Source organism: Phragmites australis, chromosome 13 (assembly GCF_958298935.1).
Source record: "Phragmites australis chromosome 13, lpPhrAust1.1, whole genome shotgun sequence".
In the NCBI taxonomy this organism is placed as follows: Eukaryota; Viridiplantae; Streptophyta; class Magnoliopsida; order Poales; family Poaceae; genus Phragmites; species Phragmites australis.
Genome location: NC_084933.1, coordinates 16,489,122 through 16,630,620, shown reverse-complemented (window position 1 = coordinate 16,630,620; position 141,499 = coordinate 16,489,122). Strand labels below are relative to the sequence as shown.

The 141,499-nt window shown below is 45.0% G+C and overlaps 11 protein-coding genes across 18 annotated transcripts; 2 read left to right on the top strand and 9 right to left on the bottom strand.

Moving 5' to 3' along the window:
* The first annotated feature begins 1,277 nt into the window (after positions 1-1,277).
* Positions 1,278-3,697, top strand: LOC133888764 (beta-fructofuranosidase, insoluble isoenzyme 3). Of its 2 annotated transcripts, XM_062329114.1 has the most exons (6): positions 1,296-1,443; positions 1,694-1,702; positions 1,826-2,709; positions 2,807-2,965; positions 3,081-3,419; positions 3,506-3,697. In XM_062329114.1, the coding sequence occupies exons 1-6, from the start codon at positions 1,395-1,397 to the stop codon at positions 3,695-3,697; spliced, it is 1,632 nt and encodes a 543-aa protein (XP_062185098.1). In that variant the 5' UTR covers positions 1,296-1,394. The 2 variants fall into 2 exon arrangements, with proteins under 2 accessions (XP_062185097.1, XP_062185098.1); XM_062329113.1 differs by lacking the exon at positions 1,694-1,702 and having other exon boundaries at positions 1,278-1,443.
* Positions 3,698-9,922: 6,225 nt separating this feature from the next.
* On the bottom strand, positions 9,923-14,209 carry LOC133888613 (beta-fructofuranosidase, insoluble isoenzyme 2-like). Its single transcript, XM_062328918.1, has 7 exons — positions 13,882-14,209; positions 13,162-13,170; positions 11,627-12,486; positions 11,298-11,456; positions 10,611-10,858; positions 10,366-10,456; positions 9,923-10,269 (listed from the first exon to the last, which is right to left on the bottom strand). Exons 1-7 carry the CDS (start codon positions 14,069-14,071, stop codon positions 10,084-10,086), a joined length of 1,743 nt encoding a protein of 580 aa, XP_062184902.1. The 5' UTR covers positions 14,072-14,209; the 3' UTR covers positions 9,923-10,083.
* A 22,047-nt stretch (positions 14,210-36,256) lies between these two features.
* Positions 36,257-45,088, top strand: LOC133887939 (ABC transporter B family member 29, chloroplastic). 3 transcript variants are annotated; one of them, XM_062327964.1, is made up of 10 exons: positions 36,259-37,007; positions 37,588-37,674; positions 37,760-37,867; positions 37,961-38,227; positions 38,710-38,793; positions 39,146-39,362; positions 39,523-39,608; positions 44,069-44,256; positions 44,417-44,552; positions 44,669-45,084. In XM_062327964.1, the coding sequence occupies exons 1-10, from the start codon at positions 36,363-36,365 to the stop codon at positions 44,816-44,818; spliced, it is 1,968 nt and encodes a 655-aa protein (XP_062183948.1). In that variant the 5' UTR covers positions 36,259-36,362; the 3' UTR covers positions 44,819-45,084. The 3 variants fall into 3 exon arrangements, with proteins under 3 accessions (XP_062183949.1, XP_062183948.1, XP_062183950.1); XM_062327965.1 differs by lacking the exon at positions 38,710-38,793 and having other exon boundaries at positions 36,257-37,007; positions 44,669-45,088; XM_062327966.1 differs by lacking the exons at positions 37,588-37,674; positions 37,760-37,867 and having other exon boundaries at positions 44,669-45,085.
* A 309-nt stretch (positions 45,089-45,397) lies between these two features.
* On the bottom strand, positions 45,398-53,499 carry LOC133887938 (protein transport protein SEC23 D-like). Its single transcript, XM_062327963.1, has 14 exons — positions 53,078-53,499; positions 52,939-52,998; positions 52,264-52,317; positions 51,987-52,159; positions 51,681-51,870; positions 51,397-51,542; positions 51,171-51,325; positions 50,091-50,172; positions 49,881-49,996; positions 48,521-48,613; positions 48,079-48,202; positions 46,850-47,121; positions 46,049-46,260; positions 45,398-45,954 (listed from the first exon to the last, which is right to left on the bottom strand). The coding sequence occupies exons 1-14, from the start codon at positions 53,409-53,411 to the stop codon at positions 45,743-45,745; spliced, it is 2,223 nt and encodes a 740-aa protein (XP_062183947.1). The 5' UTR covers positions 53,412-53,499; the 3' UTR covers positions 45,398-45,742.
* Positions 53,500-56,143: 2,644 nt separating this feature from the next.
* LOC133888915 (uncharacterized) lies at positions 56,144-58,508 on the bottom strand. Its single transcript, XM_062329310.1, has one exon. It carries the CDS (start codon positions 57,664-57,666, stop codon positions 56,374-56,376), a length of 1,293 nt encoding a protein of 430 aa, XP_062185294.1. The 5' UTR covers positions 57,667-58,508; the 3' UTR covers positions 56,144-56,373.
* A 936-nt stretch (positions 58,509-59,444) lies between these two features.
* Positions 59,445-60,689, bottom strand: LOC133889013 (uncharacterized). Its single transcript, XM_062329440.1, has one exon. It carries the CDS (start codon positions 60,354-60,356, stop codon positions 59,562-59,564), a length of 795 nt encoding a protein of 264 aa, XP_062185424.1. The 5' UTR covers positions 60,357-60,689; the 3' UTR covers positions 59,445-59,561.
* Positions 60,690-78,568: 17,879 nt separating this feature from the next.
* LOC133887681 (alpha carbonic anhydrase 1, chloroplastic-like) lies at positions 78,569-80,726 on the bottom strand. Of its 5 annotated transcripts, none has more exons than XM_062327644.1 (8): positions 80,597-80,726; positions 80,437-80,485; positions 80,201-80,317; positions 79,821-80,029; positions 79,622-79,728; positions 79,425-79,527; positions 79,088-79,270; positions 78,569-78,986 (listed from the first exon to the last, which is right to left on the bottom strand). In XM_062327644.1, the coding sequence occupies exons 3-8, from the start codon at positions 80,277-80,279 to the stop codon at positions 78,837-78,839; spliced, it is 831 nt and encodes a 276-aa protein (XP_062183628.1). In that variant the 5' UTR covers positions 80,280-80,317; positions 80,437-80,485; positions 80,597-80,726; the 3' UTR covers positions 78,569-78,836. The 5 variants fall into 5 exon arrangements, with proteins under 5 accessions (XP_062183628.1, XP_062183631.1, XP_062183627.1 ...); XM_062327647.1 differs by having other exon boundaries at positions 80,201-80,311; XM_062327643.1 differs by having other exon boundaries at positions 80,450-80,485.
* Positions 80,727-88,468: 7,742 nt separating this feature from the next.
* LOC133889801 (uncharacterized) lies at positions 88,469-89,224 on the bottom strand. The gene is made up of 2 exons (XM_062330277.1): positions 88,928-89,224; positions 88,469-88,833 (listed from the first exon to the last, which is right to left on the bottom strand). The coding sequence occupies exons 1-2, from the start codon at positions 89,206-89,208 to the stop codon at positions 88,713-88,715; spliced, it is 402 nt and encodes a 133-aa protein (XP_062186261.1). The 5' UTR covers positions 89,209-89,224; the 3' UTR covers positions 88,469-88,712.
* A 195-nt stretch (positions 89,225-89,419) lies between these two features.
* On the bottom strand, positions 89,420-91,920 carry LOC133889184 (protein PXR1-like). Its single transcript, XM_062329662.1, has 2 exons — positions 91,522-91,920; positions 89,420-90,677 (listed from the first exon to the last, which is right to left on the bottom strand). Exons 1-2 carry the CDS (start codon positions 91,732-91,734, stop codon positions 90,492-90,494), a joined length of 399 nt encoding a protein of 132 aa, XP_062185646.1. The 5' UTR covers positions 91,735-91,920; the 3' UTR covers positions 89,420-90,491.
* A 5,068-nt stretch (positions 91,921-96,988) lies between these two features.
* LOC133889245 (glucan endo-1,3-beta-glucosidase 14-like) lies at positions 96,989-100,911 on the bottom strand. Its single transcript, XM_062329742.1, has 4 exons — positions 100,552-100,911; positions 98,243-99,273; positions 97,735-97,887; positions 96,989-97,295 (listed from the first exon to the last, which is right to left on the bottom strand). Exons 1-3 carry the CDS (start codon positions 100,628-100,630, stop codon positions 97,831-97,833), a joined length of 1,167 nt encoding a protein of 388 aa, XP_062185726.1. The 5' UTR covers positions 100,631-100,911; the 3' UTR covers positions 96,989-97,295; positions 97,735-97,830.
* Positions 100,912-102,925: 2,014 nt separating this feature from the next.
* LOC133889044 (uncharacterized) lies at positions 102,926-105,355 on the bottom strand. The gene is made up of 2 exons (XM_062329482.1): positions 105,279-105,355; positions 102,926-103,556 (listed from the first exon to the last, which is right to left on the bottom strand). The coding sequence occupies exon 2, from the start codon at positions 103,537-103,539 to the stop codon at positions 103,078-103,080; it is 462 nt and encodes a 153-aa protein (XP_062185466.1). The 5' UTR covers positions 103,540-103,556; positions 105,279-105,355; the 3' UTR covers positions 102,926-103,077.
* Between the last annotated feature and the right edge of the window lie 36,144 nt (positions 105,356-141,499).

Genomic DNA, 141,499 nt, shown 5'->3' with positions numbered 1-141,499 from the left:
GGAACCCCTTTCCTCTTTATACATGAGACTCGGGAACAATTCTTTCTTGTGAACCAAGTAAGCTAAGAGGATATAACTAGACTAAATCTATGTTTTCCAATATACTATTACTCGTTTAGCCAAGTGTCCATCGTATAGTGGGAAACCTCCCCATATCACAACAATACCAAGTATTATACAAATATTTGTTGTAGTGTGTCTGTAAATAAAGCTGTTGTTCGTGGCCCAAGCTTGTGGATGTGTTGCCTATTATCTCGCCATGCGGATCTTGACTAATTTATTCCATGTGCTAATGGCGTGAGTTACATTCACACATTCAGGTTGTCATCTGACCAGATACTAGTGCACCTGGCCCATATTGAAACTTGGCCTCGACCCTTTGTCCATGCATGGAGCTATAGTCTGTACTTTCAAGTACATATTCCTACTATAATATATCATATAAATAAATTAAATATATTTTTTTATCACTATAAATATATACTTATATATTCATTCTAATTCTAAGTACTCTAATGTGAATTACATAAAAAAAAATAGAAAAAAGTTCATCAATTTTATTAGATTTTGATAATACATTTGTATTTATATATAAAATGTAATACACTAAAAAAATATGTGCAAACAACTTAAAAAAACTATACATATCATTGAATAATTTTATAAACTCACCATTTATGACACGCGATACTTCATATGTAATAAAATACTATGTAAAAATACATATTCTGGGAGGATAAAATATGCTTCTCCTATGTATATATATAAACTCAGTCCAACCCGATTCCTATTCCAAAGCCACCGTCGGCGCCTTCCCCGACGCTCTCTATCGCCGCCCTTTGTGGCCTCGATCCGTAATCCCGTATTCTGACGTGGGAGTCCTAGTCGTTACGTCCGGATCCGCCGATCCCCCTGGACGCCGCGCCGCTGGCGTGGAGAGAAGGGATCCGGTCCATCAGGACTTGACTTGACTAGTCCTTCTGTTAGTTATAGTTAGGACGATTATGCTTGTGGACGGATTCCTCGTTGGATTACATATTACATTTTCTAATAATGCATGTATGTATTTTCTTGTGCTGCATGGTGGAGTACGTTGTAAGTACTAGAAATATCGGTTGTTTATTTCGCATGCCGCACTGAGTCAGTCAATGGTGCCGCCTCCATCTTCGTCATCCATAAATAGTGCCGCTGTTCTGTTGTGCACCACACTGTTCTCAGTGATTTATTGAGTTAGGTACTGAGTGCATACGTTCCTGAGTGCAGTAGTTATCGGGAAAATGGGGACAACGGCGGCGCTGTTGCTGGTGGTTCTGCTGCATTGCGCGGCGGTGGTGAGCGCGTCGCATGCCGTGTACCCGGAGCTCCAGTCGGTAGAGGCGACGCAGGTCGACGAGATGTCGCGCACCGGGTACCACTTCCAACCACCTAAGCACTGGATCAATGGTATGTGGATTCACCCATCGATTGTCCTCTTCATCTTGACTGTTAACAAGCTTTTGCATTTCTAATCTGCACGCCAGCTTATTCATTTCCTTCCTGCAACGTAACTGTTCTTCTTGATTGTTAGCCAGCTTTTGCATCTATAATCTGCATGTCAGCTTACTCATTTATTTCCAACAATTGTTGATCAAGTCTAATGTTTCTCTTTTATCTTTGTTTCGGTCCTACCTTCTCGTTATGTGACGACAATCAGATCCGAACGGTAAGCACATTGACCATTGTTTACAATCAATCTAACTCATCAAAAACCACCATGAGAAAGACAATGCGATTTCCTTTCATGGTAATTAAATTTCGCATTGCATGGTGTTATCCATGCACGCAGGGCCGATGTACTACAAGGGGCTGTACCACTTGTTCTACCAGTACAACCCCAAGGGCGCGGTGTGGGGCAACATCGTGTGGGCGCACTCGGTGTCAACGGACCTGATCGACTGGACGGCGCTGGACCCGGGGATCTACCCGTCCAAGCCGTTCGACATCAAAGGCTGCTGGTCGGGCTCCGCCACCATACTGCCCAGCGGCGTGCCGGTGATCATGTACACCGGCATCGACCCGCACAACCACCAGGTGCAGAACGTCGCGTACCCGAAGAACCTCTCCGACCCGTTCCTCCGCGAGTGGGTCAAGCCCGAGTACAACCCCATCATCGCCCCCGACCACGGCATCAACGCCAGCGCCTTCCGCGACCCGACCACCGCATGGTACGGCCCTGACAAGCATTGGCGTCTGCTGGTGGGCAGCAAGGTGAACGAGAAGGGCCTCGCGGTGCTGTACCGGAGCCAGGACTTCAAGCGGTGGGTCAAGGCGCACCACCCGTTCCACTCGGGGCTCACCGGCATGTGGGAGTGCCCGGACTTCTTCCCCGTCGCCGTGCACGGCAGCAGCCGCCACCACCGGCGCGGCGTGGACACCGCCGAGCTGCAGGACCGCGCCGTGGCGGAGGAGGTCAAGTACGTGTTCAAGGTGAGCCTGGACCTTACGCGGTACGAGTACTACACGGTCGGCACGTACGACCACGCCACGGACCGTTACGTCCCCGACGCCGGCTTCCCTGACAACGACTACGGCCTCCGGTATGACTACGGCGACTTCTACGCGTCCAAGTCGTTCTACGACCCGGCGAAGCGCCGCCGCATCCTCTGGGGCTGGGCCAACGAGTCCGACACCGTCCCCGACGACCGCCAGAAGGGTTGGGCCGGCATTCAGGTTTGCATGCAGGATCGCGCCACATTGCACTAACAAATGTTGCATTGCGTATGACGTCGACTTTACGTATGTGCTGGTGCGCCGCTGATCCCTGCAGGCGATACCGAGGAAGCTGTGGCTGTCGCCGCGCGGGAAGCAGCTGATCCAGTGGCCGGTGGAGGAGATCAAGGCGCTGCGAGCGAAGCATGTCAACGTCAGCGACAAGGTCGTCACGGGCGGGAACTACTTCGAGGTCGCCGGCTTCAAGTCCGTGCAGGTTGGTGCCCCACTCACTGCAGCTGTAAACGTTCAACAGCGTCGCGATCCACGTGCGCACATGCAGGATTAACCGTTACCTGATGACGATGTTGTTGTGCGCTGGTTCGTCTCAGTCGGACGTGGAGGTGGCCTTCGCGATCAAGGACCTGAGCAAGGCGGAGGACTTCGACCCGGCATGGCGCATCGACCCGCAGGCGCTCTGCAAGAAGCGCGGCTCGCGCGTCAAGGGCGGGGTGGGACCGTTCGGCCTGTGGGTGCTGGCCGACGCCGACCTCACGGAGAGGACGGCCGTCTTCTTCAGGGTGTTCAAGACCAACAGCAGCAAGCACGTCGTCCTCATGTGCAACGATCCTACTAGGTCGTCGTTCGAGTCGCAGGTCTACAGGCCGACCTTCGCCGGCTTTGTCAAAGTCGACATCGCCAAGACGAAGAAGATCACCCTCAGGACACTGGTGCGCATGCACACGGGTTTATGCATGATTCTGATGATTTCACACATTGGCAACCGTGAAACTTTGGTTACTTCGCATGACTGCAGATCGACCACTCCGTGGTGGAGAGCTTCGGCGCGGGCGGCAGGACCTGCATCCTGACGAGGGTCTACCCCAAGAAGGCTATCGGCGACGCCGCGCACCTCTTCGTCTTCAACCACGGCGAGTCGGACATCAAGGTCACCAACCTGGATGCCTGGGAGCTCAAGACCCCCAAGATGAACGCGCCGCAGCAGTAGCACGAGGACTAGTGTCTAGTGTTGGTAGCGGGTAGCCTAGTTGTAGCCGTAGCGCGCGAGTTAGTAGCAACCTTAAGCTGAGATTAATTTGGAGGCTGCAGGTTTACTGATCGACCATCGATGCGTCAGGGAAATGGTCTGGTTCGTTTCATTCAGATCATCTCAGATTGTTCTCCACTGTAACGAATTGTAGCACTCGGTGCACAAACTTTTTCTCATCAGGAATGAATAAAAGTTCAGTGGGTGGAAATCTCGCAAGTAAATTGCGCCATATATAGATACCAGAACTTGAGCGGTGGGTGCAATCTTGTCATGGAACTTGAAAGTTTAGCAAACTCATCACTAATCTTGTTTTGGGTGTGCAATCAAGTCATTAGCATGCCATCGGAAGTAATTAAGTCCACATGGCGCTGACTGGTCTGCCATCGTGGCAGTGATGGGCTTGTGTTGCATGTGCCTAGCTGGGGGTGAGCCTGCAGGTTTTGTCCCTGTGCGTTGATTACAATGAATTGAACCATCTCTTGATTGTTCCCTTTCCTACTTTGTTTGTTTGTTTACATCGCTTAACGGAAGCCATTTTCTTGAGGGCATGCACGGCAGGACAGGGAAACAGAACAAGCAGCAGATGTGCAAAATGGAGCACACTCGCTTTATTTGATGATATCGAAGAAGAGAATAGGATCTGGTCAGGTAGGTAGGTTTTGAAGGTAAATTTTATTTGATGATATCGAAGAAGAGAATAGGATCTGGTCAGGTAGGTAGGTTTTGAAGGTAAATTAGGTGTGAGTGTGTAGTGAAAATAACTTTATTAGATTATGATTGTGATTTTAGTGATTAATAATAATATAGTTATTAAAACTAATATGTTAGTCAAGAATATATGGTAGTAGGTCTTATGGATACAATATATTAAGAAGTTACCGTAGTCGGGACAAAGTTTAATTGAATTGGAAAAGTTCTATGAATATTTATCCTACCGGATGGTCCGATGCAGAGGAGTTTACACTCATCGGAGTATTATGTCCAAAGACTGATAACCTCACCAGATAGTCTGGTGTAAGGCTGGAAACGAGCCGAGCCAAGCCTGGCTCAGCTCGGCTCGTAAAAGCTCGATGAAGTGTAGGCTCAGCTCGGTTCGGCTCGGTTTGTGAACCGAGCTAAAATGTTGGCTCAGCTCGAGCCAGCTCGCGAGCTTTCCAGACCATCAGGCATCAATGCATGACAGAAGCTCGAAAACACCTCACACACAAATAGGGAACACACGATAACAACAACTATTAGATTTATTTATATACATTCATGCATGAGTCATAAAACACAGCTCAAGCTCACACCAGGTAGTCTTAGACTTGCTGCGGCTTTGCAGTCTTCATCACCACGCCCAGCTATATGCCTATATAGCTCTGCATTGCATCCATCATGAGGCCTAGCTATGAATAAGTAGGGAAGCAAATCAATGGAGCAAAAATATGTACACATGCACAGTCTACAAGTAAACAGACTGATGCTAGAGTGCTGAACTACTGAACCAGGCATGCCAACGATCCATGGCTTGGTTTGGCTCACGAGCGGCTTGCGAGCTAGCTCAGCTCGGCTCGGTTCACAAAACGAGCCAACGGTGTGGCTCGGGCTCGGCTCGTTTGGGTAACGAGCCGAGCCGAGCCTCCACGAGCCCGAGCTAGCTCGTGAGCCGCGAGCTTTTTGTCCAGCCCTAGTCTGGTGAATAGGATATGAGACCACCAGAATGTTTCTGACAAAGGAGGAGAAGGCTGAGGATCTCACCGGATAGTTCTGTGATTTGCACTGGATAACACCGGAGTATTTCCTGCAGAGAAGAATGCAAGTACAGAAGACTGAAGATCAACCCATCGGATGGTCCGATGCTTAGTTTTTGCACACCGAATTATAGCACCAGAGTATTTCTTGCATAGGTGACGGCAAGTGCTGAAGAATGAAGATTAACTCACCGAATAGTCCAATGATCATAGAGACAGTTACACCGGAGTATTTTCAGGAAAAGAAGAAAAGATTTAACTCATCGGATTGTCCAGTGTGAATAGAATGAACATCGGATGAATGCACCAGAGCATTTTAAATAGAGAGGCTGCAAAGGCTCGGACGACTCAAGATAACTCACTGGAAGGTCTGGTGATAGATTTGAAGGTACACCGAAGTGTTCGGTGTTCACAAAGGCATTGAGTTGAGTTCCGATAGCTAGATTATGAGGTTGTACTCACCGGATAATCCGATGTTAGTATTACTGTTCTAACCGGATCATCCGGTGTTAACAGCTTTTCTGAGCCGTTAGGAAAATAGCTAGTTGGCGGGTTTGGGGCTATAAATACCCGTCCACTCAGTCATTTGAAGGCGTTACATGCTGCCGAAATCCAGAGAAACTCATATACACTTGAGAAGACATTCAAACCAGCAAAATGCTTAAAGTGATCATCCAAGGTGATTAAGTACAAAATTAGGGAGTGTTTAGTGCTTATAGGCCTAGAGTGAGTTGTATCTAGGTGTTGCAACTTGAAGAAGAGATCAAGGAGTGATCCTAACTTATACCAAGTGGTACGCCGGTGGCTTGGGCTCTTGGTGACTCACCGGTATCTTGGGCCTTGGTGGCTCGAGCTTGTTGACCCTCTAACTTGGTGTGGAGCGGTGGCAAGATATGTATATGGGGACACAGAGACTCTTGTCTTGGTGGCTCAAGCTCTGAAGTGATCACGGTAGCAAGTGTTCGGAAGAGAGGCTAGTGATGAGACTTTGCCTTGATAGCTTAGTGACTCAAGAGTCATGACTAGTTACCGACCGGGAGCATATCCTTGATGGAAACGTGGACTATCGGTGACATTCATACCATCGATACCACGGGATAAAGATCTCTTGTGCCAAGTTTGTCTCTCTATCTTATTTATATTTTGATATTTACTTTCTTGTAATTTACCTTGCTAGAGTAGGTTGTAATTATCTTGAACAGTAGAGTAGACACACTAGATAAACCTAAAGTATATTAAGATAGAATTGAGATAGGTTCATCTTGTGAAGTTTTCGGAGCCGATTAGGTTTTAAGTGTTCTAATTCAACCCCCCTCCCCTCTTAGGACGTCACCATTCCTCACAGGGTGTCTGTTTCAAGTTAAAGTCGTATTGTCGTATCGAGTTTGTCTACCGGTTTTCTTTTAACTCACGCAGTTGTAAGATTTTAGGACCGGATTTCCCTTATAAACTGAGCCAATTTCCTTCTTTTATGAAAAAAAATCGGCAATGCTCTTGCTATCCTTTCAGGAAAAAAAAGGTGGAAACAGTGGTGGAAACTAATGCATATATGTAACTATTGTCATGTTATATTAGGTCTTATGAATTTTAGATGTGACTTTTTATTGATTTGTATGTTATGATAGCTATTATCTCATAATTAAATTTGATCTATAGCTTTTAACGATTTTAATCGGGACAGGACAGGATGAGTCGAGTCAAAGTCGGGGTTCCACGAGGTGGAATGGGGCAACAACAAAAAATTACCCGGTCTCGGATCGGAGCAAGGCGAGGCAGGGCGGGTGGAGGCAAAACCCGCCCCTACCCCGCTCCATTTAGATCTCTACCTGCGAGAGGAAATAAAGTCTATGTAGGGGTACTGTAGATAAATTCTTGTACAACATTCTTTGAATGGTCACCACTTGTTCTCACCATGAATCTTAAAGTGGTAATGAGATCCACTCAATATTAATCATAAATGTAAGTAATAAATATGCATGATAATTTTCTATTTAGATGAGATTCACCATTTTGAGATTCACGTTAAAGACAAGTATAATTATCTAGGTGGTAATATACGAGGAGATGTATACAACATCACTGTATATAATTTATTTCCCTTGCGAGGTGTCCCACTCGACGGCACGCACGACATCAACATCTCAATCCCCATCGTTGATGCAAAAGAGGAAAATGAGCAAGGTGTCGGGAGGAGGATTTTTGCGAGAACGGGCTTGACCTGGGCTGACATGAGTATCAATCTTTACTTAGATAAGTGTTTGTGCGTTATGATAAAAATATAAACATTAGATGTTGTAACATTAAGTACAAATTTTATGTATGAAGATGTAGATGTATCATGAGAGCACTGCCGAACGAATATATCCAGAGCGATGCCATACTTTAGATGAAATCCGAGAAAAGAGCAAAAAATTATCCGCTAATTTCTTCATTTATTTTCAATTTTAAAACTTGTCCTATATCCATAGTCGGACGAGGCGAGGAGATCAGAGGACAAAGAGTGAATGACAAAAGTGAATAAAATATTTAAATTTTAAAGGTTTTTATTACATAGAATGAGAGTAGGGAAGATGGATGACATGTGAACCTATTTATATTTTATATAGTTTCTTTTTTCGAAAGGACGGCAAAAGCATTGCCGATAATATCATAGAAGAAGAGAATTGACCCAGTTTATAAGAAAAATCGGACCTGAAAACCTCACAACTTGGGATGACAAAAGACCACAACTCGACAAACGACTCTCACACCAGAAGCACAACCCCAACAACAGACTAGACCAACCCAACTCAACTCGCGTGCTAACCAACCAAACAACACCCACACAACTCAGTCGGTAGAGCCCTGCTCCCACGCCGCACCACTCTGTCATAGAAGACGGTAGCACGTCGCTTTGGAGGAGCGCGCATCGGACCAAATCTCTGTCAAGAAGCACCGAACTGAAAGAAGAGCCGTCGAGGAGCGAGGACGTAGGGGTGAAACCTACAGAAGAAAACGGCGACAAATGACTCCGAACAAACACCAAGACACCCACAACACACGGCGCAACCAACAAACAGCCGTGCACAACCTAACTCAACTCACGCACCAAACCAAACAACCTGAGCAACAAGCCTACGGAGCCCTACTAACACGCCATCAGCAGCTTGGTTGGCGGAGCTCTGCTCCCACGCCGAACCAAAACCCCCAGACAGTCAGCGGGCGCGTCATTTTGGAGGAGAGTGCATCTGGCAGCAACTGATATTAAGGAACGCCACATGATCTGGAAACTCCGCTGCACCGAACGGAGGCGAAGGAGACAGCCTACAAGAGAACCAAGTGCCACCCAACAGTGCAAGAGGGTTACCAGAGACGACGCCTTCAAGAAGGAAGCGACGTCTACGTCGCCATCGCCAGATCGGAAACCAGAGCATGGTTTTCACCAAGGAAAGCCCCCAGTGCAGGAGAGACGCAAACAATGTCACCTCCAGGGAGGAAATGGCGCCCGCGGGCGTCATCGACATAGGCACCAGCAGAAAGCCGGGATGAGCTTTCGCTCATAGCTCTCCGCCCCCAAGCACCTGCACTGAAACTTCACCGCAACCACGATGGTTGTGGACAGTGTGCAGCCCCAAAGAAGCCCCCATAGCTGAACAGGATCCCAACAGGCCGGCTCCAGGAAGGAAGAGGAACCGGCAAAGGGAGGAGCCCGATCGGGGGGGGGGGGGGAGCGGGACCACGGCCGAGCACCGCTGAGATGGCGAGGCTGGGTCAAGTACCAGCCAAGCCGCCACTGCGTAGACAAGAACCACACAGCACCGCCGGCACCCACGACACCAGCCACCACTGAACGGACGCGCGGTGGGGGTGGCCAAAATGGACGGTGGGGGCAGCCACTAAGCTCCGGTCACGACCTGCAACCACGGGACGCGCCGGCGGTGCCCTGCAGGAGAAAGGCGAAATGCCGCAACCAAGAACCCGACGAAGCTGCACAGTTCATCCAGCTCAAGACCGGAGAGCGGCAGCCTCACCAACAGCGACGCATGGCAGAAGAACTCGGAGAGTCGGCACAGGCACAGACGCATCAGGGGCGCAACAAGAGGGAGGAGGAGCACCCCAGCCCCAACGCGCCAGCGCCAAGCCGAGTCACATCACCCGACCGAAGGCGCCCTCGATCTACAACGTCAGTGCGCGGATCCGGGCCGTAGACGACCAGATCCAGGCTGCCGGCGAGGGACCCGGCCGCCACCGGCTGAAACTACAGCCACTGCACTCGAGGAAGCACCACAGCCACTTGAAAACAAAAGGAAGGGGAGGGGAGGGCAAAGAAAAGGGAGAGAAAGGGGAGGGAGGGGAGGCCGCCGCCGCCGCCGGCGAGGAACGGGTGGCGGAGGTGCACACAGCATATTTTATATAGTAAAAATTATTGATAGTGGCATAAAGTTGTCACCTTCACACAATCATACTCTCATGCAAAGTGCAACCGAAACCACTGTATAAAGGAGCTCGATCCATCACGCACAACAGCACAATCAATTCTACGATAGAAACGTGGAACATCTGAAATAGAAAAAGGCCCGCCAAATGTGAACCTGACCTGCTGACCATACAAGCTCCTATCTAGCGAAGATTTCAGGCGCCGTTCATGAGTGGTTTCTTCATCTCCCACGCGGTCAGGTGCGAGACCTTGACGTCGGATTTCCCGTTGTTGAACACGTAGAGGCGAGCGTTCTTGCCAATGGCGAGCGACGGGTACACTCTGGAGAGGATGCAGGTCTTGCCCCCGGCTCCAAAGCTCTCAACAACGGACCGGTCGATCTGCAGATAAAATCATCATGCAAAACACCTAAGAAGAAGAAAAAGAATCGCCAAACGTGTACATGAAAACTTGTTAACTTGTGCTGGCATGCATACCAAGCTTCTCAGCGATATCTTCCCCTTTGAAATGTCCGTGTCAACAAAACCTGCAAATGTCGGCTGGTACAGGTTTGGGACGAGAGATGACCTGTGCGCGAAAGAGAAACAACGAAGCACAACGTACTCAGCGCAGCTCAGCACGAGAGAAACTCATGGCGGACCACATGCTATTTGACATGTAAACAAAGTGGTGATGCGTAATAGGACCAGTCCGGGAGATGCATGCCGGCGCGCGCACTTACTTGGTGGGGTCGGTGCACATGAGCACCACGGGCTTCTTGTTGCCCGCGGCCCTGAACACCCTGAAGAAGACCGCGGTCCTCTCCTCCCGGTCGGCGGACGCGAGCACCCACAGGCCGAACGGCCCCACGCCGCCCGTCACCCCGGCGCCCCTGGCGCCGCACAGCCGCTGCGCGTCGCTGGCGAGCGCCGGGTCCAGCGGCTCGGCCCCCGCCATGCTCGACACCTCGAAGCTCACCTCGACGTCAGCCTGCCATGCAATCCAAGTGCGTGCACGCCGAGGTTAGTTAACTGGTTAGTTGATGGTTCGCAGCCCATCGCCACGCACCGGGGAAAAAATGCCTGGATGGTAGAGTACTACGTGATAGTGCGCGCGGGTGACGGCGAACGAGGGCAAAAAGAGGTGCATGCGGTGAAATTAAAATCGGTGGGCGACGTAGAAGGCACGAACGGAAGGCGACACGGGATCAAGCAGGGAGCTGCAGCACGCTGGGCGCGCCCCGTCAACTTGTGTGTGCAGAGCACTGGCGGATAAGATAGTGAGCCAGGAGAACATGCTGCTGTTTGCAGATCAGAGGGAGCAATTTGCAGGCCGGCATCGATGGCAGTAGTGCGTGCTCTCTCCTTTTCGGTCAGTAGAAAATTCGTGCGCAGGTGAAAAAATGTTAAGTGTTAATAAGCACACCAACCTGTGCCGTTTGTAGCCCAGTGACCTCAACGTGTTCTCCTGGCTTGATTACCCTGTTCTTGAGTGTGACCGACTTGCCTCGGAGGGCCTCAACCTCCTCGATGGGCCACTGCAGCAGCTGCTTCCCGCTGGGGTCGAGCCAAACCGTCCTAGGAATCGCCTAGTATCGTTCACATAAAACATACACAAAGTTTAGCAAGAACATCAACACGTCATCGAAATATTGTGATTTGACTTAGGAACCACTGGAGTACGGAGTATGGACAATTAATCTGTAGATGAGAGTTAACATAGGCATGCATGCATGCACACGTAGATCGGCAGATGTACCTGAATCCCAGCCCACCCCTTGGCGACGTCGTCGGAGGCAGTGTCGGATTCGTTGGCCCAGCCCCAGAGGATCCGGCGCCGCTTCGCCGGGTCGTAGAACGTCTTGGACGCGTAGAAGTTACCGTAGTCGTACCGCAGGTGGTGATCGTCGCCAGCAGGGTCGTCCGGCACGTACTGCTCGGCCTTCCGGTCGTACGTGCCGACGGTGTAGTAGTCGTACCGGCGAAGGTCGAGGCTATTCTTGAGCACGTACTTCACCCGCGGGCCGGACACGGACGTCTCGAGACCCGCACGCCCGCCGTCCGCCGTCACCGGGTAGAAGTCCGGGCACTCCCACATGCCGGTGGGCGCCGAGTGCAGCGGCCGCCGCACCCGCGTCCACCGTTTGAAGTCGCGGCTCCGGTACACGTACGCCACGCCCCGCGTGCCCCTGGCCACGCTGCCGACCAGCAGCCGCCAGTGGCCGTCGGCGCGCCACGCGGTGGTCGGGTCCCGGAACTGCGTCGCGTTGATGCTGCCTTCGGGCACGATGATCGGGTTGTGCGCCGGCTTGGTCCACTTCCGGAGCAGCGGGTCGGACTTGTTCCTCGGGTAGGCCACGTTCTGGACCTGGTAGTTGACGTCCGGGCGGTTGACCCCTGTGTACATGATCGCCGGCGTGCCGTCCGGCAGCGTGGTCGCCGAGCCGGACCAGCAGCCGTACTTGTCGGACGGGATGCTGGGCTCGATCGCCGGCTCCAGCGCCACCCAGTTGATGAGGTCCTGCGACACCGAGTGCGCCCACACGATGTTGCCCCACACGGCGCCCTTGGGGTTGTATTGGTAGAAGAGATGGTACCATCCCTTGTAGTACAACGGAGCTGCAGTTTCATTAAATCGAAAAGATTCAATTCCACTTGAAGATCAGAACACCGATCGATACGGTACTTAGTATTAGGCCATTACTAGTGTTTATGGTCTTAATAAGTTTTAAGATGGATCTTACATGTGTTTATTTAACTTAAGGTCTGTTTGTGTTACGCTTGTGATCTAGATCGAATTCTAAGTATATCTTAATCGAAAATAATAAAAAAATCATGAGAGCCCCGATTGGTGGTAGTTGGTGGGTGGTGAAAGAGGAGAGAGAATCAATATAAAAATAGTATTTTATTATTTGAGATCTTATCTCAAATTTAAAAACCTGTCGTAGCAATATGAACTTTAAAATCCCCTCTAGTAATATATAAGACGAATCTTTAATGCCACCTTTTTGACTTATAACCCTTTTTACATACTACATGTGCCTTTATAATGGTATCAGACATTATGCATGGTGTTCTTTCTTGAAGGAAACTAAATTTGTTCATGGTTGACAAGTCATAAGTATGCCTACAAGTGGAGTACGAGTGTCTTCCATCTGCATGCTAAATGTTCTATAATACTGTCATAAAAGGAGTCACTGTTCTCTGCGTGCAATGAATTTTCAAGTTGCTTGGCATGTATAAAAATCACCAAGATGCGTGACAGGAAATTCAAAGGGTGGGAAAGCGACGTACCGTTGGGATCTGGCGTTGCAAAGTTTTGCCGCCGATGCAATCAGAGCGCAAAGCAGCCCACCGAGAAGATTAGAGAATGGAGTTAGAGCCAAAGCTTGGCAAGAATCTTTAAATTCGCAAAAGGTTAAGCAGAGAGACCTACTTAAAGGTGACTGTTACTACTAAATTAACGACTAGTACCGGTACAATACTTGGTCACTAGGAATTTTTAGCTTCATGAAAAAGAGCTCTGAAATTATACCTGTGTCAATTCATGGCTGCTGCCAAAGCACGGTCGATAACACTGGCAGACTCTACTAGCAAACATGAACAGAACCGAACATTTTCGTAGTAAAACAATCATGGACTAAGAGTTGAGTTGATGATTTCATTAAGTGCACGGCTCGTGATTTCTGCTGTAACCAGCATGTTTGAGCCGCCGATCATATCAATATTCTCAGTTTCTGACGTATAGCTATAAGCCTACAAGTGACGAGTAAAAAAAAACCCTGAATAAGCTTAGCCTATTATTTCAGGTGATGTTCAGTACATCATCCTTAAAACTGCCTGGTTAGTCTGCATGATCTGTGTGATTGTGTCTCCATTCTCAACAACAGAACACCATTGACGCACTATCGGCCCCTTTAAACAGCAGAATGTCCTACTACAAGCCAGCCGGCAAAATTCATCACTTGCACGTTCTAGCTCGAACAAGACAGAAAGGCAGTAGGTTTACATTACCATTGACCCAGTTCTTGGGGGGCTGGAAGTGGTACCCGGTCCTCAGCAGGGAGTCGATAATGGACGGCGGCACGGCCTCCGTCGCCGCCTCCACCTCGAGGTCGTCGTAGACAACATGCGACGCCCCGGCGAGCTGCAACAGCAGCAGCACCACCAGCCATGCCCAAGCAACCCTTCCAAGCACTCTCATTGCACTCACTTAAGCACAGAGGTAGCAAGAACAAGAAGAGAGCTGAAGGGTGTGGGCGGAAGCAGAGCAGAGGGGGGCGCTATTTATACTGCGCAGCCGAAGGCCGGAGCGCCATGCGTGCGAGGGCATGTGCTGCTCTTTTTTTTCAAGCACTGGAAGTTCAGAGCTTGGGCCATGCGTTCTCTAAATCCAGCGACGCTTGCTTTCACCCGTGGAGATCACTTATCGGATCATTGGAGGGGATCATATCTGACTTGGAAACGCCAGAAACCTGCGGTTTTTCAGTGCGTCATGACTCGATCAGGCAGTTTTTCGTTTCTGTTTTTTTTTTTATAACTATATCAGGCAGGTTTTCTGTCCGCTGCGAAATCTTGTTTTGGCCAGATATCTGTGGCGAAAATGCATATTTAGTAGCTTTTTTCCATTACAAGTGGACCCACGCACATATGCGCGCACCACGAGTGAGAGCATCCACGAGCACATGCTTAAATACTAAATGCCCTCCGGTTAGTCAATAGCTTGATTTTGAATCATACTAGATGCAGTCATACTCGGCAAATATAACTCTACATGTTCTTGTAGGTGTATGACCTAACTTATTGGTTCGTTCATCATATTTACCTATTCGTTTATTCCCTCATATGCTTTATAATTTTTTTTTCATTTGCACCTCCAGTACAAATCTCAATACAAATTAAAGATCTTGGTAAGATATACATGTTAAAGACTAGTGGAAATTTCGTATTCATCATACTCCTGTGATTTCACCACCCCACCCTATTAAGTGGTTCACTTCTATCTAACGACTTGACCCGATCGAGCTGGAGTGATTGACTCCAGCAACATCTAGTTGCATTGCCAATATGCATGCCTGCCTGTATGCTTGCTCGTGGGTCCGTTTGGCATGTAGGGACGGACATATGGTTGGAGCAGTGGAACTTGAAAGAGAGCCCCACAAACAATACTCAAGCAGGAAAATAACTTTATAGTTATTATGCATGTGAGGCGTATGCCTATTCACAGCGTGGCATGTGGCATATTATTATCCACCTTTTGTAATTTTATCACCCGTGAATTTTATGTACTCATCCTTAAATTTCATTGTTGAGACACGTGTCACGCTGTGAATACTTGACGGGGTCTAGTTTTATATATGTACAAGAACAGGTTCATAGTGTTATTTTCCACTTAAGTGTAAGACATTTCGACGCAACATAAATTTGTAAGTACTCTATCTCGTTCACTGTATGACACATTGAAAGCCACTAAAAAGATTATCCTATACACTCATGTGCTCCATGATTCGATTTCCCTATTGCAGGAATTATCCAAGTTTGTCTCAAAATGGAAACAAACCAGTAGTTATGACTGTGGGAGGTCAACTTCATATCTTCCAATTATGGACAGAAGAAGCTAGCAAGCTGCATTGCTACCATTGTATACTTTTTTTTTATAAAACAGTAGGATCGTTATATTAATTGAAAAAGAACAAAGTACATAAACAAATTACAAACCAAAAACAAAAACAAAAAAGACCGAAACAAGTTTTTCTAAAGAGACAAACCATTGATACAATAAATCCACTCTAGAAGCTTTGGCTTGATGGATAACCCGAGCAAATTACTTCTTGAAGAAGCATCAAACAGCTTGGATGGTTGGAGCAGACTCATTGAAGACCCAGTCATTCCTGATGACCAGATGCTCCAGCACATTAGGGTAATGATTTCCATTGCAAAAGGGACGGCAAGCCTTTTCCTGAAGATTCTGAAGTTCTCAGGCAGACTAAAGTTGGAATTTAAAGGAAGATGGAGCAGAATCCAACAGTTCTTTGCAAAGTTGCATTAAAGAAAAAGATTATGTCTATTCTCTTTGATATGCAAAATACAGAGATCACAAGTGTATGAAGATAGATACATGTTCTTGCATCGAAGGAGGTCCCTTTATTAAACCTATCTTTTAGAAACAACCAGAAAAAAACTTTGTGTTTCATCTGACAATAGGATTTCCAATTCCATTTGAAAATAGGATGGATTGGTCTATGGCCCATAAGAAATTTATAAGTCTTACTGGCTGAGAAGAAGGCACTTCCCCAAATATAGTTCCAGGAATCATTATGACTATCAAAATTCGAAAAAGAGAGGTGGCCTTGAAGAACCTAAAACTGCTGAAAAGCTTGAACTGAGAGAGGGAGATTAAAAGCTTCAGAAAGATTATTCAGTTGTGAAACAACATGCAGAGTGATTCTTTCATCTTTGACAAATGGAAACAGTTCAGGAAAGGTTTGGAGTGGAACAAAGCCACCCCATATGTCTGCTCAAAGAAGAATGGAGGTACCATTTCCATCAAGGAGAGAAACAATACCTTTATAAGTGTCAAGCAATTTAATTACATCTCTCCACCAGATACTCGTTGTATACTTGCACATTGCTACTCCACTTGGTTATTTGGGGTGGCATTCCATGATCAGAAGTCTGTGTGTCTCTGCCTGCTGACACGTTCAGTTGCTATCCAAGACAGATCAGCAGAGAAATTTTAAGAGAATATATGGGTACGATGGGAACATATTGTGACTTGTGAGACTCCAGAAATCAATCGTGTATTCTATTTAAGTGTTGGTGATAAGGATCCTGAATTCTTGGCAGGTCAAGCGAATTAAGCACCGACAGGCGCAAGCTGGTGACACGAGTATCTTATGCCGGCGAAATTGTACCCAATATGCTTTGGGGTAATTAATGATAACTTTCTTTTGTTGACCGTCTCTTGTTTTAGTGTTTATCGACGAAAGCGTTGATCTGCTGGTCTATTATTCAGAAGAGCCATTCTCGTTTTCTTTTTAGCTCCAGTACTGGCAGTATCTTTCCTGAAGGGGGTGAAGGCGTTCATGAATTATACCTCTTTTCTCAGACTATGTAACTAATTAGATATACATATTTTTCGAGCAATGTAATTAATTATATTTGGTAGAACAGTAAAGTATCTTTACCTCTTTACCATGAAGAAGTTTTGTAGGATGGGCTAGCCCAGTGGTGCTGGTGTTGGCTGAACATTCTGCACCTTCCCATCGTCTGCATGACGAGTCACTGAACCTAACTGAAATGATTTTTTTAGGCAATTAGCTGAAATGATTAGGCGGCTGAAGTGGGCTGCTAAAAGAACTGTCAATGTATTCTCCAAAAAGGCACCTTCAGCGACGGGAAACTGTCGAAGCGCACCGGCCGTCAACTGGACCTGTTGTGCGCTGTCCTTTACTCGTACTTGCTCTCAGATTCGGCTTTCTAGAAAGTTCGATCAACGTCCATGCCCATTCCTTTTCGAGCTCTACCTCCCACGACGCACGTTCTCCATCGTCATATTCTCTCGAATCCATTCGACTTTTCTTCGGCAACACTGGGCATGCACGTCCGTTCGAAAAAAAACACTGGGCATGCATGCATGCATGCATGGTACGCGATCAACTCGTGCACTGAACTGCGTCACAATCTCGTCACTGTCGATTTCTCTCTCTCTTTTTTTCTCCTTCTCACTCGATCAGATGCCAACAGGATGGTACTTGGTCTAATACTGGTGAGTAGAAGTTATACAAACTCGTACCTATGAGCTAATTTTTAAATCCGCGTCCACACCTATTACCTATCACAGATAAAAACTGACACTCACACCTGGGTATCATATACCCGCGAGCACGCCCCAATACGGCCAATATAGTAAACATGTATTGAATATAAGAACGATTATATAACTATAATATTATCAATTTAAACATACATCTCAACTAAGATAATGAACAAGTATCTTAAAGATACATAACATACCTATGACATTGTATATTACTATATAATTCACACATATAACATATTATTTCATAATTCAACAGTGCTTAGTGCAACACAAACAAATATTGTTCAATAAGACAACAAGTGTAGAGCGAGTACATGGGCGAAGCGGGTACGAGTAAACTTATTTCATACCCGTCTCTTTATACCTGTTGGGTTTAACCTCAAACCCGTAGTCATACCTACAGATAAAAATTGTATCCTACACCTACATTCATTAGGGTTTTAACTACGCACACGTGAGTAAAATATGTCTATTTCCATCCCTAGATAGTAGTACCAGTTTTTGAACAAACGCTTATACATATAGTGCTTAACAGCGAGATGGTAAAAAGAGACTGCAAGGTAATGGTAGCATCAAGTTTTGGAACGCGATGATCTTAGCCTCCACGTGGACTGATCCCCATTCCCCAAGTACGGAGGGGAGGAAGCGATGAATGGATGGCGATTGTGAATGGGATGGCCTTCCGAATTCTGATGCACATCTTCTGCGAGCTTTGATCTCATGACTCTCGTTGGGCCGGAACATGACAGGAACTTCTAAGTGGAATGTAGAGTTGGCATTGCTACCTGCTGCTTCGCGAGAATTCCACTGGGTCTCCTCCTGGGGTTCTCCTACTCTCGTTGTAATCCAGCGTGAGTTCTCCTTTTTCTCTCCAAATCTTAGCAGGTTCGTGTTCTCTCTGGTCTCCCCATCACGATTCAGGCTGGTAAAGGGCAAACTCCCATTTGTTTTCTCAGCTTTGATAAGGTTTTTGGGGGCATCTGTGTGCTGCGTTCACTGGTCTGTTCAGATTGGCGAGATGACTGACTCTAGCTCAGGATCACAATCTGAAGGAAAGTTGGACCGTGATTTGAATGAACTGCTTCAACATCTGGATATACGTGAAGATGAAGACCAAGGAATTGTACTGGAAAAGGACCTAGAGGAATTGAGAGCAGAGGAACATTGGACGGCACTGGCGAAGGTTAACTCCCCAAAAGCCTTTAGTCATACTGCGTTATTTGCTAATATGAAGTATGCTTGGAGGTTGGCAAAGGATGTTTGCTTTAAGGCTATAAAGGAAAATCTGTTTGTGCTCCAATTCTCGTGTCTACGAGATTGGCGCAGGGTAATGGATGAGGGTCTGTGGTTTTTTAAAGACATCCTATCCTCATAGAAGAGTATGATGGAATCACAAAGCCCTCCTAGGTGAAATTCAACAATTTGGCTATGTGGGTTCGTATTTGTGATTTGTCAACAAGTTTTAGAACAAAAAATATAGGATGGTAACTTGGAGATAAAATTGGTGAAACACTGAAGGTGGAACTGGATGAGGACTCTAGTGGGTGGTGAGATTACCTGCGTGTTGGGATCGTCATTAAGGATCCCAACGCCCCTGGTCTCGTCAGCCCACGCCTATGGACCACGGGTCCTCGGAGGCTTTACAGATCTCCAGACTTCGAAACTCTTTGGAGCCCTAGCGTCTCGGAGTCCTAGTCCTCCAGAGCCCTAGTCCTCTAGAGCCTGAGCAGGCTCCTCAAAGCACAAGGGGCGAGTTATCAGGTCTAGGGAAAGATCAGCCAGAGGAGGCCCGCTAGCTGTTATCCATCTACAGTGAAGTGACTAATATTTAATACCGATGCAAGTGACTGACATTTAATACTGATACAAGTGGAGACTGTTCTGACATCCCAGAGCAAGTAGGAGCTAGATTGACACCTTGGATAGTGCGGCGCAATGGAGATAATACTGACAACGGCGGTAAGAATGGAGGCCATGGCACTGCAAGAACAGGTATATGTGATGTTCTTGCTTTGATGAACTTGTTCTTTCTAGTTTCTACTTTGTCACGCGCTGATTCACCTCGTGCGAGTGCTTGTCAATTAGTGGTAATGCTGGTGCTTGCTCTGTGAGTTAGAGTGCTGATGCAATTAGGATGCATTAATCATCGTTATCTATGTGCAATTTTTGGAGTGCATTAGCTGTAGTTCTGTACTTCTGCAATTTTATTTTCATAGAATTAATTTTGTGTCGATGCCATCCAGGATATGTACCTAATGCTAGCATTGAGTATGTATGGTCACATGGTGAAGCTGTTGGTGCTGGATTCAAGTGCCACTATTGCAACAAATCATTTAAGGGTGGAGGTGCCACCTAGTTCAGAGAACATTTGGCTGGGATTATTGGGAATGTGGTAGTGTGTCAAAAGGGTGCCAAAGGATGTGCGGGAAGTGATGAATGTTTCCCGAGTAATAGGGAAGGCAAGAAAGAGAGAGAGAGTAAGACCCGCGGACTTAGAGTAGATGATGACATTGCACAAATAGTAGATTCGCTCACAACCAATGACTATAACTGCATTATTGATATTCCTAGTGATGAGGATGAGGACATGCATATTGCAGTGAGAAGATCGTTAAGGGATATCAATATGAAGGCCGTCACTGCTGGTAGTAGTAGGAGTGGCAGTACCAATGCAAGCTATGTGGGTGGTAGCTATCGCCAGATTGACCGTGTGTTCCACAGCCAAGCACCTGTTAAGAAAAGAGGAGGTTTGACATGGACCTGGCACGCAGCAGAGCACATGTGCAGCCTAGGATTGATACTATGCTCAGTAGAGACTACAAAGAGAGAGTTGGCAAAGCTTGGGCCAAGTGATTTCATGCAAATGACATTGCTGGGAGGAAAACAAATTATCCTTACTTTCAAGCAGCGATGAAGTTGACTCAACAGGCTAGTGAGGGGGTGTCATGCCCAACAGGTGAAGCTATTGATGGGCCCTACTTGCAGGTAATTATTGAACTCCATAAATTGTTCCTTGTTTACTTGTTTATATTGTTTATTCCTTGTCATTTTCCTAATTTTCGTTTCAATTGCAGAGCAACTATGATGAAGTACAAAAGAATCTTAAAGATTTCAAGAAAGATTGGGATCAATAAGGTGTGAGTGTTATGTGTGATTCTTGGACTGGACCTACTGGTGACAACATCATCAATTTCATGATATATTGCAATGAACATATGTTTTTTTCATAAAACAATCAATGTAACTAGGCAAATTCAAAATGCTAGATTCCTCTGTGACTATATTAAAGAGGTGGTGGTTGGCGAGAATGGAGATGAGAGAGTCATGCAGATTGTAATGGACAATGGCTCAAACTACAAGAAAGCATGCTTACAACTCACCAAAGAGTATCCCTGAATTATTTGGCAGTTGTGTGTTGCGCACACTGTTAACCTCCTACTCAAGGACATAGGGAAATCTTTAGATGTTGACAAGGTTGTTTCTAGTGCCCAACGAATTTGCAAGTTCTTCTACAATCATAACAGATTGCATGCTGAGATGAAGCGTCATATTGGTGGAGAGTTGTACCCGTGGAATTCCACAAGGTTTTGGACTATCTTTATCTTCCTACAAAGCTTTTGGGATAGAATGGATAAGTTCCGCCAATGGATGGTGTCCGAGGAGTGGAAGATAAGTGATTACAATAGAGATGATGAGTCTTGATACACTGAAAATTACTTGTCAAGACGACAGTGGTGAGACAATGTCAGGTTTGTGCTGAACTTAGTGGGTCAATCTACGCTTTGCTGCGTTTTGCTAATTCACAGAAGATTGGAATTGTCTCAGGGTTCTTGAAAGTCCAATAATGTCGCCTAAAGGGGGTGAATAGGCGTTTTTACAAAAATTCATCCCATTTTACCGTTGGCCTAAACTTGGAGTAGAATATAAACTAATGAATTTTTCACGAGCGAAAAACCTAAATATGCTAGGCTCACCTAGTGCACAATCACCCAAAATAAGTGTGAAAGTTACAATCCTAAGGTAACAAAAATTATTCAATTCTAGCAAAAGGTATGCAAGAAAACATTAAATAAAAAATCTTGAAAACACTGTTCACCGAAGTATCAAAGTTAATCTGGATACTCCGGGTTGTACAGTTCCGAAACCTCCGGGTAAATCCGAAATCTCCGGGGTCTGTACAGAAACTTGCCCGAAACTAAATTAAACTGCCCCTAAAGAGTTCTAGCTCAAACCAAATGAAGTCGTATATTCCAATTTATGATTCCAAGTAGATCCACGGAGAATCTGCAATAAAAAATACACAAACGAGTAGATCGAGCAATATGCACAAATATTGAGCAAGAACTCAGATGTAAACAAATCGAAGTGGAGACACAAAGATTTATTTTCCAAAGTTCGGATTCACCACCATGAATCCTACGTCTCCGTTGAGGAAGCTCCAACGAGCTGGATCTTTTTCAACCGCTTTTCTCGATCCACTAGCATTATCTCTTCCCTTGCGAAAGCGAGATCGACCTTCACAAACTTTCCCACGGCTCACCACATGCACGGGAGCTCACCGGGCAACACCTAGCTGGCTAGGAGGCTTCACCTCCAAGAGTAACAAATGCTTCACGAACTTTTTGCCGATGAACTCAAGTGCTCAAGAATGGATTTTAGCTCACTTGCACTCAATCTTCCAATCTCACAACCCAACTCACTTTTCTTCTCAAATCTCTCACTAAAATGGAGTGGGAAAGAGTTCTTTTGGCTCTAAAAGGTTTTTCTTTCGTGCCCTTGCAGCAGCCCCAAAGGATGAGAGTGAGAGGGTATAAATACCCAACCCCCAAAAACTAGCCGTTACAACACTTTTTTTACTGACTCAGTGAACCCTGGTCGGAACTCAACCCAGAGACTCTGGAACCCAGAGTTTCTGGGTCCACCCGGAGACTCCGAGTGAACTAAACAGCCCCAAAGCGAGATTTCCTCTCGGAACCTCAACTGGAGAATCCGGGTCAACCCGGATTATCCGTGTTCAGCACAGCTGGCCTTCTAAAAACGACGATAACTTTTGATCCCGAAGTCCGATTTTGACGATTTTGGACTCTGTGGAAAGCTTATTCAGAGGGATACATATCCCAACTGAATTCATAACCTCAAACACATTTGATAAAATTAGGAAGACTCTGAAACCAAATTCGGGCACTTCCACACTTTCCGCAACGGGATTTCTAAAAAGAACTCTCACTTGGGTTTGGTTAGAAACTCTTGAGCACTGAGACATGACAATTAGCTCTACATTGCAACCCTCTTAATAGTGTGGCATACCTATACTCAAATTCAAATGATAAAACTCGTTTGAACCACTTTGAGCCTTTAAATAACTTTCAAGTACCGCTTCTTTCATTCAAAACTTGAGAGTTGCCAACTTTCATATATTCTTCAATCCATCTCTTCTTGATTCTTCATATGATTGATGCGAATCACTCATAGCTCCACATGGCCTCACACGGTTCATTAGCGCAAAGCCTTCACTTGCTCTTCACCACCGCCTTAGTTCTTTGGCGCCAAGTCATTTGCTTACCCTTCAACATCCTACCATAGAAAACCACTTTGTATTCGACATCTTCAAGAATTCACTTTATCAAATATGGAGTCCACTCTTGTCCTTCACTCTTGGCATGTATGATTTCAATTCAATATATGCCTTCTTATGGATCCTAACCCTAACTCACTCTCAAGCACAAAATACATAGGTTATGCATCTCCCGAGCATCACTTAGAGCTCATTCATCTTGATGTATTTTCAATCTCCCCATTCACATAGAGCTCATTAAATCTCTCAATGCATTACCTATGAAACAACCTACTAACAAACTCAACACCATTATTAATCCATAGGTATTATCATTAATTACCAAAACCACACATAAGAGCTAGATGCATTTTCAATCTCCCCCATTTTTGTAATTGATGACAATCTCACTAGATGATTATATTTAAAAATTTTAAAGTTCTAAGTATACATATAATTCGAAGATAAATGTATACAAAGAACAAGTTCTAAAAACATCAAACATCACAAACATATTTGAGGTTACCAAAACTAGTTTTACTAGCATCAAACACCACAAAGGTTTTGATGTTAGTAGAACTAAACATGTATAAAGCAAACTCCCCCACAATCTATGCATGTGTGAATGAATCAATATCATTGCATATATTGTTTATCTCAAATTTTAGACGGAGTTTCCTTTATACATATAGAGCAAGCATGACTAAGTATATATCAAGATGAAAAATAAATATGCTCATGCAAAGTAAAACTTTTTCAACAATGAGATTTTATGGATTTGCTTTTGAAACTCCCCAACTTGACATCCACATTACAAACATAAGGGATTACAAATTCTCCCCTATGAGCAAATAATGCTCCCCCATAAGCAAAGCCCTCTTACAAAATATAACATCTAGTCTAAATTCTCCCCAAATTGACATCAATGCCAAAATGTAATCATCGAAATAAATTCTTCTCCAATTAACATCAAATTAGTAAGAATTATGGAAGACTTTCAAAACAGAAATTTTCTCCAAAGCATGCTAGCTCTATCCCACAAAAGGAATTATTGAAAACTAGTTAAAGACCATATATAGTATAAACTCCTCATGATATGTGTATTTCTCATAATCTGAGTTAAACCAAATACACTTACCCAATTATGAACTATGTGAGGAGAGTAAGCTATACAATGGATCAAAGGGGTTCAAAGAGATGCCAAATTAGATTTCAAAAATAATACCAATTGAAAATACAAAATATTCTATTTAAAAGGGATATCAATTCCAATTGAAATAGATTCAATTGAAGGAAAATCAAGTATGACTCTAAAATAAATATTCAAAGCACAAATGCAATGAATTAGGCTCAAAGATGAACATAGCAAAATAGTTAATATTATAACGAATTTCGCATTTATCACAAAGTCCCAACATCTCATAAGCTTACATGTTCGACAAAGCCATTTAAAACGGACTACAAACCTCAAGCAAAAGATTTTGCAATTTTCATCAATATTGCATATAGGAGCAACTCAAGCATTCGATATGAAATCTTTTACATATTTGGGATTGGGTTGATCATAAACATGATTATAGAGTTCCCACAAAAATATGCTACGTCACATTGCTCATATTTGCAATAAAGATATTTTTAAGCACTTGCAAGGAAAACATATTTTTGCAAGTTATTTTCATGCTATGATGCAATCTACACAAGATTGAATCTTTAAAATTAAATGTATAAATTAAGAACAAATTACTTGATCTCGGTAGCTTATTTATCTCGCTAACTTATTCATCCTTGCTTGGCATTATTTTGATATGATCCTTCCTTTTGATTACAATTGAAGTTGAAGGAGATGATCTTATTTATAGATACCAATTGAAACATAAAGATCATCTTCATGAATTCCAATTGAAATAATCTTCTACTTAAAATGACCTTCATTATGGTTAATCCAAGCATTCAATGCATTTTCATTGTACCTAAACTCATTCAAGTACAATTTTGTCCCCAAACTTATTGGGTCCGAAGAGGTTAGTGAACTCATCCTCATAGAGCATGCTCTCTCATAGATATGTGCAAATTGGTATGGAAATGATAATAATTCAAGTTCATACTAATAGATAGATACCAATTGAAAATATATACCGAATGAAGGTATATATCATTTGAAATCAAATGAAAGCTCTATGCACCTTTTAGACAATAAAAACACTTGAGAGAGGGTTACTCTAAATATAGGATCAAAGAAAACAAACATGCTATAGATTTTAATATTTATGTCAAACAAGCATGCTCGTCACTTTCAAGATCCAATAAGATATAATTTGAACAAAAATAGCATATAAGACTTGAAGATACCAAATAAAGGACAAAATACCAATAATTATGTCCAAATTACATCTAATACCAAAAGATCAATAAATGATCACTCACAAAGTTCAACAAATGAACTAAGTAAGATTTGGGAATGTAGAGAAATGAATAAGTTCCAAATATGTTCAAAAACTTATCTCAAGCAAATATATTGAACATGGTACTAGCATTGAGATAGCAAGCTTCTAAAAACTCAAAAAAGAAAGTTTCCTTGAGAAAACCATAGGAGTTAAATGAGGTCTTTTGCAAAGAAAGAAATCACTTGAAAGCAAAAGTTGAAACAAAGATGATCAACAAGGATTACCACTTGTATTACTAACAATAATGGTATACGGAGATTTCACAAGTCGGTAACTGCAATAAAGCATGGATCAATTTTCTTTCAAGAAGCATGAGAAGAAAGATTTTATAAATTAAACATCTTGCTTCAAACACATTCTTTACAAAGTCAACTACTACAAGTAAACATATAAAAACCATAGTTTATTTGACCCAAATAAGAAATAATTTAAATTAAAATCTTGAGATTAAAATATCACTAAATAATTACCAAGAATCTCAAGTTTCAATTTGGAATCAAGTGGGGATCAATTAATGGATTCTTGCAAAATTAAGCTTTATATGAACTTGTCATACCACATAGATACTAGATAAGCAATAATATCAATTCTAAATTGTATTGCTCAAATGTTCACAATTTATAGGTGTTTATGATGCACAAAGTATAATACTTCGCCATAATATGATAATACATTAATATCTACAAAAGAACCAAAGAAAATTAAATGAGACGAATAAGCTCAAATAAGGCTCAAAACCAAAATCAACACATGAAAGTGCAATGCATCCTACATATATTAGTTATATGACTTACACATACTAGTTGACAGGAAAAGCTAAATGCACTAGAAATAAATTCATAGCACACTTAGCAAGCAATCAAGACATGTATGGATATATAAAATAGACATGACAAGATTGCAATAAAGTCTACACATGCTAGGATAAGCATAAACTCTAAAACAAGCATAGATACATAACCTACACATGCAAAGAGCTAGAAACTTCCAGAATCTAGAACTTTTGGATACAACCCGGAGCTTCTAGTTTCTGTCAAACTCAGATATTCCGAACTGACCCGAATACTCCGGATTCTGGAGCACTCGGACATTCTGGCCTGACCTGGAACATCTGGGTTCTGAGCATTCCAGAAAAAAGTGTACAACAAAGAATCTATCACAAGAATATAAACTATGAATTTAAAAACATTGTAACAGAGAGTTACCTTCATAGAGTGGCATTGGATAATAATAAATATAATTCCACAAAACTTGGCTCTTTAATTAATTAGATAATTTTTCAAATAAATAGCCAAGTCTCCAATCCCTTCCATTTTCCTAAGAGACTAGACACAAATTTTACTTGAAGAAAGATTAGTCTCAAATCACAAAATATAGGATGAGCTCCCCATATATATGTGCATCTAAGTACTTGAATTATTTGTAATATGCACTTAGTTTATTCAAGAATCTAGAGGAGTTTACCATATATTTTGAATTAATGCACAAAAGGAATTTACAATTGAAATACTTGTGCCAAAATTAAATTTACAACCATGAGATAATGTAGATTACCACAAGATGTGAATTTTCTTAGCAATCTATTATGTGAGAAGCTTTATTGGGTATAAGCTCTTGTATTTGAATGAAGTGTGTCTTTATTTGACTTGAGCTTGATTCTTCACACTTCATTTCTTGTGATGTGATTGAGTTCATTTTCCATAGCCATCACCAAATATCTATTACCTATATTATTAACAAAATCTTGCTCTACTAGAGAGCCGTTAAAAGCATCATATTACACTAAGTATGAATTTTGCTCAAATTTTACCTAGCCACCTTCAAGTGCTCACAAAAAAATGAGCATTAGCACCTATGCTAAGCTAAGTAGCTAGATAGCTCAAGTTAGATACTTGTTACCGAGATGTCATTGAAGATTGAAATAAATCAATAATCTTCATACTTGGCGCCCTTTCCATAAAAGATGAGAAATATAGCTTGAAAAGAGACTTGATATGAGATGTGCAAAAAAATTCTTCTCAAGTGAGCCAAGTCTTCAATACATCTCCAAGTACCTATTTAGCAAATTAGACATTTTATGGTACCCAAACTATATTGGGTTAGGCATCCAAATGGCCCTTATATTAACATGAGGTAAACTAATCACCTGAACAACACAAGTGCCACTCTTAGCCTTTCTAAGAAAATATTGATCATTATTGGAAGAGTTAGACTTAGAAATGTTAACCTTGGAGCAATTTTTACCAAAATGTCTCTTGGCCCGACAACTGTAGTAAATGCGGTGTATGTCCTTGCAAGATGGCTTCTCATCTTGCTTTTGCTTGCTTCCTTGCTGGTGAACCTTTTCCTGGATGACATAAGGCCTTTATTCTTCATGTAGAGGTATGATGCAATTTCATGTTCCTTCTTATTGCATCCATAGTACTTTCTCTTGCTTCTTCTTGTTTTCTTGTTTGAAAGTGTGGTCTTGTTATCAACCTTATTGGAACATATAGAGGCATAGTATCCTATGCTTGAGCACTTGAAGCACTTGACATGAGGTATCTTCTTATCTTAGCTCTTGCTCATGTCTTTTTCTTCTTTCTTCAAGGATCAATCTCTCACATGGTGACTCTCCTTCTTGCACTTGAAGCAAGTGATGGGAGCCTTGATCTTCTTTTATTCTTGCCTCTTGATCTTGGCATTGTTGGACTTATTCTTCTTGTTGGATTTTGTTTCAAGTCCATGATCATTGTACTTCTCATTTTTACCTACATGATCCAAGTCACATGTAGTGCTTGGGGAAATATTTGCTTGAGAGCAATAAGGGTTAACACAGGGCAATTCAATATAAACTAGTGAGTATGTGCATTTATACATGTAAGGTCGGTAAGATTTTACCGTTGTTACCACAACTTCATGAGCTATTTCTAGCATGACATATGAGTCCACAAGATTTTCATGAGAGCATACAAGCTCATCATGATTTTCTTACAAAGCCACATGCTTGCTCATGAGCTCTTCAAGTTGAGCTTTTAGCTCAATATTTTCTTTCTCAAAAGATGATACATAAAAATTAGAGTTAATAGCACAAGTATTATCAATAGGAGAAATAGTGGATTTGTCCTTAGATAAAATATTGCAATTATGACATGATTTTTCTAAATCCACTAGAGGCATAGCATCTAATTTATCAATCAAAGAAATATGCTTAACTTTAATATCCCCATAAAGATTAGATAAAGAATTATGAGATTCTTGAAGTTTTTCATATTTAACATTTAAGACCTTAAGCTCTTCTATTTTCTCAATGAGGAATTCCTCTTGCCTCTCGAGGTTTTTCTCATGACCTTCTATTATACGCAAGAGCTTAATCATTTTAGGCACATCCTTTTTCTCAAAAGATCAAACCCGAGCTCATCACTATCACTAGCACTAGAACTAGTATTAGCATTATTAACCTCACTTATCGCTCTCTTTTTACCTTTTTTCCATAAGGTATAATGGAGAATCAGTGTGATGAGATGAGCATCTTAGAGAGGTGGAAGTTTCTCCACCTAGGCATTGTCTCTCATAGACTTCTATTTCCTTCAAAAGTTAGTCTCACAAGTACTAATGGAAATGATTCATTACAATGAGGACAATTAACTATGTCATCATGATAAATGGATATTCTTGCACTAGATGATATGCAAGGGTTAACAACACTAGTAGAAATAGAAATCTCATTGCAAGTGTTGTTAAAGTCCAAAAGAGGGATTAGACACTCACTTATCACACTCACTATTTTATTACCTTGTTCGTTGTTAAATGTTGGTGAAGTGGATGACGGAGTGACATCCTCTTGGACAAATGAGATAATCATTTGATGCTCTTTATGGTGTGATGATGAAGTAGAGCAATCCTCAAATGGCGTCTCCGGAAGAAATTCTTCTTCATCACATTTAGGCTTATCATATCTTTCTTTAATAGTTGCCTAAATAAGATGAGCGTCTTCAAGCGGCAAGATGGATTCAGCCACATCTATACTCAAAGCGGTAAATAAAGCATTAGTGGCTTGAGCATTGAGATGTACGCATTTCTCTTCCTCTTCAAATGATAGGAGATTATCACTAGGATGAGAAATGCTCAGATATACAATTCACTGTATATGAGGACCTATGGCTCTAAAGATATTAAGCATGCGAGTACTCCAATCAAAGTAATTTGAACCATCTAATATGAGTGGATCTATGTGCATTAATCCATTAGTCGACATCTTTACTCTCTAGGTGATAAAGTTCGAAAAAAGAGACTTGGCTCTGATACCAATTAAAAGTACAATGATGTCACCTAGAGTGGGGGTGAATAGACGTTTTTACAAAAATTTATCCTCTTTTACCGTTGGTCTAAACTTATAGCGGAATATAAACTAACGGATTTTTCACAAGCGAAAAATCTAAATATGCTAGGCTCAACTAGTGCACAATCACCCTAAATAAGTGTGAAAGTTACAATCCTAAGGTGACAAAAATTATTCAATTCTAGCAAAAGATATGCAAGAAAAATTAATTGAAAAATCCTGAAAATACTGTTCACCGGAGTATCCAGGTTAATCCAAGTAGATCCACGGAGAATCTGCAATCAAAAATACACAAACGAGTAGATCGAGCGATATGCACAAATATTAAGCAATAACTCAAATGTAAACAAACCGAAGTGGAGACACAAAGATTTATTTTCCGAAGTTCGAATTCACCACCATGAATCCTACGCCTCTGTTGAGGAAGCTCCAACGAGCCATGCCTTTTTCAACCGCTTTCCTCGATCCACTAGATTTATCTCTTCCCTTGCGGAGGCGAGATCGACCTTCACAAACTTTCCCGCGGCTCACCACACGCACGGGAGCTCACCGGGCAACACCTAGCCGGCTAGGAGGCTTCAAATGCTTCACGAACTTCTTGCCGATGAACTCAAGTGCTCAAGAATGAATTTTACCTCACTTGCACTCAATCTTCCAATCTCACAACCCAACTCACTTTTCTTCTCAAATCTCTCATTAAAATGGAGTGAGAAGGAGTTCTTTTGTCTAAAAGGTTTTTCTTTCGTGCCCTTGCAGCAGCCCCAAAGTATGGGGGTGAGGGGGTATAAATACCCAACCCCCAAAAACTAGCCGTTATAACATTTTTTTTTTTACTGACCCAGAGTCTCCGGATCAACCCGGAGACTCCGGGTTGGCACAAGAATGCTTAATCGAGAACCCTGACCGAAACTCAACCCAGAGACTTCGGAACCCGGAATATCTGGGTCCACCTGGAAACTCCGAGTGAACTAAATAGCCCCAAATCGAGACTTCCTCTCGGAACCTCACCCGGATTATCCGGGTTCAGCACAGCTAGCCTTCTAAAAACGATGATAACTTTTGATCCCGATATCTGATTTCGACGATTTTGGACTCTATGGAAAGCTTATTGAGAGGGATATACATTCCAACTAAATTCATGACCTCAAACACATTGAATCAAATTAGTAACACTCTAAAACTAAATTCGGGCACTTCCACACTTTCCGCACCGGGATTTCTAAAAAGAACTCTCACTTACGCTTAGTTAGAAACTCTTGAGCACTGAGACACGACAATTAGTTCTACATTGAATCCCTCTTAATAGTACGGCATACTTATACTCAAATTCAAATGATAAAACTCGTTTGAACCACTTTGAGCCTTTGAATAACTTTCAAGTACCGCTTCTTTCATTCAAACCTTGAGGGTTGCCAACTTTCATATATTCTTCACTTCATATCTTCTTGATTCTTCATATGATTGATGCGAATCACTCATAACTTCTCATGGCCTCACACGGTCTATTGGCGCAAAGCCTTCACTCGCTCTTCACCGTCGCCTTAGTCCTTCGACGCTAAGCCATTTGCTTACCCTTCACCACCGAATGGTCTATCGCAACCGAGTCTTGCTTGCACTTCACTGTCTTGCCATAAAAAACCACTTTGTATTCGACATCTTCAAGAATTCACTTTATCAAATATGGAGTCCACTCTTGTTCTTCACTCTTGGCATATATGATTTCACTTCAACATATGCCTTCTTATGGATCCTAACTCTAACTCACTCTCAAACACAAAACAAATAGGTTAGTCCATAAAACCTAATTGATAACTTTTGTACCTTAAGTTAATTGATCTCCACACGTAACTTATTAGCCTTCATGCATATTGTCAATCTTCATATAGAACCTAACCCCACTCATTCTTAAGCACATAACACATAGGTTAGTCCATAAAACTCTATTGACAATATCATACCTTTAGTTACTTGATCTTCACAAGTAACTTAGTATTCAAGTTTATTGCCAATCTTATTGAACTTTTCCTTCTCCTTATGAGCATCACTAAGAGCTCAATGACAACGATGTATTTCTTTTGTTCTTATGGAATTTCTCATGAAATCCATGATTCATCGCTTATGCATCTCTCGAGCATCACTTAGAGCTCATTCATCTTGATGCATTTTCAATCTCTCAATTCACCTAGAGCTCATGCATATCTCTCAATATATTACCTATGAAACAACCTACTAACAAACTCAACACTATTGTAAGTCCATAGGTATTATTATTAATTACTAAATCACACATAAGGATTCGATGCACTTTCAGTTCTTACCAAAGGTGATGGCTATTAGGCATGAATTGGAAGCTCATAAGTGGGCAACGGGTAATCCTAAAGAATGTTTTCTCTCTGCTAGACAACAGGGTTACATATATGTTAAAAAGCACTCTAATGCTTGCATGTACTAAGTTGGCAAAGATGTTACTTTTGCAATCATTTTCTATTGTAATGGACTCTAATATCGTTTTTTTCTTCCTTGTCCATGTAGCTGGTGTACTTGATCTGGAAGGACACTATAACTTTGACACTACTGACAACCCGGAGTACTTGAAGGAACTAGCAATTGCAATAGAAATGGTGGTAGATTCACCTGAGAGTGCAGTTCAAGCTATAACTTAATTCCAATTTTTCAAAGCTAATAAAGGAATGTTTGGCACTACCACGGCTTGGTTGGCAGCTCTTTCACCCAATGTAACCCCAAGTATGTTTTTGTGCTGAATTTTTTAAACAATAGACATCACTTTTCATTATTTTCACCCCTTGCAGCCAATTGGTGGAGTCTTTACGGAGGAGACACTAAAGAATTGCAGAAGTATTGTCGAGGGTAAATCTCTAACAGTGATTTTGGGGTATATTGGATAGTGGGTGCGTGATTTTTGTTCGGAATGTGTTTGCTGAATCTGGCTGTGTATGTGCAACTTAAGAACACCGAGGTTTATCCAGGTTCAGGCCCCCCTCAGGGTAATAGCCCTATATCCTGTGTATTCTTTTCTTATGATCTAAGTTGGATACAGATGATATTCTTGCCCATCCTTCTACTCGTTTTGCCCGAAAAACCCCCTTTACAAGCTTGATACTCCTCTCTTTATATATCAGAGGGAGAGAGGATTTACATGTGAGTCAAGATATAGACCCAGGCCTAGCTAGAGCTTCCCACCTAGGCCCATCATTACTAAGAGCAGATGTATCCTATTTGCTCTACGGCACTACAGAGCCTGTCCCATCGCTCCATCGCCTGTGTCATCCCGGTCGCCCAGACTGCCCTGTCCTGTCCCCATGCACCACCTGCGCATCTGCAAAAGAACTCCCGCCACGCCTGTCAGGCCGTCCCGTAGCGTTTAATGCTACGGGATGGGTCACGACCGCTCTGCGCTGACCACGCCGTGGATGACCGGAAAGAGGACATGGGAAAGGGAAATACTCAAGTGAAAAAATATTTATTGTGATTAGATTGTTTAGACACATACCTGCCCCACGATCAGAGGAGACTGGTCGCGGGTTTGCTCCTGCGACTGGGGACTGGTCGCGGAGCTCGGTCGAAGAGCCTGGTTGCGTGGTCGCTGGCTGGTCGCACGATTGCTGACTGGTCGTGCAGGAGGACCGCAGTTCCGGACAAAACATGGCATGCAGCACCTGCTGATATCTTACCGACATGGATCCGCCTGCGAGAGAATCCCACTATTCTTTACATCGACAAGTATGCACTAAGGATTGTGTCGCAATGTGTATCTTCAAGTGGTTGGGAGAGGAATTGGAGCACATTTTCTTTGGTCCACACAAAAATTAGAAACAGGTTAAGTTATAAAAAACTTCACAAGTTAGTATTTGTACACTACAACTTGAAGCTAGCAATCCAGCGATTAGAAGCTGATCATCAAGAGAAGGAGAAGGTTGCAGATTCTGTTAGGGCTATGATGGATGTTGCACTCTTTGATCATGATAACCCAATCACAGATTGGTTCGATGGATCAATGTCTGAATCACAGCCGGTTCTTGATGAGGAAGACAACCTTCTCGTTAGCTACAATGTGAGATAGGGAAGCTAGTCTTCCTAGAAAGAGGAAGTGAGGTGATGGTGCAAATAATAAAAGGACAAGGAAGCAAGTGAATAGGGATGTGGAGGATGAATATGATGGAAGTGAGAGTGACATGGAGACTCAATACTACATTGAAATAGAGGACATCAACTCCAGCGATGATGAGGTCCATGAGGATAAAGCTTGTGGCGATGGCGGCTCAGATGATGGCGAAGGAGAAGCCCTTGGTGAACCAACAGAGCAAACAAGTGAATGGCTTATTACTTGTGTTTGTGTGGCTGATTGCTATTGCTCAACCAATTTTTTATGTACATGTGCTGATTCTATATGTGGATTGATGTGTGTGTTAGGCCATCTCCAACAGTTACCTCAAAATTTCATTCTCTATAATACTATTATATCATCCACTATCACTATTACAATACTTTTTTTTTCAAACCATCTCCAACAGATACTCCATACACCCACTCCACTTCTTCTCTCTCCTATATTATAATATTTTCCTTCAACTACCTTCCTCGTTCTCTTCTCTCTTATATTTTCCGCCGTCCTCTATCTCTTCTTCTTCGGTGCCCTCCCCCTCCCGAGCCTCCCCCTCCATCCGCCTCCCCCTCCCTCCGCCTCCCAATCCTCCGCCTCCCTCCCCCTCCCCGCGCCTCCCCCTCCGGAGCCTCCACCTCCCTCCGGTGACTCCGCCTGCCTCCGGTCCTCCACCTCCGGTGACTCTGCCTCCCCCTCCCTCGGCCTCCCTCCACCTCCCGGGCCTCCCCTCCCTCGGCCTCCCTTCCCCTCTGGCGCCTCCCCCTTCGCCTCCCGTGCCTCCCCTTCCCTCCGCCTCCCCCTCCGGTGACTCCGCCTCCCCCTCCCGAGCCTCCCCCTTCCCCGCACCTCTCTCCGCCTCCCTTCCCCTCCGGCACCTCCCCCTCCGGCGGCCTCCCCCTCCGGCTACATGCACTCCCGGTCCTCCACCTCCGGCTGTGTGCACGGACGCCCCTCCCCCTCTGGCGCCTCAACCACCGTGGCCTCCTCCATCCGCTTCCCCCTCTGCCCGCGCGACTCTGGACTTCCTCCAGTTGGCGGGAGCAGCGGCCGTTGGGTGCCACGTGCGCAGGAACAGTGATGTCGAAGCTCGGCGACGCCGGCAATTTTGAGGTGAGCAAAACGGCCGCGGCTTCCCTGTAGACGTGGATAGCGACTCCGTTGGAGGCGTTTCCCGGGTGACGCCGAGCGGCATCCGACGTTGATGCCGCTCAGGACTGGGATGAAGATGCTGTTGGAGATGGCCTTAGGTGAGGACAGTGCTACTCGGCCTGTAAGAGCTGTAGATAAAGGACTTTGGACATACAAAGTCTTCTAGGTGAAGTCATATTCTTGCTGTATTTTTTTTTTCCAAACTGAATTTGTGCTCATTGTAAAAGAAAATGATTCATGCTACAGGTATCAAGAAGTAGGATAGCACCAGAAAACTGCTGGATCAAACTATTTTTGGCATGCCAATCCAGAATCAAGACTTTAGAGTAATGTACGCTTGGACATTGGACTAACTAGTTCATGGTTGTCTGCTTGGACATTGGACCTTTTGTTTACTTCTGGATAGGGATTTGAAGGCTTGAAGCCTTATTAGACTAATGTATGCAATATGCACAAATTGCAAGCCTGTAACTTGTATTTGCATGGAGTCATGGATTGTTTAGGGATTTGGAGGTTGAATGCCTAATCGTATTATGCGTACTTGCGTAGGCTGGAGCCTTGAAGGCTTGAACAAGGCACCCTTGAACAATGGGCTATTGTTTGTCTGTATGCATGTGAACTCCGTAGATTCAATGATAGAGAAGTAATTTAACAAGATTGTTAATCTGTTATGTGTTTGTTCATGTTATATTTGATAGTTTTTGGGGAAAAATGATAAAACTTTGTTTGACGTAGATTTTCTTTTGTTGATTCCCGAAATTTCGATCGATTTTCGTTCAAAAATTTTGGTTCAAATTTCGGGTATTTTTGGGTCATCTTTTTAAACGTGTTTGTTTTTTTCGGACCGAGAAAAAACGAAAATCGCCTAAAATCGGTACTTTCGGTCCTACTGTAGGTCCCTTTTTTTAAAGGAAAATTCCGAAATTTTTTTCCCTTGGCACTACTCGTCACGGCTAAGCCTAACTGCCTTCACGGTGCTCCGCGCGCAGATAACTCCCGAGCCCCACTTGGCATGGACGGTGGTGGCACTGAGTCGTTCTGCTTCCGCCTTTCCGGGTCCTCTCCCCGCACCTTCGCGTCGCATGGCCGCATGCCACGCGGCGCCGCGACCGCGAGCTCTCGCCATGGCGACGGCTCCGCCTCACCCTACCATCTCCTCCCAAACCCTAACCTTGACGCCACGAAGCCGCGGAGGCGTAGCCCACGCGCGGACTCTAGTTCTGGCCCCGACACACGCGGCGGCGCGCGCCCTCCGCGTCCGCGCCTCCGCGACCGTCTCGCCGCGTCCGCAGTCTCCCCTCGCCGAGGTCTTCCCCTACGTCGCGGCCGAGTGGGAGACCATAGCGAAGGGCTGGGCGTGCGCCGCCGCCGCCGTGTACTGCCTCTCGCGCGCGGTGCCCGCCGCGGGGCGCCTGCCGCGCGCGCTCGCCGCCTGCGGGGAAGGGATTGCGGGCGGGGGCGCGGCGGTTGAGGTGGTGGCGAGGGGCGGGCTCACGCTCGCTGCATTCGTCTCCGCGCGCGCCGCAGCGGCGTACGCGCAACAGGCGTTGCTCTGGGAGGCGGCGCTGCGGGCAGGGGGGCGGCTGCGGGAACGCGCCTTCGAGCGGCTGCTGGCCCGCGACCTCGCGTTCTTCGAGGGAAGAGGAGGGGTGGCCGCCGGCGACGTCGCGCACCGGATCACCGACGAGGCGGATGATGTTGCGGACGCCGTGTACTCTGTGCTCAACGTGAGGTTCCTGATCTCCTGGAGCCTTTGCATTTCTTCCTTGGTTTTGTTTTTTTTTTTTTTTTTTGCGAGAGCTTCCTTGGTTTTGTTGTTAATTGACTCATTTGAGTGGAGGAGCAAACATTAGTGGAAATGCCTGCTTAAATTTGTAGGTTCCTTACTTGCTTGATGGATATCAATTTCGTGAAATGTAGGTTAGCTGTTTGTGGAAATGTCCGCTGAGCAGTTAGTATAATTTTTTATAAGATGTGGCCTTCAGGCCTTGCTTATAATCTTGTTTTGTCACAGTCCTTAGTACATACTGACTGAAAGTTTGAACTTTCCGGATTTTCGTTTTTCCCAGACCCCTACATGTTACCGGCTGGTTCCGGGTCAAATTTGCACCAAATTTGATTGATACATTCTACAACTTTCAACTCGAAACAACATATCTTGTCAACTTCTTTTAAAATCATGGAAGAACATCTCGAAATAACACACCTTATTTTTGCTGCTGTAATGGTAACATGCCGGTTCCCACCAGTTGTACCAACGATTGGTATGCTGCCATGCATGGGTTCTCACTTCTAGTTTTGACGCAGACCATTGTGCCGACAAGCTTGCAGTTGATAACAATGGGTATTCAGATGGTGACAATCAATCCCCTGCTCTCATTGCTTGCAGCAGCGGTACCCAAGCTCACAGTTCATATTGTTGTTTCATAGTCACTTTATGTATACTATGTTTAATTTTCTCTGTCCATTGTATGAACAGGTAATTCCATGTATGAGTCTTGTCATATTAAGTCTTGGTAAAAGACTTCGACAAATATCCAAGGAGGCGCATCTTAGCCTCGCCATGCTTGCAGCCTATCTCAATGATGTCTGGTTTTGTTGCAGTTGTTAGCTCGCTTACAAAAAGCACACAGCTATGCAGGGTTTGTTATTTACAACTTTGCATGATTTTCCTTTTTAGGTAGTTCCGTCGATGCTCACTGTGAAGGCAAACAATGGGGAGCACAAGGAGATATTGAGATTCCAAAAGCTAGCTCTTGCCAATCTAAAGAATAATTTGGGTAAGAAGAAGATGAAGACTCTTATACCTCAGGCTGTTCGAGCAGCATACATTGGAGGCCTGCTAGTGCTCTGCGCCGGGTCAATATTGGTTTCAGGCGCCTCCTTTGATGCTGAGAGCTTTCTGTCTTTCCTGACAGCACTTTCTCTGGTTGTGGAACCTATTCAGGTCAGTTGACCATTTACGTTAATTAATTTCCTGTTGTACATGCTATTTCCTCACCCTTTCTTTTTCCTTGTATGACAAGTTACACTACCCTATTTCAACACAAAATAGATAAACCATCTATTATTTATGCCAATAAAGATAATTTCTGGATTGTAAAAATGGATTAATGGACTTGAAGTGCCTCTTATGGACACTGATCCCCTTTCTCCTCCCCGTTGATGCATTCAGCATCTTCACCCCTAGACTTTTTATCCTGAAGAGGGATTATGAAAGGGTGCTTGCATTGTAAGATGAAGAAACATCTATTATGTTATTGTTTCAGTCGCTGTATATTCAAGCAAACTTAAAAAAAAAAATAGAAAAAAATATAACATTAAATTTACCTTTGTTCCTATTCTTTTCTTGCATGTGGTCATGCACCACTTTTTTGCATGAAGAACAATATAGTTTTAGTTCTAATTGCAATTTGTTCGAATGCATAGGATTTAGGGAAGGCATACAATGAATATAAGCAAGGCGAACCTGCGTTAGAACGCATATTTGATCTTATGAGGTTCATTCCTGAGGTACCCACTATTTCTTGTTTCTTATCGGTTAATTTTGGTTAACCTACAAGAAGGGTAATGGGTAAGTCATAAGTATATTAATAAACTTTTAAAGAAAATTGCTGCGTGTCCTCTTTCAGTATTTTCCTTTACATAAGATGACCGGATGGCTTTTAGTTATCTTTTGCTAGCAGAGAAGGTGCTTGAGGCCACAAAGAAAAGGATTTGATGGAATGAAGTCAACAGTACACTTTTGAGAAAATATAATTTGTTCAAGAATGTGCTTAGTTTCGATACACTTATCCAGGAAAATGTTAGGACCTTGTTTGTTCTGTCTGTGACGAGTCACTTCCTGCTTTCTGGGCGTTTGTAGGTGAGGGATAAGCCAAGTGCGGTTTACTTACAATGTGTTAAGGGAGATATTAAGTTCCATGATGTTACATTTAGATATGTTGATGGCATGCCTCCAGTAGCAGATGGCATGGATCTTCATATCAGACCGGGAGAAACTATTGCTTTTGTTGGACCTTCTGGTGGAGGCAAAACTACTCTTGCCAAATTACTCCTCCGTCTTTATCATCCACAAAGTGGTATTGAACTAAACACCATGAAATACAATACATATTTTGTAGAAGTCCTTGTACATGTCGGTGCCTTTTAGCTTAAGCTCAAGATATCACATTCCCTTTTTTTGGTTATTTAAACTGCATAGTTTCTTAAAGGATGGAAATTGGTTTGCTTTCCTTTTAGGGTATATACTTGTGGACGACCATGATATTCAGGACATTCAATTGCAATGCTTGAGGACACATATTGCTTTTGTTTCACAGGACGCGGTAAGTACTTGTGTATGCATCATTTCCCCTCTCAATTTTCACCTCCTCAAATGTTGTAACCTTCCCAGATTAGGTCCTGCTAAATGCACAGACACTGGACACTTGGAATCTGATTGAGATCTAAGTGTCGGATTTGGAAAAGAAAATTTAGATATGTGAAATACAACTCGGAATTTGATATGAGTGTCAGAATCAAACTCAGATTCGAGTGTCCCGTTTGGAAAAAAAAAATAGACACGGATGTCCAGTAACACTGTAGCTAGAATAACAATATTCTTTTTAACTATAATGACTGTTTGAGTGATTGTAGATAAGATCTATGTTATGCTAATCTTCTCAAATGTTGTAACCTTCCCAGATTAGGTCCTGCTAAATGCACAGACACGGGACAACTTGACAGTGTTATTGGACACTTGGAATCCGATTGAGATCTAAGTGTCGGATTCAGAAAAGAAAATTTAGATATGTGAAATACAACTCGGAATTTGATATAAGTGTCGGAATCGAACTCAGGTTCGAGTGTCCCGTTTGGAAAAAAAAAATTGTGGATGTCCAATAACATTGTAGCTAGAATAACAATATTCTTTTTAACTATAATCACTGCTTGAGTGATTGTAGATAAGATCGATGTTATGCTAATCTCCTCAAATGCTGTAACCTTCCCAGATTAGGTCCTGCTAAATGCACAGACACGGGACAGCTTGACAGTGTTACTGGACACTTGGAATCCGATTGAGATCTAAGTGTCGGATTCAGAAAAGAAAATTTAGATATGTAAAATACAACTCGGAATTTGATATAAGTGTCAGAATCGAACTCAGATTCGAGTGTCCCGTTTGGCAAAAAAAAAAAAAAAAGACACGGATGTCCAGTAACATTGCAACTAGAATAACAATATTCTTTTTAACTATAATGATTGTTTGAGTGATTGTAGATCAGATCGATGTTATGCAAATCTCCTCAAATGCTGTAACCTTCCCAGATTAGGTCCTACTAAATGCACAGGCACGAGACAACTTGACAATGTTATTGGACACTCGGAATCCAATTAAGATCGAAGTGTCGGATTCGGAAAAGAAAATTTAGACATGTGAAATACAACTTGAAATTTAATGAGCGTCGGAATCGAACTCGGATTCGAGGTGTCCCATTTGGCAAAAAAAAAAAAGGACACGGATGTCCAGTAACACTGTAGCTAGAATAACAATATTCTTTTTAACTATAATGACTGTTTGAGTGATTGTAGATAAGATCGATGTTATGCTAATCTCCTCAAATGTTGTAACCTTCCCAGATTAGGTCCTTTTGCTAAATGCACGGGCACGAGACAGCTAGAATGACAATATTCTTTGGGCCATTTGCATTTTTGCCATCGATTTGAATCGTTATTGTACGTTTGCATTAAAATAAAAGTGCTAACTGCAAATTTGCCACTAGAATTGCTAGGAACCCTCGAACCTGCCATCCAAATAACGGACGCAACTAGCGTCGTTCACATGCCACGACTGCCCCCTCCCTTTCTCTCCTCCCAATCAGCACACCGACGGCACGCCGCCCGACATGCTCCTCCCTGACACTATGCGCTGCCACCCACACTCACCTGGACGCGCTCCTCCAGATCCGGAGCTCTGTCCGCGCCATTGCGCTGGTGGTGCTCCTTGTCTCCACCCTCGGCCGCTGTCGGTGACATGGGAACCAGGGGTCCCCGAGTCCCGAGGCCAGCAGAATGCCACATGGCGCCATCCCTCGGGGACTATCTCCCCGAGGCTCGAGAAGTCAAGTTCCGGGAGAGGGCGCTCGGGGCCATGAACAATGGTCCCCGAGTACCCGAGTTCTCCGAGGACCCGAGAAGTCAAGTTCCGGGAGAGGGCGCTCGGGGTCATGAACAGTGACCCCCGAGTACCCAAGTTCCCCGAGGACCCGAGAAGTCACGGTTCCGAGAGAGAGCGCTCGGAGCCATGAACAGTAGTCCCCGAGTACCCTAGTTCCTCGAGGACCCGAGAAGACAAGTTCCGGAAGAGGGCGCTCGGGACCATGAACAGTGGTCCCCGAGTACCCGAGAAGATAAGTTCCGGGAGGTGACGCTTGGGGCCATGAACAGTGGTCCCCCGAGCACCCACAGTTCCCCGAGGATCCGAGCAGAGACATATCCGGGAGAGGGCGCTCGGGGCCATGTACAGTGGTCCCCGAGCACCCACAGTTCCCCGAGGACCTGAGAAGCCCTTTGCCGGTGGACCCCACAGGGGCTCTACGATGAAGTGTCAATCGGTGGAAGGCTCGATGCTGCATTTAAGAGGGAGTGTGGTCTGTCACTTCCAACCACTCCCCCCACGCCTGTCGTACTGAGTACGCCAGCCCCTGCCACTGTCTGGTAGGGGCGTGGGGTCATTTAATGCGACGGGTCCCATTGCACGTCACCCTGCGGGGCCCATTAAGGAAACGACTGGGAGATGTCGTCGCTAGGCTCGAGGCATATCGCCTGCCCCCTGCTGTGTCAGGCCAGCTCTGACTGAGCGAGCACGCGGGGTTGTTCGGTAGCTGCCCGGTGGGTCCCCCCACTGCACCAGCTGAAAGTAAGCGTAATGAGCGACAAGACCGGCCGAGGGCGGATTTGCCACCCCTGTAACATCAAGCTGCAACCCCATGATGGTTTCTTTCCATTTATGGCTCATGGGAACTCGTGCCCTCCTTTCTGGGCACGCCAAGCCTCCCCGGCGGTATAAAAGAGGAGGTGCACCCCGGAAGAGAAGAGGCCAGAGACTCAGACAAGCGAAGGAGGTGAAGAAGCATACGACGCACAAGTCTGAGAAGCTCAAAGAGATCGGCACTTGAAGACCGAAGCTCTAGACTTAGACAGAAAACATTGTAACACAAGAGATCCACAGAGAGGCATTCCCAGAGCATTAATAGCATACACACAGGAGTAGTGTATTACGCTTCGTGCGGCCCGAACCTGTCTAAAATCCCTCGAGCATTTACTCACACTAGCAGTCGATCATCCGTCCCGCCTACATCTCATATACTCGCATTTAATTCACGTACGAGGTAGATTCAGAATCATCTCCCCGGCCGAATCTCAAAGGGAGTCCCCCAGGATCCCCGTTTGAGGAGTTCATCCTCCGACAGCGGCGGTAGGGAAGAACCCAGCGTGCGGTCAACCTCGCTGTAGATACGAGGCAGATAGCCAGCGGGGAGGATGAGAGGCGGTGTCGTGAAGGGGCGCTGTGAGGGCGGCCCGCACCACGATGACCTCGCCCGGAGCACACGGAGGGGCGCGGAACGCGGCAACATCGTCGGTAGCCACGCCGTCGGGAGCTACCGCCTTCATCTTGCATCCGGACGAGGGCAGGGACCCCACCGTCGCCCAGGCCGTACTCGGTCATGCGCCACCCCTCCATGCTGCTCTCGACGCGGGTGGGAGAGCTCGGTCAATGGGGCCGACAGCGCACAGGGGGTCAGGAAGCCACGCTGATCGGCGAGGTGAAAGGGGCTGCCGATTGCTGGCGAGGTGAAGGGGGCCGACGGTGCTCTGCGCAGGCTAGCTCGCCTGGGAGCATGGGGTCGGGAGGCCGCGCTGATCGGCGAGGCGAAGGGGTCAGGGGAGAAGAGAGAAGGGGCGATTTTGTCATTCCACGTCATGTGGTTTTTGTTTTTTCATTTTTGGTTTTATTTTTGCGAAGAAAAGCAACCTGAACTAACGCTTTAGCAAAAGCAGTGGCAAACAGAACCAATATCTGGACGGACCAGTGGCAAATTTGTGGTTCACATTTTTATAATGGCAAATCTGCAGTTGAGGCTCCAACTAGTGGCAAATATGCCAAAAAAAAACTTGAATGACTGCTTTAGCAAAAGCAGTGGCAAACAGAACCAATATCTGGACGGACCAGTGGCAAATTTGTGGTTCACATTTTTATAATGGCAAATCTGCAGTTGAGGCTCCAACTAGTGGCAAATATGCCAAAAAAAAACTTGAATGACTGTTTGAGTGATTGTAGATCAGATCGATGTTATGCTAGTGTCAAATCTGTGTAGTGACAGTCAAACTTTTTACCTAAACAACGGTATCCTTGCCGGCGGCATCTTAGGTTAGATCATTGTATCATGTTAATAAGCAGAGCTCCTGCTTCTTGTTCAAAAAGAAAAAGAAAGTCTTATAGGGTCACAATCGATGCAGTGGTCCATTATACTAAGTGGTTCTAGTGCTTGATCATAAATTGTACGTTCAGACATGGAACTCACAAGTTTTCCATCTTGGTAAATGCAGTTTATAGTATCACATTCTGTGTTTTAACAATATTTTGCTTACCTTTCTATGCACTTGTAAAGGAAAATTAGTTTAGTAGTGCTTGGTAGTCAACACAAAATTGATTCTAAGGATCTTTATGTTTTGCATGCGGGACTGTGTACATTTTCCACTATCATTGTGTACTTGCATTATTCACTTCATACTTATTTCATAGATGCTATTTTCTGGGACAATTGCTGAAAATATTGCTTATAGAGACCCTTTGGGAGATATTAATATGACTAGGGTTAAGTATGCCGCTAAGATTGCCAATGCTGAGGAGTTCATTAAGATACTGCCAGAAGGATATGATTCAAATGTAGGACAGAGAGGTTCTAGTTTGAGCGGCGGGCAGAAGCAAAGGTAAAATACTCCCTTTTAAAAGTACCTTCTTAACTTGCATTACAAGCTGAAACAAGTGGAACATTGTGATCATACACTATCTTGTAGCGATTTTTTTCTGAGTTTGTCTTAATATTTCATGAAATCCATTTATTTATGCAGTGCACATTTTTACCCGCAGGTTATCCATTGCCAGGGCAATCTATCAGAACTCTTCCATACTGATAATGGATGAAGCAACTTCTGCTTTGGACATCAGGTCTGAGCTCCAACTAAAAGAAGCACTGAGGAATCTAATGACAAAGCAGACAGTAACTGTAAGTTTTTTTTTTCAATTTATGTGTGTGGTTTCTCCGTTCTTGGACACATCTCTTGTCATCCTTTCCACTATCAATATTTTGCTAAGTGACTTCCTTACTGTGACTGAATACAGGTTCTCATCATTGCTCATCGACAGGAAATGGTCCTAATGGCTGACAGAATCGTTTCGCTAGAAGGTGGTAAATTGCGAGAGATCACAAAGTCGGCTTTCTTGTCTCAGGGCGGCTGCTTCCGCTTACCGAAAATCACCAGTCCAAATTAGGGTGAGATTTGATATGGTAATGATAGGTTCTCTCCAGAAGATACGCATAATGGCGGACGGGTCGCATTTCATGCTGGAGCCCCCCTCCCCCCCTACCTTGGAGTCTTGGAGCCGTGTTTCATGGACGCGCATCCTCTGACTTTGCTCCACAAAGTCACCGTAATGCACAGTAATCTGAGTCTGTATGAACAGTACTCTACCATTATTTACAGTAGAGATTTTACTGTTTATAGAGGTACTGTAGCACATAATCTGATACATCCGTTCCAGATTTAACAGTTCAAAAATGCAAATGTTACAGTACATTCGTTCCAGAAGACTAGCTCTGATAATATTGACAGATTTGTTAGCATGAAACACGGAATCATATCCTTTGACTTTACTTCAGAGTTTTAATAAATTATCCAAACATGTAGAGCACAGCCTTCTTTTTTTTTTTTACCTCGTCTCCTTTTCTATATACATGTAGCTGTATGGGCCTTCTTTGAGCGCCCTGCCCAAATTACGGTATTCAATATGGATTATTATTTAGCGTATGCTGCCACTCAGTCATATACAAATCCAAATTGGTCCGGTCCAGAAACTCCGAATCAGGTAGCAAACATAACAACAGAGGTAGCGACAGGAACAAAGTAATAGAAAGTAGCATTGTCCGAGAAAAAAAATCAGTACATTACAATGGTGAACGCTGAAAATGTCATGAAAATGTGTTCGAAGCGATGTACAAACATGTAGCGAATGAGTATTAGAAATGCCAGTCTTAAGTACAATCCAACCATACTCAAGAATCCACACTTGCAATCAGTTCATGTGACATTGTAGCGCATCCTAGTTCAGGAAATCCAGAATTCACCTGGCTTTCCAGTAAAAACTGGCAAACGGCATTCACAAACACTGCATTCATGAGATAGGTGAGACGAATCCTTATATGCCATGCTCTGCTACTTTGCTTCTAACCTCGTCAAGGTATGAACTGAAACCTGTGGAGCTTGCTAACTGGGAAGCATCCAGGATCTGATCCTCAATAAGGTATTTCTCCAATGCTGTAGTGTCATCATGTGCTCCATGAATCAAAATGAGTTTGGGTGTTATATTCCTTTCTTGCTTTAATCTATCGATTGTTGATCTTAGTAGACCTGCAACATCATTTCATTTTTAGGATACAATGGTAGGATAATGACTTCGTGAGCGTGCATGATGAGCGAAAGAGACTGAAGATGCTGGACTCACAATCACGTGGAGGAGGAAAAGGGATTGTGGCACCAGCAGTAGGCGAGTAATACACCAGAAGATCAATATATGCGTCAAGAAGAAATATTGGGCTCTCACTGGTAAATACAGTACGACTTAGCGATTGATGCACTTCTGCTTCTACATCAAGGGAGGAGTATGAAATCAGGGTAGGCCAAATAGCCTGCCGAAGAGAAGCTGGCTCCAGTGCACTGTCAAGAGAACAGATGTAAAAAATTATTGAATAATCTAATGTGAATTGAAATCAAGCTTAGATATTCCCATACTAACCACCACAAATTGGATTACCAAAAGCTCGACTGAGATGAAAAAGGAAAAAGAAATTTCGGTAACCAAACAGTTAAAAAAATTGAACAAATTTTCTAGTCAAATAAGGAGATCAGTCACCTATGATCCACGGAAATACTGATGTATGTATACTTTGGTTCAACTGCCACCCACGACATAATTCAAACTTCATCCATTCTGCTGTATCGTATGCAAGCTTACATATAATGCCTATACAATGTGCCTCCACATTTACTGAGTTGTGTTTGCCATACATAGGTATCCAGATTGAAATATATAACACCATAATTGTAGAGCTCATAAAAAATAAAGCAATGAGAAACCTCGATTTTGAAAGTTTTTGCAGCCCACGGGTATTGAGAGCATGTGTTCAAAAGCTTCATTCATCTTAGAAACAAGCTCACTTTAAGCTCAATAAACTTCATGAACTCATCATTTATTCTAGCTAGTGACTTAGTTTTAACAATTCCATGGTATGAAGACACACATTACCTGAAGAGGCATTGCAAATATGTCCGATAGTCTGGATGAATACCTTCACTGTTGACTTGAAGCAGGGGGCTTAATAGAATAGCATATACAAACCGTGACAGAGGCTGCAGTTGTGAGCAGTGTGTGAAATCAACATCAATATCATAAATTTCAGTACCACCTCCAGATCTAACGTTCTTGTATGCCTTGTTGTACTGAGCAATGGCAACCACCAACCAGTCTTGGAGCAACAGCCTTGCTTCTAGCTCATCACTTAAAGAAGCCAAAATAACCTGAAAAATGAACTATGTTCAAGTCTGAAACAGAATGATCTCCTGTGCAACCACCCTTTTGCAGTTTAGATTATATATATATATATATATATATATATATATATATATATATATATATATATATATATCATGTATCTTGTTATAAACAACTCAACATAAAAAAATAGGTGTGTCAATCATAAACACCTTTCCTGTTTGCTTAGTCAGCAAGCTGGATTTTGTACCCGAAAAGGCATATCGATGATCAGAATGACAGGTGAATCAAGTAATCACCACAAGATACAGTATGTCCCCTTCAGGGCGGTATTGGCAAATGAGATGATTTAGAGAGAATTTAAACCAAGATAGGATTCCTTGGCTTGAATTATGGATAACTTTCACTCTTTAGTCTTTACCAAGACGGTATAACACTGACGAAATTCAGATCTCTTCTTGCATATTAACACAAAGTCTGACAATGCATTATAGAGGAACTCAAAATTTGCTGGATTAGACCAAATTACACTGCACCGCCTGGTTACCAACTGTTCTCGGTGGCAAAGTTTTACTACGGTGACAACAGATAGTGCTTTAAACAATACACGCACTTTCTACTTAAGTGCAACAAAATTAGCCTAGGCTACTAGACTATTGAACAACAAATGTAAAGCCTAGTTAATTATTTTTTTGGTTTATTCATCCTGACTCTATGTGAAGCCCAAGCCTGGCAGAACAATCTTAGGTACATACATTGAGGGCCCAAGACCCAAGCTTAAACCTGGCCAAAAAAACCTGAAAATTTTGAGCCAGAAAACCTGACAAGCAGGCCACGGCAAACAGGACAGTATAATATGAGAGCCAGGTGAGAGCATGTTTTCTAATAACTCCTTGTGTGAAGTGCAGTATGCCCATCAATCAAAATTGTGTACTTATGACAAAACTTGTGCTGGATTAACAAAATATAGATAAAGGTTGCACCTGGTGTACCAGTATTGTCAAAACAACATCTGGATCAACAAAATCGTAAAGGTCCCAGATATTAGCAGTTGTGTTGTACTGGATAGTCCGGACTCTTAGCCTCCTTTGCAATGAGTATTTAGATCTGGACAAGGTGCATTTACATTACAAAATATATCATCACCCATATCTTTGTATATTAAACTGCTGCTAGAATGTCACATCTTCAAGATAACAATTAAAAAGGCCTAACATCACAGAACTATATTTGTCAACACTGAAAGATGGACATCTCTCACATAAGAAAACTACAGCAGGGAGTCGCATAAGCTTGAGAAGATTTGAGCATACTATATAGTTTTGGCACTGAAATGAGTAAAACCATAAAATATACATTACGAAATACAAATTGTAAGGAAAAGCGGTACTTTAATCACCGATCACAGGCTGTAAACAAATGTACCTGCTACCAGAATTTGAGACATCTGATGTATCACCATGGTGCACAAGCACTGTGTACTTGAATGCAATTTGAAGAATAGGATGGCTCGACTTACTGCAGACGAAAAAATGATGCTCTAAGAATTTAGAAGATAATTTGTGCTTTTGCAGAAAAAATTAAACTGTTAAGCTGAAGATTTATATTGATTTTTTGTGACAATTGTAGTAGGATCGTAGCCATATGGCTGCACAGCTAGCTGTTTACTTCTTTATATTAACAGTTAAATTTTGTTTCTAGCACAATTTTGTAGTACTTGCAGTTAACCATTATAAGATGTTTCTTAGACAGTTTTGTCTCATTTTTCTAAGACGTATATACATAGTATAGTTACTTAGCGTCCTCATAGGAAATATCCTATTATGCTCTGTTTCTTATTGTATGGACTCTTTAAAAATCCCAATGTCATAATGATGCTGGAAGATAGAATAGAAGGCTATATTCTTCTCATTTTCACTTATTAACATTGGAATTTCTAGTGTATGATTCTTATTGTTTGGACACTTTTTAAATCTCGAATGTCACAATGATGCTGGAACATCAAATAGAACGTTATATGCTTCTCATATCCACCTATTAATATGGAATTTTAAGTTTATTTTCTTTTCCTGAGATAATTTTTAGGTTCGTCATCTGATTAGTGCGCTCCCCGAATTCACCAATTGATTTGAAATATTGCGTACAAAAAGAAAGGTATCCAAAAAAGATGCGTCACATGTGGAAAAGTTTGGCAAGAAATTATGTGTATGATATGTGAGACATAGGGAGAAGAAATTGTGGCACGTCATTGGCAAGAAACCAAACATTGGCCACATAAGCCAATATTTTCCACATTTTTATGGACTTGATCAATCTAATACAAGTGAGATAGAATTCGACCTTTCTGGTTTCAGCTATGGATAAGGGAGATGCAGAACTTCATCATGGTTCATTATTGTGACAACAAATTGGTTTATATTTTCCATCTAGGCCAGACACGATTAAACATGATATTTTGGCCTAAATTCAACTCACTGATAACCTCAATAGAGACTTGACATATGAAATCGATTAGGACTGGAATGGAGATGGGCTTAGGTCCATTGGCAGTTCTAGGTCATGCCAGCTAGTAAGGAAAGATCTGATTTTCTGATAAAACAATCTAGAAACAATTCGGCACGACTAATTACTGCTAACAATCAAAGCTGCATAATAAAATAAGTTTCTATTTGTGGGAGCAAAGAAGGAAAATTCTGTATTGCTTCTAGTCGAATAAAACATATGTTAGATAAACCTATGTAAAGCATATAATCTGGGAAAGGTTGGAAAATAGAATGTTTGTTACCTGGAAAAACGAGAATCCTTTTCAAACTCAAAGTCATAACTGTATGTAGCAAAAGAATCACAACAATTTATGTGCTGAACATGCATGTATTGAGGATCTGAGAAGAAATGGCCGTACTGTTGAACATAAATCAAACAAAACAAACATATCAGCAACAGTAACATATAAAGAAGCTGATGTATATATTTACATATCCCTCAGAGTATTTACAGAATTAGCAATCTTGAACTGTGACGATGTTCTCAATCGCATCACACATCCAAAAGCGTATGGACAGCTCAACATTTTGTATCTGCGAAAGAAGGCATATGAAAATCACAATACTGCAGTACTGCTTTACAGCTACTTCCTCCTTTACATGATATAAGACAGTATTTGATTGTTATCTCGCTTCAAAATATAAGGCCCTACGAGAATCAAGGGTTCCCCATCCATGGTAGCATTGAGTGATTAATTCCACCTTTTCAATTGGGGTGGGCATGTCAGCTTATTACTTGTATCACCTCGGTTTCACCATTCCTTAATCAAAAGCGGAATGGTGTCTTGTATTATGAAATGGAAGGAGTATATATGGCATGTTTGGTTTCCTTACCCACTAGCCTTGCTTGGCAAGGTTTGGCAAGGTTAGGAGAGCCAATTTGGCTCTGCCTCAAAAGCAAGAAAATCCTAGCTCACCTTGCTCAAATATAAACCAAACATGATTGCTTGCACTCTAACCTTGCTAGGCAAGACTAGGCAAGGGTGGGCAAGAAAACCAAGCATACCCATAATAACCAGTGCATGTGAAGAATATGCAGAATATATTCTGAATTTTGAACATAGACGCATGTATGATCTTATTTCCTTGTACCAGTTACCTATCTTATAACCCCAAAACCTGCAGTTTTTAGCACGGGTATTTGGGTAGTACACAACCAACACTGAAATATACATGGGATTGTTTGGGTTTAAGCAAATCCAAAATGATTCAATACTAAAACAATGATAATGTAGTAAGAGAACCCGCTGCCCAACCAACACTGAAATATACATGGGATTGTTTGGGTTTAAGTAAATCCAACATGATTCAGTACTAAAACAATGATAATGTAGTAAGCAAGTTTTTGATAATCTATTGCTAAAACACTCTTTCCACAACAGAATATAGGAAGAATATTATGAACTTTAGTTATCCAATAAATCTGATTGTCCTACACAGATGACGCAATAAATCACCGAAATATGTTTTACTTGAAGTGATATGCTGACTGCTGAACAAACAAGATACAAAAAGATGGTGATTGAACTTACATATCTTGTGGAAGTGTTGATTCATCTGTACTTGAATACAGAAACAATGATCCACCACTCTCAACACTCAGAACTTTCAGGGATGTAAGATCAGTGTATTCATTTGTAATTGCAAAAAGGTCCACGCAGACACCTGCTTGAACAGCACTAGTAGCCTGTGATATGCCAATCAGATATATTCTAAAAAATTCCCATAATCTATTGGCTAATCTTTACGCAAACCTACCAGATTTTTGTAGAAACTTGTCTGCTCTTGAAGCAATATATGATCAGCATCCCCAGATTTACCAGCATTGCGGTCCACATAGCTTGTTGTATCTAGTTGACCAGCCCCATAATTCGGTGGACCGGATAAAAATGCAAATATCCTAGCTGTTTTTTGAAATTATCAGGACAATGAACTATAGAAAGCAACGTCAAGTACCACAGACCCACACAGTTATATAGCCTTCAAACAGTAGTCTTGAAATAAAACAACAAAACATTAGTGTACTCAAGGCATTAACATACCAAGCTCGAATGCATTTCCATACTCTAAACTTAGGTAGTTGACAAGAGCATCCAATGCTACACCAAAGCCACGGGTGGTCTGATGTAATACATGATCATGTTCTTCTGATGTGTTTGCTGCTACTTCCCAGGAAGACATCGGTTTAATTGTTTCAAGTGCTTCAGCAATGCAATCTTTGCAGCTATCAATCTGTTAAGATGTAACTTGACATTAGCACATACAAGAGAGATGAATATTCTGGTAACACAAGCCAGAGACAAATACAAATAAGGAAAAGGCTGTAGTTGACAGTGAAATATACATACAGGAGCCAAAAATGAACAAAGTGGCATGACATCTTCAAGGTTGGCATGTAAGGCACCATCAGAATCAGGAGGGATAAAAACATTCTTCACAATAGGAATTGGACCTTGAACATCATATAATCCAATCTTGCTGCTAAATGTCAAAAGTCCAAATAATGATCCTGGCGAAAGAGCTGCATGGGATCAAAAGATCAGTGTACATATAGTTGTATGAAAAGCTACGTGTATTATGACTTCAACAAAATATTTGCTCCGAGAACTTGAGACTGGAACTCACCTTCAAGAGCTGCTAGAAGAGCACTTTTGACTAGCTCCAAAAACTCCTCTGAAGCTAAATGCAATATGAATTAAAAAAATATCAGAAACAGGACAGCTTTATCAAATATGAGACGAAAGGTCTGGGGGGAGATATCACAGGGGATGTCCTCCCAAATAAATGCTTATAGACATCGTGAAGATTCATTCGACAGATAACATAATTGCAACTTAAGCTATCTTAGCTAAACAAATTCAGGCTAAACATTTCAATGACTACGGATACCAATAATCGCTAATCAGGCACCATTTTATCGGAAAACAAATTCCATCAAGCAAAGGGAATTCTGAAGCTAGTCTTCACCATAATGCTGCAATGCTGTTATCCTTTTACAGTTAAAAGCAAGCAACCACATACCCACAAGTGCCATAAACAATTAAACAGTAAACCCGTGATAATATCAATCACTCTTGGACTGAAATATCAAGACATGAGCACAGCAGGTGTCATTGAGTATCTAATTTATGGCACCCCTCTTCAGGCACTCAGTCTATTCATACCTGGGCCATATTTAGCAAGCTTAAAGCATTAGCAGTTCATTTCCATATATGGACAAAGCTGTGTGTACTGGTCACAAAAATGCTATGCTAGAGCCAAACATGTACAGCTTAAGGCGAAGGACCGGTGAGATCTTACAGGACAAGTCGATAGCAGCCACGTACACCGGCGTCGTCGCCGCCACGTCGCCCTCCTCCCCTGCAAAAGTCGACCACCACCACATCATCGCACCGCACCGCGACCACAATGCATCAGATCAAAACGGCGAGACCCGTACCTGGAACGAGGAGGTCTACGAACGCGGAGCGCATCTCGGGCGGGTCGTGCCCGCCGTCGCGGGCGTAGCGCGCGGCGGCGTCGGCGGGGAGGTCGTTCTCGGCGGAGCAGATGGCGCAGGTCCACGACCAGCGGCTGAGCGGGCAGAGGATGGTGAAGTAGGCGAAGCAGGACTCGCAGCGCGGGAGGAGGTGACCCTCGTCGCCGGTGGCCGGCGGGGACCCGCGCTCGTCGGCGGCGGAGAAGGGTGTGACGGCGACGCCCCACGGCATGCCGCAGGTGTCGTGGAGCGCGGACTCGGAGGGGAAGCAGGCGAGGCTCGCGCGCACCGCCATTGCCGACGCGCGGATTTGTGGTTCGGATCTGGTGGTGTGTCGAGAGATCTGAGGGAAGATGTGCAGTGAGCGCTGGGCGGTCAGCTTACATATTACAGATTATAAAACAAACAAACTAGATGCTAGAAGTTGGATTTTAAATTTAGATATTAAATTGTAAAAATTTACCAATTCATCTTCTATCAGTTTATACAAATTATATAATCTACCTTTTATAATCTAGCTTTATAATATAATTTTTATAATCACAACCTACGAGCTATTTTTTTATAATTAGCCGTTGAAACAAACAGGCCTTAATTTAATCTTTGTGGGATTTCGTTTGGGACTGGTAATACACGGTAACTGATCAGGGTCTTTTAGGACTGGTAATACACGGCAACTGATCAGGAGCGTCCAATTAATCTTACACTGGCAACAAGAGGGATTAACCAAAATCATCTTGTCATGGACATGGTGTGGTACTGGATAGCATCACAGTGTTTGTTAATATCTTATTTAAAAAAAACTAGAAATACCCTTAAAAATAGAAATGTATGTGAATCGATCTGTACAATTGTCAGTATAAGTGGATCCAAGCCTCTTACCTAAATGCAACTAGAAGCCTCTCAAACCCCCTCCCAAAAGAGAAAAAGAAAAAATAAGGAGAAATAATAAAAGAGAGCCTTCTACTTGGTGACCCTAACTTCACCATTAGTTGTCAGCCTAAACTTAGTAAAATTCAAAAGACTTATATCCAGGAAATCCGTTTTTAAAAAGAGAAATGCACTTCCCGCGGAGGGTACGGCCAAGCTATAATGAACCAAGTTCATTGGATCCACATCATGACATAGTACAATTTGTTTTTAGTTTTTTAGTATTTTTGTTCAGCCTTCCCTTCAAAAGGAAAAAGAAGAAGAAAGGAGCATCGTTTAGTTCCAATACAAGACACGGCCAAGCTATAATGAACCGAGTTCATTGGATCCACATCATACATAGTACAATTTTTTTTTTAGTTTTTTTAGTACTTTTGTTCAGCCTTCCCTTCAAAAGAAAAAAGGAGAAGAAAAGGAGCATCATTTAGTTCCAATACCAGAAGGGAAGATTATGTCATGATGATTTGGCAAAGCTGCCTACGACCAATGATAAATATCTCAAAGTTTGAAGTGAAATTCCCAAGTAACTGCATAACCAACGCGGCAATACTCATCTCTCCATCTCCATGTATCTAGGATACTCATGTTCACACAAACGCTCCAAGGAATGGGAGATTGTGCAGCAAACCTCTCTCCATTATACATTTTCTTTCCACGATCTTGCTCCAGTATTGGGAAATTATGAACATTTTCTTTCCACGGTCTTGTTCCAGTATTGGAAAATTATGAACTTATATATATCATGGTTAGAAAAATTGAACAGTTTTTGTGACTGCAACTGTTCCTAATGTAGAAACATCCTTGTTCTTACGCGCTTTTTAACCAACCTAAGCACAGTCCGATTCAGCCCAAACACAACTCAACACGAGCACAAATAGATATGGGCCGTGTAGAGTCTATGAGACTTGACGGGTGACCCAGCCTAGCATAAAAAAAGAACTATGCTTAGACCGGCCCGCACGAAAAAGGCTCGACTGCATAGCTGCACGTCTGCTTCCGTGGCCTGCTGCTGCTGCACACGTGGTGGTGATCTAGCCCACACGTAGGCTGTTGCACGTGCCAACTCTTCCCAGCCCCATCGCCCTCACCTCTCCTCTCCTGCTCCTCTTCCCCTTCATCAATTTTTCCTAAACCAAGCACTATTGCTCCTCTGCCCCTTCAGCCATCCGATAGAACAGGAGAACGTCGGGGAGTGCTGCATAGGAGGCCAAGGCAAAGCTCCTTAGAACTCCGGGTGGTGGGACCATGGCGGATTGGGCCTCGGCGACAGTGGATTTGGACAAGGAGGAGATGCAGATGTTGCTTCTCTCTTTTTTTTCTCGACCTGTCTCAAATAATTGTGCATGCAAATTATATTTGGATGGATTGAGAGCTTGAAATCTAGGGAATGTCATGGCATAGCATGTATGGCTTGATTTCAGATTTTTTTTTTTGTTGGGATTTGGAGGGGAGAAGATGGAGTTCTTTCTAGCGGTTCTTGATTGTGCGTGAGAGAGAGAGTGAGGGGGTGTGGTCACCCTAGTACTGCGAGCACACCGCGGGCGGCGCGGTACGATGCGAACGGGTTGGCGCAGAGATCTCTCGCACAGCTGCCAGCGGACGGATCAGTGCGGAAGGGAAAGAAGCGGCAGCGGCAGATGGCGCGGCAATCGTTGGGACGAGCGATGCTGGGCCCATGCCAGTTCGGCACGATAAAACCCGTTGTGCCTTCGTGCCAGACTTGAGCCTAGCTGCAACGACTCGACCAAGCAGCCCAGTGCAAACAACTCCTCAAGTCATCCAGACACGGCCCAAAAGGTCTGAGGCGCGAATGAGCTAGGTCGGGCTGACACGGTCCGACCCAAGTCTCAGCTCTAGCTCAGTTGCAAGACAACAAATTAACCAATCAATATGCCTCAAAGCTTCAACACAAAAGAGATTCAAGCATTGACTCTTAGTGGAGGTGATTACATCTTTATCTATTATGTATCAAATTTTAGATTTGTTATTTGTGTATCTCGTTAAGACATAATTTTATTTTAATAGTAGATGATATATAATTTTATTTCAATAGTAGATGATATATCATTTTATTTGTGTGTCTCGTCGACATGTATAAAAGCTTTAACGAAAAAAATGAGAATCAATTAATTGGGTAATTAAATTACATACGAAACAATATGAATCAGTTCATATTACAGTGGCAGCTGTTGCCGAGCGCAACAAGCACGTCGCATCACAAAACAAAACCAGCCGGGTAGACAGGCAGATCAACCCCGATGCAAACGCAGCAATCCACACCACCAATCAATCGCCAGATCCACCCCCGCCATTCCGCTGCGACAACCTCACGAGCAGATCGGGCACCGGACGAGGCCGTTCTCGTTGCACTCGCCGCACTTGACCGTCTCCTTGCGCTCGGCGTCGAGCACCTTGCGGCTGCCGTTGCAGTGCCGGCACATGACGAACCGCACGCCAGCGCAGCCCGCGCACCACACCCGCGCCTGGGGCAGGCCCTCGAGCAGCGCCTTCAGTTTCCCTTCATCCTCCAGCTTCGCCACCTCGGCGGCGCCGCCGACGTGCCTGCCACGGACGAACACGGCGGGCACGCGCACCTCACGCCCGCCCAGCAGCAGCCGCAGCTCCTCCCGGTAGCCCGAGTCCATGGACACGTCCCGCTCGATCACCTTCACGTCGTGGGCCTCGATCGCGGCCCGCACCGCGTTGCACTCCTCGAAGGTCCTGCGGATGCCGCGGAGCGTGGTGGTGTAGAGGACGACAGCGTCGGCTCCGCCGAGCGGGCACTTGCCCTCGGCAACAATCGCCGGCGGCGCCGCCTTTGGGTGCTTGGGCTTCTCGCGTCCGACCATCCGCTTGATGTGGGCGCCTTCCTCCGACAGCTCGCGCTCGATTGACGCCAGGAGCTCCGGGTCGAACAGCGGGCTCAGGCTCCGCCGCGACGACGACATGCCTCCGGTCTCGGCGGAGCCGGGCTTGCGGACGATCCGAGCACTCGCGGGAGAGAATCTCTTGGACGCCATCGACAGTTTGGAGTTGTCGATGGAATTGTAAGGCCGGAGCACCCTGTTGTTGTCTACATCGCCGGGCTTGTCCTTGTTAATATTCCCGGAGCAGCGCTGGAGCGGACTGTTCTCCTTCCCCGGCGTGTTCTTCCGCCTCGCCGCCGACCTCTTGGGCGACGGCAGGGCCATGGCGATGACCCTGACTGGCGACCACCGGCCCGGCTTGGACGGTTTCTTCGCCGGCGACCCGGCGGTCGCCTCGGCGTCCTCGAGCCCGGCCATGATCTCCCACGAGTTGATCACCTCTATGCCGGACTCCGGCTTGGCCGCTGGCGCCGCCGCAGGCTTCTTGGCGTTGTTCGGGACGACGAGGGGCGGGGGGCGCGTGCTGGCGCGCTTCCATTCCCTGATTATCGGCTTGTCCTGCTGCTGCGGCGGCTGCTGCTGCTGCTCCTCCTCCTCTTCGCGGGCGGCGGCAACGTGCTTGGGGTGTAGGTCGAGGACGCCGTAGGTGGTGGAGGTGAGGGAGACGACGTGGTCAACGCGGCCGCGCACCGTGGCGCGACTGCCGTCGTCGCCGGGCCCCGGCGGGAGGAGCTTCGAGGAGATGCAGCCCATTTGTCCCGCGGCGACACGGCGTGCTCTGTTCTCTCTCTCTCTCTCTAACCGCGCGGGGGAGTGTGCGTTGCTGCGGTTTGTGGTGTTTGAACTGTGCAACGGTCATGGAGGGGCGTGGCTGCTGGATATTTCGGTTTTTCCTTTAATCTTCTCGTGCTGATGGGTGGTAGACGATGTGGGTTCATTCCAACGGTCGGCTTTCGGCAGATGGTTGGTGCGCGGGCAGCGCAGAAACCGAACAAAAGTGGCGCTCCCCCGTGTCAGGCTGATCCGTGATCTTGGGCCGGTTCCTTGCTAGTTTGGGCTTTTCTACCGCGTGCGAGCCCATAAAGTTTACAGCTCTTTCCAGTTTTTAGAGCCAACTTTTTCACTTTTTACCAGCTTGCTATGCCTTTTGACCTTTCAGATTAGTGTTTTGTTTCATGTTATAAGAAAAGAATGGGGAGCTGGATAAGCTAATAAAGACTAGTTGCAAGTTTGCAACGGGTTTATCTACTCGAGTGATGAATAAGTGATTGACCAAAATCAAAGATCTCTAACACAATGAACCAAGGGGAAATTAAGTTTTCTTATCATCTTAAGAATAGCCACTCTTCAAATGTCATCTATTTTGTCATTCTTGAGTTTTTGCCACAAGAAATAGTGCACTTCTTACTTGCGTGCCATTTTTGCCTATTTTTCCTGCCACCTGGCCGGTCCGATGTGGCGAAGCATGGGAAATGACTTATATGCACTCTAACACAAAGCTGTGCGCAGCATGTGATGATCTCGTGTGGCGGGACCATGGCCTCCCCACCGCCCACATTGGCCTAGGCCCCTCGCGCCCTCTGTGCCGCCATTGCGGGCTCCGACGTTATCCTCATCGGCGTCGACCTCGTCATCGAGAACACAGTCAGTGATGTGGTCTTCAGGACAAGGCGTGTGGCAGATCGGGCGACACTAGTGGGGCCCATGTGCTTCTTCTTCTTGCCCTCCTCTTTCGGTAGAGAGGCGAGGAGGTTAGGGCCAAGCGCGAACGAGGTAGCGGCAAGGCAGATGACGTCGAGTTAGGGCCAAGCGCGGAGGAGGTTAGGGCCAAGTGTGGATGAGGTTAGGGCTAAGCGCGGACGACAGCCGCAATAGCAACAACGTGTGTCAGGATGGGGAGGAGTGGACGAGAGAGCAAGAGGTGGTCCATTGTGTTTGCTCCGAGGATCACCAGTATAGCGAATCTCCGACGATAAGGTGACGCTTCGGCATGAGAGGTGCGCGAACGAGGGCACCATACCGACGAGGAGAGGTGGGTGAAGTCGAGGGAGTGAGCCAGAGGCAAGGAAAATATTTTCCATATCTTGCCACATCGAATAGGTCAGGTGGCGAAAATGGCACACGAGTAACAAGTTCACTATTTCCTATGGTAAAGACTTAAAGGATGGTGAAGTCAAATATTATTTGAAGAGTAACTATTTTTAAAGATGACAAAAACTTAATTTCCCCTATCAATGAGGTGCAGCTCAACACACACAAGACACGACATTAGAACGGACAGAAGCAAAAGCGGAAGTAGTTTTGAGTAGTACTGTCAGTTTGCATCGACAACCAATGACGTTCAATGCTATTTCTCATGCCTTCCGAACCAAAAGCACGTAAGATCATCTCCAACTATATTTCCTTCGCTTCATTCTTTTCTTGTTTCTATTTTTTGTTTTCATATTTTTTATTTTTTCTCATCTCTAATAGTTTTTTTTAAAGGGATTCGTGAATATAAAAGGAGAAAAAAAATCCAGAGGTAGAGAAAATACAAGAGAGAATCAATTTATAAAGAGAATCGTGAAAATGCAACCATAATCTCTTCTTTGCCAAGGAAAGGAGACTCGGCGGAGAGAAGCTATTGGTGATGGTCAAGGATGTAAGATTCAAACCGAGCCCCGTCCTCCTGCTGCCATGGTCTCCGGCCAGCGCCGTGAAGCGAGGCGCTTCACGTCTCCCAGCCCCGCCACCGGCCGCGGCGGCGACAGAACAGCGGCCGCCGGTGACTCCAGCGTCGCGACCTTCGAATTCGATTCGCTCGCCCCCGGTTCGCCTTCACGAGGATAGTTGTTGCAGCATACGCCACGCAGCGCGGCCGCCACGCTCGCCCAGCACCCGCTCCGCTCATCGTCATGCTTCTTCCCCGGCGGCTCGTCGTTAGCTGCCGCGCGCCTCTCCGACCGTACGGCACCAAAGCACGACACCTTCGGGGACACGGGCTCCGCGCCCACGGCCTCGCTCGCGAAGACCCTGGCCCCTGCCGCCGGCCGGCGCCACCCGCGGCCGGGAGCGCGACGCTCCTGCACGGCCATCTTGCCCGCAGGCAGGACGCCGATGACGATGACGGTCTTGCTGGCCGTTGCCGGCAACCTCCTCGAGTCCGCCCTCGGCGCGCCCATGCGCGCCGCGGCCGCCTTGGGGTTGGAGCTGCCCTTAGTGGAGCCATCCCGCTGCAGCACGGCGCTAAACAGGTCGGCCAAGCCGACGCCATCCGGTACCTGGAGCAGGACCGGCTCCGCCGGGGCGTCCGCGTCGTCGGCACCAGCGCTGGCGCTGGCAGTACCGCACTGACCGCCGGCGTCGGAGCCAGAGAGCGTGGCCGCCGTCTCGCACGCCACCTTCGACTTGGACTCCCCGCCACCGAAGACGCAGAAAAGGTGGTCCAGATCGAGGTGCGGCATTCTTGGCTGCAGCTAACGAGTGATTGCGAATGACTGCCAAGTGAGGCGCGGAGCGCGAGTGAGATTTTGAAAAGCTTCGTGGGGGACGGTGGCCACCGACCGACGGATACTGCTGGGTTACTCGGGAGATTTGGAAGCTACCGGCTGGCCTCTTGTGTGTTGTCTTTAAGCTCTGTGCCAAGTGCCAACCGCGGTTTCCCCTTCTTCCAAAGTGAATGACCATTACAGGCACCAGACTGTGTGCAATATGCCCAGAGTCGCGTAGTTGCTACATGTCATTGGTACGTGGACAAAGACGTGATGTTCCTGCACTGTTGTCATTTGCCGTTGGATTCCAACGCAGGGACAACGACAAGAAGAGCCATTCGCCTGCTAATGTATTGCATAGTTGAAAGCGATCGACATGCTACGAATTTTTCATTGAGCAGTGCATGTGCTTAGGAAAAGCCTGGTCATGAAAGGTGTTCCATTTTTCTTCTTCTGAAGGTTTTAATGTGTTATGGACTTACGGTCCTCCATATTGCAGTTAAGCCTGCTAGTGGTCTGGAAGGCAATTGTTTTAACGGTTTGGATTCCAATATGAGTTGAGTTTGGATGGATTGAAATGAGCTGACATAGCTAACGGCTGGTTTGGTTTGGGTGAACTGTGAGACCGATTTGGTTTGTGTCCAAATGATTTTTCAACCCGTAGGCTAGTACCAATTCTTATAAACAGTTTCATCCTGAATAGGTCACCCAGCGCCGCTACTTCTCGACTCCACCACCCCACCGTTGTCACGCCTCCGCTATGCCCGTCGCTGCCACGCTTGCTTCTGCCTTCACCCTCCTCCCCTCGTACAAAAACAAGCCTCTATTCTCTTCATCCCCAATTGTTGTCTCCTCCTCGCTCTCCTTGCCTCAGCTACTCCCATCGGTAGGGGACGGTAGCGGTGGGGTGGATTGGGAGAGCCTCACAGAGGCCATGTCCAGGGCGGTCGGCCTACTCGTCAGCACCTGCTTGACACCTGCAAGACCAAGTTCTAGACCAAGCTCCAGACGTGGCAAGATTGTAGCGAATATGGGTCTTTTAGAATATGTATGTGATTTTGATGATTAATGATAACAAAGTCAATAAGACTAACATGTTTGTCAAGTATATACTTTAGTAAATCTCATTGATACAATATATGAAGAAGCCAGTGAAGCGGGACAAAGATTGGATTAAATTGGATAAGTCCTAAAAAAATTATTCACGCCAGATGATCCGGTGCAGAGAAGTTTGTACAAGTCGGAGCATTTTCTCCATTTGTTTTGTACATGTCGGAAGGTCCAACATTTAGAGGATTATACATAATGGAGCATTTTCTAGGAGCGGTATTTCGGGGCAGAAGGAGTTTGAACGTTGTATGGTCCGGCGCTCAGATGCTTGTACACGCCGGAGCATTTTTCAGGAGATGTTGCAATGGCTTGTTTGGTGTGGTTGTATACACTGGATGGTTCGATGATCAAAGAAGATCTACACTTTGGAGAAATGCACAACGAGAAGTGGCTCGGTCGGCTCAAGTCTACACGTCGGATAGTTCAGTGATGGAGTTCAAATTAACACCGAAATATCCGGTGTTCATAATGAGTTTGAGTGGGGTTCCAGTGGCTAGTTGCTACTGCTATATATATCAGATGGTCTGATGTTTGTACTGTTGTTGACGTCGGATCATCCAATGTTTACAGTTTGTTTGAGTCGTTAGAGCAACAGCAAATTCGTGATGTTGAGGCTATAAATACCTCTCATTCGGCCATTTGAGTGTGCTGGAGTCCAGAGAATCTCATATACACTTGAGAAAACATTCAAGTCACTAAAGTGCTAAAATGATCATCCAAGGCAATTAGCACAAGATTAAGTGAGTGATTAGTGCTATTAGGCCTAGAGAGAGTTGTTGCTAGGTGTTGCTTCATAGAGAGAGGATCAATGAGTGATGTTACATTGTACCAAGTGGTACTTTGGCATCTTAGAGTCTTGATGACTCGTCGGCACTGTGAGTTTTAGTGGCTCATGCTTGTTAAACCTCTGACTTGGTATAGAGCGGAGGCAAGATGCTTGTATAGGGATGTGGAGACTCTTGCTTTGGTGGCTCAAACTATGAAGTGAAGACGGTGGCAAGTGACCGAAAGAGAGACTTATGGTGAGATCTTGCCTTGATAGCTTGGTGACTCAACCTACTTAAGGCCTAGGCGGCTCAAGGGCCGTGAGCGGGTGCCGTCCGGGAGTAATAGCCTAGGTGACCGCTCCAATGTGGACTTGGGATGACGTTTATGACATTGATTCCATGGGATAAAAATCTCTTGTGCCGATTTTGCTCTCTCTACCTTCTTTACGTTTCCACATTTATATTCTTGCGATCTATCTTTACTTGTTTACCTTCTTAGAGTAGTTTGCTAGGGTTGGTTATAGATTGTAAACCCTTTTGAGCGGTAAAGTAGATACACTAGATAAACCTAGAGCATATTTAGATAGAAATTAATATAATTTTATCTTGTGAAGTTTTTAGAGTCGATTAGTTTTAGATGTCCTAATTCACCCCCTTTTAGAACATCACTGATCTCTACAGTTGGTATCAGAGCTGTGGCTCACACCTTTCACAAGGATACGCCAATTCAAATGGCATTTGAGCCGTGTTCTCATTTTGATCGGTTAGGCTTCACCGCCTAGTGAGTTGTAATGTCTAGGGTAGGGATGGATGCGTCACTCACTTCCCTGTTGAAAAATTCTAATGACTTGTCATTTGCAAGCTAAATATTTAAATATTTGGAGAGTCACCGAGGAGGGGATGAAGGAACGTCTCACAAACAAGGAGAGATAATTTGATACTTTGATGAAGAGTATTCTTTTATCATCTTTAAGTATTGATGCATTTAATCGGTATATTCTCTTACAAATGCACATGATATTTGAACTAACCTTATTGAAATACATGAAGACACAAGGGATGTGCGCAATGAGAAATATCATGTGCTAGTCTCTTAGTCAATATCTTTAAACAACTTGCCCATGAAAGTGATAATGACATATACTCATATTTGAATATTTTTGTCAATGAGATAAATGGGCTAGGTTTGACGCCAATTGGAGACGATCAAGTGGTGAGAAGAATACTTTATGCTCTTCTTCCAAAGTACAAGTTGATTGTGTCCATCAACTACGACAACAACAACATTAACAAGATAACTCCAATCCAAGTACTCAACAAGATCACCGCCCATGAGATGACCATGAACATGAAGGTTGAAGGCACATCTTCATCTGACGTTAAGAACATTGCCGTAACAATCAAGCAAGCTCATTGCCTACACATGAAAGAGAAGATGAGAAGACAAGAGTAAGAGTCAAACTCAAGCAAAGATAATGGTGATAAAGATAAAAAGAGTGATAAAGATAATAAGCAAAGCACTTTAAGTGATGAAGAAATGGATCCTAAGATGGCTAAGCTCATCTCAATATTGGAGAACGACCTCAAAAGTATCAACGCTAAGATTAATCATCCAATCTCTATGAAAAACTTTGTCAACACAATTGATCATATCAAGAAAGAAAAGAAGAATCAGAACAAGAGGGAGACAAGGGAAATAGACAAAGCATTCACAAGCATAGGAAGATGGATGAGTGGAGATGAAGATTTAAACTCAAGTGATGAGAGATTTACCATTCACTTCTCCAAGCGAAGCTCTTTCTCAAGATTGTCATTATGCAAACCGTCATCATGCAAGTGCCCTATGACCAAATGTATGAAAAGTGATTTAAGCGATGATAAATCCGATGAGGATTCACCCTCTCAAAAAGAACTTCTTGAATTAATAAATAAGCAACAAAAAGTCTTAAAGAAACAAATTAAGGAATATAAGAAATTCAATACCGTTAATGACATTCATGTTTCTTTTGTTTCTAATTATAAACTATTGTTGAGTAAATTTGAATCGTTAAACAAGGAGCGTAACGTGCTTAAGGTAAAACTTGAGGGCATTGAATCTCAACATAAAGCCTCTTTGGAGCAATCTACCTCTCTATTTAATTTTAATCATAAGGTAGATGTTTTCACTTTTTGTGATGATTTGATTGATCTATATAGCACATCCATTTGCAATGAGACATATGTTGAGAATGTTGTTGTAGAATCATGTAATGATCTCTTTACACAAGAGAATAATGAGCCTAAGCAAGAAGTGGAGAAGCACAAGAAGGACTTAGCAAGATTGAAGTGCAAGAATCATGTTCAACATCTACAAGATAACTGTGATAATATGGTGAACAAACTTACGAGGGGTCCACCATGACATACTTCAAGTGTCATAAAAAAAAGCCACAAATCCTTCTAATGCAAGCAAGTTAAGAAGGAGACCAAGGAGAACAAGACGATAATGACTGTCTCAAATAAAACCATTAACTTCTACACCAAGCCCAACTACAAGCTCAAGAAGAAGGATAATGACAAAGAGGTTGCACATATGGTTGGGGGAAATGATTAGGGGTGGAATCAACTTATTTGGGTGTCTAAGGAAGTCATCACCAATATGAAGAGGCCCAAATATTTAGGTTTCAAAGAAAACATAAAGTCCATGGGTCGGTTTGGGGGATTTGGAGACTTGACGCACAAGATGAAGTGAAGGTTCAAATAAAGAATTCAAGTGTACAAGATTGTGCGTATTGATGAATATTTTGATCGTCATATACCCAAATCCTCTATCTAAAGGTAAAAGAGGTAATTGTAGTTAAATTTTTGTTCATGAAATTTGTTTTTGCATCTAGTGCATTTGACTTGTCTAGAGTTATATGTGCATATTTCATTTCCTTACAATGACTGGTGTAGGTTTTTCATATGGTAGGTTATTTGCGTTTCTCTCTGACCCATGAACAACTTATATGGTTTATTAGTTGTAAGTTATTTATATGACATTTTTCTTCAAGTGATATACTTTATGTGCCATGAGTCTAATCTATAGGACAAAATTCTTATTGTTATCAATAACAAGTGGATATATCTTACAAGTATTCGACACTTGTGTATATACATTTAAAGGAAGCATTTCCTATGAGTTGTGATTTTGAGACTAACATGTGTTTCCATTGGTATCTTTTGTAGTCTCATAGAGTAATCTACAAATCCCTAGAGGTATGCAATGCTTATTCATCAATTAGTATTATTGTCAATTCATTTGTACATTTAAGTTATATCTATGCATAATATAACTTAAAATTCCTATTTATCATATTGTTCAGTTGTGCATATGTTTCACTCTCAACGTATGTATGCACACATATATGAGAGTTTAAATCATATTATGTGATTTTTATAAATTGTGATCCATATGTTTTCATTTCAAATGGTATCCACATGGCTCATTTTAATTGAATCTCTATAGTTGATGTCATATTTTTCAATTGGAATCCTACAGGTGATATCATCTTATTAGATCATGGTTTATAAAGATCTTTTCTGAGTGCTCTAACATTTTCCATTGAGATAACATGTTTTTGACTTTTTGAGATTGTTGACAAAGAGGGAGAATCTTAACAACCAAAGCAAGATGCATTATTGTTAAGTAAGATGCATGATTGTTCATTAGAAGAGAGAATTTTGCATGGGTCGATCAAGGGAGACAGTGGTAATGGAGAAATAGGGAGAATTGTCTCCATGACAGTTATAACAAAAGGGGACAAAGTGAATGTAACAACATAGTATGACAAAGATAAGATCTTTTCCTTACAATTGATTCATTTTTAATTGGTATCTTTGGTGCACTTTCAATCGATATCATTAGTTTTCTTACAATTAACATCATTAGTTGTTCTTACCATACATCCAAGCAAAATGGTATTGTCTTGTGCACTTTACAATTATTGTATTTCATTATTCTGCACTTTAAAATTGGTATTAAAATTTGTATTATTTATTGTCCACTTGCTTTAGTTGTGTTGTCATCAATAAAAAAAGAAGGAGATTGTAGCGAGTATAGTCCTTTTAGGGTATGTATGTGATTTTGGTGATTAATGATAATATAGTCAATGAGACTAATATGTTTCTCAAGTATATATTTTAGTAAGTCTCATGGATGCAATACATGAAGAAGCCACCGAAGCAGGACAAAGATTGGATTGAACTGGACAAGTCCCAGGAAAATTGTACACACCGGATGGTCCGGCGTAGAGGCGTTTGTACATGCCAGAGCATTTTCCCTGACTATTTTGTACATGCCGGATGGTCCAGCGCTCAAAGGATTATAAATGCCAGAGCATTTTCTAGGAGCGTTATTTCAGGGCAGAAGGAGTTTGAACGCTGGATGGTCCGACGCTCAGAGGCTTGTACATGCTGGAGCATTTTTCAGAAGATGTTGCAACATCTTGTCTGGTGTGGTTGTACACACCAGATGGTTCGATGATCAGAGAAGATATACACGCCAGGCAAATGCACAGTGAGATGTGGCTCGATTGGCTCAAGTCTACATGCTAGATAGTTTGGTGATGGAGTTCAAATTAAAGTCGTAATATTCGGTGTTTACAATTAGTTTGAGTGGGGTTCCAATGGCTAGTTGCTACTGCTATACACACCGGATGGTTTGATATTTGTTGTGCTATTGACGCTGGATCATCTGATGTTCATAGTTTGTTTAAACCATTGTAGCAACGACTAGTTCGTAGGATTGGTGCTATAAATACCCCCCACTCGGCTATTTGAGTGTGCTGAAACCCAAAGAAACTCATATACACTTGAGAAGACATTCAAAACAATAAAGTGTTAAATGTAATCATCCAAGGCAATTAGCACAAGATTAAGAGAGTGATTATTGCTATTAGGTATAGAGAGAGTTGTTGCTAGGTGTTTCTTCCTAAAGAGAGGATTAAGGAGTGATCTTATATTGTACCAAGTGGTACGCTGGTATCTTAGAGTCTTAGTGACTCGCTAGCACCGTGAGTCTTGGTGGCTCATGTTTGTTGACCCTTCGACTTGGTGTGGAGCGGTGACAAGATACTTGTATAGGGACGCAAAGACTCTTGCCTTGGTGGCTCAAACTCTAGAGTGAAGACAACGACAAGTGACCGGAAGAGAGGCTTATAGTGAGATCTTACCTTGATGGCTTGATAGCTCAATCTACTTGAGGCCTAGGTGGCTTAAGGGTGGTGACTAGGTGCTGTCTGGAGTAATAATCTAGGTGGCTGCTCTAACATGGATTAGATGTGACGTTTATGCCATCTATGCCACGGGATAAAAATCTCTTATGCTGAGTTTGCTCTCTCTACCTTCTTTATATTTCCGCATTTATATTTTTGCAATCTACTTTTACTTGTTTACTTCGTAGAGTAGTTTGCTAATATTATTTATAAGTTATAAACCTTTTTAAATAGTAGAGTAGACACACTAGATAAATCTAATATATTTAGATATAAATTAATATTTATTTATCCTGTGAAGACTTTGAAGTCGATTAGTCTTATATATCATAATCCATTCCCCGTAAAAATGTCACCTATCCTACAAAGATGTACATGTACAATTGATCTATTTCCTTATCGCTTTCTCCGGCCGCCTGATCCGTAGGACGGGGCTCGTGAGGGCTGCCTTGTTGAGACTTGGGATGATTGCGTGGTGCAAGAGCAGGGCTCTTTATTCAGAGGCGGTCCATGAGGATTTGGATTTGGGAGTTTTGATTTTGAAGAATATTAGTATGCTCGCGATGGTTGGAATTTTCTGAATTGTGTTGTGCGTTTGTGATTGATTGTGATGGCAAAAAAAAAAAAATCATCTCTAGCCTAGTTTATTTGATTGACTAATTGTGTGAGTTTTAAAGTCCGCAACTGTGAGCGCTTTAAATCCTTCGATTGACTAATTGTTTTTATCTGCAACTATACTGGGCTAAAACTATGGTTCTGAAATGGTTTGAAACCGTTTGGAGGGAATTAGGAGCGGTTTGGTTTGGGTTGAAACTGTTGGTGGGTTGGTTTGGTTTAGGTTTGGGAGAGAGAGGGGTGGACTGGGTGGTCTGGGCTGAAATTGATTTGATAGAATGATTTGGTTTGGTTTTAGGTGGGCTCTTATCCTATTAACAGGTTTAATTGCAGTTCCCCATGTTTTCTTGTGAGAGTGAACATACTAGACTGTACAATCGAAGGTTGAAATCGTTGATGGATATTTCTTTTGCGATGAAGATGTTAATGTGTTATGCATTGATCTCATACATCTATTATATTAATAAAGCAAAGTTAAAAAGAGTCACTTCATTTGCTCTTAAGATCTAGAAATTACCACATTAATTGGTGATAAAAGAAATAGATCTCCACTGTTGGTTTAATGGGTCTAAACTATAACGGTGTAGTTTAGATCTGAATCATTATTAAATATGACTTGTATTCGGATATGATTTAAAGTAACAAAGAATCATATTAGGGCAACTTTCCTCGGGTTTATAATAACAAGGACACTTATTGGGATAACCTTCCTTTGTATAAGAATCTCATATGTAAACAAGTCCTAACTCCTAAGTCCTGAGCACAATCTCATACTGAGAAACCGATTGAGGCTCGAGGTGGTCATCCGATCTCGCGGAACAGCCGCTGAGCGAAGGAAATTGTAAAGGCTATTTTGTGTGTCTCTGTCGGACAGATTAACATTGCGCGTGCATGGGCGTTGGGCATATCATGCTTAGGGGATGCGTACAGGATGCAACGACAAGTTGAGCTTTTAACCGTGAGGGAGAATGAACGTGGGGATGGTGATCACCAGAGTTAGGGAAGAATGGGGACAATTGCATGAAGTTCAAGGGAGTGGACAGCGCTAAGGGCGGCATGGTGAGGTCCTGTGGCATGCTGCGCAGCTTGAGCATTGTCCTCGCCGTCCTACACGGCATGGGGCAGGGGCAGGGCCATCCTCTGACTGACGAGGAAACAGGGGAGGCCATCAAGTGCGGAAGCAAATTCTATAGGATCCTGTCCAGAAAGATTCTTGTGAGATCCCATTCATGCCATTTATCTTGTGATCTAATGGCTAAGCTGAAGAGAAGAGAGAGAGTGAACACGTGTCATCACAGGGGAGAGGGTCTTTTATAGGACTGGGTCCTATAGAATTTGCTTCCGCCGAGTGTGAGTGCGCAACGTGGGAGAGGGAGAGGGGTGAGGGGGCGTGACACGTGGTGACGGCATCTCAATTGGCCGATCTCAAGGTCGCACACGGTGGAGCGAAGCGGCAAGGCTTGCGCTGGCCAAGAGAAGGAACGGACGGCTTGCTACTGTGATTAGTGTGATGGATTTTTCCTTTTCTATTTAGGTTGATCTAATTTTGATTTTTGAAAGTGTTAGGGGAAATACTTTAGTCTACAGATATTACTAAAGGGTCGCTATCAAGAGCTTTTTTGAAGCCCTTATGCTACGGATCCTCATCCGAAAGTACGCCTTCCAGAGACCGTGAAACCCTCCAACCACTGTCTCTCGAGACATGGGAAGCTGCTGATCTTCGGAAGTGATTCTTGGGGGTCATCATTAAGGACCCCCCCCCCCCCCCCGATGCCTCTGGTCCTGTCAGCCTATGCCTGTGAATCTTGGGTCTTGAAGGCCTCTCGGGTCTCTGGGCTCCAAATCCCTAGCCTCCTAGAGCCTTGGTCCTCTAGAGCTTGGGCAAGCTCTCCGTATCCTAGGGAGTGGGTCATTAAATCTTGGAGAAAAATTAGCCAAAGGAGGCCCACGAGCCGTCCTCTGCCTGCAAGTGACCAGTATTTAATGTCAGTGCAAGTGGTGGCCATCATAACATTCAGGACAGTGCGGCGTCATGTCGCAATTGATGACCGGCCAAGTATCGCTCCCTCTGTATCACCTACACCACTATATTTGTCATAGTAGATAATATCTTCTAGTTAGATATAAATGTATTCTGTCTGAACCCAGACTGTGAAATTCGACTAACCTCAAGTCCCTATAGCATGGCAATAACTTGCATCGATATATCTGTAAGAGCATATTTGTATACTTACACCCCAAATAACACTATAAATACACACCCATAGCCATCAGACTAGGGCAATCTCTTAGTCATAAACACATCGGTATTCCTTCCTCTCAACCTCTTTTCTAAGCTTGAATCTCCTCTCTAGAGGAGGCTCTCGCCGCACTTGTTCGTGAAAGATATTTTCTTGCACTAATAGCGCGTCGTCTGTGGGGACTCGAACATAGAAGTACAAAGAGAGGTAGGATGCTACTAAAAAAGAAGACCACCAAGACTGCAGCACAGGTGGCCAACTCCCTGATCACGCCTATGCGAGGGTCCACACGACCACCACAACCATGCAAGCTATGCACACTCACAAGTTCCACCACTGGATGAAACGGCGACCCTCCAACCACTGCTGACCTGACGGTGGTCCTAGCCTGAGTTGGCGCTGAGGCTCCAGTCGGTGCAGAAGCCTTCCAACAATGGCGTAACGGGGACCTCACAGCACCTCAAAGGGTTACGGCTGAGGTCGTGGCCGTGCAGGCCACCCTTCAGTGGTTCTAGGCAGTCGAGCCCAGTGAAACTCATGCTTAGGTCCACCACCGTGACGTCTCTTGTGACGACGCTTAGGGTACCTTTGTCATGCTTGCGTCTTCTGAGAATCTGGCTACCGAGCTGCCTCCTCTATCTCCCTTGATGGAAGGGGGCTCTAGAGAGACCACATGCTATGGTACGCACAAATCCCACCAACGCCTTCAATGCCGACTGTAGGCTCCACTACCATAGGGAGGCTATTGGTGCATTTTGCACGGAGCCTAGCGTGGCCATAATACCAAGAATTGCCAAAGCCTTATAGCCTTCCGGACGGAGTACCTCGGGAGGTAGGCAGGAAAGAGCTGGCGATATGTGGTCCAGGAGTCGTAAAACTAGAATAGGCCACCAGGTAGGTCTCTGAACCTTACCGAGCCCCCCTTAGTCTGCTCTACCTCCTCCTACTCCGCCACCAATGGTATAATACTCTAACGATGAGGATTGATTCGTACCAACAAACCTAGCTAGAACGGAGTCCGATAGGCCCTCGGCGTAGGGGCCCCCACTTGAACCATAGGAGCAATGGGGCCTCCGGAGTGCCTCTGGGTTCGATACTAGGTAAGTTGGTCATGACAAAGGACGAGGGCTCCGATAGAAGGTTCGCGAGGCTAAGACCCTTCGACGGACGACACAGGCTAGAGAGACGAACCCTTTCCCCGCCTAGGAGCTATGAGGGCTTCCGGGTCTCCGACCCTGTTGGGGAGGCCTTATTTTGGCAAAGGTACACCAATGACCACCTAACAATAGCTTGCCTAGCTGGTTAAATTTTCAAGATAGAAGGGGCAGCGTACTCTAAAAGTAGTTAGCCTAGTTGTTAGAGGTCTCTACAACAGATAACTATTTGGTAACAACACTAGATAGTAAAACTTAAGTCATATCTCTGTTCAAACTGTATAGAGTAAAACTTAAGTCACATCTTTGCTCAAATAGCACACAACACTTTAAAACCTCCGCAACACGGAGATGTTGGGAAAATCTCTGCAAAATGGAGATGCCTTGAAAACCTTCGTAACACGGAGATGTCTTTGAAAACCTCCACCAAATGGAGATATCTTGAAAACCTTTGCACACGAAGATGTCTTAAGAAAACCCTCCGGCATCTTGAAGGTGATAGCCTCCGTGCCGAAGAGGTAAGAGACCCTCCGGCATATTTTAAGGCCTAGCTTATGTGCCGAAGAGATATGGCCCCATAGGCATCTTGAAGGCATAGCCCCTGTTCCAGCGAGGTGTAGACCCTCCGGTCCAAATCAGCTTATTAATTAACCTAAAAAGTACTTCAAACACACACACACATGCATGCATGCATGTATACACTCACGATATACACGATAATGATGCTGATATAACACGCCCTCCGCCCGCTCGCGACCATAAGACGTAAGGGGGTCGGGAGAATAGCATTCCATGGAATGCACACTGCACGAAAGGTGCGAGATGCGCCCTTCATTCGACCGCCGCTAGAAAGGACCGAGGGGGTCACAAACTGCCTCTCTCGATCTAGCCATCGACGTCACCTCCGACAACTACCAGGCCATCTGGAGCCTCGACATAGTTAAGGGTTGAGGGGGTCGCGAACTGCCTCCCTTGGCCTAGCCATTGGCGTCACCTCTGGCATCCGGCCTCCGGAGCCTCGCCACGGTTAAGGGTCGAGGGGGTCACAAACTACCTCCCTCGGCCTAGCCCTCAGTGCCACCTTGGGTAACATCTGCTGAGCTCTGGATGGCCCCGTCTCCGGAGCCTCGCCACAGCTAAGGGGTTGCTGACTGCCTCCCTGAGCCGCAACTATTGCCTGGCTCCGAATGAATCGCTTTGAGTCAGAAATCTAAAATAGATTTGGAAAGGAGTCTGTACCGACATCGGGTAGAAGAATGTTTATATCATGCTAGAACCTAGCGGCAGCTAGCGCTAAGGGGGTCGCAAACTGCTCCCATCATCATTAGGCTCCAAGACTACCTCGCCTCTATCAAAGAACTCGTCTCATGCCCCCACAAGCGGCTGCACACTTTGCTGCCAGGAACGACAAGGTCCATATCCTCTGCCAAAGGCGTCAGGATCCAAACCATCTACACCTCGATAGCACCTACTGCGGTCGTGTTTAGGCATAAACCTATGCAAGGCTTTGTCGCTCTAGTTGCACCTAGTACCCTACATCCATACCTGTCATCACACCCTTCGGTTGCCAGAAAATCGTAGCGTGACGGGGGAGGGGGGTTGGGAAAGGTGAGGCATGGAAGCTTAGGTGCACACAAAAATATGAAAGGCTACATGTCCAGATGATCACCATACATTTTGATCAAAGGAAAAACAATGAGCGGGTCCAAGGATTTAGATATCTTAATAATAACTTATACATCCAAAAGATGCTTACAAAGAAAGCTCCAACAAACCGGTGACAAACAAAGAAACAAACGATCTAGTTATCTTCTTAATAACTTGTACATCCAAAATACGCTTACAAATGAAGTACCGACAAACCCTGAGAGAGCAAACCAGGGGGAGAAAGAGTACAAGGTGATTATCAAGGAAACCACAAGCCCTAGCAGCAACGCATGAAGTGGTGTATGCACTTTATCTGTGGGCCTACCGCTGTGGAGGCTGATGCAATAGCCTGCCCCTGAGCCGTCAGAGGACAAGGACAAGGATGAAGAGAACTCATTTGCGGTCTTCTTTCCCTCCTCCTTGGCCTTTTTCTTCCCTGGCTGGGATGCCTCCTTCCCCGCTTCCACCTTCTCCTCCTCGTTGATCTCCTTCTCCCAGAGATCCCAGTCGACCTCCCCTTCATCATTTGAGATATCGATAATCTTGATAGGAGCGGCCGATCAGACTAGAGATCGAGACAAAGCGACAGGGGGACTCCCTCTGCAAGGATGGAAGCACAATGGCAGCCGGCTCCAACCTTGCAAGTACCGACTCCAACCTTGCAAGCATGCCCGTGGGACCGCTCGACCTTGGTGGCACCACAACAAGCAGAACTAGCACTGGCATCAGAAGCAACGAGCCAGTCAAAATCATTGTCATCTCTGATGATGAGGAGGAAGAGGACGTTATACTCAAGCCAAGAAGAGGTGCTCCCTTACACAACGGTGAAGGATCAACTAGGTGAACCCCTAGCTTTTATAGCCAGGTCAATTGCTTGCGCATGCCAGGGGAGAAAAACGGAGTCATCACGGGTGTCATTTCACAGCATTCTCAATTACTCCCCTAGGGAGCCTGTGGCCATGCCCAGGTCGATCCGTGTCCATGTGGCAACGTCTTGTGGTGGCTCCCTAGTTTTTTGCGTGCACGTCTTGTCACATTTATGGCTCAGACCTCTTTCAACGCATGCGAGGGTTGTGGGCATAGGACCCCAGGTGAACTTGCGCATTACCCGTCAAACGCACTGCCATTACCGCATGTCATCCATTACTCAGGCCAAAAAATGAGGAGAATACCTCGCTGCCACACACAACCTTTGAAGGGATCAGTGTCGTCCTAAGAGGGATGAATTAGGACACTTGGAACTATTTTGGCTCTAAAAACTACACAAGATAAACCTATATCAAATTCTATATATATGTGCTATATGTTTATCTAGTGTGTCTACTCTACCGATCAAAACACTTGCAACCTATCTAAGAAGGTAAATTGCAATAATGTAAATATGGAAACATAAATAAGGTAGAGAGAGCAAACTCGGTACAATGATTTTTTCCTGTGGTATCAATGACATGAATGTCACCCCTAGTCCACGTTGGAGCTCCACAAAGGATATACTCCCGATCAGCACCTGATCATGACTCTTGAGCCACCAAGTCACAAAGATAAGACCTCCACTCGGATGAGCCACCAAACCACCAAGGAAAGATCTCACCATTAGCCTCTCTTCTGGTTCCTTGCCACCGTGATCACTTCAAAGCTTTAGCCACCAAAGTAAGAGTCTCTACGTCCCTGCACAATCACCTTGCCACCGCTTCACACCAAGTCGGAGGGTCAACAAGCTTGCCGGCGAGTCACCAAGACTCCAAGGCACCAACGTACCACTTGGTACAAGGTTGGATCACTCATTGATCCACTCTTTAGGCAGCAATCACCTAACAACACTCTTTCTAGACTTATAAGCACTAACCACTCACTAATCTTGTACTTAATCGCCTTAGATAATCACTTTAAGCACTTTGGTGTTTGGATCTCTTCTCAGGTGTACATGAACTTCTCTGGAGTTTAACAGTATGCCACTGCTTCAAATGACTGAGTAGAGAGGTATTTATAGCCTCAAACCCACACACTAGCCGTTAATCCAACAGCTCAGAAAAGTTATTAACACCGAATGATCCGGTGAGAATAATAGTACGTGAGAATAATAGTACTAACACCGAATCATCCGGTGAGTACACTCTCACAAACTAGCCGTTGGAACCCCACTCAAGCCTCTGTGAACACCAGACACTTCGGTGTATACTTCATCTCCATCACCGGAATATCCGGTGAGTTATTCTAAGCCATCCGAGGCTTTCCTTCTTCTTTGTGTAAATTGCTCTGGTGAAAGCATTTAGTGCACATCACTTCATCACTGGACTATTCGGTGTGTTGACTTAGTCAACCGAGCCAATGAAACCCTCTCTGGAAATAATGCTCCGGTGTGCACAACCTTCATCACCGGACCATCTGATGTGTTGATCTTCGTTCTGCCTCTTTGCACTGCTTATTGTCCGGTGTGTGCAACACATTAATCACCGGACCATCCGGTGCTTTGATCTTCAACTTCAATGGCTATAACCTTCTTTGGACAAAATACTCAAGTATATATCTTCTCTGATCACCGGACCTTCCGGTGAGGTCTTCAGACCTCTCTCCCCTTAGTCAAATATGCTCCGATGAGTTCAACACCCAGGTCATCGGACCATCCGGCGAGTTCATGTTTTCTGAGACTTCTCCAATTCAATCAAACTTTATCCCGAATATGGTGGCTTCTTCATGGATTGTATCCATGAGATCTACTAACATATATTTTTGACAAACATGTTAGTCCTATTGACTATATTGTCATTAATCACTAAAATCACAATCATGACCTAATGGGGCTATTTTCGCTACAATCTTCACCATGACAGTGCAAGCGGCCAAAGTACTCACCATCAAGGGAGCTCTAGGGCTTACTTTGCATAGGCCTTGGAGTGCATTAACTTCGTCAGGCCTCATCACGGTAAACCGCTGAGGGGGTTATGGACTCCCTCGTTCAACGTACCTATCAACCACACAGTTTCCTCTAGATTATGCTGTTGCCATCAAGCTTCGCCATCGTCGCTCACGGTCACCACTGAGGGGCTCCTTAATGGTGAGAAGCTATATTAGGATATACTGACTATGATGCTGGGCTGGAGCTAGTTCCTTTTGCATCCGCTCATTCCTCCATACCTCAGGGCCAACGAATGAGGGGGTACTGTTGGAGAAAAATACCCTAGCCTGCAGATATTACTAAAGGGTCACCATCAAGAGCTCCTCCGGGGCCATTGGGCTTCGGATCCTCAGCCGGAAGTTCGGCTTCCGGAGACCGTGAACCCCTTTGGCCACTGTCTTTCGAGATAGGGAAAGTTTGCTAGTCTCTGCAAGGGATTCTTGGAGGTTGACGTTAAGGACCCCTGACGTCTTTGGCCCCGTCAGCCTATGCCTATGAATTCCAGGTCCCCAAGGGCTTCTTGGTCTCCGGGCTCCGAAGACCTCCAGAGCCCTAGTCCTCCGTAGCCTGAGCAAGCTCTCCAAAACCCGGGGAGCGGATCATGAAGCCTTGGAGAAAAATCAGTCAGAGGGGGCTCACGAGCCGTCCTCCACCTGTAAGGAAGTGATCGATATTTAATGCCAGTGCAAGTGGTGGCCATCCTAACATTCGGGACTGACGCAATTGATGACCGACCGAGTATCGCACCCTCTGAGTCACCTACACTAATGTATTTGTCATAGTAGATAATATCTTCTAGTTAGGGATAAATGCATTCTGCCTGAACCTAGGCTGTGAGAATTCGACTAACGCTAAGTTCCTGTAGCATGGCGGTAACTTGTATCGCTATTTATGTAAACGTATATTTATATACATACACCCCGAATGACACTATAAATACAGACCTATGGCTATCGGATCAGGAGGCAATCTCTTGTTGATAAACATATCGGTATTTCTTCCTCTTCACTTTTTCTTCAAGCTTGAGTCTCCTTTCTAGAGGAGACTCTTGCCACACTTATTTATAAAAGATATTTTCTTACGCAACAAAAAGCTATTCAAATGTGCTCTAAAAATTCTCATAAACGCTAAAGCCCGACTAAAAGCTTCATGGGCAACCAAGGAGCAAGGAGCGATCCTACATACTGAGGTGATGTACTACAGCGTGTAAATCGCCTACGGTAGTCTCTCAGCTAGCAAGGCTTTCCCGTGAAAACACTCATGCCATTGTCGATCGCAGGCTGGCAACGATATACCAGTCGCAGTCAGCGACTGCAAGGGCATATACCACTACTAATGTGGTATATTATTGCAGCATACACATTTACATATATAAGCCTTCGGTTCAAGGTAGACTCCGCAAATGAAAGCTTGGAGTGGTTATTTCACATGCTTAATATTATGCAAGCTGGGAGTGGTTATTTCATATGCTTAGTATTAGTTTGTGGATGGTTCTAATAAAAGGATATCATATTGTAAAAAATATTGTAGAAAGTCTAGCAGCGTAATTTGCGTGGGCCACATTGCTAATTGTATTTTCAAATGAAGTCTCCTCATTAAAATTATAATAAATCGACATTGTCCAGAGTTTTTTATGTTACTTTAATTGCAGAATAATGGTTATTAACTGTTTATGAGATCAATCTAAATGTAACTTCGTGTCAGACCAATTGTCTTTTGTATTCTCCTTTTACTGATATTCTCTCCGAAGACTAGCTTCTTTCTCTGTCTCGAGAGATGGCGGCTTGAGTGGTTCACAGTCGCTGGAAGCTTAATTTCTACCGAGAGTCCAAAGCTCGAGAGCTCCGAAAAAACTCTTAGCAGTGTTCTCTTAGTATTATACGTGAGCTAGGATATTTCCCTCAGCACTAGCTGCTTCCATATCACCCTCCAAAAATAACCAAAACTTTGCAGGAATTCTAGTAGCGTAATTTGCATGGGCCACATTGCTAATTGTATTTTCAAATGATGTCTCCTAAAATTATAATAAATCGGCATTGTCCAGAGTTTTTTTTATGTTACTTTAATTGCAGAATAATGGTTCTTAACTGTTTATGAGATCCATCTAAATGTATCGGGTCCATTAGCTCAGTGGTAGAGCAATTGACTACAAATTAATAGGTCTTCGGTTTGAACCTGGATGGTCCTGTGTTCTATTTTTTACCTCATTTTATTAGGACTTCTCTTTTATCTTGTTTGCACTTGCATAATTGCATCAACACCGAACATGACAAGAGAAGAAAAGATACATAGGAAGATATAAGTCGATGACGAACGAACGTGACTACGTACGTGAACCAGTTTGAGGCCGCTACGAATCCGTCAACGTGGCTTATATCGCGGAGCGGCGGAAGCCAGAAGCGGCACGCACAGACGGGTTGATTATTTAACCACATAGTTAGTGGTGTCAGCATGTCACTGATGCACAATACTCAACAGTCAGCACTAGAGCATAGAAAGATCAGGTCCAGAAAGACAGCAACTTGTTAAAGTGAAACTGGCTGATTGATTCACATCCCTTGTACACATGAGGAGGATCAACTTGTGCAGAAACCCAAATCCTTACATCTACTAACCTAGACCCTTACACCTAATGACCAATAGAGTACCAAAACCGGGCACATTGCCGGTGACTCCGAGAACCAACCTAGACGGTAACACAGGTGCAGAAACAGCAACTTTGCTGAAGAGAAACATCTAACGAGGGACCCAGGACCGGCACGCCATCTCCGACGACCAGGCCGCGGACCTCTACGGCGACTCCTTGTTCTTCTTCCAGAACCTGTGGTAGAGCTGGACGGTGCGCCCGTTCATCGGCTGCGTCGGCCTGTTGTTGTGCCTGTAAGCTTCCTCCAGGGGTGCCGTCAGGGCAGCGGCCTGATCGAGCGTCATCTCTCTCACCTGCCATATTTTGTGTGTTCCAGTGACCACAAGTTCAGAGAGCGTGCGTAAACTGCAGCTCGTGTCCAAGCTGGTCAGTTTGTTCGAAACCGCCGGCGTACCTGGGCAAGGACGTTCCAGACGACGTTCTCGGTGCACGGCGGCGTGGTGAACGACCCGACGTACCTGTAGTACATGTACGCGTGCCGCCTCAGCGACCAGATACTCACCACTCCGGCGGGGACCGGAGCGCCTCTCTCTGCGTTGCAGCCCTCTGCATATAGCGCTGCTAGCTTATCCTGTATCTGTCATGCACTCAGGAACAGGGCAAACACAAATTCAGTTGTGAGTGAGGGAGAGTGTGTGGAAGGGTAACAATCCAATCGTATGAAGATGCTTCAATTATGCTGCAAAATCGTATTGCTGCTTGTTTGATCAAAGATTTGTACTATCAAGTACCTGCCAAAGAAAAGGGTCTGGCCTGCCAAATCGATAGAGCATGGCCACAACAGTGATGTTGCCATCCTCACTGGCGTGAACCATGTGGAGCTCCACGGGGAACCTACGAGACAAGCGACGATTCATGACAATTTGCTCAAGGAAAATATGAATAATCAATCCATGGTTTGTATTTGTGCGTGCATGCAGGTATGCACCTTTGGCCGTTGATGGTGTGCTCCGAAGGCGAGTGCCAATGCATCTGCTTCAGCTTGTACTGCTTGCCGTCAACGTTGACACTCCCAGCACCGTCTTCGAAGCGCAGCTGCATCGATCCATAGAATTCCCGACGTCAGAGAACCAATAAACTCGTCATCAACACTAAAGTAGGAACTCTGTTTCGTTCAGAAAACAAACCGCGACGTTGTAGATGTTGTCGACGAGTGTGGCGTTTGCAGTCGTGTAGTTCCTGTGGAGGGGCTCCATGTTTGGGTTGTAAACTGCTTCGTTGGTGGCGATGTCGATTGGGGACTGGTTCGTCCCTTTCGCGCAGCGCGTGAAGTTGGGGCTCAAGCTGCCCCAGTGGTCAGGACCGATCGAGCCGATGTACCCAAACTTGGCGCCATCTGCTCTCAGTCGAGAAAGGGCAAATCACAGATCAACGAGAAGGAAACTCCAGGTGAACTGTGTTAAGATATATGTTCGCAGAAATGGAAACAGAGAATTGAAAGCAAGCAATGCAAGAACTCTGAACTCTGTCGAAATTAGAGGCAGCTAAACGAAATAGAACCACGCACTAGGGTCACACGCAAGGGTGGTGAGGCAGCAAGCAGACAACAGCAGGAGGAAGGTTGCATTTCCATTGGAAACCGCCATCTTTTGCCACACTGATCTCTGCCTTGGAAACCCTGAGCCTGGAAGAGAAGAGGCAGGCACACATAAGAACAGTTGGAAGTGAAGCCACAAGTAGAACGCAAGGCGCAAATATATACGGAACAGGGGTTAGTGGCTTATGGCACTGTCATGGCCCAACCTCCTCCTCCTACCTCTGCTGTATCCGAACCAGCTTCCGCTCTGAATCCCTGCAAGAAGACACGCAAAGGATGCCCATGATTCTCTGTGTCTACCACAAGATCGTAAAGGAGGCAATCATGCAAGCACAGAGATGAGCTCGCAGATGCTGATGGCCACACCTTCAGAAGGACCCCCAACCTTTCGAAAAGATGGGTCAACCTCGATGCCGGATGGCGGGAATCTCCGGTGCTCTGATCGCCAGCCGCTATGATCCAAGCAAGAACGTAAATTGCTGGTGGAGGCGCTGCTTGGGCCTCCTTCACAAACGACCATATATAGGCGAGGCGAGGTTGCCAGTTGCCACTTGACATTGCCGCCAATCTTTTAGCAACCGTTCCTCTCTTCCAAAAAAAAAAAAAAAACGTTTGGTAATGGTGCGTGCGAAGGTTTTTTGTTGCTGAACTACGTGGAGATAGATGGGGTAGTGCGTGCTTGCCGTAGGAGCGGGAGCACGTCAAACTAGTCGTGTTTGCGTGGTGCAAAGCACGTCTTGCATGCGCACTAAGCCATGCATTAGCCTCAAGCATGCATGGCGATTATGGGAGCAGTCAGAACTGGACGACGAGACGAGAATTCATGAGTTGCTTCGTAGGATAGTTGAGACACGTCCTGAGCATCCTTGGCAACGGAAGGCTCGGCCACGTACGTACCGAGAAAATCCTGGACACACACGACTGCGGGGACGTTGTTTGACCACGATCGGAGGCGTTTCAAGACTGTGAAAACTTGTGTCATGTCTCTCTTTGTCAGTCACCCTCAGCACGACCTAATCGAAGGCTACCTCAGCTCGTTCGACCATCCTATATCACCAAAACGTTATTAACCTACTCAACACTCACGCTGGAAACGCAACTTCATCTAAACTAAAACGTACTAGCCATTATCCAACTTAGCTTGTTTCTAGGTTTCTATTTCCGAATTTACAAAAATACACTCCAAACAAACAAGTAAGAAACCGTATTGCTTTTGGCAGTACCATAGCAAGATTCTTCCAAGAAATAGATGACCTGCAAATGGCGAGGCACATCACTCAGCTGGAGGATCGGAATAATGGAATATATGCCACTACAGGGTGACCGCGCGCAGCAGTACGAGGGAGTCGATCAAGGACCACACCTTTTGCAAGAGCTGCAGTGTCCATGGCACATTCTAGACGGGATGCGGACGAAATGATAGATGCTTATATGTTAGTCATGAATCATATTACGATTAGTTATATATAACTTATTATTAGTGATAGATTTTTCTGATTAGTTATAAGTGATAGGTAATATTATAACTTGTTACTGATGACTCAACTCTATTATTAGAGCTAATCAGGTACAGTCTTTTTTTACTTAATTTGTTCAACTAAAAACTAAATGTATTATATAGATTAAAATGATATTATCCATAATAGTTACAACCATACTATAGCTGAACATTTACGCATAAAAGCACAAATGTAAACACTAAACTTATAGCCATACTATAGCTAAAATTTAAACCAAAGAGGTATAAGATTACAAATATTTACAGAAAAAAACATCAACAAGTTACAACTTATGTTTAGCCTTTTTTTCATGAATTTTCATTCACACATTGAACAAAATTAGTGTAGGGTATGATGGCGTATTAGGCACGAATTTTTTATTTATTTTTCTCTTATTTTTTCTCACCTCACCAGCACTAGAATATGAATTATTGTATATTTCTGCTCAAGTTTGATGTAAGAGATGACGGTTATGGATATAAACACGTATTTCGAAAATGGTATAGAAACTTCAGGGCAAGAACTCAATCTTTCAAGTCATATTTGGTCTCAAAAAATTTGTCGAAACCAACAAAGTGAGGGAGAAATAGATGTAACTTTTTCTGTAGATGTCCGTAGAGTAAAAAAACGTCAAAATTAGAATCTATATGTCAAAGTTGTGCCCGTTTTACTGAAGACATTCTGGATCACCTTTGGCAAAATCAATCATTAGCGATGGGTCAAAATTATGACCCGTCACTATTGTACAGTCATAAGTGACATGTCACAGTTATGATCCGTCACTGATGACTTTCATATGTGATAGGTTACTATAACGACTCGTTACTAATATGATTATCGGTGACGGGTCACCAATAACTAGTTATATCAGTGACACGTTTGAGATAATGGATACAAAACCTATCACCTATTATTATTATCACCATTATTGAAAACTTTTTTCACATAGTGCCCGTGCATTGCCTACCGCTTGTTCTTTTTCTCGGTGACCATTGCCTACCACTTCAAAAGGCAAAAAACTAAAAAAGTTGACCCCATCAAACTCAAGTTATGTACAGCATAGAGAATATTAGAATAGGACAAGAGCCCATGGCAGGTCCGATCTGTGGCGTTGAGACATAGCCACTTCGACTATTAACAACAAGAAAATTCTGGGTTTAACTTCATACTGGCCGCCCCATGACCGGTAATGGGCGAGATTAGGTCAATGGCGCTTTTCTAGTAGATGCAAAGCATGAGCACACGCCGTCCACGAGCACGGGCCATGCATCAATGTGACGGCAAAAATTCGTGGAGCACACTGTAGAACATGGAGGCGCATGAAATTTATGGGATTTTTTAATATTACTTTTTTATGAATATTATAGAAATAATATAGAAAATGAAGAAATTTCAAAAGTATTATCTATTCGTCCAACGGTTTGACGAAAATAAGTTTTTACCCTACCGTATGGCTAAAACTCTATTTTTAACCTTATGGCAAAAATATGGGCCTCACGGTGACTGAACCTTTTCTCACATATTTTCGCCTATTTTCGCCAAATTGTTAACGGAAAAATGAATTTTCGTCAACCGTATAATGACGTACCGTTTTATCCGCCGTACCATTTGACGAAAGCTGGCCTGTTGTACTTTTGCATAACTTATTTATATTTTATTGTATGCGTGGAAACAATTTATTTATTTTTTTCAATGTAAATTTGTGGAAGTACATGTTTGATTGCATAATTTTTTTAATGTCGTGCCATAGCTCGTTTATTTGCTATGTTTCATTCAAATTAAACTTTATGGCACATATTAAAATACATGTAAGTGAAATGATAAAATAACACTGAATGTTAGATAGAATGTGTACATGAGATGGATACATAAAATTTAAATATTACTAATGGCATATAGGCTACATCTAAGATACATACACGACTTAGGTAATAGATTAAAAATGATAGAACCACATTGAATTCAACAACTACAACAATTAGTAGCATAAATATTATGGACGAAATAGCCCTTAAAGTTGTTTGTACCTTATCTCCTGGTCCATCCAATAGTAATCGTATTCTAGGGATCTTGGTCTACGTGGTGCTGGTGTATAAGGAAAATAATCAAAGTTAGGATCCCAGTCATCTGCCCTGTCGTCAGAAAATTCGCAACGGTGTGGAGTAAGCACGAAGTCATCATCGTCGGAACGAACCCATTTGGTTGTAGCGGAAGTGGTGGAAGCACGTCCTCTTGTGGTGGCTATCGAACGACCACCTCTTTCACGACGGCTCGAACCACCACCTCTTTCGTAACGGCGTGAAGGTCTTTAATGATCACCTCTACGTCTCTAGTTATGTCCGGATAGGTAGCAATCACCGAAGAGAAGATGGAGCCCTAAAATATTCTCGATGGTTTTGTTCAGCAACTCTTCATCATGAGGGAATACCTAGTATAAAAAAGAGCATACGAAAATATAAATGTGTCTTAGAAGTGCAACCTAACAAATAACTGAGACATGTAATAACGATGAACGTACCTTAATGTGCTCCTCGTACCGCCGAGGGTGCATAAATATGGTGTGCGCTCGCTTGCTAAAACACTTTGCTATGTCGGCTAGTTCGCACACCCTGATATATCTTTGACGGCACTCTAATAAGTGTGTCTTTAGGTCCATAGAGGTTACAAAGCTTACGGTGCACTGCCATTCCTCATTGGTGAAACAAGGATAGAGAGTCATGGTCTGCTATTGATAGCACTTTGTTCAGATTCTCTCCTTGAGCACATCGTCACCTTTTGCCTGGGTCTCCCTCATAGTCTGTAAGGCTATCATTGAGAGTTTGGATGTCCACAAAAAATATCTTCTTGAGGAGCCAGCCATGGTGTGGTATTAGATATCAGATGGTAGTGATGTTTTAGAAAACTACGATGTCATGACCTTCTCGTTGCCTCGACCTCGCATTTTATAAGCAGGGACCGATGGTGTATGCACCAAGTATAGGTATATAATTTGGAGACAATGCATGCATGGGATGCTTTCCTGTAACGAGCGGTCACTGGACTATGAGTAATTGACAGCATGCGGTCACATCAGTCTGAAAAGGTGACAGCGAGCGGTTTCGTCAATCTGAAAAGTTGACAGCGAGGGATCGCATCTCCTTGGAAAGGTGTCCGCCGACAAAGAGAGGAAGATGCGTGGTACTGTAGAAGAAGGGATAAGGTCATGGACGTGTGCTTCCTCATCATTTTACTACGTGGAGTTAGAATGAGTCCAAGCTATAGGTAAGCGGTAAGCGGTTGGCGAACACGTCTATGCTTGGATCATTTGATGGAGGACCTTCAAATACTTGCATGGCCCGTCTTTATCTACCTCTTTCCGCCATGCTGAGTGTTTGTTGTGTTCAGATGGTCGAGATGGTGGTGCCTTACATTGACAAAGGGCATTGGATACTCGATCTATATGCACTGAAGCATATAGTGAATGCATTGGATTTCTTCCGGTAGTGAGGGGTCAGTGGATGCTGAGTAGTTGGCAGCGTGCGGTCGCATCGCTCATAAAAGGTGGCAACATGCGGTCACATCACTCATAGAAGATGGCAGCGTGCGGTCACCTCGCTCATAAAAGATGGCAGCGTGCGGTCACTTCGCTCATAAAAGGTGGTTTCGTCAATCTGAAAAGCTACTAGCGTGATGTTCGGTTTCGTCAATCTGAAAAGACACTAGTAACATAGTAGAATAAGATAGTAGCACCATAAGGTAGTACCATCATAGTAACTGAACTACTTCTTAAACTAGCAGTTACAAATAGAAAGCTAAACAAATTACATTTATTAAGCATGAAATCAACACAGACTACTCCTGACCCCTACCCGGACCCTTACCCTGGGCCCTGCCTTTGGCACGCTTTCGCCTACATGCTGACGCTGGAACGTCGACTTCCTCCTCCTCCTGAGGATGCTCGTAGGTGGAAGGTGTGTACCAATCAGGTATATGGTGCTCACGTCTGGGCAACTGGAGACCATAGGTGCCTTCCACCTCCTGCTGCGTAGTCTAAGTGGGCGGCGGTGTACCGTACAACTGTGATGAGCCGATCACTTCTGAGGCCCCTACGTAGTCAAAGAATGGATTCTCGCTAGAGTACGGCGAACTCCCAAAATCCTGTGTGGTTGTATCGATGCGGATCAAACCTGCATTTATATCGTTCAGAAACAATTGAGTATTGGCACAAAATGCGTAATAAATCAAATATTATGGAATAAATGGTCATGACATATCTGGCATAGGAATACACACAGGCGCGGCAAAATCAGAGCCTCCTGCATGGACATGTTGCGACAACTGAGGAATATCGTAGCCATGCCCGATCCATCCAGAGCATCCTGTGAACTGGTGCGCGGCCCATCCATAGCCTCCTGCCTGCAAAATTGCTCAAATCGACACCGGATGGACCATTATGGATTTGACCATTTGCATAGAAAACTCTAAGAAAATAAATATATCCAATAAAATACCTAGTTAATTAAAGTTACATAGATCTACAAGAACAGATTGCTAATATTACGTAAATCTAAAACAATATTACAAAGAAAAAATCAGGAACATGATACGGTAGCAGTCAATAAGGTATGTGACATTAAAACTCACGAGTATACGGTAGCAAGAACACAATCTCCCAGCAGTATGTTGAACACTAGTTTTTTTTCTCGTCATCCAAAACACTGAGTCCATGAAGCAGAAGTCAGAGATCCCACAACCAGTAGATCGTCGGAGCACCAAGTCGGTGGTGTATGGCTCCCAAACCACTATACCAGCCCTCGTGTGGTCGAACTGCTATGTGAAAGCCTTGTGCATAGAATGAACCTGAACTCCCACCCATTGCGGCTGCAAAATTACAGTTTGGACCATAGTTAGGTTACCAATGTTACACAAGTAAAATTTGATGGTACTCTGAAGGGCATACTTATCGACGTGTCCAAAGTGATCCCATCGTTGGCTTGTCGATGTCATCGCCAGCGTACATCTCTGAGGTATAATGCATAGGCACCATGAAGGATCGTCTAACATGAAAGCGCTCGAAGGACCACAGCTGAAGCAGTATAGGCATACCCATCAAATTAGACGTGTTGCATGTCCTCACGTAGGTGTCGCACATGGCGCAGTAGGTGGCGCAAAGAACGACCGAACCCCAAGACACTTGAGGCACGTCAGCGACTTCTGTGTCAGCAATAGCCTTTGCATAGGCTATCCAACATACGTCCACAGTGTTGCCGTGGGTGGAGGTGAACATCACCCGACCGAACAACCACAGCAGGTAAGCCTCTCGGTGTCGAGCAAGCTGGTACTCCATTGGATCCTCGGTAATCCTATCCACATACATAATTCTATTGATTGTTATTACCGATAATAAATGGACAAAGCACGTGCAATATGAAATTAAAGAAGCAACGAAAAAAATATTATTGACCCTAAACTACTCCAACCACTGCTTCTTGGGCCCATGCTTCTGATGCACTGCAATGGGCAAGATGTTTAGTGGCTCAGGTAGGACTATATAAAACCTCTCGAACAAGTTCTGCTGCCAACCAGCTGGAGTGACCAAGGTACCGATCAATTCACCAGAAATCGGTAAACCAACCAGTCAGCATGGAGACGTCTTGCAGTGTGACTGCCATCTCCCCAAACGACATGTGGAATGTGTGTGTCTCTGGCCTCCATTGGTCCACCAAAGCTAAAATAAGGGAACAATCAAACGAGAACCGACGTGACCGTTCAAGCTGACCCTTGCCCTCGTGACCCTCAGCCACCTAATGCGGACCCGTGTCCTCATATGTGGCCTGAATCATCGGTGCAAGCGGAAGAAGTCTTACGTGACCCAACCTGCAAATACATGAGCTGATTAGTTATGGCAAATTAAATGTTCCTGCATGCAAATTGAATCATGTGTACAACCTGTCAAACCAGTGAGGGTGTAGTCACCAAGCCATCTTTGGCGCACAGATCCGAAACATAGGCATACTTGAAGGACCACATGTGGCCTATAAGAAGCCATGGTGATGCTCATCCACAGAACGATCGAGAAAGTCATACGATGGCTCCATCCCTAAAAAAAGAACAACATATAACACATAGTTCTTGTAAATTGATGACCACATAATTCATACATCAACAACATAAATCATACACAAAAAACTTCATATGACAAAGAGAACATAAATAATACACAAATAATATCACATAGTTTTTACATCAAAAACATAAAAATATACAAATAACTATAGAAACACATAGTTCCTAGATAGCATATCCGTCATGGTCTGCCCCAATCCCGTGCATTGCTTGTTCTCCATGTACAACTCTCCCATGTCGATTACCGATGGATGGCCCTACTCCAGCATCGCCGCGGTTAGACTGTGGGCAATCCTTTGCCTTGTGACCATACTCATCACACTCACTGCACCTCCTCACAGCTCCACCAACTTCAGCTTCATCCATATCGTTATGAATACTCCTAGTCTGCGGCCGGCCACATTTTCCATGGGAATGTCTAAGCAACATCATAGGGGCAGACATATCGGCATATCTCTATCGTAAACTGTGAAGTCACTTTGTGCACTGAATCCACGGAAGTCTCCAGTCCATGTCAACAATACATTTTCCTTCAATTAAAATTGTGATACATATACTGAGATTCGCACACCCACTTGTGATAATGCAGCCAACAAATGAGAACATAGGGTATGTAAAAGCTTCAGTTTGTTGCAAGAGCATTCGCACCATCCATTGAAAACTTGCCCTAGGTTCACCTCATGAGTGACAATTCTTGTATTGCTCCCCACTCCTCCTTTTGATCTCAGGGTTATCTTGAAGCGGTACTCATTGATGCCCATGCTACAAACCATATGTTATACTGCCTTCTTGTTCTTCTTTTCCAGGTACTTCATCATCCGTTGGGCATACAGTGTACGTATTGTTGTACAGTGAATAACAACAGTAACATGCCTCTTCTAGTAGTAGCCAATCATGTCGTACAATATTCCCTTAATGATTGCAACAATAGGGAGTCCACGTAGCCCTCTGATGATCCAATTGTAAACTTCTGCTATGTTGGTAGTCATGACACTATACCTACAAAAAAACATCAAAACAAATAGGTATCAACATTCAAATATACTAGTTCATACTACACATATTCGATAAAGAGATAGCCTAGTACACGAACCTAGCACCTCCGGTGTCATAGAGTAAGGACCACTTTTCCTTTGGCTCTGCCTCAATCCAGTGCGAGAAATATTTGATATTTCTTGCCGACCTTCTTCTCATATTAGGAGGATCAATGTCTTCTCTAAGAGGTAGCAACGTCTCCAGTACAGAGGCATCATCAGTAGATGGCTTCTTATTTCTCTCCTTCATATGCGTCCTTGTATTCTTATCCAACTCCTTCCACATAGCATCAAACTTGCGACTTTGGTTCTGGTTGCACAATCTCTTGAACATATCCATCGGTCCTTTGCTCTTGAATCGCATGTAGAAATTTGCTCCCATGTGACACATGAACCACATGTTCTGTAGCTCAGTCCATGGGAACGGCTCACTTGAATCCTCTTGCAGTGTCTTTATAGCAGATAAGATCATAGCATGCCGATCATATATGATGTAAACACTAGGACGATCACGAACAACCCCAACCTTAAGATGCCTAAAAAATCAGAGCCAGCTCAACCTGCTCTCACCCTCCACAAATGCAAATACCAAAGAAAGTATCTGCTTATTTGCATCAATACCAATTGCAGTGAGAATCTGGCATTTGTACTTCTCAGTCAAGAATGTACCATCCACGCAAAGCAAAGGACAGCAATGCTGGAAGGATTGAATACACTAACCTAAAGCAAAAAAAAAAAAGCACGTCGAAAAATCATAGGCTGGTTTTCATCAAGTTTAGTCTCCTTGAAAGTGGTGTATGTGCCGGGGTTTCTGTTCTTCAGAATTTGAAGCACACGGGGTAGGTTGCAATAAGATGCCTCATATGTACCCCACTGCTTCTCTAAGGCTTTCTGCTTCGCACGCCAAGCCTTTTGATAAGTAATCTCATATTTGAACTGTCGTAATATTGCTCGTTGGATGAACGAGCATTCTATGTCCCACTTCTAAATAATCTCAATGAACAATTTATTTGCAACTAGTGCAACAGTGAGGTTGCGGTGCTTCCGACCAGCATTTTCCAGGATACAATTATGCTGAACCACTCTATAGGCTACCCGATGGGTTGAATGCTTCGGCTTATATGCATGAACATAAAAGTTGCATCCAAAAGTTCTGCACTTGATATTGTACTTTCTGGGCTTAATACAGCAACAAATACCTCTTTGTGTGATGTCACTGCCCACTGTGCCACTGCATACTTCATTTCAGACTGATTGGGGAAAACCTGATTTAGGTGAACCATACTTGAACCATATTCCCAAGAGGAGTCATGGTTCTCCATAACTTGCATCCTCACTTTGTCAGAAATGTTCCATTCTTCTAGGATGACAATATTAGAGTACTCATCATCTTTGATCATCCTTATCATCACCGTTATCATCATCTACATTTACAGATTCCAATAAAGTTTCTTCCTCATGAATTGCGTTACGGTCCACGTTCTTAAGCTCAACAATAATTTCTTCAATTTCCTCCCCTGCATCAGCCTGACCCTCCTCAACTTCTATCACCTGTATATGCACAACAACCTCAGCCTCAGTCATTTGCCTCTGTTCAACTTCCTTCATCAACACTGCATGCCCTCATGCATCCTCTTCTTCTACTGATGCTGTTGCACTGCTACTATCATACGCTTCTCTTGGACATGCTTGCACCAGGATATTGAACTCAGCCCGACTCCGTCTGCACCACTCCAACCATTTCAACCACTTGTCCGTCCAATACACCGACTTTAACTCAAAAAATCTGGATTTAACGTACGAGTCCACCTGCATTGCATCGTAACAGAATAAATCTGGGGGCCAAGCTAAAAATATTGGGTGAACCATATTTTCATCTCACTCATTCTTGTATCCTTAGGGTTTGGATGCTCAAGGATGGTAAATAGAAAATTGCTCAAATCAATACCATATAGACCGTTACGGATTTGACCATTTCCATATAATACTCTAAGATTTATAGAGTTTGATATAACTGTGACATAAAAAAATATATCAATTAAATTATCAACTTATATTGTATTCATACAATGCGACTAACTTAAAACTAACAAACGTAATGATTAATTATTTTCCCTAAAATGTGAACTATTATAGTCTTTGTTGACTAAAATATAATCAATATTACAGTCCTAAATCTAAATCGGAGATAACATAATTAAATAAATATATTAAAAGCAACAACAAATTGTATATATATTTAATTGTAAAGAACTTTCTAATTAATATCATTGAATTTTAAAATTTTGACAGAAAAACTTTGGTGCTGCATTTATTTTTTATGCTCTCTTTGTTTTATTGTTTTCTGTTGCAAACCACTAGTCCATACGTCAAAATAAACCAATAAATATTATATTTTAATGTAAAGCACATATTATTGCAATCCAATAATATAATCCTAAATACATCGTCTTAAACAGAGTACTGAGATATAATATTTCTGTGCACATATATTTTATTTTCTTAACCTAATACTCTAAATAACTTAATACAAAGATTTGTACCTAAAATCAACATTTAAAAAAAATATTTTGCTAATCCCTAATTAAATCTTACATTCAGATAAAACAAAATACATACATCTAAAAACAAAATTAAAAAGGATTTTTTTTACCTTACTCTTCTTCTTCTTCCTCCTCCCCTTCTCCTTCCTCCTCCCATTCTCCTTCCTCCTCCTTCTCTTCTCCCTCCTTCCTTCCTTCTTTTTCTTCTTCCTCCTCCCATTCTCCTTCCTCCTCCTTCTCTTCTCCCTCCTTCCTTCCTTCTTTTTCTTCTTCCTCCTTCTTTCTCTTTTCTCTTCTCTCTTCTCCTCTCTCTCAACCGACATCGCCTCCTCAGCACCTCTGCTCGCGCGGTCTCGCCCATGGCGAGCGAATTGAGAATGAGTTCACGGGGGCTGGCGAAAGAGATAGCGTGGCAGGAGCAAAACATCTTGCAACCTTAGTTGTCCCAATAATTAATGAGTAATAATCTTGTTTATTTTCAATGATTGTAAGTTAGGAGTGTACTACTTCAACTGATATCAGTCTTTTATCTAACATGCGCTCCTGGCGTATGCAATTGCTCTTCCTCTTATTATTATATATGTTAGTGTTCCAGGTCTTTCAAAAAAAAAAAAACAAGGTAGATTTAAGTTTCTAAATTTTAGGATCACATGAATGGAGAGAGATTATGATCCACGAGACCACGACAGTGACCTAGCTACTATGATCCACTTCTCTCCCAGACGATTTGAATTTCAGGTCACATACCTCGCGAATTGCAAGCAACTCAAATGATCATGCCCAGTTCCCGACCCCTGGAGCTAGGTTTTCACCAGAATACGATAATATTTGAGCAGCACAACTCACTACACTTGTTCTCTTTGAGCGTTGCCAGTAGCGGAGATGTGTCCACAAGCGGCCGCCGGACACTCGCACCGGAGAGTGGAGACTGCGCTATTCGGGTCCATATCGGATAGCGGAGCGGTCCACTTGCTAATCTGCCTGCGCCCCGTAGGCCGCAGCGCGCATAAGGAGTTCGGACGAGTTTTTTTTATATTTTCTAATATTAATATTTAAATAAACGGAGCATGGAAATAATTAGCAGTGAACAGTATTGTGTCGAAATCACTGTTCACAATAATATTTTTTTACCACCTTCTTTATACAAAACTGCAGTGTTCTGTTGCTCAAAAATCCTAAAACGTTTTGTACGTGTTTCATAATTCATGTGAAACCCATTTTAATTAGATTCACCTAAAAATTATATGTATAATTTAAAGTAAAATTCTCCAAAAAAATACTACTTTTGTAACTTTTAACAATTGTTAGTGTCTCAAATAAATTTCCAAAAATCTGAAAAAATTCACTAATATTCATATTATATGATGGATTAATTTCTAAAATTATTTTCAGCCCTAAGATATATGGTGAAAAAGTGAGTTACTTTGTAATGCTCTATTCACATGAAATGATAAAAATGCATATAAATAGAGTATTAGAAAGGAACTCATTTTTTCACTATATAGTCTAGGGCTAAAAATAATTTTAGAAATTAGTCCATCATATAGAGTATTAGTGAATTTTTCTAGATTTTTAGAAATTTATTTAAGGTCCTAACAATTGTTAAAAGTTGTAAAAGTAATATTTTTTGGAGAATTTTAGTTTAAATTTTACACATGTATTTTTAGTATATCCAATTAAAATGGGTTACACATAAATTATGAAACACGTAAAAAAAATTTAGGATTTTTAGAGCAACATAAGATCATAATTTTGTATAAAAAAGATGAGCTGTTCACGTGAACCGCACGATCAGAGTTGTTAGCCCCACGCTGCCACGTTGAATACATCGGACTGCTTACCGTCCTCGGGACTAACTGCCCTATAAACGGTAGGCGTCTATTTTTTAATTCTCTTAAAAGATCTATTTATTTAAATATTAATATTAGAAAATATAAAAATAAAAAACTCGAGTTCGGACTACGGTGTTGCGGGAAGCTGGTTCGGTTCGCGCCCTTTTCTCGTGCGCAGAGGGGCAAAACCACAAAACGAAGCTAAGGCCAAGGCCCGCGCAGCCGCGTGCGCTGTGCTGGTGCGGCCCCTGCTGAAATTTTCGGAGCGGTAGATTTGGTTGGTAAGTCCATTGGGCATTTGGGTTTCCTACTCTTTTGGGCTGCCGAATGAGCGCAACGCGTCTGGGCCGCTGAGGGGTGTTGGGCTACCCTGCTTTCTCACTCTGCAGTTGAGCAGACCCAGACGCGTGGGTGCTGGGTCTGGTAACATGGTGCTTTTAAAAAAAAAAAATATTAATGAATTACAACTCCCGAATATCAACATATGCGCCTGCATAAAATAGTCATTTTATAAAATAGTCATCAACACATGCGCCTACATAAGCTAGAAATATTTTAGAAAATATATGGATAATAAAAGTTTATGAAATGTCCGTGATTTAGGATTTAGAGGTGACTAGTATGTGTATATTGACCATATTTCCTTGGTATATTCTTCACTGAATCAGAGTCTTACATAAATTTATTTTTCTTGTTTTTTCTCACATTCATGATATTCGTTAATATGATTGTGGGCATCTGTCGGAGAATTAACTCTTGTCGCAGGGATCCCGAGAGACCCCTTTTTAGAGATTTGGCCGGGGGATGATCCTGAATAAGTTCGCCGGAGAGATAAATGAGAGTAAATGCAACGGCCGGTGGATGGGGGTGATGATCTAGTGCAAAGAGAAGTAAATGCACCGGAAATTAGACAGGTTCGGGCCGTACAGGGGCGTAATACCCTATTCCTGTATGGATGTAATAACTATCCTGAGGAAGTCCCTCAAGGATATGCTGGTTATAAAAATATTTGTCTAACTAAGAGCTTGAGGCCCCTTGTTCTTGGGCGGGGACTATGGTTCGGTTCTTGGTGCTTCTGTGTTCGGTGCTTGCGGTCTCTCGCTCGATTGCTTGTTCGCTTATGGGTTGTTCTTTCTCTCTATTCGAGCCTCTTTGGATGTCTTGGATGTATCTTGGGTCTCGGATTGGGTTAGGTTCTCTTTTGGGTCCGAGCTTCGATCTATCTTTCTCTTCTGTGCTGCCGGCCCTTTTAAGCACTCGCCGGCTGTGATATGCCCCAAACGGGAAGGAGGGGGCACAAGTTCCAAGATGCCATGACTGAAAAAGGCGTTATCATTTCTTCTGGGTGAAGTGACCGAGGGTGAAAAAATGCGGCGCACGCCCGGTCACCTGTCACCATAAACGCCCTAGCAACAGGCGCCGTAGAGAGGACCCACTGGGCAGCCACAGAGCAACCCGGCGTGCCCGCCCTGTCTTGTTCCTCTGCCACAGTAGGGTGGCGGACGGAACGCCTTGATCCTAGCGATGTTATCCCAAGACACACCGGATGATACGGGACGGGACCCGTGCAATTAATGGCCCCACGCCTCTCTGCCAAAGCATGGCAGGGACTGACACTGCGGCGGGAGCAGTTGGGGATGTCAGGCCACGCACGCTCATTAAATGCGACCTCGGGCCTCTGACTGATTGACACCTCATCGGCGGGCCCCTCAGGGGCCTTTCTGGTTCGTCGGGGCACCGAGTGCTTAGGGGTACTGTTCACCTCCCCGAGCACTCTCTCTCGAGAATGCCTATCCTTGCCCTCGGGGTACCGGGTGCTCGGGGGCACTATTTACCTCCCCGAGCACTTTCTCCCGAGCACTCTTGCACGAACCTTCGGGGAACCGAGCGCTCGGGGGCTGCCACGTGCCGCCCCGAGCACTCTCTCCCGAGCACTCTTGCACAAATCTTTCGGGGAACCGAGTGCTCGGGGGCTGCCACGTGCAACCCCGAGTACTCTCTCCCGAGCACTTTCACACTGACCCTTGGGGAGCCGAGCGCTCGGGGGCTGCCGCACGCACCCCCCGAGTACTCTCTCCCGGAACTTAGCTCTTCTGATCGTCGGGGGACTAGGGTGCTCGGGGGTGACCGGGCACCTCCCCGAGCACTTTCTTCCTGATACTTGGACTCTGCGGATCATCGGGGAACTGGGGTGCTCGGGGACCGGGGACTGTGGCCCCGAGCACCTTCTCCCAGGACTTGAACTTTCCTCACCCCGCAGGAGGGACCTCGCGGGATGGTGACACGTGGCGGATGGCTAGCCGGGCCTCGGGACTCAGGGACCCCCGGTTCCAGATACACCGACAGCATCCATGATGTAATATTTTCTTTTTTAGTTTGTCTTTGAACTCCAAAGAGAGACATAAATTAATGTTTAGGTGACAAGTATATGAAACTTTGCAAGACAACAACATTTTGAGTTAATTTTGTTATAATTGTAGATATGGGTAATTTAGAGGCATGTATTTGGTTTCTTTTGGTTAGTTTTTTTTTTATAATTGCAGAGGTGGTAATTTAGAATCAATTATTGGGCTACTTCGCGCTAATTTTTTCATAATGTCAGAGGTGGTTAATTTAGAAGCATGTATTGGGGTACTTTGGGTTTTTTTTCATAATAGCAAAGGTGAGTAACTTAGGAACATGTTAAATCTAATGGTTATTTTTGTTATTGATGATGATTAGAGTCTATTAAATCGATGGCCGGATGTTTTATTTTTAAAAAAAGATATGAGCACCCATACTAAGTCTAGGATTCAAATCTAAGTGAATAGGTTCCACCATAAGGATCATAACCCAAGTGACCTGCTCAGCTCACATCTCGTGGTGCCTTAGGTGTGCAGGAACTCATATATGGATTCTAAAAATCTCATTTCTCTTGACGAACTGAGTTTCATGAAGATTTAATAAGATCGTCTTATGGACATGTTTGGTTGCCTGTATGGCCTAGCCTGGCTCGTATCTAGTGAGTTAGGCTCATTTGAACCAGGCTGGATGCATGTAGTCTTATTTGTTTGGTTGTCTGTATGTGCTCGGTCTGGCTGAGAAGATGTTGGGTCTGATTGCATCTATGAGTATATGTTATATAAGATTGAAATAAAAAAGCAAGTTAGAATAATATTTATTTTATATAAACATACTCTATAGTACTTAATTTATCATATTAAACCTCAACCCATGTACCAATATGAGTTGATACTCACTAATGATACACTAATCATGTCATAGCGCAGCTTGGCTCGAGAGAAATGTGGATGAAATCTGTTTCCCAGGAGTCATAATAGTGATTTTGCATCGGATGAGCCTATCCGAGCGAGCTATCCCAGCAACCAAACACCATGTCCTTGCATGCGGCGAGTCTGACCAGCCCCATCTAGACTACCAAACACGCCCTATGTGCATCACAATGTTACAGCTGCGGTAAGGAAGAATAAAAGAAGAATAAAAACACGATATGCTCTGAGGTGACAATTGCCAGTCTTGATATGAATTACTCACTTTAGTTTAAAATAAGTGTTATTTTAGGTTACGTATAGTCAACTGTTTTAAATTTTGACTATAATTTTTTTTATATATTGAGTTTAGATATTTGAAAATAACACTGGTAGATTTATCTTAAAAAATATTTTTATAATAATATATTTTTCCTATATTTTATTAATATATTATAATAAAAAATAGTAGTCAAAGTTATATTTTGAGAACCGTGTTGATATCTAAAATGACACCTTATTTCGGACCAGAGGGAATATCTGCTGTCCATTCGACTGATATACAAATTTACAGTTGCACAAAGAAGACATCTCCAGAGTAAATCAAGACAAATTCTATCAAACAATGTGTACATTGGCCATCTATCGCCTCCAATCTTCAGTTAGTTCTACTTTTCACTATCAGTGCGGAGCCAAATTCAGCTCCTGGATGCTATAAAAAAAAAATCACTCCAATTGCCGGGGCTAGCCTAAGTCTGTGATGATCAAAGTAATTGTTGGCAATGTTCTGCCTCTGTAGCTTCCCTGATGGAACACAAAACTTGGTTAGTTCTCTGAGCAAATTACCATGCTGGATAGACGAAAAGAATCTATAAAGATTACACAAGCTTATGTCCCTAAAAATAGTTGCTCAAGTTAAGGATTCGCCAGTTTACTCCAAAAGATGATATAAATCAAAGTTCACCGGAAAACAACGTTTCGTACACGACTATTTGATTAAAGCTTTTATGGCACTTACTCTACACAGCAATTGGTCAAAGCTGGTTTCAGAAATGTTTCTTAGCAAGGCACTAAGTAAAAGTATCATCGGCCTCACCAGTTTGGTTGGTTCCTACTACGCATGGTAATAGAAGTTTGAAGGATTATATTAGTTCTACAGCCATCATCATAAAAGGAGCAATCACATAGCCTCGAGGATTTCATTTCAAGAAGATCGTGGGAATATACAAGATAACGCTCTTACCTTGTGAATCTGCTAGTGGAATCGTTGCAGCAAGAGACCCCCAAGGCTCATCACTTCCTCCATCAACTTTGCTGCAGTGGTCAACAATATATGCTCTCAGGATAAGATGAGAGTGATCGATGCAATGGAGATCAGGGCAAGCAAATGAACCGCCTGCAAAAGACGAAAGTGATGCACACGGTTACTTGTCAAGTCTCGGTAAAGAAGAAATGCAAAAGAGAAAGACTTGGTCATTAGAAACAACGGAAACTTTGCGCGGCAATGCAGATATATCAACCTCTTTTGACGGTTAGTGGAGAGTTCTATTGCCATTTTCACAGCCGGTGTCACTAGCATGTGAAAAAGCATGGAAGCGATGTGATGGGAAAGGGTAGGCAACGTTCAGGGACAGAGACTTTGCAAGAATTAAACTTGCTTTCAGTAAGACAGTAAATTAATCTACGCACGACATGCAGAAAGTTTGTAACCAATCTGCCGAATTCGACGAAAGAAAGACCGAAGATCATACCTTTCTTGTGCCTTCTGATTCATCCATCGGTGGAAGGTAGGCACGCAGCCCGACGTTGTAAACCGGCGTGCCATCGGGGTAGAACAACCCGTAGTTCCGTTCTGAGGCCGGCCCTGGCTTCAGGTTCTCATTGAACAACGCAAAGACGTAGACGTCGATAGGCACCGACGGCCTCAGTGGCGTGCCTTGCTTCATCTCTATCCTCTGCAGGAGGTTTCCGATATAGATCCCGGCGTACTCCGGTGTCGCGCCTACCTCGTCGGGATCGCCCCTCGACGGCCACCCGGTCTCGGAGATCTTGACGTCGATATCAGTGTGCCCTAGCGCTTGGATCGCAGCGTAGACCGAGTCTATCTGAGCGTACAGCATGTTGTCGTAGTTGAGCTTCGTGTTGGGGTCGGTCACTCCTGCGTTGGGCTGGAAGAGGACGTACTCCAGTGGCACGCTGTTGGGGTCGGCCTTGTACGCGAAGAACGGGTAGCAGTTGATCAGGAACGGGGACTTGGTCATGGACAGGAAGCTCAGGAGCGGCTGGATGTACGGCACGACGTCGGGCCGGAACGCGCCGGCGGAGGGAGGGTACGAGCTGCCCATGATGTCCAGGGAGTGCGCCGTGGTGACGTTAACGCGCCCCTGCAGGCCGAGCGCGGTCAGGGCCTGGTACACGGACTGCATGGCCGGGAGGAGGCTTGCCTTGAGCGCGGTGTCGGTGCCCTTGAACACCTCGTTCCCGACTGTGATGCAGGTGATGCGCGTGCTGGGGAGGTACGGCTGCACGTGCTGCTGGATCCACGCCTGCGCGGCCGCCGGGTCCACCATCGCCGGCACGTTCTCGTTGCCAATGCCGACGACGAACTCCACGTCGGTGTTGAGGAACGCGCTCAGGACGTAGGGGTCCGCGTCGTAGAGTTTCACCTTGCTGACCTGCATCGACCGGAGGAGCCATGACACCCGGGACGGGGAGGGCAGGTTATCCGCGATCTGCCCGTAGTTGATGCCGATGGACAAGGCTTCAGCTCTCAGCACTTGATCTGCAATTGCTACAGAGTTAGCAGTTTTTGACACTAGTGTTCTGTGTTCATTGAATATGGACGTAACTTCACGTCCTGATTCTGATCATTTGAAAACCTGATAAAAACACTAATAAATGTTCATAACATGAAACAGCATAGAACATCTGGTCAACAAGAACTCAATTGTTCCCGATATACTATTACCGTTCATCGGCGCTGACATCTATACAGTGACACCATTTTTCATTTCAGTGCCCCAGTAAGGGTTCATGAAAGGTTCAAACTGAAAATAAACAATCAATCTAAGTTGCATATCTGCACAACAAAATCGTAGTTAACTACACGATCCAATGTGAGTTCTGGTCCACGTGTGGTCATGTGATTGGGGCGTCCTACCGAGAATCAAGCCAATATAATACCATGTACGTTGTCAAATACCTTTCAGTCTACATGTTCTTAGTTTATCTCTCTTCCAGTGGCCAAAAGTAATCAAAAAGTACATCAGATTTAGCTGGCGACTACGAGTGAAGCAAACCACCCTAGCTTCCAGACAAAGTTTATGGAGGAAGTTATGACAGCTCAGAACCAGATCAGATGCACGTCACATTGGGGCCAAAAGGCGGCAAATATACTCATTTCTTAGGTAAATAACGCGAAAAAAAAAGACTTCGATTAGAATTTAGATTTGGGAGATGCCATCTTAGTGGGCGGCCTGCCTTACGCCATGAAGCACTTCGGGGACCATGTGATCTCACTAGATATCCGTTAAAAGCTTAGATAAGATAATACTGGCAAGTACACCTAATAACTACCATTTTGCAATAACGCATAATCTACTACAATTACAAAAACAGGTACAGATGCTGCCTCATGAATTATTCCTTATCGAGGCAAAATATAGCAAAAATGCATTTGAGAATACCCAAAAAAATAATTTGAAACAGAAGAAGTGCTATCAGTCACTTCATTGTTCAAAGATTAATGATGTGATGTACTAAGGCCACAAGGAGGATTTGAGCTTAAATGGCAACCAGATAGTGAAACCCAAATTCAACGCCATTTTTACGACAGAAAGGCCCATTGCGGTGAAGTCTCAACTACTTGAGAGCCCAATCACTTACTTACGGACTTGAATTTTCATAGGAAAATAGCATTTCTTAACGTATTGATTTCAACAGTACGAGTACATATGTGTATTTTGAGAGTTGAAATCCCAGCACAATGCATTTGGGCTACGGATCAGCTAACTGTTATAGAAATCATACATGAGGAGGCAACAGATGGCAAGGCTCTCACCTGTCAGCAGGACAACGAGCACGACGACGAGGAAGCAGGACGGCGGCCACCGGGTTCCAAACCGCCCCGCCGCAGCCATGAACACGACGGCGGACGCAGCTAGCTCGCTCCAGCCAGGGAGAAAGAAAACCGACGACCGGCTGAGGAGGCGGCGATCGATCGAGACGGATGAGAACCAACCAAGGAAGGGCTCGCTTCAACGGCGGGCTGCTCTTCGATCGATGAATCCGTCTCCGTCGAGTGCTCGCGCGGCGAGAATGTGCGGGCTGCGCTCTGCGTTGCTTGTGTCTGGAGAATTGGAGCGCGTGGGTGGCCCTGGCTTGGCGCTATTTAAGCAGCGGGGAGCCGGGGATGGGAGTGCATGACTGACCGGGCGACAACTGACAAGCCGTGTGCCTAGGCTAGCTACTGCTGTTAGCTACGCTACGCCACGCCACACCGCGCCGTGCCGCGTACTCGCGCGCGTCCGTCTTGCGCGTGCGCGCGGCCGTGCAGAGCGAGGAGGCTGGTCTATATAGCTAGCTACTAGCAGGCGCCAGGCAGGCAGGCGGGAACGAAAGGGAAACCGAGAGGCGCCCGGCCTGGAGAGTCGGGGCGAAAACGGAGGCATATTTCCCGTCCGCCCGTCCGACTCAAAGGAGTAAATATAAGATATAATAATAATTATTCAATATTATTTAATATTATTCGTGTCTGACTTTAAATTTGATAAAAAACAATACGATACAGGATAACTGGTATCCATCTGAAGTATCGAATATTATGTATTACGAGAAAACCTATTATGATTTTATTTAATATGATAATAAGAGAAAATCTATTATGATTTTATTTAATATGATAATATATAGATAGATTATCATATATCTATAGACAGATAATAATGAATGATCTTTTTTTTATATATCAGCGACTACCCTTTTTATGCTCATTTTGATTGCACATCTATACTGGTTAATGTGATGTGTGGGGATGCAAGTGAAGTAAAAAAATTTCATCTATCTGACTAACCAAAAGTTTAAAAAAAATATAGAATATGATACAGGATAAAAAAATAATTATCTGATACTATTCGTATCCGACTCTAACTCTAACTCTAGAAAAAAATATAGAATATGATACACAAGGCAAGAGGCGATCGACGGGATCTGGGTGGGGTGGGTCCGTGGGTGCGACCACAAGAGGCGCGCGTGTGATCTGTGACGCCATTCCGACGAGGCGGCACGTGGATCGGGCCCACACCCAACTACATGGGCCTTGCACAGATCTAGCTCGCTGTCGCCCCTTTAGGCCGATTGCTGCCCAGGGAGCTGCGCATTGGCACACACAAAACTCCGGTGTGTACGAACTTGCAGTCTTTTACTATGTGTCAAGTTTGAATCTGTGTTGGTGATTTGATGGGAGATATTGAGTTTTTAGATCTTATTCGGACAGAATTTGGGCCTAGATTAATGGTACGATGAGTAATACATCTTATGATTTATGGAAATTAGTGATATAAGTTGGTAACAAATAGGTAATTTTGAACCATTATTTTTTTTTTTTCTTAACTTAATTAGGTGAGAATAAATTTTTAATTTATTTTTGAGTTTTAGATCGAACTAATAACCCAAAAACTATAACCTACATGTGCACGACATCTATCTGAATCATCTTCCACTTTTCAATTAGCACGTCTGATTCGACACCATTACGTTGCAAATCTCCTTTTCAGCCAGTTCATCGTCTTTGTTTGGTTCACTTTTGTCTCTCCCAGTCACCATGGACAGACGGTCGCTCCACCTAACGCTGATCGAACATCCGGTCCAGATACACGCGAATCCATGCATACTCTGTATCGTTCGAGCACCACTCCTTTCTCTTTACACCGAGCCACAAAAAACCTTTTTAAAGCTTCAGTTTCATCATCCGGACCAACCAACAAATACCAGCCAAGAATCAAGATCACAACGAATTCGGAGTCCAGGAAAAAGCGCGGATCCTCAGGTCTCCAGCAACCGGCATCTCCTCATTTTGTCAAGATCGCACGAACCTTAATTTTTCCAGTATTCATTTGACTGACATGGCCTTCAGTACCTGTCGAGTAGCAGTCAAAGCATCCAAATTATTGCGAGCTACCGGCCGGCCTTTCGGCGACGTAATCACCTGTTGCCTGCATCGCAGTGATGCAGTGCGGCGCCAACATTCCTGAAAGCTCCATCCGTTTCTTTCCCATGGACGTCGCCGGAACGGCGGTGAAACTGAAACCGATTGGTTGATGCATGCAGATGCAGCACCAGGCCGCCGTCAACTTCGAGACAGACAGGCTCGAACAGGTCCGAGATATCCATAGAGAATAAACACGGGAAGACATCATCCTAGAACGTACGCTTGTTCATGCCAAATCAAGTGGATGACGACGATTAAGTGAGTATAGTTCTAGCTAGCTGCTACTACAAGCACAAGTGCGAATCACAGTGCCAAGAACTCAAGGTTGAATCTCAATGGAGCCATGGAAGTGGCTGATGCATGCATGGGACTACTGCCTCAGTACAGGTCTGCCTCCCTGTGCGTCTGGATGACGCAGTCGGACGTCGGGTACGCGACGCAGGTGAGGGCGTACCCGGCGCCGGCCTGCGCGTCGTCGAGGAACGACTGGTCCGACTGGTCGACGGCGCCCTCCAGGACCTTGCCGGCGCACGTGGAGCACGCGCCGGCGCGGCAGGAGTAAGGCAGGTCGACGCCGGCCTCCTCGGCCGCGTCCAGGATGTAGCTGTCCTCCGGCACGTCGATCACGCTCTCCTGTCCCTCGGGCCCGATGAGCTTCACCTTATAGACGGCGGCGACGCGGAAGTCTCGGGTTGCTCTGAAGCCGGGGAACGTGGGCATGCTCCTCGAGAAGCTCAGGTTCAGTGATTGTTTCGTGCTGTTCAGTGAAGGCAGCAGACGCACAGTGTTCAGTGGGCTGGTCCTGATGTTGCATAGAACTGGAGATGTGAAAGTTGCCATCTCTGGATGTTTGAGACCTGAAAATTGGGTTGTCAGAACTCAGAAGAACAGAGGTGATGCTACATCTAGCACAAGTACGAAAAGTCGGATTAGCACATTTGTAACCACCAAATGTTTTCGTTCAAAAAAAAAACCACCAAATGTTCACATGGTTTGGTTTTATAATATATGTAATAGCTGAAAACTTTAATTGGATCTAGCTACAAGTTAAAATATCAAAGGTAAATATTGTACGAAATAGAAGATAAAGTTCTGAGTATTACTCCAATATGGGTGCTTGACAAAATGTGATGCTGAATTGGTTAGCAGTTGGCTATACGGTTCTGTCAAGACACCAAATCAGTATTTCTGGCTAAAATGTACATCTCCAAGCAAGCGCTATTAAAGTAAAGGGTAACATCTGTTTGTCTAAGTTCGAGCAATCTTAGCTGGTAGCTAGCACTATAAAAGAGAAGCAATCCTTTCTGATGTGTCGATATAACATTATCATTTATGAAAGAAGTTTGGCATATCCATTTCAACAAACACATACAAAAGGTGGATACGTGAAGCCAGATGATCAGTGGCTGGAGTTCAAAATTTTATTTCTAACAATGGAATGAATCCTTGGCCTACACTTCCTTAAAGTACAGATAATGGTATTACAATCAGCCACCTGATGAAAAGAAATCCTCTTCCAACCAATAGCATTTTCCACCTGTTCTAATTTGGAATGGATGTGGATGATAAGTACATGACACATCTGGACCATCGTAATGAAGAAGTTTTTCCATTTCTGTGGGAAGGGGAAGCTCGATGTGAATATTTGTCATCCCCACTTATGAGACCATGGCCTTATCCTAATAATCTCTTTTATAGTAAGACAGAACCTTTAAAAGACCGACTTATATTACACAAATCCTTCGGACATAAGTAATACCAATATGAGTATGCAAGACATACCTCGCTGCACGTATTACATACGCCTGGAATTTGTACCATATCAGAGCTTTGTCACCATAACACTAATTACTCCTTTTATTTGAAGCCTACTAAGCACTCCTATGTGTTAATGTAATGGAGAACAAAAAATAATATGATAAGGATTAGTTCTTCGAAACCTTCAGTTTACTGATGCTACTGTTGTCATGAGAATTATCTGCTGAAGTTCATGTTTCTTGAATGCCTGGCTACTTAATATTGTCAGGCAACTCCTGAAAAACTCAGAGCCAAACCAACATATGGATCGCCCCAATGCTAATGTTAAGCATTCCAGTGCTCATCAGATGAGATGGCAAGAGCATGAAACGAACCGTTTCTCCTCCAATGATGGATTAGACAACGTTACAGACCACAAGAAGAGAGGAAGCTGTTCAGAACAACTGACTTACTGCACTCCTATCCACCGTTGGGGACAGTGGAGAATTGCATGCATTGTCAAAAATCACTCAGATTTGGACACCTAAATTTACCGATGCGAACAAGGGAAATTCAGGATGAACAGTTAGAGCAGAACAATGCGCAAGCAATCGGACACACGGAAGCTACGCCGCTACGGCAGTTCGAGGTCTTCACTAACTGAAAGATGCAATGGATGGCTCCAGTACTTAAATTCTGAGAGCAAGCGCAGAACAGCTCAACCGCGGTTCTCTTCGTGGTATGGTATCCCCTAGTTCCCATTCCCATCAGGCCATCACAACGACGCGGCATGCAGTACATTATCGGATAAGAGATGGATAATGAGAGCAGAGCAAGCTGACCTTTACACGGTCGCAGGAACCGTCTCCGGGGGAAGCGAGGCTACCAGGGTGAGGGAGGAGAGTGGAAAGAAGTGGAAAGAAGCGGTTTGGGATCACGGTTAAAAAACTGACGGTAACAGCTAAAAAACCGCGATAACTAAACTTCTCGATCCGGTTCGATTTCAGAAACCAAACAGTAATCAAATTTGAATTAAAAAATTCGAAAATAATAATAATAATAATAATAAAAATTCAATTTTTTTAAAAAAACTAGACACAATTCTAAGACCTTCTGTGAAAACTTTTTTTCAAAAATAATATCGTTTGCATCATATTCTATAGGGAGAAAGTTTGAAAAAAATGAAAAAAATTGAAGCGTGCGGCTCAGTTATTAACTCATGTTAAGGAAAAATTTAACATGCAAAAACATATTTTTCTTGTGTAAAACGTATTTTAAGAGAATCTTTAAAATTGATTTCACTTTATTTAGAGTTTTATTAATTTCTCTATGATTTTTACAAAGTTCACAAGCATAAAGTGAATATGTTAAGAAATAGCACTGTAATTAACTTTTTCATGTCTACTATTGTTAATTCTACGTAAATCATAGTATAAATAAGCTAATGAAAGTAGTTTCACTAATTTTTGAGGTGTGATGGGTAAGTTATGAATTAATCTAGTTGCAACACATTTACACAATCATGCATGTTACAATAACTAATTCATGAGTTCATGTATTTTTAAAAGATATAGGATCATGTAAGAAGACTAACAAAATTAGTTTCATGATTTTTGGATTAGCAAAGAGTAAACTATGCATTTAACTTGGTTTAAGAAATACAATTTCTCACAGAAAATTTTGAACTTTTTTATTAGTATAAATACTTTTATCATGTATATCATGTTACAAGAAAACCAACAAAATTTGTTTCACTTGATTTGAAGCTCAGATGAATTAGTTATTGATTTTACAAGATTGAAATAATTTTTAGGTTTTTTGTTGAACTTCACTGAAAATCGAGAAAATCGCTCGATAAATCAAGAAAACTGAGCGGTTACCGATAATATGGAAAATTCGAGAAAACCACTCAAAAATCGTAAAAACCGCTCGGTAACCGGTCTAAACTGACCGGTTACCGAATGGCTAAAATCGTAATTTTTTTTTCAAATTTCAAATTTTACTAAATAAATTTTATCCAATTTTTTTTAAATTTTTGATCGATTACTTTGGTAACCGTGAATTTTCGATTACCATCGAAGCTCGATAACCGAGCTCCAGTCAGTAAGGTAAACCGGACAGTAGAAACGCACCAGCGCAGCGTGCCACCCCAGAAATCCTTTTTCAGGCACTTTGCTTTGCTCATGCCGTTTACGTGACAGATCCATTTTTCATTTTTGGATTTTTTTTTTCATTTTTTTTTCTGAATAGTTTTTCTGATTAAATTTTTCTCAAAATTTTTCTCGTTAATTTTTTCAAAAATCTTCAGAAAATTTATCTTATAACTTGTCTCAATAACTTTTTTCAAAAACTTTTTAAAAAAGAAAAATTGCGGAGAGAAAAACTTTCTAAAAATAAAAATTAGCGAGTTACTGTGCTGACTGCGTGCGCAAAATAGCACAATCCGTGCCACCCGCATGGCACCACCAGGGCCATGCCCAAACCTGCAGTTGTGGGATCTCGCGGCTACAGCTCGGATTATGAGTGAAAACGATCGGAAACATCAAAAATTATTATTATCATTTTCTAATCGTATTTTTTTTCTTAGAAACGATAAGTCCGGAAACGAAAACATATCGGAAATGCCAGAATATCGGAAAAAGAACCCTCTGAATGGAAACATGCAGTTGTAAACCAATAATTCAGATAAAAAATAGCGAATCGTAACATTAATGCACATTCACTCTACGTGTGTCCACCAACACTTACAGCACTCAATATTGTTTATCCAATTAGCAAGTGCCCAGTTTAGCACCCAGTATAAAATAATTAGAAGTACTAGGCCGCACCATCTTAGCAGCCTCCAAGTATTACCCACGTTAGTCTATTTTAGGCTCTGTTTGATATTGTATAGTATGGATGAAGGTCATTCAAAATGCTTAGCGATATTTAGTGTTCTTTTATATCTGAGACAGTGATCCGTTTCATGCACAATATTACAAAAGGTGAATAGTTAGTAAGTGACCGTTTGACATGAAGAAACAATAAACAGACGACAAAGAAGTCTCATGTGTTCAGGCACACGCCAGTGCACATTGATGAAGCTGCTGCTCGAGACAGTGCGTATTTATGAATCTGTTGTATCAAGTGTTCCTTCATGTTACATTAATTTGCTATATCCAGTGCTCCTTTATATCACTCCAAACATAGCCACGTTAGACTCCTTATAATATTAGTGTACGTAAGAACAGATAAAGGAGAGAGAGTGTGTGAAGGAGGACTTAGCAGCCTTGCACAGCTTGCATTCATGAGAGGATTTAATGATACAATATAATATTATGCATGCACAGGAGGCACAGCTAGCGCAGTACATACTACTGTCACTGACTCTTGATAGCATGTCAGATGGAGAAGAAAATAATAACCAGACGACAAAGAAGCCTCGTGTGTTCACGCCAGTGCGCATTGATGAAGCTACTGCCCGAGCTAGTGCGTATTGATGAACCAGTTGCATCAAGTGTTCCTCCATGTCACATTAATTTGCTATATCCAGTGCTCCTTCACATCACACCACTTACTAACTATTCATCTTTTGTAATGTTGTTCCTGGCGGTGCATGTACAGCATGATGATTCTCTTAGCTATATAAGTATGATGCTACCTTCATTTCATCGCACCTTTCATCCAGTGCTTGTCTTGTATGTTTGATATAGTGCATACTTAAGGTACCAGAGTTACCTAGTACACATAAATACACAACAATGGATCAGTAGCACAGCTCATGGGCTATTTGCATCGACTACTTCGCCCATCTCAACATCATCATTTCACAAAGTTGTTGAAGGTGCATCTTTTGCGTCTCTTGTGTGTCTCCATGAATCTAGTGTAGTGTTCTCAAACACTTAAAATTGGAGGAACTATCCTTATCCAACAATAAATATAGTGTAACAACCAAAAAATTAAAATCAAGAAAAACAAGAGTTTAGAAATATCTAAAATAGATGCTATATTTTTCCTAATTTTTTCCTTTGCATTTTGGATTTTCTACATATTAAAAATTCATTCAACAATTCCCTTGAACATGAAATGAATTATTGTGCTAAAATGGTAGCCACAAATGTCACCAAACTTGTTCCCAAATCTCCTGGAACACCACATTATTTATGGTGATTTTTCCAAAAATTTTGGAGCAAGTTTGAATGGAATTCAAATAAAGTTTGAATTTCTAGAATTAAATAGAAAAGAAAACCAAACCTAAAACCCTAACTCTATCCCGGGCCAATGCCCACCTTGGCCCGTCTCCGTTCCCCCTTCCCTTAGCCCAACTTGGGCCTATCGGCCATCTCTCACTTTCCCTCTTTTGGCCCAGTGGCCACCTCCCTCTTTTTCTCCCTTTTGGCCGAGCCCGGCCATCAGCTTGGATGATGTTTCGAGAAATTTTTTGAGAAATGTAATATACCAACCATGTAGTCACAAATACGTTCTCCCATTTCTGCTATCGTTTCCAACTGGCTCTTACCATTTCCGTTATCATTCCGAAACATTTTCATTTTCATTGCTGTTTCTCCATTTCCCTTTCCATCACCATGTTCACCCCTAGCTCGAATCACGTGTGGGCCTTCTATATGTCACGTACGAGGCACGTTAGCACAACGCCGCACATCCTTCCCAACCTCCACCTTCCAGTGTAGATCAACTGTCGAAGATTAGTGCCCAACAATATATTCATAATTAAATAGGGATACCTTCGAGATCAGGGATCAAACAGAAAAGAAGACACATAATGTATACAGGTTTGGACCCCTAATTAGAGTAATACTCTTTGTCCTATGCGGATGCTATCGTATATTGATTGTCTAAGCAATATGGCTAGACCTATTACAATAGAGATGATTGTGTCTAGGCTAATATATGGTTGAAATCGCCTAGTATCTCCAATTGCTAGGGTCATGATGTCGCTTGCATCGAGTTGTGTATATGTGGATTGGTTCGTCCTTCCGAGGGTCAAGGACCCCTCCTTATATAGGTGTTGAGGCATGATGAGGACATGCCTACAATGCTCGAATTTGTCCCAAGCTTTCACGGTACCACGAACAACAACAAATATCTCTCTCTTAACTTTGGCAAACTTTGTTTTGGCTATGGAATTTCTACTCAAACTTTGTGCGGAATACTCGATATGACATAAGTGTGTGGGTGTTCGAGGGCAACCCAGAACAGGTAGACTTTGAATCCGAGTGAGTGGACGAATTCGACTTGATGGTCGAGCTTGAGTAGGGGTTGAACACGACTAGTGGTCAAACCTGAGTAGATGGTCGACTCAACTAGTGGTCGAACTCGAGTAAATGACCGAAGTGGTAAAACAACCAACCAACAAGAATTTATGGCAATGAGATTAATCCTTAATCAGTCGACCAATTAGCAAGAAGCAATCAAGAATAAACTGAGGCAAACCAGAAGCGATAGCAGATTGGACGGTTTGCAATTGTTGGAGAAGAACAAACCAAAACCCTAGAAACTATTTCCTCCACCCGTGCATCCAGTAGAAACACGATAAGAGAGATGGGATTCTGCAGGAATCAAGCAATGCACCCAAGACACAAAAGCCTCACCACACACTCAAACAACCCAATAATGGATCAACAAAGTACTCAAGATAGGATCACCATCTTGTCTGTTCTTTAGAGGAAACCCTCGACAAGAAACACAAGATAAAAATCACGTCTGATTACAAAGGCTGTCGACCCTAGGCGTATATATGGCATGCAGGCCCTAGACTTGACCTGAACCAGGCTCAGGCTTGACCAACACAATGAAGTCAGACTCGAATAGCATAAGACCGACTCATAATAGAAGCATACAAGCTCCTTTACACAATAGACTCGACTAGACCAAACCTGGACCCAACACAACTCAAACACAAAAAATATTAAAATAATGTGGCCACTTGATAATACTCCTAGTTTCACTTTCCTAATTAAACAAGCCTGATTCTAACTAACACGTACAAACATAGACTCGGTTTGAACTGTGTGCTCCTTGCTTGCTTGCTTCTCTTCTTTGCGCAAATTAATAGCCATGAATATTTTCTTGCGCCAAGTATCAGCAGCCATGTTGTTCTCTCCCTCCTTGCATTGCTTCTCAAAATTAGGGAAATAATCAAATTGAATAGGCTCAATTTGCAAAACATTACCTTTTGAAATATGTAAACCATTACACTTCAATTTTGGATGACTAATTGAAATGAGTTGAGGAGCAATGGGCTCATCATCCTCCCCTTCTTTACGCAAAGCTTTCCTCGGCTTTGAGGTATTCTCAGACATCTCCTTTTATGTAGGGAAGACCTCAACCTTCTTTGCAATATATATGCTTTCTCCCTTTGTTATCTCTTGCTTCAATGAATCAGAGGTGAAACCAAGCTGAAAGGAAGATTTACTCGGATCCTTACAAGCAATTTCAGAAATAGTAGAGACCGCTATTGAAACATCTTGAGTGATAGTAGCAGGTGCTATTATTGAATCCTTACAAGAAGTTTGAAAATAATAATTGGCACTTATTTAGAAACACTAACTGCAACTTTATCAATTTTTAGAGCATCATTAGATTCACTAGCTGTAGTTATCTGAGCAGGCATGGTCACATCATTCTCCCTCTCTTGAAGCAAATCCATCCTCGGCTTTGGGATATCGTTCGACTTCTCTTTCTTTTTCTTCACTGTAGGAAACACCTCAGCCTTAATAGCACTGTCCATCATCGGTTTTAGCACATGCTGTACACCCTTGTGCACAAAAGAATAACTATTGGATCGACCTCCATGTGTTGCATCAACATCAAACTGCCATGGTCTTCCTAACAACAAATGCATGCACTAACCAGTACCACATCACAGTCCACCTTATCAACATAATTTCCAATAGAAATATGAACTCGTGCCTTGTGAGTAATTTTCAGCGTACCAGTTTGATTCAACCATTGCATGTAGCATGGTGTAGGAAGCCTCCGTGTAGATAAAGATAATGCATGCACCAAATCTGAACTAATTGTATTTGTAAAACTGTCACCATCAATAATTAATTTGCATACCTTTTCTTGAATTTTACACTCTGTTTGGAAAATATTGCAGCACTGCTCCTTCACATTAGCAATGGTACCATCACGCTATATTTCTTGAGACATCAAAGATAAGCTCTTTGGAACATTGTCAACATCATCAGGTTTAGGTTCACTACGAGCATCACCATGCGACCCTGGTGTAGAAGAAATCTCAGCACTTGCAATCTTCTCTTGCACAACCTTCTGGAGCAAAGAATTAAAGTAATCTTTAGGAGCTTGTTCTTTCACTTTCTTGGCAGTAGCAGCTGCTTGCATAAGCTATATAGGAGAAGAAAATGTTTATTTAGTGACTATCTTCTTCTTCTCTTTTCTAGTAACACTTCCACCAGATGGAACAATAACTTGTTGTTTGGGAGGAGCAAAATTTTTAGCCAAGACAACATGCTTCTTTACTTCATGCTTGGTTGCAGCACCTTGCTGTTTAAGGTCATTAAAGCACACATCACCAATAATGGATTAGCAAAGTACTCAAGATGGGATCGTCATCTTATTTGTTCTTTAGAGGAAACCCTCGACGAGAAACACAAGATAAAAATTATGTCTGATTACAAACGACAGCCTTAGGAAAAATATATATATGGCATGTAGGCCCTAGACTCAACCTGAACCAGGCTCGGACTCGACCAACAGGATGAAGTTAGACTCAAACACCACAGGACCGACTCGTAATAGAAGCACACAAGCTCCTTTACACAATAGACTCAACCAGACCAAACCTGGACCCAACACAACTCAAACAAAGAAAATATTAGAATAATGCGACCACTTGCTAATACTCCAAGTTTAACTTTCCTAATTAAACAAGACTGATTCTAGCTAACATGTACAAACATAGACCCAATCTGAATCGTGTGCTCCTTCCTTGCTCACTTCTCTTCTTTGCTCAAATTAATATCCATGAATATTTTCTTACACCAAGTATCAGCAGCCACGTTGTTCTCTCCCTCCTTGCATTTCTTCTCAAAATCAGGGAAAGAACCAAACTGAATTGGCTCAATTTGCAAACCATTACCTTTTGAAATATGTAAAACATTGCACTTCAATTTAGGATGACTAGTTGAAATGAGTTAAGGATCCTCCCCTTCTTTAAACAAAGCCATCCTCGACTTTGAGGTATTCTCGGACATCTCCTTTGCTGCAGTGAAGAACTCAACCTTCTTTACAGTATATATGCTTTCTCCCTTCGCCATCTGTTGCTTCAATGAATCAGAGGTGGAACCAAGCTAAAAGGAAGATTTACTCGGATCCTTACAAGCAATTTCAAAAATAGTAGAGGCCACTATTGAAACATCTTGAGTGACAGTAGAAGGTGCTATTTTTGAATCCTTACAAGAAGTTTCAAAAATAATAACTGGCACATCTTTAGAAACAATAACTACAGCTTTATCAATTTTTAGAGCATACTAGCTGCAGTTATCTGAGCAGGCATGGTCACATCATTGATGTTGAGCCCATGGCTCCTCAACACATTTCAACTAGTCATCCTGAATTCAAGTGCAATGATTTACACATTTCAAAAGGTGATATTTTTCAAATTGAGCCTATTCAGTTTGGTTCTTTCTGTAATTTTGAGAAGCAATGCAGGGAGTGAGAGAACAACATGGATGCTGATACTTGGTGCAAGAAAATATTCATGGGTATTAATTTGTGCAAAGAAGAGAAGCAATCAAGGAAGGAGCACACAATTCATATTGAGTCTATGTTTGTACGTGTTAGCTAGAATCAGGCTTGTTTAATTAGGAAAGTTAAACTAGGAGTATTAGCAAGTTGCGGCATTATTTTAACATTTTCTTTGTTTAAGTTGTGATGGGTCCAGGTTTGTTCTAGTCGAGTCTATTGTGTAAAGGAGCATGCGTGCTTCTATTACGAGTCGGTCTTGTGGTGTTCAAGTCTGACTTCATCGTGCTAGTCGAGTCCGAGCTTGGTTCAGGTCTAGTCTAGGGCATGTCTGCCATATATATATGCCTAGGGCCAGTGACCTTTGTAATCAGACATGATTGTTATCTTTTGTTTCTCATAGAGGGTTTCCTCTGAAGAACAGACAAGATGACGATCCCATCTTGAGTACTTTGTTGATCTATTATTGGGTTGTTTGAGTGCGTGATTAGGCTTTTTTGTCCTGAGTGCGTTGCTCGATTCCTGTGGAATCCCATCTCTCTAATCGTGTTTGTACTAGATGCACGGGTGGAGGAAATATTTTCTAGGGTTTCAGTTTGTTCTTCTCCAACAATTGCAAACCAATCCAATCTGCTATCGCTTCTGGTTTGCCTTAGTTTATTCTTGATTTCTTCTTGCTAATTGGTCGGCTGATTAAGGATTAATCTCATTGCCATAAATTCTTTTTGGTTGGCTATTTTACCACATTGATGATTTACTTGCATTAGACCACTAGTCAAGTCGACCATCTACTCGGGTTTGACCACTAGTCGTGTCCGACCCCTTCTCGAGTTCGACCATCAAGTCAAATTTGTCCACTCATTCGGATTCAAAGTCTAACTATTCTGGGTTGCTCTCGAACACCAATACACTTCCATGATATCGAGTATTCCAGACAAAGTTCGAGTAGAAATTCCATAGCCGAAACAGAGTTTGCCATAGTTAAGATAGAGATATATGATGCTCTTGTGGTACCGTGAAAGATTGGGAAAAATTCGAGCATCGGAGGCATGTGTGCTCATCATATGGTATCTGAGCATGCATGGTCACATCAAGGCACTACCTTAGACCCTACTGTAGTTGATAGGGAGTCTTTCATCTTGTCGGCTAGGGCAAAATAGATCAATCCAACTGGGATACTAGTCATACTCAAGTCGGATAACCCGATCAAGACCTTCCTAGTATACATCTTCGAGATCTCCGGGTGTATCGGGTCCTGCAGTATCTAGAATTGTTAAGCATGTGTATGTTGTACCCTGTCTGTATAATGTGTACTCCTTATGCATATATACCCTATACTTAAATATTCGACAGTAGCCCCCTAACTTTGCTCAGTAGGGAGGACTTCCACAAGCGCCCACTCGAGTACCGCCAAGTCTAAGCTCGGTTGAGTAAGATGGATCAAGCTTGTAGTTGAAAGAATCGAGCGGAAAATGTCCTATTCCAAGTATTGAGTGAAAACATAGTTGGGTCAAGCACACTGCCGTTGTTCGCACTCGAGACTCAAAAAGGGCTTGAAACTCGACTTATTGACACACGACTCTGAGTAGTGTTAAAAGAGAAAACTCTAAAATTTGAACTATTGGGTATAGATACATTTAATACGTGTGGATGTGCATACAAAGATTCGCACAACACCATCACCCCGCCTTTGACTCCGAACGAGGCGCCAAAGTGAAAGGAGTGATTACCAAAGAGGTGACAAGTCCTGGCTATTTATCCATACGAACCTGGACTGTAGCCATTCTTTCGCCCTCTCGCCATCACTCTTCTCCCACATGCTTTCATCTTTCCCCATCCAAGAGTACACCGCCGCTTCTTCCTCACCTAAGAAGAAGCTCGATGTGATGGCCGCTAACTCCTCTGCCAAGTAGCTTGACAAGATGAAGCTCCTAACTGATGCTTGGTCAATCTCGATGATGCAAGAATCAAAACTACAAGAACTTGAAGCTGAAGGGATCGTTCCTCTTCGTAAGCTGGCTAACTGGAGGACGGTGTCGAGTGAGGAATTCCCCTCCTACCAATTTGATCATGAAAATGTGGTGTTTGAATTGTTTTTTTTTGATGCGCTTTTAATGTTCCCCCTTCCAAGTTCCTTCTCACCATACTCGAGTGCTACCAAATTGAGCTTCACCACTTGAATCCCAACTCGATCACCATGCTTAGCGTGTTTGTCCACCTATGTCAAGCCTTCCTCGGTATTGTGCCGAGCTTCAATTTATTTTAGTATTTTTATCATTTGAAAAATAATATTGAGAACAAATATGTTGGAGGTTATGGTTTCCAGCTGTGGGTTGGGAGGAAGAATTCCTATATCCCAGTTATGCTAACCACCTCGTGGCAGAAGGATTGGAAGAAACATTAGTTTTACGTCTCCAAACCTGACTCGATCAATTCTCCCTTAGTCTATAAGGGTCTCCATCCCCATCTGAATCCGTTCTAGAATAAGAAGCACCGTGAGTCCAACCATAATGCCTATTACATTGAGAGGATCGGTGAGCTTAGGCATAGTGGCTTAAACGGGTGGCATGTGGCCAAAGACTTCATCAGTTGGAGGTCGAGTCTCCTAAAAGCGCGAGATCACTTTTCCTGGGACTATGCTGGAGACGATGATAGCTCCCAGGACACGGTTGGATGTAACATTTAACTAGCATTTTGTTGTTTCTATTGCCATAGTTGAGCTCTTTCGAGTGACTCTTTCCTCTCTTTGTTCAGCCCTGTCCCTATAGGACACTACTGCTCGATTGAGCAAACTATTTGTTGAAGAGGCGCTGCCATGCTCCATTCAGCCCTACTCCCTGATAAACCCTTGACCATCGATGAGGATTTTCCTAATTGAAGAAGTGGTACTGATTATTATTCGTTCGACCTTATTCGCCTTTTTTATTCTAGGTTCCAGTTTTCCACCAAGAGGTTAACATCCCCACGACCGAGGTCCTTGCTCTTGAGGGCACTTCTTGCTCTGGCACTAGTGACAAGCAAGGCCCCCACCCTGCAAATAGTGCTGTTGTAGAGGAAGCCAAGGCCAAGGGGAAGCGCTGACCAATCGAGAGGTTGAGGGGTCTCATCGGTCTACGAGATCGTCCTCGCCATTTGACCTACCGCCCCTCAAGTGCATGCGGAGAAGACAATTGGTATTGAAATCGAATTCTTAGTTGATAACTTATCCTGCTGCTACTCTGGTTATCGAGCAAATACCAACTGACACCCGATCTATATGGGTGGCCTTTCTATAGGAGACATCCGGAACTCCTCCTCGATTGCCTCCTTGAGTGACCGCCGAGTCTGACGACTCAGTGAGAGAGTTAACTCATATCATGTTGCCCCCCTTATGTTGGCCATTCTTCTGAGCATTGGTTTGATAAGTCCAGAATGATTATGAATCATTGTGGGTGGGTTCTTTGCAGGCAATGGATGCCCTGGCTTCACCTGACCCCCAGGTCATCCCTTCAACACAATTGGTCCCAGCTGCCGGTATGATAAAGAAAAAGATATCGACCAAGAGGAAGAAGTTGGACATCCTTTCGAGCATTTTGGTCACCAAAATGTTTGACTTGAGTATTTTTCTTAAATCGTGGCCTTCCTTTCCATTCCTTACCATGTCGATTGTAGGCTGCCACGTCTAAAAAAGTCGAAGGAACAAACAACAAGCGGTTTGGTTAGCCAACTGGTTCTAGCTTCTCCTGTCACGCTGCAATCGCCTTCTCGAATAGATCAACCTCCCCCGGATGCACCCGAGCTAGACTTAAAGCTCAAAGCAACTAATGTCTTTGTGACTCCATCGACTGTTGATCCTTGGGCAGCAATAGAAGCTCGAGTTAAGGTAAGCATCCTTTGTGCATTCATTATACAACCCAGGCTTAACTTCTCGACCGCGTTAACTCTGCTCTTTCTTTAAAAAAGCCATGAAATTGCAAACCGAGGTGTGGGCTGGCATGCTTACAACCATAAGCACCTATGTAATGATCGCCAAAGATCAGCATTTGGCAATCAATCACTCTTGCTACCAGAAGGTCCTCGAGGAGAAGGATGTCCTGCTGGCTGCTCGCCAAGAAAAGATTGATGATTAGTTTACTTGCAGATCACCAGTGTATGATTTGAACATTAGACAACAGTTGCTGACTTGTTTTCATTTGCTTTCCCAACTCTCGAAGCCGATTTGAAGATCAAACTTGAAGTTTTTGATGAGGTGATAAAAGTCATCAAGAAAAAGGATGAAGGGCTGGAAGATCTCAGGGGTGCTTTGAAGAAGGCGGAGATTGATTAGGACGCCACAATTGCAAGTCAGGATTTTGCGGCTGTATTGTTTCAAAGGCTAAGGGAGCAAACCTTTGACCGCATGAATCAATCAACACCGAGACAATGCTTGATTTCCTCAAGAGCTACAACCCCAACGTTGACATATCAGTGGTGATGGAGGGGTTTGAGTGCCCTACTAACGAGGCAGCGGATATTATTCAAAGGGTCAGGCCTCTAATTTCTGCCTTCCTAGAGGCTTTAGCGCTTATACTTCTTAATAATGAAAGTGAGGGTAGTCCTTCTAGTTGATTTCAGGTAGTTCTTAACTTAAAACATTTGAAACATTTATTGTGATTAGGGATGTCTGTAACATTACTGCTATGTTTCTTGTCTAGCATGCTATTGCCTACTATTTTCTTGTCGATAAAATAGAGTTAGCATAAGTAGATGCAATACTGATCAGTACGTGTTAGACCATCCTTGGAACTGGCTAATTGCATATCCGTTGACACCTGAAAGCTCAACTAGACACATCATTAGATGTATTTCCCTCGAGCAATCACTCGAGGTAACCACAAAAATAAGAAAAAGACTAGTGTAAAACTAGAAAAAAAAAGACAACATGGTGGTTTTTTCAAACTTTTACCTACTTGTGTACTTACCTAGCATACGAACATAAACTCTATAGAGAACACATATGATACCGACTAGAACTTCAGAACCTTGTGAGCAGTCAGACGTGTGATGTCTGACAATCTCTGATGCCATTATACCTTATGAGGTGTAGTTATCCGTCATCGACCCAACACATGCTTCTGTTGGCTCTATCCAGTGCAGTCGACGCATAGCCAGATAAATTTTTGCAAAAAGTATGTATTTACAAAATATGGTATTACAATTTAGCTCCCAACTATCTGGCTGAGGAGGAGATTTCCTGATCAAATAGTAAGAAAGAACATACATGTACCATCAAAAATCTATGATGTAACCCCTGACTTTCTGGTCGATGACTGAATTGAGTGGAGGATAGAGCCACAGCATTGAAAGTATGTGATGTAGCCCCCGACTGTCTATTTGATGTGATAATCAAAACAGATAGTAGAGTTGTAGCATAAAAAAAATCCCAACATGGCCCCTAATTCTTCGCTCATTGATTGTATCGAGTAGAAAGTGGAGCTTAAGCACTGACATTATGCGACGTAGCCCCTGACTCTCTAGTTGATGTGATAATCAAGACAAAGAGTAAAGCATAAGCATAAAAAATCTATGATGTAGCCCCCGACTCTCTATTCGATGTAGAGTATAAGCATAAAAGTTGCGTGATGTAGCCCTTGACTCTCTGGTTGATATGGTAATCAAGATAAAGAATAGAGCATAAGCATCGACTCATAATTCTCAACCACATGATCCAAAGCATAAACCCCAGAGTATTTGACTGTAATTATGTTATGGTCATCGAGTGAATACGAACAATCGTGTATGTGAACATCAAAAATCCACTCTCGTTCGTGCTCGTAGAGGGGACCTGAGGCCATCTGTGTTCACCCCAATCTCCTTCCATTCTTCCTCGCGCATTGCTTGGTAGAACTCGTAGATCCTCAGACCATGGCCTCCACTCCACCGTCATCTCCCAAGCAATACCTGGAAATCAAAGAAGTAGTATCTCTCTCCCTAAAGCCTCTCGCCATGGTTTCGCCGGGAACCATCGTCATCTCCTTTGATGAGGAGGAGTCGAGTGAGAGGCCTAGGAGAAGAGGATGCAGAATGTCCGTCGGAGGTCATCGACCCTTCACCCGGCACTTCTAATGCTTCCTCGACGCCGATGCCACGGAACAAGCGACACAAGAGCAGGCAACACGTGCTGCATAGGAGGTGGATGAAGATGGTGATGATGTCAATGAGATCATCGACCAGGTCACCAACAAGGTCTTCAGTGATGCAGCCCCCGAGTCTCTAGTGGTGAAGAAAGCATGATCGTCACATCCATCGACAACCATCAGATTGTCTCTGTGTCTGACAGAGAGTCCTTCAGCATCACTAGTGCTGGTCAGCAGCTCCAGCATGGGCAGGGTCTTCATGTCAGCTAGTTTCCCTGGCCCTTTTGTTGGCCGGTGACCGGTCCCTGGGGCGATCAGTTGCCACCCCAAGGAGGAGTAGAAGAGGTTCCTCAACTCATTCAAGGGAAAGTAGGGTTCCATATACTTCTAAACAATTGGAGGTGGTGGATCTTCACTGTTTGCAAGAAGTAGGCGAATCCTTTCTGTCAACTTTGCACTAGCCACATAGGTCGAAAGGGTAAGAAAAAGTATGTAATAGAATAGTTAGTCTTATTAAATATAATCGACTTACCTTGAACTTACCTTATCTAAGAATGAAACTGTTGGAGTTGATCGATATTCCATGATTTTTCGAGTGGTTCACCGTTTATAGTAGATAATTGCACTAATCTAGGTCGAGTGACATTGATTACTATGTAGGGTCCTTTCCACTTAGGTGATAACTTGTGGCACCAAGCCTGCTTCTACACCTTACGTAGAACAAGGTCCCTAGCAGCGATTTTCCTAGGCTGGATCTTTTGATTGTGATATCTACGCAACGCTTGTTGATACTTAGCCGCTCGTATGGATGCTCGATCACGATACTCCTCGAGGAGGTTGATATCGTCTACCCTCAAATGCTCTTGTCCTTCTTCTGAGTAACTTTTCAATTAGGGCGATTCAAACTACAACTCAGTCGGAAGCATTGCCTCTGCTCCGTAAACTAATAAGAATGGAGCTTCACCTGTGGCTCTATTTGTCGAGGTGCGAACGACCCAAAGTACCAAGGGAAGTTCCTTCACCCAGCGTTTTGAGTAGGCTTTCAACCTGTCAAAGTCCCAAGTTTTGATACCCTGCAAGACTATACCATTGGCGCGCTCGACCTGACAGTTACTCTAAGTGTGAGCTACGGAAGTGAAACAAGTTTTGATGCCAAATTCTTCACAGAACGTAGTAAAGGTTCTACTTCTGAACTGACTACCATTTTCTATAATTATTCGATGCGGGATGTCATATACAATAATTATGCTCCTCATGAACTTCTTAGCCGTTTCTACGGTTATCTTTCCTCTAGGTTCGGTCTTGATCCACTTAGTGAACGTGTTGATAGCCACGAATAGGAACTTATAACCACCTTGTACCCATGGGAATGATCCCAGGATATCAAAACCCCAAACGGAGAAAGTCCAAGAAAGAAGAATTGTTTGCAGAGCTTGAGTGATCAAGTGGTCTAGCTTTCGAAAAATTGGTAGCTCCCACACTTTTTAACCAACTCGCAAGCATCCTGGAGGGTAGTCGATCAATAGAATCCTTGGTGGAAAACCTTTCCGACCAAGGTGCGGTAAGATGCATGATTACCACATGTGCCTTCATGGATATCGAGCAATATTTTATTGCTCTCTTCATGAGTGATAGTAGAAATGAGATTGGCGACTAGAGGTGGGTGTGTGTGTGTGTGGGGGGGGGGGGTGAATAGGCGTCTCAATAAATTTCTTGCGAAATCAATGAGCTTCTCCTATCTGGATCACCTAACGCATCTCAAAACTCAAGCGGAAGCAAAAATTGAGAGAAGTTTTAACAAGAGAAAATTGAGCCAACACGACTCGACGGATGGTATATGAAACATAGGTTCCATTTAAGATCAATCCATGTGTCTTAGCACTCGAAAGATCACAACTAGCAAAGAAACAAGAAAAAGATGAACACCGAGCAATGAAACTCACCAAGTTGATTGTCTAGAGGCAAGGGAATTCAAGACCCCATCACATAAGTGTGTGTGTATGCGAAAATTTTATGTCTCTAGCAGTAAGAAGAATGATCTCACAAGGTGCTAAAATTTTAGCCCAAAAACAAAAATTAAAATCAAAACCGGAAAGGAAAAACTTGCACACAAGGCAAGGGAACCAAGATATGGAAACTAGAAGGAGGGTAATTAAAGCAGATGAAACAAAATAAATTTCATTAGTCAAAGAGGTCAGCCCTATTTTTGACGGATTATAAATATTTTTCTCTCAAAACTCTCGCCTATTACTTAGGCTAATCACTCATCCTCATCTTCACTAAAACCCTAGCACAATGCTCTCATATGCGTGGCACAAGGGGCTCAATGGCTGGTTCACCCTCTCTCATAGCCATACCCCTCTATTTATAGGCCTAGAAAACTTGACCCCAAGTTTCCTAGTTTTTTATCCAAAATACCCCTCTCTTGTAGTATACTTGTACCTATCACCGAGAGCATTTTAGTCTATTTTCTTTTTCATTCATTGAATGGCCGCGGTGCCTTTACGACTTAGCTTCGCCTCGACACAAGCTTCACGATGGTGCCACATACTTCTCCAGGTATCCCACAGTTTTGAGGCCAAACCATGAAATCCTAGCATGCTTCTCAAAGCGTGACTAGCCGCGACTTGCTTCCATCGGTAGCAAGCACTCCGATGATGACGCGTATCCTCCATCTTGCGATCTTGACCGCCGGTAAGTCTCTCCCGCTCCTGATCCCTCGGGCCGTCTTGTCACTTGCACCGGTGTCCCATTCGTTTGACTTTGTCAATATGCTATTTTCATCCTTCGTTTCATGCTTTGCTTGACCTTTATGTGTACAACTAGGATCACCCTTGACTCCGCCTAGCTCTCTTTGATCATCCGGCACCAAGCACCTGCTTAGCACCGATCACCCATCGTCGATCGCCAAGTTGCATCCGTCACCTGCACACCTTGAAACAAATCTCCACACTCCAAAATATCTCTAGATTAGTACAAAATCAAAAACTTTAACTAAGAGCATATCCTGTAGAAAACGTGAACATCGGATGTTCCGGTGTGTTATGCTCATGAACATCGGACCATCCGGTGAGTGTAACACTATCTGTTCCAGCAAAACTTTGCTCTCTGAAAGAAAAGGTCCAGTGAAAGCTTCCAGTGATCTCATGTCTATCACCGAATAAATCTGGTGTGTGCCAATCCACCAAACCACCCTTCTACAACCTCTCTGCAACAAAAGGTCTCGTGCTTTCTCTGGTGTTCACAATCTCAGTACTGGGCTATCGGGCGTATATAATCAAACTTGGCATAAAAATCTCCCTTGTATAGAAATACTCCGGCGCTCCTAAAGTCCACACCGGACCATCCGATGTTTGCTTTCATTTCTGCTTCAGCACTGAAAATGATCCGGTGATACCCTCCAGTGTAGCCACCATATTCACTGAACCTTCTGGTGCATTGATCTCCAATTTCGTCTGAAAAATTGCTCTCTCAAGAAATAGTCTAACGAGTACACACTGGCTACACCGGAATTTCCTGTGTGTGTAATTTTTCTACCTACAGAGAAGAATTCGCCAATTCCAAACACCGCCAACTCGAGTTAGACATGAACAAGAACAAGCATCCACAAACATATGCTAACCAAGTTCAAGACACATCAACTGTTGTCAATTCCTCATCACATGCAAACCAAGACACTTCTCTACTTGGTTTCTCAATCTCCCCCTTGATGAGTGCATTGACAACCCTCAAAGCACAAAAATTTAGGATAGAAAAAGTGAAACACATCTGTCGGTGAATCAGGAACCGGGGGTCCCCGAATCCCGAGGCCGGGCCAGCAATCCACCACGTGGCGCCATCCCGCGAGGTCTCCTCCGTGAGGCGAAAAGATTAAGTCCCGGGAGAGGGCGCTCGGGGCCACAGTAAGTGGTCCCCGAATACCCAAGTTCCCTGATGATCTGCAAAGTCTAAGTGCTGGGAAGAGAGTGCTCCGGGAGGTTTACGGCGACCCCCGAGCACCCGAGTCCCCCGACGACCAGGAAAGCTAAGTACCGGGAGAAGTGTGCCCGGGGCCGCGAGCGGTGGCCCCCTGGGCACCCAAGTATCTCGAGGACCAACTGAAGGAAGTTTCGGGAGAGAGTGCTCGGGGCTGCATGTAGCGGCCCCCAAAAACTCGGTCCCCCGAGGATCCGTACAAGCGTGCTCGGGAGAGAGTGCTCGAGGAGGTGAACAGTAGCCCCCGAGCACTCCGTTCCCTGAGGATCAAGAAAGGGCATTCTCGGGAGAGAGTGCTCGGGGAGGTGAACAGTGACCCCCGAGCACTCGGTTCCCCAATGACCCAGGAAGCCCCCTTGACAAGTAGCCCCCATAGGGGCCCACTGACGAGGTGTCAGCCAGTCAAAGGCCCGAGGCTGCATTTAAGAGCGCGCGTGACCTATCACCTCCAACTGCTCCCGCCATGCTCGGTGTCAGTTCCTGCCACACTCTGGCAGAAGGGCGTGGGGTCATTAAATGCACGGGTCCCAACTCGTGCTATCCGGCCTGTCTCGGGATAATGTCGTGAGGGCCGAGGCGTTCCGTCTGCCGCGCTGCTGTGGCAGGAGAACAAGACAGGGCGGGCACGCCAGGCCGCTCTGCGGCTGCCCGGTGGGCCCTCTCCACGATGCCCGTTGCCAGTGCATTTATGGTGACGGATGACGGGGCGTGGGGCGCATTTTCCACCCCCGGTCACTTCGCACAGAGGCTATGATGACACCCTTTCCATTTATGATGCCTTGGAACTCGTGCCCTCCCGTTCGGGGCACGCTACTGCCGGCGGGTATTTAAAGCCGCCGGCAGCACGGACAAAGACAGGCTCTGAAGTGAATCAATCGCTCACAAGTAGACAAGCTTTGAAATCTCTGAGCAAGCTCGACAAGTTAGACAATCTCTAAAAGGTTGGAAAATCCCAGAGGAAGTAAGTAGCGAAGAGAAGAGAAGATCGAGAGCACCCAAAGCCAACAGATACACGCAGACCGAAGAACAAGGAGCCTCAGGCTCTAAGATAGACAAACATTCTTGTAACCAGCAACATCCTTGAGGGACATTCTCAGGGCATTTATAGTATCCATACAGGAGTAGGGTGTTACGCCTCCATGCGGCCCGAACCTGTCTAAACACCAGCGCATTTACTTCATTCCGTGCTAGATCATTCCATCCCGTCGGCCATCGCATTTATACCCATTTATTTCTTCGACGAACATATTCAGGATCATCCCCCCGGCCGAATCCCTAAAAAGAGGTCCCTCAGGATCCCTGCGACAGGAGTTAACCCTCCGACAACATCCAAATGACCAAAAAGTCAAGAAAGAGTAAACACAAATCACTTAGCATAAGACAGATTGCAAAAGACCGAAGATAGGCAAAGACAATCCAAAACCTCAAAAGATTAAGACAAGCTAAAAAAACTTGAAAACAAATTCTCCCCCTTGATGAATGCACATTTTTCAATTTTCTTTGAGATCACATTCAGCTTGGCCGACCACCCCGCCAGTACTGCAGGTGTGGGGCGACTACCCTTGGTAGTGTCCCCCACCATCTGCAATGTGAAGGTCGGTAGAGTTCTGATCGATGGGGGCGCAGGCCTTAACCTCCTCTCCAAGGAGGCTTTCGAGAAGCTGCAGGTGCCCTTCAGGCGCCTAAAGCCGTCGCTCCTGTTTTACGGGGTGACACCCGGGCACTCCCTGCCCCTCGGGCAGGTCGAGTTACCCGTGACATTCGGGAGCCGGGACAACTTCCGGACGGAGAACGTCATCTTCGACGTCGTGGAGCTTCCCCTCCCCTAGAACGCCATCCTCGGGCGCCCGGCGCTCGCCCGGTTCATGATGGTCACGCACTACGCTACCTCACGGTTAAGATGCCGGGCCCAGCGGGCCCCATCTCCGTGTTCGCCGAGACCAGCAGCGCCGTCTCCTGCGCCGAGCAGTTATATTCGGCCTTGGTCTCAGCTCGAGCCGAGGTCGAAGGTCGTCCAGGGGGCCCGGGACCGTCTTCATCCAAATCCCGACACGCTGCCGACGCCTCCGTTCCTACGAAGGAGGTCGCGGTGGGCGAAGACGCCTCCCAGGTCGTCCGAATCGGCGGTGACCTGGGCGGCAAATAGGAAAGTGCGCTCGTCGCCTTCCTCCGAGCTAACGTCGACGTGTTTGCATGGCAGTCGTCCGATATGCCCAGGATCCCTAGGGAGGTGATCGAGCACCACCTGGCTATGCGCCCGGACGCATGCCCGGTGAAGCAGAAGGTCCGGCGGCAGGCGCCCGAGCGCCAGGAGTTCATCCGGGAGCAAGTCAGCAAGCTCCTTGACGCCGGATTCATCCGAGAAGTCCTCCACCCCGAGTGGCTGGCAAACCCAGTTATCGTCCCAAAGGCCAACGGCAAGCTCCGCATGTGCGTTGACTACACCGATCTAAACAAGGCTTGCCCCAAAGATCCTTTTCCTTTGCCCCGCATAGATCAGATCGTAGATGCAACTGCGGGATGTGATCTTTTGTGTTTTTTAGATGCAACCGTGGGATGGGGTCGAGTCCAAGAACTTGGCTCCTCCCGACCAGGGAGTCGAGCCCGAGCACCCGGTCAGCCCCGACCACGTCGCCGAGCTCGGGGGCTGTAGCAGGCCCTCGGGTGAAGCCGCAGCCCGGTCCCGTCGGGTACAGCGACCAGGGTACTTCATCAGTGAAGTCCTCCGGGAAGCCAAGACAAGATACTCCCAAGCTCAGAAGCTGCTCTACGCCGTGCTCATTGCTTCCCGGAAGCTGCGCCACTACTTCCAGGCGCACAAGGTCTTGATGGTTACTACGTACCCACTGGGGCCCATCCTCCAGAACCGAGAAGGCACCGGGCGCGTCGTCAAGTGGGCGGTGGAGCTGGCGGAGTTCGACCTGCACTTTGTCAGCCGCCAGGCGATCAAAAGCCAGGCGCTCTCTGACTTCGTGGCAGAGTGGACACCCGTTCCTGAGGTCGTCCGAGAAGAAATCTCCACATATCCCGGGCACGATGTGCCCGGGTACTGGATTATGCACTTCAACGGTTCCCTCATGCTGAAAGGCGTGGGGGCCGGAGTGGTTCTCACCTCCCCAACGGGTGAAGAACTCCGATACGTCGTGCAGCTGCAGTTCCGCGCATCCAACAATATGGCGGAATATGAGGGCCTCATCGCCGGCCTCCGAGCCGCGGTGGGCCTCAGAATTCGTCGCCTCCTGGTCAAGGGAGACTCCCAGCTGGTGGTCAACCAAGTGTCAAAAGAATACCAGTGCACGGATCCTCAAATGGCGGCGTACGTGGCGGCAGTCAGGAAGCTAGAGAAACGCTTCAACGGCCTGGAGCTGCGGTACATCTCTCGCCGCGACAATGCTCTGGCCGATGACCTTTCTTGCCTGGCCTCCTCCCGTGCGCGCGTCCCTGCTGGAGTCTTTGAAGAATGACTCACAGGCCTTCCGTCCTGCCTGCCGAACAGGACGAAGGGGAAACCTCGAGCTTAATTCAGGGGACCCCGGCGGCGCCCTCAGTGGGAAGCCCCAACAGGGTGCCGCCGTCCGGCGAGTGCGCTGCGCTTGCTGACAGTTCTCAAAATGCCTCGTGGATGGACGAGATCCGAGGGTACTTGAAGGAAAAGTTCCTCCCCGAGGATGATGCCTCTACTGAAAGAGTTGCTCGGTAGTCCAAACGCTATGCTATAGTAGATGGGGATCTCTACCGTCGTGACACAGACGGCATCCTCCTGAAATGCATCACCCGGGCAGAAGGCGGTGAGCTTCTCGCTGAGGTCCACGAGGGCGAGTGCGGTGTCCATGCAACGTTCCGCACGTTGGTCGGCAAGGCCTTCCGGCAAGGTTTCTACTGGCCTACAGCCCTCCAGGATGCTTCCGAGCTGGTTCGGTGCTGCAGGGCGTGCCAGTTCCACGCATAGCAGATTCACCCGCCAGCTCAGGCTCTACAAACCATCCCCCTGTCATGGCCTTTCGCGGTCTGGGGGCTGGACATTCTAGGTCCATTCCCCCGAGCAATCGGGGGCTATGAGTACCTCTACGTCGCCATCGACAAGTTCACCAAGTGGCCGGAGGCGGTTCCAGTCGTCAAGGTGACCAAGAACACGGTGCTCTAGTTTATCCGCGGTATCACCAGTCGCTTTTGTGTCCCAAACCGGATCATCACCGACAATGGCACTCAGTTCACAAGTGCCCTGTTCGGGGACTACTGCGAAGACCTCGGCATCAAGCTCTGCTTCGCCTCCGTCGCTCATCCTCGGAGCAATGGGCAGGTCGAGCGCGCCAACACGGAGATACTGAAGGGGCTCAAAACCCGGACCTACAACGTGCTCGCAAAGCACGGGAAAGGGTGGATCGACGAGCTGCCTGCTATGCTATGGGCCAATCGGACCACGCCATGTCGCGCTACCGGGGAGACTCCTTTCTTCCTTGTGTACGGCGCTGAGGCAGTTCTCCCCTCCGAGCTCACTCTAGGCTCCCCTCGGGTGCATGCCTACTCTGAAGGCGAACAAGAACAGTAAAGGCGCGATGACATCGACTATTTAGAAGAGCGTCGGCGGCGTGCCGTCATCCGAGCAGCCCCTACCAGCAAAGCCTGCGGCGCTACCATCAGCGTCACATCCAGGCCCGGTCTCTTGAGGTGGGGGATCTAGTTCTCTGAGGCGTCCAATCGCACGAAGGAAGGAATAAACTATCCCCTATGTGGGAAGGCCCCTTTACCGTGATCGGTGTCCCGCGAGAAGGCTCCTTCCGGTTGGCTGCAGAGGATGGGCAGCCGCTCCCCAACGCGTGGAACATCGAACACCTGCGCAAGTTCTTCCCGTAGATGGCCATGTATGCAGGCTCAGGTCAACCAGGCCGGGGGCTTCTCCCCCGCCCAAGTTGACCGTGGGCTATCACTAACTGGGTAAGTCACCCAACCTTGTAAAAATTGTCAATACAATACATATATCAATGTGCAGTTCTTATGTCAAATTTCATTTTTCTGGATTCCATATGTTTAATCTGTCTGGTGAGATGCTCGATTGTGTGAGAAAAAGTTTGCTCTCTCTCATTTTCCCCGTTGATAAAAGAATCCCGATCAGTATGCGCGCGGGTAGTTGCCGCTGACTTACGTCTGTCATGGTAGGCTGTGGTGTTCGGTGTCGTGGCAGTTTCCCGAGCATCACCGAGTCCCTGGGGTTCTCGGGTAATCCTATCGCTCGAGCTGCTCGAGTAGTCCGGAGCCTAGGCCCCAGGGGCGGGCTATCGGTGCTCGGTCTGGTCTGTCATACCCGGGCGCCACCGAACCATAGAACCTCTGGGTTATGCCTCTGCCTGTTTTTGTTCACCAGTCTGGGTATTCGAGAGGTCTCGGGTTGAAAAATGAGAGCATTCTATATTGAGTACCGCACTAACATTGCGCACCAAGCAAAGAATTTTTCCATTTTTCTCAAGTCACAGACCGACAATCAAAAGCAAAAGCAGCTCGACCGCGAGGGCCTCAGTGCCCAGGTCGCTGCTCAGGCATGGGTCCTCAGGTGGTCCTACTGCTCAGGCATGGGTCCTCGGGTGGTCCTACTGCTTAGTGCTCGGGCGCCCCAGCCGTGGGAACCAAGTTCCCGGGCACCCCGAGCTCGGAGCTCATGCCTCTCTTGGATCAGTTGGCCGAAAAGCTGACAGCTGTCCGGTGAGTGGTTAAATTCATATGAATTTACTTTCAGTAATATATTGTTCCTGAGTTGTCCTCGGGGCCCTCGTATTCTAATCTGTTCGGCAAGATGGTCTCCTCGCGCACAAAACCCTGCCACGTGTCCGCTTTTCCCGGAATGACAGAACGGACAGTAGAAAGGTGTACCGTACGTATGGCAATGTCTGACCGAAGCCTTTTATGGTGGTCGTGGTGTTCGGTCCGCTTAAAAGGCCCCGAGCACTACCGAGCCTCTGGGGTTCTCGGGTTATCTCACTGCTCGAGCTGCTCGAGCGGTCGGGAGCCTAGACCCTGGGGGCGGGCTATCGGTGCTCGGTCCGGTTCGTCCTAGCCCGGGCACCACCAAACCGTGGGGACTCTTGGTCGCATTCCTACCCGCACGTGTCTCCAGTCTACCTGTTTGAGTGGTCGCAGAGTGGGAAAGTGTTCACTGGTCATGGCGTGCTCCGTGCTGGATCGATCTATCTCCCGAGCAAGGGAGTTCGTGCCTTTGTCTTTTGACTTAGCCGCTGCGGACTCGCGAGGGCTCGGGGGCTGAACACGCAGAGAAGGCCTCACTGCTCGGGCGACGAGTGGTCGGGGCGACTTCGTTCTTGGGGAGGGAAAGGTCGGGCTCGGTCTGACTGAGTACTACTCGGGGCATCAAGTGAAAAGAACAGAAACTTCATCAAGTACTCAGAAGAACACTGGAGTTGCGACCCCAAAGAAAGGCTTCCATTATATTCACAAGAAAGGATAGCTATTCTGAGGGATCACTCCCATATTTACATCAAGTCAAAGAAAAAGAAAATTACAAAAGCCTAATCTAAGTCGGAGCCCTCGGAGGATAGCGGGGCCTCCTCGCCCCTGCTCCCCGGGTCCGAAATCGGCGGCGCCTCTCGCGTGAAGCAGGCCACCACCTCGGCGGTGGCGCCCCAAACTACCTCCCGGGCGGCCTCCTCTTCGGCTTTGACCACCACTTCCCGAGCTGGTTCCAGCGGGAAGTTCGGGTCCCGGCTTCGGTAGCAGGCCAGGACATGCTCGGCCACCGCCTGGGCCAAGCCTCGTCCTTCCCGGGCGGCTAGCTCCTGGATGGCCTGGGGGAGCGCCTCGAGGCGCTGGCTGATATTTTGAAACCAAGGGTGAGACGGCCGATGCCCGTCCCCTTCGCCTCCATCTGGACTCGCCCGAGCCTGGCCACCCTCACAGACCTCCATGCTTGCCGAAGGATGTCTTCCATCATCACCTTCACATTGGCCTGTTCGGTCTTGGCGGCCTCGAGCTCCTCCGTCATGCTCCGCAGCCGCTCCTCGAGGCTCTATCCCCCTGCTGCGTCGGCCGAGGCGGCACCGGGCGCTTGGGCTTCAGCCTGCTTCACCCGCTCTGCAAGGGCAGAGAGGGCCTGCTCGCGGGTGGTCATCTCTGACTCCCACTTGGTGGCCCGCTCCTCCCGAGCAGCTGAAGCCACCAACGCCTCGGCAGCCTCCGTCTCCCGGCGGACTAGCAGCTCCTCCCGGGCGTCCAGGTCCATCGCCGTAATACTGACGTCGGTTTCGCGGATCGCGACGTCCTCCTCCCAGTGCCGGAGCTCCTCCTCCTGCCACAGGAGTTCGCCGCGGCTCCACTCAACCTCGCCTTTCTGGCGGGCCAAGTCCCCCTGGGAGGCTTCCACAGTCCTCTCGCGGGCCAGGACCGCCTCCTCCCGCGCCTGCACCTGCCTCTCCCTGGCGAGTGCCTCGGCAGCTTGCTGCCGCGATGCCTCGGCCAGGCGGGCGGCGTCCTCCTGCTCTTGCACGGCCTCCGCGCGAATCTCTTCCAAGGCCTCTCGCTCCGCCTCTAGCGTGCGCCGCTCGCTCTCGTTGGCAACGCGCACCGCGACGACGTGGGCCTCAAAAAGGCGCCTGCCCTCGGCAAGCCGCTCCCTCTCCATGGCAAGGGCGGCGCGGCTCGCCTCAAGCTGTGTCCTCTCCCCTGCCACGGCCGCCTCCAGCCGCCTGATCACCTCCCGGGCGCTTCCTAGCACGTCTGGGAGGGGTTCGGCAGGCCGGCTGGGCGACGGCCAGGCGCTGGGTCCCCTGTGAGCCCCCTCTAAGGGGCTCGGGGTCCCCGAAAACTGCCTTGCAGGCACCATCCACGACGAGGTCGTCTGCCCCACGTTCGACGCACTCGGGGCGGGCTCGGCCGGAGCCGGTTGCTCGGGCGCGGCCTCCGCCATCGGCTCGGGGCAGGCCGGCGCCTGTGGGTCTGCCTTGGCCGACGTGCTCAGCGGCTCTGGCTCCACCGGTGCGCTCGGCTCAGGCACGCTCAGCTCGGGGGCTGGAGCCGGCCTCGGCGCCTCCGACCATCCTTGGTCTCTGGCGGCGCCCGTAGGCGGCCTGAAAAAGAAAAACACGGTCAATCTCTGAACTCTCTCCGGCCAAGGCATGCTCAGGGAAAAAGGGGGGAAACTTACGCAGGTTTGGGTCTCCGGTATTGCCACCTTGATTTCGGGATCATGCACCCTGGGCCCGATGGCGTCGGCCCGGAATCCTCCCTCCTCCTCTTCCGCGGGGGGCTCTGCGGGGCCGCCGCGCATTCTCCGGGCTCCAGACCAGGCCCAAGCAAATCAAGGTCTGGTTCTAGAACCGCAGATGCCGCCCCCACCGACGGCCCCACGCTGGATGATTGGCCGTCCTGGCCTCCCTCCTTCTCGCCAGGCGACGGCGACGGCGGGGACGTCGGTGTAGGAATGAAAGTCCAGGGGCGCTTCCCTCTGTCCCCCGGCACTGTCACCACCCCGCTGCCGGCGGCGCCTCCTTCTTCGGCGTAGAGGCTGCTGCCTGCAGCAGCCCCACTGCTGGCCTGTGGCCCGCCGCCCGCTGCGCCCGGGCCACTGGTCTGCGCCGGATCACCTGCGGCCTCCTCGCAGGCCACCTCGTCCACCCCGGGAATCTGGATGGTCCCGGGGTTCCAGCTCCCTTGCCGGTCGACCAGCCCCTGGGCGTCGAACTCCGGCAGCTTTGCTTGCAGCGCCACCCGGTCCGGGTTGGCGCAGAGCGCTAGCTCCTTCCAGGGAAGCTCCGCCCGACTCAGGTCGTCCACCCCGATCACCACCCAGAGTAGGCCCCTCAGCGCCGCTCTGTCCAGGTCCCACTCCGCGCCGATCTGGGTTCGGGTGATGTCCTGGGGGCCGGTGTACACCCAGTAGGGCCGGGCCCGCTCCCGCAAAGGCACCAGGCGGCGGCGCAGGTAGTCCGCCACCACCATCACCTAGGTAAGCCCGGCCTCCCAGGTCGCCTTCTGGGGCTCCGCCGCCGTCTCCGGCAGGGTCAGACAGTCGTGGGGGCTGACGTCGACGTAGAACCAGTCGCGCCGCCAGTCCTCCCACTTGCTCCGCAGCACCTGGGGAATGTACTGCTCCCCCAGGCCGTCCCACAGCCGGAAGTTGTAGCAGGCGGCGATGTCTGCGGTGGAGAAGCCCCTCTTCTTCCCGGCCGACCGCAGCATGAAGAAGTGCCGGAACAGCGTCACCGACGGTGGCACCCCCACGAACATCTCGCAGAGGTGGGCGAAGACCGCCAGGATGACGACGGAGTTGGGGCTGAGGTGCACCAACTGGATCCCGAACGTGTCGAGGATCTGAAGGAAGAATTTCGAAAATGGCGGCACCAGCCCGGCCGCCATGAAGGAAGTGAAGAGGACGATGCGCTCCGGCCGGCCCGTCACCGGCAGGAAGCTCGCCGGTGTCACCACCGAGGCCCCCTGCTGGCCCTCGGGCACCATCAGCTTCCGCACCTTGTCCGCCGCCTCCTCGTTCACAAGCCAGGATTCCGGTAGCACGCTGTAAGGTGTCTTGTCGCGGCGGCTTCCTCCCGCTCTCGACATCTTGTCAGGGTGGGGGATGATCTGGACAGTGGAGGAAGAGGGGTGCTCGGATCGCCTAAGGAAGGTTTAGGGCTCAGGAGCACAAGGAAGACGAAGGCTTGTTCGCAAAGATGGCGTAAAGGGGGACGCGGTTCGCTCCCCTCCTCCTTTTATACTCCAGGGAAATTCAAACGTCGCCTGTCGCAGCGCGCTCGGCGAGACGGTTTCCTCGGCCAGTGCAACCATCAGGAAAATCTCCCTCGGGCTGTGCGGTGGTCAATAGCTGCCAGGCGTATTTTTCTCGATTTGCGCGGTTGCCACGCGCGCCGCCTGCCTCGTTATCACGCGTCGCCCGTCCCGTTACCACTCGCCTCGGGAGTCGGCTGGACACGCGTCCGCTCGACTCGCCGTTGGGCCGTACCAGAAGCCCGGACCGGAAGGGCCAATGTCTAAGAGCGCGCCGCGTGGCGTCAGTACTGGCTTCGACCTCGTTGACGACGAAGGGCCCATCCGCAGTCTCTGGGCCATCGCCTGCCAATGGGCCCGGGGGCTGCTGTCAGTGAATCAGGAAACGGGGGTCCCCGAATCCCGAGGCCGGGCCAGCAATCCACCACGTGGCGCCATCCTGCGAGGTCTCCTCTGCGAGGCGAAAAGATTAAGTCCCGAGAGAGGGCACTCGGGGCCACAGTAACTAGTCCCTGAATACCCAAGTTCCCCGATGATTTGCAAAGTCTAAGTGCTGGGAAGAGAGTGCTCGGGGAGGTATACGGCGACCCCCGAGCACCCGAGTCCCCCGACGACCAGGAAAGGTAAGTACCGGGAGAAGTGTGCCCGGGGCCGCGAGCGGTGGCCCCCTGGGCACCCAAGTATCTCGAGGACCCACTGAAGGAAGTTCCGGGAGAGAGTGCTCGAGGCTGCGTGCAGCGGCCCCCGAAGCACTCGGTCCCCCGAGGATCCGTACAAGCGTGCCCGGGAGAGAGTGCTCGGGGAGGTGAATAGTAGCCCCCGAGCACTCGGTTCCCTGAGGATCAAGAAAGGGCATTCTCGGGAGAGAGTGCTCGGGGAGGTGAACAGTGACCCCCGAGCACTCGGTTCCCCGACGACCCAGGAAGCCCCCCTGACAAGTAGCCCCCACAGGGGCCCACTGACGAGGTGTCAGCCAGTCAAAGGCCCGAGGCTGTATTTAAGAGCGCGCGTGACCTATCACCTCCAACTGCTCCCGCCATGCTCGGTGTCAGTTCCTGCCACACTCTGGCAGAAGGACGTGGGGTCATTAAATGCACAGGTCCCATCCCGTGCTATCCGGCCCGTCTTGGGATAACGTCGTGAGGGTCGAGGCGTTCTGTCTGCCGCGCTGCTGTGGCAGGAGAACAAGACAGGGCGGGCACGCCAGGCCGCTCTGCGGCTACCCGGTGGGCCCTCTCCACGGCGCCCGTTGTTAGTGCATTTATGGTGACGGATGACCAGGCGTGGGGCGCATTTTCCACCCCCGGTCACTTCGCACAGAGGCTATGATGACGCCCTTTCTATTTATGGTGCCTTGGAACTCGTGCCCTCCCGTTCGGGGCATGCTACTGCCGGCGGGTATTTAAAGCCGCCGGCAGCACGGACAAAGACATGCTCTGAAGTGAATCAATCGCTCACAAGTAGACAAGCTTTGAAATCTCTGAGCAAGCTCGACAAGTTAGACAATCTCTAAAAGGTTGGAAAATCCCAGAGGAAGTAAGTAGCGAAGAGAAGAGAAGATCGAGAGCACCCAAAGCCAACAGATACACGCAGACCGAAGAACAAGGAGCCTCAGGCTCTAAGATAGACAAACATTCTTGTAACCAGCAACATCCTTGAGGGACATTCTCAGGGCATTTATAGTATCCATACAGGAGTAGGGTGTTACGCCTCCGTGCGGTCCGAACCTGTCTAAACACCAGCGCATTTACTTCATTCCATGCTAGATCATTCCATCCCGCCGGCCATCGCATTTATACCCATTTATTTCTCCGACGAACATATTCAGGATCATCCCCCCAGCCGAATCCCTAAAAAGGGGTCCCTCAGGATCCCTGCGACAGGAGTTAACCCTCCGACAACATCCAAGTGACCAAAAAGTCAAGAAAGAGTAAACACAAATCACTTAGCATAAGACAGATTGCAAAAGACCGAAGATAGACAAAGACAAGCCAAAACCTCAAAAGATTAAGACAAGCTAAAAAAACTTAAAAAACAAATTCTCCCCCTTGATGAATGCACATTTTTCAATTTTTTTTTGAGATCACATTCAGCTTGGCCGACCACCCCGCCAGTACATGAAGCTTGACAAACTAAACCTGAAAAGTTGGTTGGCACATTTAATTTTACATAGCCGAATCATGTGCAAGGTGACCACCACATAAGCATCCACTAGTGCCGAGGCAATAAAAGCATTAAGAAGTAGCCAACTTCAATCTCAAATATGCAAATAAACATTCATGATATTAGGCTTTGCAAACGCTCATATATATAAAACCAAGACTTAATTAGATCAAGTGATTAAAATAAAATTGATCATTTTGGCACATTTTTTTATCCTCAAGTTGACTCTTATCCAAGTAAAGCGTCGCGTAACTAGGTACGGCAAACACCTTGAGGCCTTAAGACAACCGTATTAGATCATATTTGAGGATAAGATACTTGAATTCACCAGAATATTCTCATTTTCATAGCGAAACAAGTTTTTACATGATCAAGTCAAGAAGTGTCTTTATGACATAAGGAACACATGTTCCCTAAGGTTCTATCATGAGCTAAACATTTGACAAAGATAGAAAATATAGTGCAATGTTCCCCAATCCATAATGTTGAATCAACAAGCTTAGAGCAAGATATCCATCAAGCTAGCCTTAACCCAAGTATTGACTAAAACAAAGCAATTACGAACATGGTGATCAAGAATGTAGCATTTCATAATATACATGATTCATAAAATTACCAAATTTCATCTTAAGAAAAGCTAGCTTGCTTGAAATGTATCATGTCAAAGCATTAAGAAGAAGCTAAGATGAAAAGCTTGCTCCACACAACTACTCAACTTAGTTCAAATTCAAGTCTAGCATCCAAAAATGCTAAAGACATATAAATCAAAGCTCAACTACTATGATTATCTTACATAATGAAATGTAATGTAAATACAACAAAAGTAAGATATAGTATGTACAAGGGACAACTCCTCCTCACACAATGCCATAGGGATGGCACACACCAAGCTTCCTCTCAAATAGGCAAATCTTATAGAATCTAGAGGCTTGGTGAATATATCGGCCAGCTGATGTTGGGTATCTATGTAGTTCAACTCAATGTTTCCTTTCTCATTGTGGTCTCTTAGAAAGTAGAATCTCACATCTATGTGTTTGGTTCTGACGTGTTGAACTGGGTTGTTGACTAAGCTTATAGCACTAGTGTTGTCACACAAAAGTGGCACACTCCTGAAATTCAACCCAAAATTCCTCAAAGTAGAAACCATCCACAAAATCTATGAGCAAAAGCTAGCACCAGCTACATATTCGTTTTTATCAGTAGACTACACAATGCTAGACTGTTTACGAGAAGACTAACACACAAGAGAAGTACCCAAAATGTGACAAGTACCAGAGGTACTTTTCCTGTCAATTCTACAGCCAGTAAAATTTGCATCTGAAAAATCTCGAAGAGAAAGTAGAAAACCAAAGCTTATACTCGAGAGTGTGCTTGAGGTACCTCAGAATGCGTTTCATCACTCGGCGGTGAAACATCATTGGTGAAGCCAAGAAGCGAGCACATAAGCAGATGGCGAAGTGGATGTTGGGTCTTGTCACCGTCAAGTACACGAGAGAGCTGATCACACTCTTGTACTCCTCCTGGTCCATCTCCTCACCATCTTCATCTGGATCAAGCACGGCCGAGGTAGCCGTCGGTGTTGGCAAGGGCTTCACATCACTCATGTCGAACTTCTTCAGCAAATCCTTAGTGTACTTCATCTGGTAGATGTAACACCCTAATTTTTCCAATTCTAAGATTTCTCAATATTTGATAAGTTCAAAATGAGTTTAAATATTTTAAAAGAGAGAAAATCCTATTTTATATGAAAGAAGATATAAATGACACAGGATATATGAAAGTAGTATTTTTATTTGATTTTTGATGAATTTATTTGCAGAGTTTTTGCCTGGATTTTGAATTTGAATTTGAATTTTGAATTCAAAGGAAAAAGAAAAAGATTAAAACCTCTCGCGGGCTGCTTTTCCTTTTTCGGCCCGTTTTCCCCGGCCCAACCCCCTCTCTCTCCCCTCTCTCTGGCCCATTTCCCCGCGCCGGCCCGCTTCCCTCTTTCCCTTCCCGCCTGGGCCGTGCCCCTGCTCCGGCCCAGCAAACCTCGCCGTGCGCCCGAGCCAGCCCAGCGGCGGGCGCGTGCTGCCGCCCGCCGCTGAAGACGCCCCACGCCGAGCCGCCTTCACCGAGTCACCGCCACATGGGGCCCGCCCGTCAGAATCGTCTTCCTCCCAGACTCAGCTGCCGTGTCCGAATCGATCCGCCGTCGCCCTGGAGTCCTAGCGCACCCCGCCTTTCCGAACCCGCCTATATAGCTAGCCCCAATCCCCCTCGACCCGTTTCCATCGCCAACTCATCGAAACCGAGCCCTCTCATCGAGATTAATCTCGATGCCGACGCCATAGCCGCCGCCGCTGTACGAGCTCGCCACCCCGCCGATTCCGAGCATCCTGGAGCCTTCCGAGCCCACCATCGGAACCGCGTGACCCACCCGAAGCTTTTCCGACCCTTGCCATGCCTGACAGTGAACAAAGTTTTATCAGTTGACCCCATCACATACCTATGCTCTAGCAAGAAAGACCTAAGCCTATCATACCAAGTTCTAGGTGCCTAATTAAGCCCATACAAAGCCTTTCTAAGCTTGTAAACTCTATGTAGGTATTTGCGGTACTCAAAGTCTGGGGATTGCCTAACATAGACCTCTTCCTGAATGAAACCATTTAGGAAAGTACTCTTGACATCCATTTGATACAACTTGAACCCCTTAGATGCCACGAATGCAAGAAGGTTCCTAATGGCTTCTAGCCTAGCTACGGGTGCAAAGGTCTCTCCAAAGTCTATCCCCTCAACTAGAGTGAAACCCTGAGCCACAAGTCTAGCCTTGTTTCTCATTACAGATCCATCGTCCCCCTATTTGTTTTTGAAAACCCATTTTGGCCTATGGTGTGCATATTAGGGGGTGGCTCTATAAGGACACAAACTTGGTTTCTCTAAAAAAAATTGAAGCTCTTCATGCATGACATCGACCCAACTCGAATTAGATAAAGCATGTTCAACATCATAGGGCTCAAAAGAAGCAACGAATGCAAAATCAGTAAAATAAGCATGAGAAGCGGTATTGGACCTCGTTACCCTCTCATCAAGATCTCTGATCATGATCTGTGGAGGGTGTCATCGCTGAATGTGTTGAGTGGCCTCATTCTTAGAGGTGAACTCCCCCTCAACCTGTGCTAGTGCAGGCTCCAGCAGCTGAAGTGGAAGTAAACGCTGTAGGACCCTCTGCTGGAGTAGAAGAAACAGGTGCCAGCTCAGAAGCGGGTGTGGTCAAGGATGGTAATGAATCAAACTCGTCCTCACCGAGAACTAAAAGTTGTCATCTACAAAGATGCTCTTGCCCATCTCCTGATCATCTGCACACTGGTATCCCTTTCGCTTAACTTTGTCAACATGCTATCTTCATCTTTCGTTTTATGTTTTACTCTACCTTCATGTGTACAGCTAGGATCACCCTTGACTCCGCTTAGCCCTCCTTGATCGTTCGGCACCAAGCAGCCGCTTAGCCCCGATCACCTGCCGTCGACCGCTAAGTTGCATCCGTCACCTGCACACCTTGAAACAAGCAAACACATATCTCCACACTCTAAAACATCTCCAGGTTAGCACAAAATCAAAAACTTCAACTCAGAGCACATCCTGTAGAAAATGTGAACACCTGATGTTCCGGTGTGTTCCCCTCCTGAACACCAGACCATCCAGTGAGTGTAACGCTATCTATTCTAGGAAAACTTTGCTCTGTGAGAGAAAAAGGTCCGGTGATCTTATGTCCATCACAGGATAATCTGGTGTGTGCCATCCACCAAACCACCCTTGTGTAACCTCTCTACAACAAAAGGTCTGGTACATTCTCCGGTATTCACAATCTCAGCACTAGACTATCTACCGTATATAATCAAACTTGCCGCCAAAAATCTCTTCTCTGCAGAAAATACCCCAATGCTCTTAAAGTTCATCCCCGGACCATCCGGTGTTTGCTTTCATTTCTTCTTCAGTATTGAAAATGCTCTGGTGTAGCCACCACATTCACTGGACCTTTCGGTGCATTGATCTCCAATTTCACCTGAAAAATTGCTCTCTGCAAGAAATAGTTCGATGAGTACATACTGCCCACACCGAAACTTCTAGTGTGTGTAATTGTTTTTGAGTACAGAGAAGAATTCGCCAATTCGAAACACCGCCAACTCGAGTTAGACATGAACAAGAATAAGCATCCACAAACACATGATAACCAAATTCAAGACACATCAACTATTATCAATGCCTCATTACATGCAAACTAAGGCACGTCTCCACTTGATTTCTCAGTGATGCATTTCATTAAGATTCTATTACTCCCCTTTCGATAGATCTTGTCGTTTACCAAAGCGTATAGCTTGGACTTTCGAAGAATTTTCTCTGTAGACGCATCATCGTCAAGGATCTCTCGACCCTTGAGATTGGCTCAGAAAGGCGTCATCCAAGTCGGCTTGCATTCTAGTAGTGCAGCTTCCATGTCTGCAGGTTCTACCTCGCAGACTAGACTAGACTCCTCGTTGAGTTGGGCAACATCTATGCTCAAGGCTATCAAGATAGATAGTTTGAGGAGTTTCTCAACGAAGACTCTTACATAGTTGCTGAACGGGAAAAAGCGAGCCTGGCGAGTTCATCGGCAGTGGAGTTGTCGCCTCTCTGGATGTGCATGATGTCCAACCCTTCGAACTTTCATACCTCATTCAGATAGGCCACCATGTTGTCGTCCAAGCACTAGTACTCCTTTTGCACTTGATTTACGACTAGCCATGAGTCCTCTTTCATGAGTAGTCATCTGATTCCAAGTGATGCAGCTATGCAGAGACCGTTTACCAGCCCATCATATTCTGCAACATTGTTGGAAGCTTTAAAATTTAATTGAATGACGTACCTGAGTTTGTCGCCTGTCGGAGGCTTGAGTACAATGTCAGCCCCCGAGCCTTGGAGCGTGAGCGATCCATCAAAGAAAAGTGTCCAATGGTCCTTGACCACGTTTGGTTTTGTTTCTTGAAAGTTTGTCCACTCAGCGATGAATTATGCTAGTACTCCCGATTTAACGCTCGTACGTAGTGCATAGTCCATGTTGAACTCTCTGAATTCGACTGCCCATTGCGTGATTCGTCCAGTTGCCTCCCTATTGCGTATAACATCCTTCAACAGATATGTTATCACGACAATGACCTTATATGCTTGGAAATAGTGTCGTAGCTTCAGGGAAGTCATCAATACTACGTACAACAACTTCTGCACTTGCCGATATCATAACTTGGCATCATGTAGGACTTCACTCACATAGTAAACCGTTTTATGAATCTTGACCTTTTTATCAGGACATTCCGTTCGACCACCAAGACCGTGCTTCCAACTTGTGGGGTAGATCCAATATACAAAAAAGCTCCTCTTTGTCATTAGGTGGGGTTAGAATTAACGAAGATGATAAATACCTTTTCAAGTCTTGGAAAGCCTTCTCAGTTTCTTCCGTCCACTTGAACTGGTCGTGTTTCTTCTGTAACTTGAAGAAAGGCATCTTTTGCTCGCCCATCCTAGAGATAAATCGACTAAGGGTTGATATACATCCTGTCAATTTTTGAACTTCTTTCAGTGTTCAAGGTGACCGCATCTGGTCTAGAGCCTCGATTTTAGATAGATTGGCCTAAATGCCTTGACTTGACACTGGGAAACTGAGAAACTTGCTGGACGGAACATTGAACATGCACTTCTCGGGGTCAAGTATCATACAATACTTTTTGAGGTTGTCGAATGTTTCCTTGAGGTCGTCAATCAATGCATTTTTGGTTCTAAATTTGACTACAATATCATCGACATAAGCTTCAACATTGCACCCGATCTAATGCTGTAAACAATTGTAAATACACCGTTAATAAGTAGTGCTAGCACTCTTCAAACCAAAGGGAATGTCTACATAGCAAAATATACCAAAGGGAGTAATAAAAGCCATTTTTTTCTCATTCTATATTCCCATGCTAATTTGGTGATACCCCGAATAGGCTTCTAGAAAACACAGCAATGCACAGCCCACCATAGAGTCGATAATCTGGTTGATGTGAGAAAGTGGAAAATGATCCTTGGTACAAGCTTTGTTGAGGTTGGTAAAGTCGACACACATTCTCCACTTGTCGTTGGCTTTCTTCACGAGGACATGATTCATGAGACATGTAGGATGACAAACCTCTTGAATGAAGCCCGCCTTTTAGAGTTTGTTGACCTCCTCCTACATGGCTTGCTTTCTATCCTCCTTGAATCTTCGCTACTTCTGCACCACTGATTTGGCATCGGGTTCCACAGCATGTCGATGCTCGATCACCTCCCTAGGGACTCCAGGCATATCTCACGATTGCCACGCAAAAATGTCTTGGTTCACCTAGAGGAAAGTGATG

What these genes read in the sequence shown, in the direction of transcription:
- LOC133888764 (XM_062329113.1), top strand. Translation starts at nt 1,278, where the DNA reads ATGGGGACAACGGCGGCGCTGTTGCTGGTGGTTCTGCTGCATTGCGCG. An exon ending in AGGGTTGGGCCGGCATTCAG is followed by an intron (nt 2,710 to 2,806) that starts GTTTGCATGCAG and finishes TGATCCCTGCAG; the next exon opens with GCGATACCGAGGAAGCTGTG. An exon ending in AGATCACCCTCAGGACACTG is followed by an intron (nt 3,420 to 3,505) that starts GTGCGCATGCAC and finishes GCATGACTGCAG; the next exon opens with ATCGACCACTCCGTGGTGGA.
- LOC133888613 (XM_062328918.1), bottom strand. Translation starts at nt 14,071, where the DNA reads ATGAGAGTGCTTGGAAGGGTTGCTTGGGCATGGCTGGTGGTGCTGCTG. An exon ending in ATGTGCACCGACCCCACCAA is followed by an intron (nt 10,457 to 10,610) that starts GTAAGTGCGCGC and finishes TTTCGCGCACAG; the next exon opens with GTCATCTCTCGTCCCAAACC. An exon ending in AGATATCGCTGAGAAGCTTG is followed by an intron (nt 10,270 to 10,365) that starts GTATGCATGCCA and finishes TTTTATCTGCAG; the next exon opens with ATCGACCGGTCCGTTGTTGA.
- LOC133887939 (XM_062327964.1), top strand. Translation starts at nt 36,363, where the DNA reads ATGGCCGCATGCCACGCGGCGCCGCGACCGCGAGCTCTCGCCATGGCG. An exon ending in CCGTGTACTCTGTGCTCAAC is followed by an intron (nt 37,008 to 37,587) that starts GTGAGGTTCCTG and finishes GTTTTGACGCAG; the next exon opens with ACCATTGTGCCGACAAGCTT. An exon ending in TTATGAGGTTCATTCCTGAG is followed by an intron (nt 38,794 to 39,145) that starts GTACCCACTATT and finishes GGGCGTTTGTAG; the next exon opens with GTGAGGGATAAGCCAAGTGC.
- LOC133887938 (XM_062327963.1), bottom strand. Translation starts at nt 53,411, where the DNA reads ATGGCGGTGCGCGCGAGCCTCGCCTGCTTCCCCTCCGAGTCCGCGCTC. An exon ending in GGCTGCTATCGACTTGTCCT is followed by an intron (nt 52,318 to 52,938) that starts GTAAGATCTCAC and finishes TATTGCATTTAG; the next exon opens with CTTCAGAGGAGTTTTTGGAG. An exon ending in TGGAAATGCATTCGAGCTTG is followed by an intron (nt 51,543 to 51,680) that starts GTATGTTAATGC and finishes TTCAAAAAACAG; the next exon opens with CTAGGATATTTGCATTTTTA.
- LOC133888915 (XM_062329310.1), bottom strand. Translation starts at nt 57,666, where the DNA reads ATGGGCTGCATCTCCTCGAAGCTCCTCCCGCCGGGGCCCGGCGACGAC.
- LOC133889013 (XM_062329440.1), bottom strand. Translation starts at nt 60,356, where the DNA reads ATGCCGCACCTCGATCTGGACCACCTTTTCTGCGTCTTCGGTGGCGGG.
- LOC133887681 (XM_062327644.1), bottom strand. Translation starts at nt 80,279, where the DNA reads ATGGCGGTTTCCAATGGAAATGCAACCTTCCTCCTGCTGTTGTCTGCT. An exon ending in CACCCTTGCGTGTGACCCTA is followed by an intron (nt 80,030 to 80,200) that starts GTGCGTGGTTCT and finishes GACTGAGAGCAG; the next exon opens with ATGGCGCCAAGTTTGGGTAC. An exon ending in CAGACCCTTTTCTTTGGCAG is followed by an intron (nt 79,271 to 79,424) that starts GTACTTGATAGT and finishes AGTGCATGACAG; the next exon opens with ATACAGGATAAGCTAGCAGC.
- LOC133889801 (XM_062330277.1), bottom strand. Translation starts at nt 89,208, where the DNA reads ATGGATATGTTCAAGAGATTGTGCAACCAGAACCAAAGTCGCAAGTTT. An exon ending in TATGACACCGGAGGTGCTAG is followed by an intron (nt 88,834 to 88,927) that starts GTTCGTGTACTA and finishes GTTTTTTTGTAG; the next exon opens with GTATAGTGTCATGACTACCA.
- LOC133889184 (XM_062329662.1), bottom strand. Translation starts at nt 91,734, where the DNA reads ATGTCGGTTGAGAGAGAGGAGAAGAGAGAAGAGAAAAGAGAAAGAAGG. An exon ending in GGAAGAAGAAGAAGAGTAAG is followed by an intron (nt 90,678 to 91,521) that starts GTAAAAAAAATC and finishes GATGCAATGCAG; the next exon opens with GTGGACTCGTACGTTAAATC.
- LOC133889245 (XM_062329742.1), bottom strand. Translation starts at nt 100,630, where the DNA reads ATGGCTGCGGCGGGGCGGTTTGGAACCCGGTGGCCGCCGTCCTGCTTC. An exon ending in GCTCGTTGTCCTGCTGACAG is followed by an intron (nt 99,274 to 100,551) that starts GTGAGAGCCTTG and finishes TAGCAATTGCAG; the next exon opens with ATCAAGTGCTGAGAGCTGAA. An exon ending in AATCAGAAGGCACAAGAAAG is followed by an intron (nt 97,888 to 98,242) that starts GTATGATCTTCG and finishes CGTCTTTTGCAG; the next exon opens with GCGGTTCATTTGCTTGCCCT.
- LOC133889044 (XM_062329482.1), bottom strand. Translation starts at nt 103,539, where the DNA reads ATGGCAACTTTCACATCTCCAGTTCTATGCAACATCAGGACCAGCCCA.